This window comes from Lissotriton vulgaris, chromosome 8, assembly GCF_964263255.1.
Source record: "Lissotriton vulgaris chromosome 8, aLisVul1.2, whole genome shotgun sequence".
Classification (NCBI taxonomy): domain Eukaryota; kingdom Metazoa; phylum Chordata; class Amphibia; order Caudata; family Salamandridae; genus Lissotriton; species Lissotriton vulgaris.
In genome coordinates this window covers 1,037,220,320-1,037,364,498 of record NC_141696.1, presented here as the reverse complement: position 1 = coordinate 1,037,364,498, position 144,179 = coordinate 1,037,220,320, and positions in this window count along the sequence as shown.

Sequence of the window (144,179 nt, the reverse complement as noted above, 5' to 3'; positions counted from 1 at the left end):
AATCAGTCACTTTGAGGACAATGATGCGTGACTCAAACCCTGCGCCTGCTTGAAGCACACGTACGGCTTGACGCAGCATTGGGGAGATAGGGCACCCCAGAGCATTGATGGAGCTGCACCATCGTTGCGACGCAACTCCAGCAACGCGCCGCCTTTACGGCACAGATGCGTAACGCTTTGGTGACGTTTTGGGCCCATGGTGCGCCGCATTGTAAATACGGCGCACCATGGGTGATGGTGGCGTGACGCACAATTACTGACGCATCCCTGCTACTTTGCAGGGATGCACCGGTAATTAAAAATATGAACCTTAGTGTGTAGCATTACGCAGTTCTTTCAACTACACTCATACATAATTTCACAGGCCAATGAAATGAACACAAAATCTAAAACAAATAAGCATAGTAGCAACACTACTGAGAAGAAGGAGAGCAGTGTACCTGAAATGCACAGAAGATTTTGAAATATAATTTACCTACAATGTAATGAGCAGCATTATTGCTCTTGGAAAAAAACAAAAATTTGCAATATAATAACACAGCAGGAGAAAACATAGTAGTAAAGACATAGCTACTACTACTCACCAAGCCCGGGGATTTCAAGGCCAAGGAGGTCGAGCAGATCTCGCTCACGGGTCAGGACATCCCTCCAGCGGTGGGTGGCCTGGTTGTAGGTGCGCCGGACCCGAGAGTGGTGGTAAATGGCCTGGCACACCTTTCTCCCACTGCTTCCGGCGCTCCCGGGCCCCGTACCCGGCACTGATCTTGCCACCTCCCATGATGGTCCTGGGGAGGCGGCGCTGAACATAAAAAACGAGTTGGCCCACCTCCTCCGGGGTAAAGATCTCCCGTGGCATCACTAGCTCCCCCCTCAAACGCCCGCACGGGAGCCGGACACGGGGTGCGGGACCCTTCCCTTTCTCGGGATGCTTCCCGGCTACCTTCACCATGGTCTGGGCGGAAAGGAATAAAGAAAATAGAATAGGGAAGAGAAGAAAAGAAAAGAGTTTACAAAAGTAGTTTAAAATTAACCAAAAGTAGCAGTAAACACAAAAATATAGGGCTAGAAAAATAGAGGGATAGATAATAAGTAAAATAGATAAAAAAAAACTTCAAACAAGCAAAGGATGGCAGAGATTGACAGAGGATATAAAGACCATGCCCAGAACCATAGCAATGAATGAGAAACAAGATGGCCGCACCCGTTCACGACCGCGCGGGTAAGTTCGCGCAAGATTTTCCTTGCGAACACGCGAGAAACTGTACTGGCAAGCCGCAGACTTTGCGAGATTACACTTCGCGCCCGGAAATGGAAATACGTCAGGCAAACAAGATGGCTGCGCCCTTGAACGACCGCGAGGGTAACTTCGCGCCTTGCGCTACGAGCGGCTAGCAAAAATGCACAAAACCTTGCCAACTAACACGCCGCAAAAAAAACAAATTGCATATTCGCACGAATTTGCGGCTTCCGAATCCGATCTCGCGTTTGTTTGCGCCCCGCGAACACCGCGAAATTGCAGAAAAACGAGTTTTTCAAAACTGAAAGCACTCGGCAGGGGCAAGAGTTCAAACTCATCATTAGTAACAATTCCCGGTAGTGCTTCCTGACTGGGGCCCCTCCAGAATTCAGTTGCTAGTTGCAACAATTGTATGACCCTGCTCTGACCCTCACAGCAGGCTCATAGAATATCTACAAGTAGGCCACAAAGGTCCTGGGGAAAAAAAATGCACTGCAAGAGAAAGCAAAATTACAGATAAGGAAGCAGGTGCCAGACTGGAATTTTAAAACAGTGACACATTAATAAACTAACCCCAAATTAATTCATCTCAGTTGAAGCAGTGTGCTTGCTTTTCCCCCCCATAATCTACAGTAATGATGAACCAGAGGGTGGCATTGATGTAACAGAGGGTTGCAGGGAACCTGTGATGATGAACCAGACGTAGAAACAACATAATTCGCGACCGTTGCGCGCCGAAATGTAAGTTCGCAATTGCGAACTGGTACGAAACCCTCGCGAACTGGCAGAAATCCTTGCGAACACAAAAAAAAATCCGCAAATTCGCAAGAATTCGCGGATTTTGCGGATTGCGAGTTCGCAAATCCGCAAAATTCGCGAACGCGAGATTCGCAAAATTCGCCCATACTTAATCAGCCCACCTCTTCCAAATCTTGAAATGTTTGCCCGGACAACCCCTGGCTAGAAATATAGGTTGCTCCAATCCCATGCAAAAGTCCATACCGTTCCTCCAGGCAGTCAGAGGCGGGGGCTGGGGCACCTTCCAGGCCTTAGCAATGTCTTGTTTGGCCAGCGTGAGGCCCAATAGTAACAGGTGCCGCTTATACCTATTGCCCCCGATACCGTCCATGAGATGCAACAAAGCTAATTGGGATCACGGGGAGGCACCCAACCCAACACCTTCAACAAACCCCGAAATACCCCCCCCAGAACATTTGCAGCGCTGAACAGTCCCAGACAGTATGTAAGAGAGTACCCACTTCTGCCATTCCGGGAGACTACCATGCCCGCCCACCACAGACGCTGCCGTGCAAAGTATGTGCGATGTAAATATTTGAATTGAATGAGGAGCAGGCGAGTGGAGATCTCTGCAGTCCGTGGGCTTGCCAGGGTTCATTCCAGTCCTCCTCTTCTAGGACCCCAACTTCCCCCTCCCATGCATCCTTGAGTTTAACTAAGTCGGATGAGCAATGGTGAACCAGTGTCTGATAGATGCGCAAGAGTTTCTTGTCCGGCAGCTCACCCATAAACAGTTTGGCCTCAAGGGGGCTTAAGTCAGGGAGCTGCTCCAGGGCCGTCAGATGGGGCGCCAGGGCATGACAAAAATGGAGATATTTAAAAAATTGGGAGTGGGGCATCCCAAACTCCTCTAGGAGATCCTGGAACGACCTCAGGGAGCAGCCCATCACCACATCCCCCAACGAGGAGATACCTATAGCGTCCCATCCCCAAAATCCCACGAGCGCAGACAATTGGGGCATGCGACCGTTGTGCCACAGAGGTGTCTCTCTAGTAAGCACGTTCCACCTTCCCATTCTACATAGCGTCTGTCTCCATACAACAAACACTACCTGCATGGCCGAGGGAAGGCGTCGCCGAAGCGCAGCTGAATATAGTAGCGTGTGGACCAATGCCGGGCCAATGAGAAAGCGTTCCACTGCATAGACAGGGTCTCCCCTGTCCCCACACCACTAGTCATTCAGGACCAGTAGATAGACCGCCTGGTAATATGAGAGGACGTCCGAAGTGGCCAAAACCCCAGTGTAGGTAGAACGGAAGCAGGTCTGCAAGGCCACGCGCGGTCCCCCCCTCCCACAAGAACCCACTGAGCACCGAGTTGACTTGTTGGAACCAACGCGGCGGAATCTGATACAGATGATTTTGGAGCAGGTACACAAGACGCGGGAGCGCCACCATCTTAAAGATGGCCGATCTGCCATGGATGGTCAGCGGCTTGCGGGACCATACTTTCATGTCCTCGTGTGCACAATCCGAGACCGGGGTAAGGTTACATTCTTGGGAGATCTCAGCGGACTCTGAGAGGAATACCCCCAAGTACTTCATCCCGTACACCGCAATCTGGAGGCCAGAGGCCTACTCCCCTACCCGTCCCGGCTCACCAAGCGCCATAGTATGGTTTTGGCAGGGTTCATATACAGGCCAGAAGTTTCCCCAAAGATTTGCAGGATGCGCAGCCGCGCACGGCCCGAGCGGTCCAAGTCAGTCAGGAAAAAAAATTACATCGTCCACGTACAGCGCTATTTTATCAGTCAGACCCACGGACCATCTGAACCCCTTGAACTGGGCATCTATGTGCACCCACACCGCAAGGGGCTCCATAGTGAGCGCGGACAGATAAGGAGACAGGGGGCAGCTCTGACGCGTCCCCCGTTGAACCGCAAAGGAGTGAGAGATCGAGCCCCCCACACACACGGAGGCCATGAGGTCCGTATATAGAAGCTGCATGTACGCCAAGAAACGCGGGCCTAGATTGAGGCATTGCAATAAGGCGATCAAATAGACCCAACTTAGGGAATCAAAGGCGCAGTCCATATCTGCAAGGAACAGCACCGCCCGCTCCCCTAGGGTCCTCCACACAGAGACCGCAACATGAGCGCATCGAATATTGTGATGGGTAGCCCTCTGGGGCATGAAACCCACCTGATCCGGGTGAACTAGGTCCGTTATATGACTCCCCTGGTGCAGGACGGAGCCGGACCTCGAGCTCCGGCCTGAGTGCGATCTTCTGCGACGGCGCTGCTGACTCCGGAGGCCCACCCGGACCACAGCACTCGATGAGGAGTCCGAATCTCCCCCTAAAGCTGTGGTAACCCGTAGCTTCACTGTTTCATCCGTCCACTGGAAGACTTCTTCGGGGGACTCAAAGAAAAGTGTGCAAGATTGAAAGATGACCTGCCGCCGCGCCGGGTACAATAAAGCATACTAGAGGTTTAGGCACCGGAGACGGGCCTTAGCAGCAAGGAATGATTGGTGCTGCAGCTACATGAGTCGCGTGTAATCCGGGAAAATAAGGATTTTGGCATTGTCATGTGTGAGAGATTCCTTTGCCCTCGCCTGCCCTGCCGGAAGATGGTATCCCGGTCAGCATAGTTCAGAAATTGGGCGATGATGGGCCGAGGGCGCGCCCCGGCCGGGGTCTTCTGCATGAGCGTCCGATGGGCAGGCTCCACCACAAAGCAATCTTGGCATCCAGCATGTCTCTGGAATGCATGATGGCCGCCAACAGCACCGCATTGTCAGGCACAGGATTTTGTAGCCCCCCACCACCAGGTGCCTGGCCCACCTCTGTGAACTTGTCCAGCGTTTCTTGTTTGGAGTGCCCGCCTCGGGTCATGATGATCGTAGAGGATAGAGTAGGCGGCAGGGACCTGCACCCTAACACAGAGCAGCACCGGCCAGCAAAGGACTAGGCACGCCAAGAGGGCAAGTGCGGGCTGGGCCTCTCCCCTCGGCAAATGTCTCAAAGCAATTTGCAAACCGTGGCCCGCACTGACCACGACACCCGTGCCTCAAGCCCCTGGGCGCAGTCTTCAGCCCCTCCTGGCCAGATCACTCGTGCCACAGCCCCACAGTCGGCCCGGCTCAAGGAGGCCTCCGGGCACAGCGGAGTCTGGGCCACCACCAATCCACTGAGGGGCGAAGCCAGATATGGGGGCCCCACGGCAGACGTGTCCCGGCTCCACCAGCCACGCAGGAGGGAGAGATGGGAGGGAGCCGACCCTCTCGAGCCCCAAGGATCTCCACCAGGCAAGCACCGGCACCCTCCACCATCCACTATGTCGCATCAGGCTGTTCGCGGCACTGTGTAAACTGCTGTCTGTCCCCTCAGTAGCACGGCCGCGTTTCCTGCTCTTGCCCGACGTCACCCCCAATCCGTCCGTCCAGCCACGGGACCCCAGCAAGGGCGTAGAGGCACAGCAGCACCACGTGCCGCGCTCAGCAACGTCCAGCTGGTAGGCTACAGGGTCAGAGCCAGCTGCTCGGAATGCCTAAAATGGCCGCCGTCCCACCGGGGCTGATCAACTGCCTGCACCCAAGTTCTCTGCGCCGTCCAGCCAATCCAGGTCCCCCACCGTCGCTGCAGCATCACCAGGCAGCGCAGCCTGCCTTTCCCCATGCTCGGCCACCACAGCCTCTCTCCGAGCAGGGGATCTGCGGGGGGGTGCCGCACGAAGCGGCACCCCAGCTCTCTCTCCCTCCGGCCGGAGGACCACAGCGCCGGCCAGGCCCAACACTCAAGGCCCCGGCTCCAAAGTGTCCCAGAAGCGCTAGGCCCCTCCTTCACCGCAGAGTGTCTCTCCTCAATCTGGGAGTCCCGTCCGGTCTCCGGGGGCAGCGATCGGTGACAGAGGGACTGAGACCGCCAGGTAATGAAATTCAGCGCCCAGGATAGGATATGTCGTAGGATATTTACGGGGCCGGCCGGAGCGAGCCTAACACACCACCGCCATCGCTGCCGGCCAAACCACGCCCCCAAAATTATGCACTTTAAAGCTGCACAAATTTCTATCACAAAAACAGCTTTCACAAGTGACAATCAAATCAAGACTACCCAAAAAGTTACCAAACTCATACCTGCTAATTCTACAACTGAAGTTCTAGGGAGAATCTAGGTAAAGAAAATGTGGTATCGTGTTGACATATATATGGATTATGTCTTTCTGAGACATTATTCAGGATATTATGTCTATTGTCTAAAGCAAGATGTTAAAAATGAAGGACTCTTTTTTTTCACAACTGTGTTTATTGACTGTTTAGGCATAGCATAGGTACAGTTCTCCACAATCAGGAGGACACTGTCAAATGGCAAACATATAGCAGGATGTATACATAGCCTAAACGCTTAAATCGCCCCCCTCCCACACCCCTTCACCCCGCCAACCACCCAACGCCCCTACTACCCACCCCTTATCCCACCCTAACCCAATGCACGTGATCACCTTCAACCGCAGCATATGAATAGAATACAGTAGGTATCGAGCACCCTCCTAGGCCCTGAGGTCTCCATCTGCAGGCAGTCCATCATCTAAGTCAATTGGGGGCTCCAAGGTCAACCCTCTATAATCCGCCCACCGCTTCCAGATCTTGTAATGTTTCCGGGGGCACCCCCTGGCTTCAAACACTGGTAATTCTAACCCCATGAGATAATCCAGGCCCGCTTTCCAGGCGCTTAGTGGAGGAGCATGGTCACTTTTCCATGCCCTCGCCAGATCCCGCTTGGCCACCATTAGGCTCAGCAACAGGAGGTGACGCTTGTAGATGTTCCCACCCACATTCTCCAGGACATGCAGAAGACCCAGCCTGGGCGTACACGGAAGGTCCCACCCCAGCACCTCCGACAAACAATTCCACACCCCATTCCAGAATCGGGTCAGACCCACACAGGATCACACAGTATGTAGCAGTGTGCCTCTCTCAGTCTCACAGCGCAGACATTCCGGAGTAGCAATGAGGCCAGCCTTCCACAGTCTCTCTCTGGTGTAATAGGCCCTATTTAGGTATTTGAACTGTATGAACCGGAGTCGCACGGCTATGGCAGCCCCACGGGGGGACTCCAGGGCCTCCCTCCAGTCATCCTCATCCAAAGGACCAATGCCCGTCTCCCAGGAGGCTTTCAGCGGCAGTAGGGAAGAGGAGCAATGGGTGACAAGTGTTTGGTATATTTTGGAGACTTTCTTATCCCCCAGATCTCCCATGAAAGGCTTGGCTTCCACTGGGCTAAATTCGAGAAGCTGGCCCAGCCCAACCAGACTAGGTGCAAGCGCATGACGGAATTGTAGGTATTTAAAGAATTGGGTCTTGGGCATATTAAATTCGGAGCTAATGTCTTGGAAGGATTTGAGGGTAGTCCCAGAAAGAACATGACCAAGGGACAAAATTCCGACAGAGTCCCAGCCACCAAACCCCGTCAACGAGGCCAGTGCGGGGAGCTGTCCATTGTTCCATAGTGGGGTTTCCGCCGTCAGTCTACACCACCAGCCCATGCGGCGCAGTACCTGTCTCCAGATCATGAAGACACCTGAGTGACCTGCGGCAGTTTCTTCCCACCGCCCAGCCGAGTACAACAGCGTATGTAGCGTGGCATCACCCATCAACACGCGTTCCAGTGCGTATGCGGGGTCGTTGCGATCGCCGTACCACCACTCGTTCAGAACCAATAAGTGGGAGGCCTGGTAGTAGGACAGAAGGTCCGATGTAGCTAGACCTCCACAATATGTGGATAAGAAGCAAGTCCGTAGCGCCACCCTGGAGGCACCCCCCGCCCACAGAAAGCATCCCAGCACCGAATTTACTCGACGGAACCATTGTGGTTAGATCCTATGTGGATGGTTCTGATTTTGGTACAGGAGCCGCGGGAGGGCGACCATTTTAAAGATTGCAGACCTACCATAGGTATTGAGAGGCATGCGAGACCAGGTTTTGATGTCCGATTGGACTCTATCCCACACCGGCAGCACGTTGCGCTCCCACGCAATTGCGGCAGACTCAGACAGGAAGACTCCTAAGTATTTTAGACCACCGACCGCCACCTGCAGGGCCGATGCCCAGGGGTATATCCCTGACTCTCCGCCCAGCACCCACAGGGTCGACTTGCGCGGGTTGAGGAAGAGTCCTGACACCTCTCCAAATATACGCATTATTTCCAATATTCGAGGGCCAGAGCGGTTAAGATCAGTCATAAAGAAGAGGACATCATCCGCATATAGCGCAATTCTATCCGAGAGTCCCGCCCCCCCACACAAAGCCACGAAGCTGTGCATCGATGCGCACCCATGTGGCCCATGGTTCCATGGCCAGCGCAAAGAGGTAAGGGGATAGGGAGCATCCCTGTCCGTGTACAGCAGCTTGACATAGGAAACAAACACTGGGCCCAGGTTCAGGCGCGGCAAAAGGGCGAAGAGGTACGTCCAGCTGACCGAGTCGAACGCCCTGTCGATGTCTGCCAGTAGTAGCGCCGCTCGTTTTCCAGTCTCCCCCATAGCGTCCACCGACGTCTGATGTTGTGTCGCGTCGCCCTATGCGGCATGAAGCCCGCATGATCCGGATGGACCAAGTCTGCAACATATGGGAGAAAGCGGTTCGCCAACACTTTGGCCAATAACTTGGCCTCAAAGTTGAGCAAAGATGTGGGACGATAAAACTCATGTCGGTCGGGAGGCCTACCGGGCTTCTGGAAAACTACAATTTCAGCCTGACGCCAGTCCGCCGGCAAGCTACCTCGTTCCCACGCTGCCTCCAACGCCCGCCTATAGTGCGGTCCCAGCTGCAGGTGGAATTTCTTATAAAATTCACTGGGGAATCCACTCGGTCCGGGCGCCTTACCCGTGTTGAGCTGCCCCAGCGCATCTCCCAGTTCCTCCGCCGTCAAGGGGAGGTCCAGAGCTTTCCTGGCATCGTCTGATACTGCACGGGGGGGCAGGTCAGCAATGAACTTGTTAATCGAATCCGGTGGGAGACTGTCCCGGTGAGCATATTGCTCCGCATAGTAGTGGGCGAAGCTCGCCGCAAGAGTTGCAGGGTCCGTTATGGTAGTTCCCTCACCATCAGTGAGGCCCGGCAGTGTGATTGGCTGTAGAGTATGTTGAGGCAGCCTATGGAGCATGGTGCAGGACTTATCGCCCCACTGGTATACCCTGCTCCGCGTGGCCAGCCACGCTTGTCTAGCCTCGTCCATTAAGACCGAGGCATAGGATTGCTGCGCTTGCAGGAGCAGTCGTATCGCCACTTCGTCACCATCCCCCTGACACCGTTGTTCCAACACCTCCAACCGTGCCACAGCCACGACGATGGCCTCTCGACGACGACGGGCAGCAGCACACCATGCAATGCCTATGCCTCTCAAAGTGGGCTTCATGGCCTCCCAGACCGTCACTCCATCCACGAGATTCTCCTGCCAGTATTGGGCAACTGCGCTGCGCATATGTTGTGTATAGTCCACCTGTTGGAGATGCCACAAGGACATCCGCCACCGGAATGGCTGTCGTTTCTTGCGCAATTCGATCCGTACCACAACAGGAGAGTGGTCGGATAGCCCCCTAGGCTGAATTGCGGCCTGTCTTACCCTGTCAAGGAAGGCTCCCGGTACAAACACACAGTCCAGCCGTGAGAAGGAGCCATGCACAGCAGACACATACGTATATTCACGTGTCATGTCATGCAAGTGTCTCCAGGCATCCACCCAGCCCAATCCATCAATCATCGCTTTTAACCGTTTAGGGGAGGCCGCCGCCACAGTCCCTTGTAACCTCCTACGGTCCAGGCACACATCCACAACATCATTCCAGTCACCACCTATCACGGCCAAGGAGTCTGGGATCTCGGCCCACAGTTCAAACAGTCTCTCTGCCAAGGACCATTGTAAAGGGGGGGGCATACACACTACCAAACACCATCGGTTCCGTACCAATCATGCCCTTAACAAACACATAACGACCCTGCGGATCAATCCAGTGACGCTCATGGGTGTAGGACAACCTCCGATGGATGAGAACGGCCACCCCCCTCGAGCCCCTGGAGAACCCTGCATGAAATACTTGTTGGTAACCAATTCGCTGTAGGCTCAGCACCTTTCTCCCCAGCATGTGTGTCTCTTCTAATAGCATCACATCAGCTGAATCCCCTTTACCCCAGCGCAAGACCGCCCCACGCTTAATTTTGTCCAGCATCCCCCTGACGTTCCAGCTTAATATACGCATTGAGTCTCCAGCGAATTCCTGCCTTGAAGTATAAGCCATTGTCCAGATGGAAAAATCTCCGAGGACCCCAGGACCCAGCCCAGGCACTCAACACCATAAACATCAATGCAGTAGAGATCACGCGCACCCCCCTCAAAACACCCCCCACCCCCCGTCACTTCCCTCCAACACCGCTCCCCCAACTGCCCAACACCCGTTCCCCACCCCCCTCCCCTATACCTCATGAAACACTGAAGTACCTGTCGGGGCATGGGAGCTTCGAGCCCAAAACAGAGCGCCCAAAGCCAACCATACCAATGGATCCCAACTATACCCACCAACCAACAGGACCCTCCCTCAGGGCCACCCCCTACCGTGGGAGGACTAGGCCGCCCTACAGGTCAGTACCTCGAACCCCATTGTACCACAGTTTTCTGAACTCAAGTAGAACGAGGCAGCCAGACACCACCAGCATTGCTCCCCTTGATCCAGACCAAGGTCCAGGTCGCACAGCACCAAATGCTATCCGCTCGGCCAATGAAGCAGTCACACAGGGCCCTCTGTGGAGTCCATCAATGGACAAGCGCTAAATAAGGAGGGCTGGACCCCTATACTGCTCAGTTCTCTTTTCCCGATTGATCGATGTCGAGCTGCGTCCCATCCGGTAGGCCACTGCGAGACAGGGAGCGTCTCCGTGACCGAGATTTCCTGTGTCGTTTACCCCTGACGGCAGAGTCACCCCTCTCATGCGACGATCCACACGACCGTCCAGAGCCCAGGCCCGGCTGGGCGTTCGGTCGGAGCCTGACTGTCTCATCCGTCCACCTGAACACTGCCTCCGGGGTATCAAAGAAGTGGGTCTTGGACTGAAAGACAACTCGAAGGCGGGCCGGATACAACAATGAATATTGGATCTTCAGACCACGCAGTTTGGCCTTCGCCACCAGGAAGGAATGACGCTGCTGCTGTACCTGTTTGGTATAGTCTGTGAAAATCATAATCTTGTGATTATCGAACAGCAGAGTCTCCTTGGCCCTCGCCTCCCGTAGTATTGTGTCTCTGTCGTGGAAATTCAGTATTTTGGCTATGACTGGCCGAGGCCGCTCTCCCACTGGCGGTTTCTGCGTCAGGGCTCTGTGTGCGCGCTCCACCACAAAGCAGCGCGACAGGACGTCCGGGGGAAGCCAGCTCTCCAGCCACCGTGTCAGGAATTCATCCATGGGCCCCTTCTCACAGTCCACCGGAAAACCCACAAATCGGAGGTTATTCCTGCGTACTCGCCCTTCTGCATCCTGAACGCGGAGCGCCAGCCCTTTTTGAATCCTGTCCATCTCTGCCACTTTCTGTTTCAGGGTGCACACATCGCCCTCCACCCCCGTGATCCTGGTCTCGGCCTCCGTGATGCGAGCGACTGCGTTGCGGAGATCCTGTCGTAGTAATGTTACATCAGCTCCCACCGCACTGATTTTGGCGTCTAACATGTCCCTTGATTGCGTGATGGCTGCCATCAAGGCCGCGTTGCCAGGTCCCGTGCTCTGGCCACCCCCGGAGGCCTCGGGTCCCCCACTGGGTCCAGTAAACTTGTCGATTGGCCCTTGTTTGGCGGAGCCACTGCCACCCCCGCCTCTGGTCATGGCCAGGATGTTTTAGATAGGTTGCTCCGTGCCCGTGGCAGACCCTCCACTCACACCAATTCAAATCCAATGTCCACCAGGATGGCCTTGACCCCCCGAATCCGAGGCCGGGAGGCCCCACAGGGCGCCACGCCACACCAGACCGCCACCACAAAGCCCTCCAGTATCCAGGCACCCAGCCAGCAAAGGCCACAGTCGTCACCCGTGCCGGGACCACAGCAAAGCACCCAAGACCTCAGGCAGGACGCCCCGGACCCTCCAAGGATAGTAGCACCAGATCTGACCCCTCGCCTTCAAGGGATCGCGAAACTCCAGGCCCCGGCTTACAGGCCCCACACCGGCCACCGCCGTCTCCACAGCTCCGGTCACTCGCCCTTAGATCTGTTGGTCGAGATGGGCACAGCAGGGCATCCAAGCGCGAGGTGCCCAGGTGACGCTATTTCTCTGGGCCACCCCGGCCCCCAGTCAGGTCCCGGCTCAGAATGGGCGAAGCTGGCCCCAGGGCTCCGCCAGCCACCTCACCAGCACAACCAGCAACGGAGCACTCTTCAATATGGCGGGGGCACCGCACCTCACCCCGGGACTCGGGTCACTTCGCGCCAGGGGGCTGCACCGTGGGGGCCCACTCATTCAGGCTGTCGGGCAAAGCGCGCCTCACCTAGGGCAGTGCATGTGCCGATGGTCCGCTCCCAGCCTCAATGCAGCAATGGCGTCTGGCAACGCTGGGGGGTCCCGACTGATTCCCCGGTCTGCGGAGCCCGCCACCGACACCGACTCACCACAGCTCCCTACGACGTCGGTGCTCTCACAGGCGGTATGAAGCTCCGCCACTCTCCCTCCGGCCGCGCCGTCTGCCACTCAGCCACCGGAGCACGGAGCCTGCCGGCGAGCCAGCCGGCCGATGTTTAGATCCCCCGGCCGGGGTCTGCCCAAAATCGAGGGCCCGGCTCACCACGCTGCAGGTAGGCCCGGAGGTGCCGCCGCCGCCAACCTCACCGGCCCGGGACCAGGGAACCCAATAGCAGCACCGGAGGGTGCACCCTGTCCACTGCTGCCTCAGGAGTCGCTGTGTGGCCAATATCAGGTCCGGGGGTCAGGACAAATGAGCAAATTAATGACGGGCCGGCGGGAGCTCTAGGAAGCCACGTCCGCCATTGTCGCCCTCGTAGCCACGCCCCCATGAAGGACTCTTTTTAACTGCGAGAAAGGAATTTATAAATATTAGAGAGCTACATTTTGCTACTACAGATAAAAAGTAAATGGTGGTACTATAATATTAGTTGCCTTTAAGTTGCATGTGAAAACTCTCTTCACCACTAAAAAGTCCCCTTTTTGTTTCTGCTACAGCAACTTCTGCGTAGTACTGAGTAATGTTTTTTATACATGGACTTTTTAGCCATCATTTGGCCACAACAGGGATATGCAAAAAGGAAGACTGCTTCATAATTGTTGGACATTTTTTACAAGATATAGGAATTTCAGAAACAGTTTTACAATATAGTTGCTTTCATTAATGTAATAACCAGCCAGTGTAAAAAAGGTGTGGTAAGTGCAGTGAACAGTATGACATAGTTGTAATGATCTACTTTACACATTTGTTTCTTTTCTACAATCCATTGACAGTTGTTTCCCAATGTTTCATTATGAGTCTGCATACAAAGCACTGTTGAAAGTGAACAAGTATGAAAGCTGACAAAAAGTAAAAAACTGTAAAACATTTGTCTATGTTGAATTAAAGCTTTGTTAAAAAAAATGTATGTGATTTGGTTGCTCAGTGTTCGAAATGAAATTCTAATACATTTTTGCCTGTTTCCATTTTTTCACAGTGGTTGGAGGTTGAGATATATTACATTTGTCAAACCAGTAATCTATTGATGGATTCCTTGAGTTACTACTCATGTACTCATCTCATCTCCCAGGCACAATAGTTGCATCTATCCAATCATCCAGCCACTACCTAAGTAGGCATTCAATCACTGCACTTGAATATATCTAATCTCCAGCCACTACTAAGGCACTCAACCAATCACCCAGATGGTACCATGTACTAGGCAAACACCCACACACTATGTATACACTCATCCATTCACTGAAGCACTACCCATGTACTCATTCACACACACATGCACTACTCATTGACTCATCTAATCATCTAGGCTGTACCCATAAAATCATCCAATCACCTAGGCAATACACATGCAGGCACTCAATCATGCAGGCAGTATCCATGCATTCAATCAATCACCCAGGCACTATCCCTGCACACACCCAATCACCAAGCCACTACCATTGCTCTCATCCAATGACATAGGCTGTACCTTTGCACTCATCCAATCACCCAGGCACTACTCTTGCACTGATCCAGTAACCTACTCATGCAGTGATACAATCAACCAGGCACTATTCATGCAATAATCCAATTACCCAAGCAGTATCTATGTACTCATCCAATCACCCAGGCACTAGCCTTACACTAGCATTACACTCATCCATACACTGGGATCCTATCCATGCACTCACCCACCCACCTAGGCACCATTCATGCACTCATCCAATCACCCAGGCAGCACCCATCCACTCATTCAATCACCAAGGCACTACTCCTACATTTTTCCAATCACCCAAGTACTATCCATGTACTCACACAATTACCCAGGCACTACCCTTGCACTCACCCTTGCACTCAGGCACTACACATGTTTCTCATCCATTTCTGTCGATCAACTGTTGTTTTTGCATCTGTCACCCGAGTGGGACGGGTATGCTCAGACGTGAGTACCGTGCCCTCCATGCCACTGGAATCAAGCTATCCTGGCTGCGGATGGGTGAAACCCCGAAACCGGTCCTAGAATGATTGTTTCCAGTCCAGGGAGGACCTGTCTTGGAAGTTCGGGCTGGACTGTTCTCATGTGGCACAGGGTCAAGACTGATTTGCATATGGCTGGGTTCAAACTGGAATGGCATGGTGAGCAAAAAACAATGGATTTAGGCCAGAGCTCTGTACTGGGGTGAATATATGACATTGTTCTGCATTCTATCCATCAACTGTTGTTTTTGCATACATTTACTCAGGTACTACCATATACTTATGCAATGATGCAGGTACTACACTTGTACTCATCCCTTCACTTAGTCCCATGCACTATGCATTGACCCAGACACTAACCATGCACATATCCAATCACTCAGGTACTAACCATGCACTCTTCCATTGACTCTGGCACTACACATGCACTCATCTTTTTACCAAGGTACTACTCATGCACACATCTATTCACTCAGGCACTATGCATGCGTTCATTCATTCAATCAGGCAATGCCCTTGCACTCATCCAATGCCCTAGGCAATACCCTTGCACTACTCACTCACAAGCTACCCATTCACCCAGGTACTAACCATACACTCATGTATTCACCCAGACACTACCCATGCACGGTAAACAACCATTACAACAAATCTTTTACCTTGCATACCATTACCCCGCATACCATGACAACGGGCACCCGTGCATGCGCAGTTTTCAAGAAGAAGTTGTGAAGGAGGAAGAGGGAAGCCCGGAGACACCGCCTATAAGGTAAGGTGTTTAAATTGTTATTTTTTAAATATTTTATTAGTGTTGGCGGGAGGCAGGTGGGACACCAACTCTGCTCAGCCACGGGTGTGTGGAGATTTGCCTGCTCTGCCTACTTTGCGGAATGTGGAACAGGCAGAATTCTGCACGTTCCGTGGGCGGAACAGAGTTTTCCGCTCACCCCTACCGATTGCATTTGCCAACCAATCTCATATGTCTTTCATTGACCATTATTTCACCCCTGGCTTATCTAACCTTTTGAACCAATCAAATACCCAGTGTGATATTTGGAAGATACTGCAGTGTTAATTGAACTGTAGTGCTGTATTGCACTTATATTTTGGGGTTGTGTATCTGGCATTTATAAAATGTATAACGTTTTATTCTAATCGCATACAACATCAGTGATGCAGGCTCCAGTGCAGCTGCAGGAGGAGATGGGTCAGTTGAAGGGGGAGAAGCAGCAACAGGGAGGAGCACTGGTGAGTCACATAATTTGCTGCAATTACTATGCTCAATAGCTAGTGCCAGGATGCCGTCATCGACATATGACTGTTTAATGAACCCCTCTCCCAGCTTTACTAGCCACAGTGATGGTTGAGTTATTATGGCCTCTTTTATCTGCAACTCAGCAAAATCTTGCATAATGAGAGTTCATGGCTTAAGGGAGACATGAAAGAATGGAAGTTTAAAAGACAGGAGATGGTATATGAGTGGAAGGGGGTAGGTTAAAGGGTACGAGGGTGGGTAAAGGGACGGCTGGATGAAAAAATGGGTTGAAGAAAGTGTGACTATTGAATATATGGATAATGGATTGGAAAGTTTGTTGAAAGACTGGATAAGAGAGAGTAAAGCTTAATCATGGTGGCTATAAGTGAATTAGAATGAAAGGATGAATGAATATTTGTATCGTTAGGATGATTAACGAAGGAAGCTCTTCTCATGAGGATCATGCTCCTTACCAACTTTGCTCACTTAGTTTATGTAAGGTTATCTTTCAAAGATATGGTTCTAAGTAGGGGGTATTTTTTATTCATAGCTCTACTCTCTTGTCTTGCTGTATTTCTTGGTGTATTTGTTAAGTGAGCCAAATGTATCCCACGCATCATTCATCATCCCCCTCCCCACACAAGGCATTTTTGACACCTATGACAAAAGTGCAGTATGCATCAATTTGTGACTGCAGCACTGACTGTACAATGTGTGTCTGCTTCAGTTAATGCAGCATTGACAGTATTTTCAATGCATTGCAATCTGAACACACAAGGTGTATTGTTTCCCTTTGCCCACTCAGTCACCTCTTAGCACTTACAGCCTTTATGGTTTCCCAAGTTCTTCTATCCCAGCCTACCGAATTGGCATGTGCCACATTTCATTTTATAACCATGTGAAGTGATTCCACGATATATTTCATAGTTTCCCGTAACAGACTTATTTTACACTTGCTCAGATCTTTCGAATTGTACAGTGACTGAATAAGCCATAGATGACAAATCTATGATCAGTGTAGTGGCCCCTCTATTCTATATAGCACAATATCTACCCTACCTGGCTAATTCCTCTACCCTTCCCCCTGCAGTAAAGTAAATCAAGTTTAATTTCCTTGCTTACTGCCAAGGGAATTCATTTGTTGGAAATATGTGGTGGTGGGCGAGGCCACAGTGTAAAGTGGGAGTAAGTGCATGATTGGATGTGAAGTTTGGCAAAATGGATACACAGTGATGACTGTGCTAAATACAGTCTTCACAGCCCGTTCCTTTCCCGGTAGTACTGTCCATCAGATTCAATTTCCCCAATGTCTAATTACGGCAGACAGGATCATATTATTATCTGCATTTCGTATGTGAGGTGTGTGATGTAGTATCTTATTTAATACTAGCTGTACCCAGCCTCGCGTTGCTGTGGCTCATTCTGGGTAAATGGAAGAGAAAGAAAAGAGTAAGCTCAAGTTTCTAATATGTTTAATTTCACAATACTTGTGGGTAAAAACATGCGCGTATTGTACACACGCGTATTCGAATTCAACGTTGTGTATATATAAACATGCGCTATTGTTGCAAAGTGAACCAACTCCTCCCTCCACCCACTTCCCGGTCTGTCATTCTGACACCAACTGTCCATCCGAATATATGTAGACTATTGTCTCTATGCGTCCTTTATTAATGTTGCAAAGTGAACCAACTCCTCCCCCCTCCCTCCACCCACTTCCCGTCTGCCATTGTAACACCAAATGTCCATCCTATTATATGTAGACTATTGTATTTATGCGTCCCTTGTAGTTGTTGCGCAACAACCAAATTGATAGGGTCTGTTTGTCCTTTCGATTAAAAACACGTGCGTATTGGACACGCGTGCGTTCAAATCCAACGTTGTGTCTATATAAACACGCGCTTAATTGAATCCAACGTTGTGTCAAAATTTCAAAGCAAGCGGTAAAGAACTTTCGGAGATTTTGGATTTTGAATAAACGAACATTGACATTTTTATGTGTCTGTTCGGGCTTTCGATTAAAAACACGCGCGTATTCGACACACACGTATTGGACTCCAATGTTGTGTATATAAAAACACGCGCGTATTCAAATCCAATGTTGTGTAAAATTTCAAAGAAATCAGTGAAGAACTTTTATGAACAAACGAACATTTACATTTTTATTTATATAGATAGATTCAGCTGGCTCTTTGGTGTCGGGGTAGAAAGAGAAATCCATTTGGAGAAGAGCAGGGCCATTAGAATTTTAAAATAGATAATTGTCAACTACAGATGCCCCAGCAGACTACCCAAAGCACTAGCTAGCAATGAGAATTACATTATTTTAGCACAACACAAAACTTGTGCTCCATATAGTGCATTATGCCATACTCACTAATGAGAGGTCATTTATTGTTCAATTTGAAGGGTCTGTTTATAGCCACTTGAAAAGCCTTCAGAAGAAAAAACAAAATTAAATCACAGTTGTTTTAACCAGGTAATGTCATTCTGCCTTTTAATGCTTTTCTGCTACACAGTCAGTGCTTTTTTATGCAAGGCATGAATGAGTAAAGCATAAAATTGGCCTTGTGGCTCTTGTAATAATAATCACATCACATTCCAATGGCCCAAGAAGACCAGCAATGTACAGTTACTGTACCAGCCAGTAATTCAAAACAATTGTTTGCAAAGAGCATTATTTACTCTTGGTCTTTTTTGTTTTTCTCAATGTAGCTGCTTCTGCTGGTCCAGCCGGACCAATCACCAGGCAGGAGGAAGCGGCCTGCTTGCTTTGGCAGAGGCTGGAGCATATTCAGTAAGCGTACCAGCAGTTATTGGTCCTTGAAGAGAAGGATAAAAGTATCACACCTCAGCTGGGCTCCAGTGCAATCCCATCGCTAGCGCAGCTGCCAGCCAACTGCTGCCACTCCCTACCACACTGAACATTGCTGGACAGCATCATGCAGCGACTGGACACCATTGAAGGCCGACTTACCACAATGAAGCAGAGGCTGGACCAGCTCCAGACTGACATCCATAATGCCCTCTTGTAGCTCTTTTTTATTTTTTTGGGATTTGGTGGGAGGGATTTGTTTCTTGGGGCAGGGTAGAGGGGGTGGTAATGGAGTTGGGACTGGAGTGACTTGTTTCTTGGATATTTTGGGGCAGATTTACAAGAAACTGATGTATTTGCACAGATGAGTCAGTTTTCCTGCGCCTCCATATGAAATTCTTGCGCCACCATGGATACACCGTATTTACACTACAGCACCCCATGGTGCACGGATTGATTGATGCATCAGAAATTCTGACGCATCTTTTGACCCAAAAGTGACACATTGCTGGAGTTGCTCAAGAAAGTGACGCAACTCCAGCAATGCACCACCACAGATAGGTGGGCCCCATTTAAAAAGCCTTACTTCATTCCTTACACCTGGTCTGAACAGGCATAGGGATTTTGACGCAGTGAAATGTTGTAAATGTCACTGCATTAGTTCTCCATGGCTTTTTGCGTGGGAACGGCCACTTTGCATACATTATACCTGACACAGGTATAATGTGAGGCAGGTCTTTACAATGTGAGCATCTCCCTAGATGCATCACATTGTATGCATCAGGTTGTAAAAGGGACGCAATGTGGTGCATTGTTTAAGCCGCTGCTGTATCACAAAAAGTTACACAACAGCAGTGCAGAAGTGTTGCAAAAGGCTTGTAAATCTGCCCATTTGTGTTTTGGGACTTTGGAGCTTAGGTCTGTTTTGTTTAGGGAGAGGGGTGGGCATATTCTTTGGGTGGAGAGGGTGGGTTTCTTTGTAAATAAATAAAGGGGGAAACTATTTTGTGCAATCTAAATTTATGCCTGAAGTAGTTTGTTTCACTTTTAATTTGCACTGCTGCCTTCAGCTAGTTTTATATAGCCTGTTTATGTGCTTGTAACTTTACAAGAGAGTCTAGCACTCAGTTATGGAGTTATACTTCCTAGCTATCATGAGAATTAGGGGGAATGCTGCCATAATGACCATTATTGTCCACAACAACCTAGATAAAGAATTATAGCAGAGAGTTACTTAATTACTAATGTAACTTGTTCAATTTTATCCACACTAGTTGTCTTGCCTGTCTAGCGATGAAGAAATAACAGGGAAGACATCAAAACTTCACAAGCGATGTCCCACTTCCAGTTCCACCAAGGTAAGCTCCAACTGCAGGACTAATCTGAATGATTGATTGATTATCCATTGTAGGCAACTAAATAGGAATACAAAGACTGAGTTAGTGGGTTATATTTTCTCAAAACTTTTACAGAGAACTCACATCTGAGTACTACATAAAGGCACAATGAGAATGACTGATAGTGCTAAATACAAAAAACTGCATTTCTAGCAAGTTCATGGCTAATGGGGAGCTAGTAGTATTACTTGTGAAATTCTTGATTTTATAAAATATGAACTTAGAGTGCCCTATTCACAGAGTTAAACTAAGACAAACGTCTTGGGTATTCACAAAGGCAATTACACGTAGTAAAATTTTTGGTATCAGTTAAACTTAAGACCAAAACTTAGTTTAACTCGTAAATGCCCTTTTTAAAAAGCGAAAGTCCTAAAGTTAGACTTTCGTCTCAGTTTAACTTTGTGAAATGGGCCCAATGTCTGGAATGGACTAGTTTAGTTCAGGCATTTACGGTTACGCAACACAAGGCCTGAATGATGTTGCCAAGGACTGATGTTCTTCATTCAATATCTAAAATATGGATCACTGTTCATGATCTAGTCGGAAAAACAGCCAGTGTGGCCCATTGCTTAGATGATCCCACATCATCCACACCATTGACGTTCTAAATTAAGCCACAATTAATTTGTGAAACTAAATTAAGCCACACCCCAAAAAATCAGATTGCCCAGGGGAAGAGGGTTAGGGGTTTTATAACTGGATGGGAAGGGGCTTTTGGGGAAAGATTTGGCAAAGGCAAACACTACAACACAAGGACAACATTAATCTGGGCAATGAGCTGTAGCACATCATGTGCCATGAATCTGTTGTGGAAGGAAACAAAGGAATGAGTATGACAGAGTACAGATAAGTGCATTGTAATCAGTTCTTCTGCCCCTGAGACCCATGTTATCAGATATCTAAATTTTTTGGTTTCTAGGTTGGGGAGTGAACCCACCCAGTTCTCCAAATATGATTGTTAAAAAAAGAATGATACTGTATTGCACATTTGGGTCCTGCAGGTAATCAGGAGTGTCCTTGGGCTCAGCTTTCACCATTCATGTGTGCATGAGACTAGAAGGAGGCCTGCGGATTTTAAAAGAGAAACTGTATTTTAGAGTAAAGGAGAAGGAAAGAAGGAAGGTAAGCTTCACATGGAGTGTATCGAGAAGACTTAGAGGTAGAGCAAAAAGAACAAGAGGGGGACTCAGAGTTTCACTTTTGCCACAAGTTCAACACAAACACACGCGCACACACACATACACACACATAGCAGCATTTCACAAACACCTCTCTCTATTCCACATAGCTGAGAATAAGCCTCTGCCTTAAACTCTTGGTTTACCTTTGAACTGAAGTTGATAACGCCTTTCTCATAGCTGATGATGAGGTAGTCCTACAGCTCCCACACCGAGTTTTTCCATCCTACTCCTGACTCCTGAATCCAAGTAACTCCATCCCAGACCAGTCATGACCCAAGCAAGATAGATGTGTAGTGCATTTCAGTTAAAGAGCAAGTAGAGAAACACAACTGCAGTATTTTGCATAGGTTTTTGTTTGTTAAATAAAGTGATTGTTTGTGTCTATGAAGAACCATAAACAAGAAGAGGACCCTGCAATCACCTCCAGAGAAAAAAATGATCGGCCATCACTCTGGCCCCAAACATTGCAAATTAATATTCATCCCAAGAAATTTCTTGTATTATAGCTCAACACACCCTCCCTCACTGTCAGCCTCCACATCAATCATCACTCACAGTCACTTTATAATATGTTCACTTATTGGTGCAATAGTTACCGTTTCCAAAATCAAGCATGGTGGTAGGTACACTACCTCCCTGTAATGCAAGCAGGATGTCTGGGCCATCCATCCTAGATGATGAAAGAAACAGAAGCATCATAGGAGTAGACCATATGGGTTAATTGCGATTCTCCTATTAACATGACCAGAGAATCTGGATTTCATTAAAGACACGGAGGCTAACATTATGCATAAATCTTTTAATGCAGCTCACAAACACAGCCGCTTACGTCACAAAGGTAAGAATAAGAATTAGGTGACATCATAGTATCCATAAAGGCCAGGTGCCAAGGGAGATCAGCCTCTTTTAAATGCCTCGAGTGACAGGAGAAGTAGAAACAGAAGAATAAAGCTTGAACTTGAATGAAGAATTGTAGACCATCTTGAATTCCAAGTAGGTTCGTCAATTAGAATTGTCTGAAATTGAAAACAAAGTAAATCAACGAAAAGAACAGAAAAGGTCTTCATAAGAAGCATGAACAAAACATCAGAGCAAGAAAGCATCCAAAAAAAAAAATTGTAAACCAGATTAAATAATAATTCACAATTACCCTCAGGGAGGGACGGGAGGGATAATGTTAGCCTCCGTGTCTTTAATGAAATCCAGATTCTCTGGTCATGTTAATAGGAGAATCGCAATTTCATTACAAGACAGGAGGCTACATTATGCATGTTGGTAGCCTTGAATAACTGCATCAGAAACATGTTCAATTGGTTTACAATAGTGATGTGCGAAAGTATAGGCATTAGACCAATCAGCAGACTTAAGGATAGTATCCAACTTACCACCAGACCAGAATGACTTGCTGGCCATAGCACTCCTGAGAGAGTGAGCTTGGAACTTAGACAGGTCAATACCAGCAAGGTTCATAGCAATTTTAACCCACCTAGCGATAGAACAGCATGAGATGGGTTTAAAGGGGCTAACGTAAGAAACTAAAAGTTGATTAGCATCAGGAGGACGAAGATTAGACATTCTGGAATCATATTCCTTCATGCAATCAACAACACATAGTTTTGGATGAGAATCAAAACGAGGGTAAAAGATAGAATCAGACATGGTTTTAGTTCTTCTAAATATTTCAAATTTAACACCAAACATGTCATAACATCTATTAGAGATGTCCAGAGCTTTGACATCGGAGACTCTGCGACAAGAGACTAGGCATAGAAGAGAGGCAAGCTTAATTGAGAGACATTTCCTGTTAAGGAGAGAATTGTTAGGCCATGAACAAAAAAGATCAAGCAAAAGTCTAACATCCCAAACAGATTGATATTTAGGGCGAGGAGGCCTTTTAAGTCTAATACTTTTGAGTACTCTACAAATGATAACATTCTTACCTACCGTCTTACCATTGACGAGAGAATGTCCAGCTGAAATTGCAGATCTAAAGCAATTTATTGATCTATAGGAAAGACCATTGTCAAAGAGTTCTACCAAAAAGTTAACTATGTTAACGATAGGAGCCTCCACGGGATCCAAGTTCCTCTCCATGCACCAACGAGACCATTTCTTCCAGATGTTATTATATCTGTAGTGGGTTCCTGGAGCCCATGATTCACCAAGGAGGGTGAGAGCAGATGACGAAAGTCCAGACAATTGGTTAGATTGCCTGACACTTTCCAAGCAAGAAGGTTCAAACTCCCTGAAAGAACTAGGTGGTGATCTTCTCCGTTTGCGTTTAAGAGGAGGCCCTGAGTTGCGGGAATCAGGAAGGGAATGTCGCAAGAAAGTTCCAGAGCTGTGGGGAACCAGGCTTGGGACGGCCAAAAAGGAGTTATCAGGACAAGAGAGGACTGTTCCTGTCTCACTTTCTGAAGAACTCTTTGAATCATTGCGAACGGAGGAAAAGCGTAAGGGTGAAGAGGAGCCCAAGGTTGGAGAAAAGCATTGACAGCCAGAGCACCCGGGTCTGGCATCCAGCTGAAATACTGAGGGAGTTGGGAGGTTAACCGGCTGGCGAAGAGGTCCACATCGAAAGGACCCCAGAATTGATTCAGGGAATTGAAAGTTGACACATCTAGTTTCCAGTCGCTGAAATCTTGAAGGAATCTCGAGTTCCAATCTGCTGAGATATTGGATTTTCCTGGGAGATATTCTGCTTTCAAGGCAATCTTGTGCTCCAGACAGAACATCCAGAGTTTCTTGGCCAGATCTGATAAGTCCGCAGATCTCGTACCACCGAGACGGTTGATATAAGAGACTGCGGAAACATTGTCCATCTTCAGAAGGACAGATCTGCCCTGAAGGGAGTGTCTGAAACTCATAAGAGCATAGAGACCAGCGGTCAATTCTAAAAAGTTTATATGGTGAGTAGACTCTGAATGGGTCCATAGTCCACCGGTGTCTTGGTCGAGGAGACGTGCTCCCCAACCGTGAAGGCTTGCGTCTGACTCTAAAACAAAGTCTGGGGTCGAGCCAAAGATCGCCCTTCCATTCCATGCGTCCAAATTGTCCAGCCACCAAGAGAGTTCTAATTTCGCTTGTTGATCTAGAGAAACATGGTCCCCGTACCAAAGACCGGACCGAAGAGCATTTGCTTTCACCCTCTGGAGAGCGCGGTAATTCAGTGGACCTGGGAAGATAGCTTGGATCGAAGAAGAAAGTAGACCCAGGAGTCTGGCCAGTTCCCGGAGAGAGAGAGATTGTTGTCTCAGAACAAACCTGATCTCTTTCCGAATTTTGGCAATCTTCTTTTTGGGAAGTAAGAGGAGACAGCTGGAGGTGTCTACAGTGAAACCTAGAAACTCTAGGGATTTTGAGGGCGTCAGAATGGACTTTTCCCTGTTTATAATGAAGCCAAGGTTCTCTATGAGGTCCATGGAAACCTTGAGATCCTCTAAAACTTGAGCGTGAGTTTGAGACATTATAAGGATGTCGTCTAGGTAGATAATTAGTCGAATACCTCTCGCTCTCAGAATGGAAACAATGGTTCTCATGACTTTGGTGAAACACCAAGGGGCGGACGAGAGACCGAAAGGGAGAGCTTGAAATTGATAGAGGTGACCGTCCCAAATGAATTGGAGAAAGGGTTGGTGTTCCTTGGCCATAGGGATGGTAAAATAGGCGTCTTTTAGATCCAATTTGACCAGCCAATCTCCGTGAAGGAGAAGGTCCCTGAGAAGATGGATTCCTTCCATCTTGAAGTGTCGATAAACAAGATATTTGTTTACTTCCCGTAGGTTTATTACAGGTCTCCAACCTTTGTCCTTCTTCTCGACTAGGAAGAGGGTACTTACGAATTTCTTTTGGGACCAAGGTACCTCGATAATGGCACCTTTCTTGAGCATAGAGGAAACCTCCTCTCTGACGATTGCTAGATGTTCTAAAGGAAGGTCTAGAGGTCTGGGAGTAGTGGTCTGGTAAGGAGTATCTACAAAGTCTATCCTGAATCCCTGAACAGTCTCTAGGACCCACGGATCTTGTGTAAATCTTTTCCAAACATGAAAAAAGTGTTTGAGTCTTCCCCCGACCCTGGGAGGTGAGAGAGAAGAAGGGGCACTTACTTTGGGAATTGTTGTTTGATGCTCCACGGGAGGAGAAGCCTCTGCCACGGGAACCCCGTCCTCGTTGAGGGTAGAATTGTTTGTTGGAAGGGTAGAAGCCTCTACCGGTGAAACCTCTTCCTCTGCCGGATGAGAAGGGCCGGAAAGTTCCACGGCCGGAAGAACGGCCCCTTCTTCCGGCCTGTCCAAAAACATTTGTTGGGAAGACTTTTCTCATGTTGTTCTGGGCTCTATCTAAGGCAGTGAAGGTGGCGACATATTTTCCAATTGTCTTGATCATATCTTCTCCAAATAGGAGACCTTTAGGTTCATTAGAGGGTTCTTTTTCAGCGAGGTCCCCAAGTTTGGGGTTAATTCTGTTGAGGACAGTTTTCCTTCTTTCCATATTAAGACTGGAATTAGCGTTCCCTAGGAGAACGATCGCCCTCTGGCTCCAACCTCTTATTAGCCCAATGTCAAGGGGTATATTAGAGATATGAGATTCCTCTGCTAAATCGAGGATTTTGGTAAGTGGGCCGAGTACATCTAGGAGGCGGTCTTGGCAAGCTTTAAGGGCTCTTTCCAGGCCTTTCCTGGGATCTTTTCCCAGTTTAAATAAGAATTTAATTAGGTCAGGGTCTAGGTTGGGGGTCTGGCAGACCTTATCGTCAATCCATGGTCTGGGGCATTCAGAACGCATGGTATTGCGTGTATCTGTTTCAAGGGTATTCCTTAGCCACTTTGTAATGAACTTGGCGACGTGGTCGTGAGGAAACCATTTAGAGCTATTTGGGCGGGAGATATTGTTAGGGGAGAACATTTCTCCACCTAAGGGGTCAAGAATAGCGTCTTTAGAGGAAGGGGAGGAGTCCGCTTCAGAAAGCGCATTTAGATCTATGTCATCCAAGTCATTATCATGAAGATCAAAGACGAACTCGTCGTAAGGTTCATCATATACTTCCTCTACATCAGAGTAGGAGTCTGAGTCAGCACAGGCGTCTTCACCAATTGTGCCGCTAAGGACACCTCCCAAAGCTGTGCCGCCAGGGGCACCCATCCTTATTGTGTCGCGAGGGACACCAAAACCTTTTGGGGCGCTATGGCCTCCCATATTGCGTGAGGTGCTAGGACCTCCCATGTCGACTGGATTAGGAATAATACCAGTATTGCCTTGATTGTGCTTGACTTTTTTAGTGGCTTTAGAAGGGGAAGAATCATGAGTTGTATCACTTTCAGTACATAGGATTCTTTTATGAGACATGACTTCTTTCAGAGTATTAATCATGCAAGATCTCATCTCTTTTTTAAGAAAATTTTTAAAAGAGTCGCTACTATGGGTAGGGGAGCTTGCGAAGGCATCGTCAGAGTCCATGTCGGACATAATGCCTGTATATTTGATATGTACCAATATAAAGGATATATATAATATAATATAAAGGGTTATTAATGTGGTTAAATGTAGTAAAAGGTACTAATCATATATTAATATCACAATAGTTGTTTATGATACCTCAACTGCTAATTATGAGTGTACTAGCCAATGTTAAATAAGGTATATGTAATAAAAGGTTGCTTTTCGCTTTTTTTTTTTTTTTATATATACCCCAGGGTTGAAATATTAGGGAATATTAGGCAATATTAGAGCGGGGCCGAGGAAAACAGCTGATCGTCGGGTCGGAAGAGCTCTTCAGAGCAACCGACGCGCTCGAGGCAAGGGAACCTCGAAGGAAAGAGGAATGACCCTTAGGAGGCAGGGCGCGCTGCGCCGCCGCTGCCGAGGGTCATTCCTCTAATGCGGGGTGATGTATGCGCTCCTCACATTGAAGTGAGAGTTATGAGCGCGAGCGTGAGTTTTACCGCGTAGGGGACAGAGAGAGAGATAAATGAATTTAAATGTAAATAGGAGATTAAAACGGGACGCGCATCAACGTGGATCGCGGGGGTGAACACTGACAAGCTTTAAAAGCGGAGATGGGTGAAAGAAAGGTAAGGGAAAGACGACCATAAATTGGAAGTCTTTGAGGGAGGGGGGTTACGGCGATTGTAACCAACAGAGGGAAAAGACAGTGGTCGAGTCAAAACGAAAGGGATTAAACATAAGATCATAATTATTGAGTTAAATACAAGGATATTGCACAAGGTTAACAAAAATGAATTAGGTCAGCTTAGCAAAATGAAGTAGGTCACATGAGCTTAACAGATATACTGTGGCTTATCAGTATAATCTCTAAACAATATCAAAGAGATAGGTTAAGGAAAGACAACTTATCTGTTTGAGAGCCGCATTTAAAAGAGGCTGATCTCCCTTGGCACCTGGCCTTTATGGATACTATGATGTCACCTAATTCTTATTCTTACCTTTGTGACGTAAGCGGCTGTGTTTGTGAGCTGCATTAAAAGATTTATGCATAATGTTAGCCTCCTGTCTTGTAATGAAATTCATTTTTTGCTAGGTAAAGCATGTTACCTCCAGGAAAAAAAGTATCACCCATCACTCAGGCCCCAACTATTGCAAATCAATCATCTCAGACAAGTTTCCACATTACCTTTCAACACCCTCTCTTACTGTCTGCCATCACATGCATCATGAATTATCATCATAATTCACATATTCAGTCACTCCCCATTGTTACCTCTTCCAAACCAAGCATGGGTAGTTAAGGTATTAGGTATTCATTCATCTTTGATGTAGGCAAAACATTGAAATTTGGTATTGGCAGGCAGTCTTGGAGATAATAAAAGATCTTCTGAGGGGGACCTTCTAGTGCTAAGTGATACAAAAAGGGATAAACAATAGGCATGCAAGGGGGGCAAGTATTTTCCCCAATGTCTTGAAAGAATTGTGGCATTTTCAAAATTATAATCTAAATTTTGACTTTTACCATACGTGAGTATTTTCTAAATAATTAAAAAAACTGCAAACATGTTCCCATCTATAAATTACAGTTTATTAAATGCAATAACATAATCCCAATGATATCATAAGAGAGACAGGCCGTGCAGTGATGAAAACACATTCTAATGTTTTTCACCCTCTGTACATATAAAACTTAAAAGTACATGCCCAACTTTTTAATTACACTGCTCTCTTCCATCTGGGCTTTTCAGGACCTACCCTAGCAGCAAATTATAATATTAAATTAGGAGGTTTGGGCCTGGCAAAAAGTTTATTTGGCCAGGTCAAAATGGCAGTATAAAACTGAACACATAGGCTGCAATGGCAGACCTGGGTCATGTTTAAAGAGCTATTTAAGTGGGTGGCACAATCAGTGCTGCAGACCCACTAGTAGCATTTAAGTTACTAGCCATGGGCACAAGTAGTGCCACTTTTACTAGGTACGTATAAATACATTAAATATGCCAATTGGATGTAAGCCAATTCTACCAATGTGTTAGGGAGTGACCACAAGCATGTTATCCCCGGTTAGCAGTGGAAAGAGGGGTGAAGGCAAAAGGATTAGGAGAAGACCACCCTAAGGATGACAGATCTAACAGTTACTAGACAATGAAAGTGACAATATAAAGTTACAAGAACACTTGTTATGTCTTGAAAGGTGCTTTAATCATCAAAGGCAAACGTCTTGAAATGAGCATGTGTGTAAAATAGCACAATTGGTTGCACGTTAGAATAAATAAAAATATGTAATATGAGTGGAAGGTACAGGTTTCCACTTTGACCAGTGAAACAATGAGCGATAAACTTATAGACACAAAGAAGACCCCTTGTTTGTATATGAAAAATCCAAAAGAATGTTATAGAATATTAATACTATAATGTTTGTAAACATAAAACAGCAGGTTTACATCCATCAACAGTTTAAACCTGGTGTCCTGTAGTGACAGGGCCATCATCAGGATTACGTACAAACCAATTTAAAGTGGTCACCTTTCAAGAGTACACAAGTAGTGGTAATGTTATAGAATACCCAGTGAATAGCATGGATGTATATCTACAAATCTTAGTTTGGGCCACAGTGTTCGCCAGTTCCCCCAAAAAATCAGGTACAAAAATGGTGCTTTCCACTTGTTGACACACAATATATTTATCAAGGACACTAAATGGAGTTTGTGGTAGATATACTACAGGAGTCTTTGATAAACATACTACAATAGTACTGCTAATGTGGCACCAACTAACCTATTTGTGGAGGTCTCAGCATCCTCCTCCCCTATCGATTATGTTTGCATATCTCTGTACAACAACCCACATGTACACATACATTTCAGTAGTTAAGTATGAGGGACAGGCAGAGCTCCTGGAAAATGATGAATATGTACTACAAATTGAAAGGGGTTTGGGGAGGCGTAAGGAGTGTTAAATGGATGGTTAGGTAGGAGTGTGGGGATGGACATACACCGACCCACAAATGAGTAAAACCATTACTTTTCACAAAATGGACTTCTTAAGTTACTACAGGTAAAATATGACCTGAAAGAAAATGTAATCCTGCTTAGACTTGGAGTAAGTTCAGTATTACGCATGAAAATGATGTTATCATAAATTAATTCATGTCTACTTTTCAAAACTATATATAAATTGCTTTTAATGGTGAGATATTGCATTGAATAATAAATACATACAATTTTATTTGAAAAATAATCATTTTCAAAATTGAGCGCATTTATTTTCATTTTATAGATACAATTCTGTAACTTTTACTATACTACATATAAATATGAACATTACACCTTAGGTGGACATTGTTTTAATACATCTCTAAAAGAATCATTTGAATTTAATATATTTATATTAATCAAATAATTAATTCAATCAATCAATCAATAGGCTTTATTTCAGTTGAATGACCAAAAAAGTGCAACATGCAATACAATACCATACATAATAAAATAAGTTAAAATACATAATAAAATACATATATTAAGAACAAATGTCGATTATTAAAATATTTCGAAGTGACATCCTACATTATCAATCCATTCTCCCAGTTTTACAAGTAAAACAAATTGCAGAAAAAGCCTCTAAGAAGACCTACAATTGGCCTAAAAAGGGTCCAATATGCAGTCTAGGTTTTCCAGACCAGCAGGAGATTATATGAGCCCAAGTATCTTGTATGTGTCACTATCAGCTTTTTCTATGAATCAAAACATAATAAAATACCATTACTGCCACACAGAAACACAGTGCATGTCAAAATCAAAATAGCAGAATTGTGCATACAGAACATCAGGCTGCAAAATGTTAAACATACACCTACAAACACACAAATACACATGAAGGATTTTATTCTCCTAATGGAGGCTAATTGTTCTTTGGTTTTTAAGCATTAGTCACTATTCAGTCAACCATACTAATCCCCTTACTCACAAGAGTTTGACATAAATACATGTAGACGATTTTGACATTAGGGGGTTGATTCCGATTCAGGAAAAAACGCTCCGAATAGCTGTTCGGAGCATTTTTCCCATACGAATCGTACCCTGCAACGTCCCCCGTACGTACGACGAAGTACGATTCGTACCTGGAGCTGGACTCCGTACGAATCATACAGAGACCGTACAAATCAAATCCCTGTACGATTCTCCCTCGGAACCCGCTGTACGCGACATCTGTACGCTTCGCGGCTGCTTTTTCCGACCTGGCAAGTACAATTCGTGTTGGGTACGCACCGTATGGGCCTTTTTCTACGGGAGCTGAAAACAGCGGTAAAAGCAGAGTTCACCCCGTAACAGGTACAGAACAGTCCCCCCGGGTACCGTACGTACACCCCATGATAGCAGGGGTACGGTGCGTACCCCTGCGATCACGGGGTGTACGCACCGTACCCTGCGATCTTGGGGTGTACGCACCGTTCCCCATGTTTGCTGGTTGTATGGTGCGTACACCCTGTGATCGTGGGGTACGGTGCGTACCCCCCAAGATCGCAGGGGTACAGACCGTACCCCTACTATCAAGGGGTGTACGCACTGTACGGTGTATAAGTGATTGTATGCTTTTCCGTACGAATCGCCCTTACCTGACGTGGACCTTACGAATCACGTCCTCATACCCCGGTCCGGATCGTACTCTTTGGGTCGTACGGCATGTGTACGAGTCGTAGGGTTCACTTTTTCAGCCTGGCAATACATACGGATCACGACGATTCAGACGGATTGACGGAATACGGATCATACTACGCAACTCGGATGGACGGGTACGATTCGTACGGCGATGTCTCCGGATGAAAATCGTATGGATGTTTTTTTCCAGGATCGAAATCGGCCTCTAGATGTTTTTAAAGCCTCCCAAACATGCCTTATAAGCTCCTGCGCACAGACTTCAATTATCCATTTCTTACACAGCAGTGAGTAGCCGGGGAAAAACAGAAGAAAATGGTCTACTAATTACTATTACAGTTGACAATATGAACAGCGTTATGGTGAGCAGCCTGATTTATCCCACTTGGATAATAATGATCTTAGGGGTAATGCACCAAATGTAAACTGAACATACAGGCATTTTGCTAATGGAGTATAGATTCTATCCATGTAAACCTCACACTTAGGTAAACATTTACAGTTCATAAACTGCCCACTCAGACTTCCATCTATATGATCAGACCTGATCCATGGGCATAGAATTTTCTCAGTGTAATTTTTTCAGTTTCTGGTTAGTGCTATTGGCAACTTCTGCCAGCAAACTCAATAGTTCTCCCATTTCCAGCAATTTAAACTGCTTCTTAATATTGTTCAGCCATGGGGTACAGACTTGTTTGTCACAGGAGATCAAACCTACCAAAGAGTCCCTGTAGGGATTTAACTCCGAAGTAGGCCATACCGGCACCCAGTACAGCAGTAGCTTTAAAAGAGATACCATTCGGATAGGGTTTAGAGCTAGATCCAGCCTCAGGGGAACAAAGGGTGTACTCGATGGTAGATTCAGCAGGCCTCTGATAAATGTGTTCTCTACATTTGGAAGAGCAGTTGCATCAGTGTACCACCATACCTCTGGCCCATAGATGGCTGCAGCCACTGCTCTGGCTCAATATATTTGGAGGGCCGGTGATACTGCACCACCAGCTATAGCCTTGTAGTTTCCTTCCAATCTGGAGTGCTCTCTGGTAAGAGCTAATTTGCTCTTCTCAATTTGATGTCTCAAGGTCATAGTATCCAACAATCTTATTCCTAAATAATCAACGTGTGTGACCTGTTCCATTGGGGAGCCTTTAATCTCCATTCTAGTACTGAAGGATCTGTGTGTGTTTATCCCAATACATTTTGTTTTTGATGAATTTATTTTGAGGACCCTCCTTCTGCAGGAAGCAGCAAATGAGTCCAGTTCCCTGTCCCAGAAATTTGGCAAAAGATTTGGGCATAATGCTATTTGACCATGACCAAGTGTCAGTTATCTGTGGGTCTTGTGTTGGTATCCTTTACATGATTCAGAATATTTTCATTTTGGATTCCTTTGCTTTGAAGGAAGGTAAATATTCAAGCTATTTTTGACTATGAAAAACATTATCAGTGGTGAAAATGAGTAATTCCTGTACTGGCTGCAAGTTGTGTAAAATGCAGCTGCCATACTGATCTGTCACCATTATCTGAGGATCACAGCAGCATCTCTCTAATCTTCGCATTTTCCCTCCATTAGGAAGGGCTGCATTTTTAAACTTTGTGCCATACCCATTAAGCTTTGTATTGGGGGCTGTCTAGCCAAGGGTAAGAATTATGTTATATCAGCCAACCGGTAATCTTAGAATCTTTTAGGTTCTAGCATGGGGATACTTCTCTGGCAGTGAGTTGATCACACTTAACAAATCTTACTAACATAACGAAGTATTAGTAGCTTTGGTTTATTATGTGTAGTTATTTTTTAGTTTGAGTTTATTAGCTTTATTTTAGATTTACATTATGAATAGATATATTTACTATAAATGTTATTTCCTGCTTTCGCTTTTGTACATTCTTTAGGCCTAGGCCTGATATAGAGTTTGGTGGATGGAGTAACTACATCGCAAACAAGACTGATATCCTGTCCACTTTATTACAATTCCATTATATCCTTTGGAACATGTAATATGGTGGACAGGATGTTCATTCCTTCAAATCTCAGAAGGAGAAACCCTTTATTGAAAAGGGAAGGGTTTTTTTTAAACAGACAAAAAAGCAGGTTCCCTTTTCGTGTGGTCTAGAGGAAGAGACATTCGTCTCTGGGGGTTCTTTTAGAAGGGGTTTGTGGTGAGCCAAAACACGTATTAAAGCTGTTCAGGGATCAACAAATTCACAATCAATTTCAAACTTCATTTAATAAACAACATTTTGCCTCTCTTTGACCATAACATGAGGTAATGAGGATGTAAACACTATTTTTATTAAAAGAAATTCTTTATTATTTTCTGTTCATACCATTTATTAGAGCAGGTTCATTTAAAAAGAATTTTTTAAAAACAGTTACTGTGGCATTATGCTCCACAAACATGAAAAATTCACAGTTTAAAATAATGGTTCTTTCAAAGCAACAAATTTATCATATAAAACAAAAACTTTGTCAAATTTATTACAAAAACACAAATTGTCGACGCGGCGTTTCGGTGATTCTATGTCTTCACCTTCTTCAGGACAGTGTGTAAGTTAAAAACTCTATAGAATTAAAACATAAAGGAAACATTTAGTGTACTTGGTCTGTGGTAGAACAGAATTTTCTTTTTAACTAAACGGTATCTACAGCATACATCCTATGTTTACACCAATACATAGTGTTTAAGCATTGCAGGCAGTGTCGTTACCACTCTTTCTATTGCAAACATTTCAAAAAAACAAGCCTAATCGTTATTTGTAAATCCCACAACTTTAGTTTGGTCACACCTCATGGTTTACAGCCCTTCATGCCTCTTATTCTAGGGCGATGGGTTGAACATTAACTTTTTAGTCATCATTTTTTATGCAGATGACATCATTTATAGCTATTTCTAAGAAGTGGGGTGTGTTGTTCAGTTCGTACATACCTCCAGTAAAGCTGTTGTTTGGTCAGTCGCTTTTTTAAGAAGAAATTGGCGAGTTGTGACCCTGTCAGGTATCTTGACTTCTGTAAGAATAGTTAGATTTAGCGGGTCGTTAGATCACCTCTAACTGTTTTTTACATTTTTTTCTAGATATATCTTACTTCTAATTTCTTGTTACCTTGCTTTAGAGGGATTTCCTCTGACGTGAAATGGTGTTGGACCGCCTCTTCAATATTTTTTATCAAAGGCGTGCCTATCAAAAAATTCTATACTTTAGTAGTTGCTTCTAACTTATATCGCCCATTGTTGAGTTTTAGTATAACTAGCATTCTCCTGTAGTTGCTCTTACTTTTACAGTAGAATCGAATTATCAGTACCTGGGATTCTCCACAGACTAGTCTTTGTCCTTGGATGGTATCAATTTTCTTCACCCGGTTTGTTTGGTGAGATGTTTTGTCTTAAAAAGCTGGGGAGCACCAAAAGATAAATTTTACTATGGGGCTACTACGGGGATTCTCACATTATTCATAAGCCTATTTCTGCTTTTTTCTAAATCCTATAACATTTGTGCTGGGAGTACCTGGGATACTTCATAGAAGGATCTGATGCAGAGGCCGGTTTTCCTTGTCCTCGCCCGGTATTGATCAGAGTGGTAGTTTCTAACCTTTTGGGAAACCGGGAGAAAGCATATGGGAACTTAGTTTAGGGGTGGTGCAGGGTTATCTAATTTTAGTACTCTATTAACCGATTTAAATACATTACCTTTGGTTACGGGATGTTCATGACATTTGTGACGGAGTAACCCATCTGTCAAACTTTAAATCAGGTCCTTAGTCTTTTTTTAGACTTATAATTTTTATATCATGACATTTCTAATGTTTGTGTTTTATTTTGATGATGTTCTGGTGTTTGTTTTTTTCGTTCATGGTTATTGGTATGGTTTATTAGTGTTAATGTGCTGACAATATTTTGTATTTTGTATTTTTTTATTTATATTTTGTATTTTAGACACTGTTAATCATATTTTTAATTGCAATGTATGTCAGTGTATGTGTTTTTCTTGTTTAGGTATAGGGTCCCTATAGTTTGGGTGCCAATATTTTTGGTTATATTTCTGTGAGTTGGCGTTTTTCTAGATATAGTGTCTTACATAATTTAAAAACAGAATGGATGACATGTTTAGTGCCGTGTATGGAATCAGCACTTAGTAACATTTTTTAAACTTATCATATAATAGCCGTCTCTGGTAATTAAGCCAGATAAAAGAATACATAAATAGCTGTGAGGCTATTCTAATAGGATAATAACTAATACAGATTTTAAAGGTGATTAAGTACTTCAATTGTCTATTTTGCAGGAAGGTGACACAATTGTATTGAGCAGTTAAATGCTGTCAGCCCTTTCACCAGTGAAGCAGACATCTCTGGGAGATGTGCAGCGTACACTGGCTCACAAATGTTCAAGAAGTATAGAATGAGAGAATAGTAAGAGATTCCACGACCGGACCAGTCATTTTAATTTTCGCTCCAAGAGTTGCCCCATAGGAATAGCCACTCACGCAGGGGTTGCCGCTCTGGACGCCACAAGCAGCAAGATGGCGTCATGCTTCAAGACTTTAACTGCAGGCCATACGCGTTTCGAGCTGTTCTGTCGCTCTTGATCACTGGCAAATGAAGAAAGAAGCAGGTAAGTTTCGGAACAGTTATTTTATTCATATTACGTAGCCACGCCCCTGTGGGCGCGTCACAGGCATTCTGGAGGTTGTTGTTCCCTGGTATGCCTGCATACTACACAGTCCGTTATAGCAAGTGCACTGCTGCTTTCACCATAAAATGTTCATCCCGTTTGGGCATAAAGTCTTTAAAAACAATCCTGACATCTTCCCAATACAAACTTGTGGCTCAGGCCCCCTGACGTTCCCACTTGTGTCCTGAATGACGGAACACGCAGGATCTGCTTGCTGGGCAGCGGGGCCATTCCACGACCGGACCAGTCGTTTAAATTTTCGCTCCAAGAGTTGCCCCATAGGAATAGCCACTCACGCAGGGGTTGCTGCTCTGGACGCCACAAGCAGCAAGATGGCGTCATGCTTCAAGACTTTAACTGCAGGCCATACGCGTTCCGAGCTGTTCTGTCGCTCTTGATCACTGGCAAATGAAGAAAGAAGCAGGTAAGTTTCGGAACAGTTATTTTATTCATATTACGTAGCCACGCCCCTGTGGGCGCGTCACAGGCATTCTGGTAGTTGTTGTTCCCTGGTATGCCTGCTTACTACACAGTCCGTTATAGCAAGTGCACTGCTGCTTTCACCATAAAATGTTCATCCCGTTTGGGCATAAAGTCTTTTAAAACAATCCTGACATCTTCCCAATACAAACTTGTGGCTCAGGCCCCCTGACGTTCCCACTTGTGTCCTGAATGACGGAACACGCAGGATCTGCTTGCTGGGCAGCGGGGCCATTCCACGACCGGACCAGTCGTTTTAATTTTCGCTCCAAGAGTTGCCCCATAGGAATAGCCACTCACGCAGGGGTTGCCGCTCTGGACGCCACAAGCAGCAAGATGGCGTCATGCTTCAAGACTTTAACTGCAGGCCATACGCGTTTCGAGCTGTTCTGTCGCTCTTGATCACTGGCAAATGAAGAAAGAAGCTGGTAAGTTTCGGAACAGTTATTTTATTCATATTACGTAGCCACGCCCCTGTCGGCGCGTCACAGGCATTCTGGTAGTTGTTGTTCCCTGGTATGCCTGCATACTATACAGTCCGTTATAGCAAGTGCACTGCTGCTTTCACCATAAAATGTTCAACCCGTTTGGGTGTAAAGTCTTTTAAAACAATCCTGACATCTTCCCAATACAAACTTGTGGCTCAGGCCCCCTGACGTTCCCACTTGTGTCCTGAATGACGGAACACGCAGGATCTGCTTGCTGGGCAGCGGGGCCATTCCACGACCGGACCAGTCGTTTTAATTTTCGCTCCAAGAGTTGCCCCATAGGAATAGCCACTCACGCAGGGGTTGCCGCTCTGGACGCCACAAGCAGCAAGATGGCGTCATGCTTCAAGACTTTAACTGCAGGCCATACGCGTTTCGAGCTGTTCTGTCGCTCTTGATCACTGTCAAATGAAGAAAGAAGCAGGTAAGTTTCGGAACAGTTATTTTATTCATATTACGTAGCCACGCCCCTGTGGGCGCGTCACATGCATTCTGGTAGTTGTTGTTCCCTGGTATGCCTGCATACTACACAGTCCGTTATAGCAAGTGCACTGCTGCTTTCACCATAAAATGTTCATCCCGTTTGGGCATAAAGTCTTTTAAAACAATCCTGACATCTTCCCAATACAAACTTGTGGCTCAGGCCCCCTGACGTTCCCACTTGTGTCCTGAATGACGGAACACGCAGGATCTGCTATATATATATCTATATATATATATATATCCAAGCAAAACACCTCTCCGGCAAAGAAAGGAAAGAGGCCACTTGGGGAATCCATGTGGAAGCCTTTAATTGGAAACAGCACAGCATTATGCATTTCGGCGCAACACGCCTTCCTCAGATGCCACTGCTACCACGGTAAGTCTCCACCCACGTCTTATGAAGTGTCCTGCTTGTCCCAGATTGGGTGATCAGTTCCAACCCCCAAATCACATGTCCACTCACCCAGAATGGTTCGAACTGCACTACAAATCCCAGAGTGCGTTGCTGCCTGGGGAGGTTTTTCATGGAGATGGAACCACTGTTCAGGGCAAAGACGCGGTAATAGAAATGGAGTGTCCCGCTCAAATAAATTCCTCGGGCTTCCACGGGTCCCCTTGACATTCCAGCCTCCCGTGTAAGTGACTACCGGGCCGTGAGTCATCAATATAGTGATTGTGTCCCCTCGTGCAGTCACGAGCTGCACCTGGCAGCAGCCCTGGCGGAAACAGCACTGGAGGCAGGCAGGAGTTATTTCGATCCCTCGAAGAAAAAGAAAAGCTGCAAGAGCTGGAGCCAGCATTTCTCCTGCCGCTTGACGGAATGGGGCCTCTTTATACACCACTGGCTGGTGCACAAATTGAATCCAAGCAAAACACCTCTCCGGCAAAGAAAGGAAAGAGGCCACTCGGGGAATCCATGTGGAAGCCTTTAATTGGAAACAGCACAGCATTATGCATTTCGGCGCAACACGCCTTCCTCAGATGCCACTGCTACCACGGTAAGTCTCCACCCACGTCTTATGAAGTGTCCTGCTTGTCCCAGATTGGGTGATCAGTTCCAACCCCCAAATCACATGTCCACTCACCCAGAATGGTTCGAACTGCACTACAAATCCCAGAGTGCGTTGCTGCCTGGGGAGGTTTTTCATGGAGATGGAACCACTGTTCAGGGCAAAGACGCGGTAATAGAAATGGAGTGTCCCGCTCAAATAAATTCCTCGGGCTTCCACGGGTCCCCTTGACATTCCAGCCTCCCGTGTAAGTGACTACCGGGCCGTGAGTCATCAATATAGTGATTGTGTCCCCTCGTGCAGTCACGAGCTGCACCTGGCAGCAGCCCTGGCGGAAACAGCACTGGAGGCAGGCAGGAGTTATTTCGATCCCTCGAAGAAAAAGAAAAGCTGCAAGAGCTGGAGCCAGCATTTCTCCTGCCGCTTGACGGAATGGGGCCTCTTTATACACCACTGGCTGGTGCACAAATTGAATCCAAGCAAAACACCTCTCCGGCAAAGAAAGGAAAGAGGCCACTCGGGGAATCCATGTGGAAGCCTTTAATTGGAAACAGCACAGCATTATGCATTTCGGCGCAACACGCCTTCCTCAGATGCCACTGCTACCACGGTAAGTCTCCACCCACGTCTTATGAAGTGTCCTGCTTGTCCCAGATTGGGTGATCAGTTCCAACCCCCAAATCACATGTCCACTCACCCAGAATGGTTCGAACTGCACTACAAATCCCAGAGTGCGTTGCTGCCTGGGGAGGTTTTTCATGGAGATGGAACCACTGTTCAGGGCAAAGACGCGGTAATAGAAATGGAGTGTCCCGCTCAAATAAATTCCTCGGGCTTCCACGGGTCCCCTTGACATTCCAGCCTCCCGTGTAAGTGACTACCGGGCCGTGAGTCATCAATATAGTGATTGTGTCCCCTCGTGCAGTCACGAGCTGCACCTGGCAGCAGCCCTGAAGAAAGAAGCTGGTAAGTTTCGGAACAGTTATTTTATTCATATTACGTAGCCACGCCCCTGTCGGCGCGTCACAGGCATTCTGGTAGTTGTTGTTCCCTGGTATGCCTGCATACTATACAGTCCGTTATAGCAAGTGCACTGCTGCTTTCACCATAAAATGTTCAACCCGTTTGGGTGTAAAGTCTTTTAAAACAATCCTGACATCTTCCCAATACAAACTTGTGGCTCAGGCCCCCTGACGTTCCCACTTGTGTCCTGAATGACGGAACACGCAGGATCTGCTTGCTGGGCAGCGGGGCCATTCCACGACCGGACCAGTCGTTTTAATTTTCGCTCCAAGAGTTGCCCCATAGGAATAGCCACTCACGCAGGGGTTGCCGCTCTGGACGCCACAAGCAGCAAGATGGCGTCATGCTTCAAGACTTTAACTGCAGGCCATACGCGTTTCGAGCTGTTCTGTCGCTCTTGATCACTGTCAAATGAAGAAAGAAGCAGGTAAGTTTCGGAACAGTTATTTTATTCATATTACGTAGCCACGCCCCTGTGGGCGCGTCACATGCATTCTGGTAGTTGTTGTTCCCTGGTATGCCTGCATACTACACAGTCCGTTATAGCAAGTGCACTGCTGCTTTCACCATAAAATGTTCATCCCGTTTGGGCATAAAGTCTTTTAAAACAATCCTGACATCTTCCCAATACAAACTTGTGGCTCAGGCCCCCTGACGTTCCCACTTGTGTCCTGAATGACGGAACACGCAGGATCTGCTATATATATATCTATATATATATATATATATATATATATATATATATATATATATATATATATACATATATATATATATATATATATATATATATATATATATATATATATATATATATATATATATATATATTACCTACTGGCGGTCGCCAGTAGGTAGTTATAGTTAGGATAATTTTCAATGTTAAATCTCAACATTCTATTTTGAATAACTTTGGCGCCGGTTGACGAATCTGCCTGAAATTTTCAGGAAAATGGTCTCATGGCGGTCCGGTCCTTCCCTGAAAGTTTGGGGGGGATTCGTCAAGCGGGGGCCGAGATAAAAGGGGGGTCCCAAAACGCGTTTTCCCCATGTTAATTTCCATAGGGCGGTCGATTTCACTTTTAGCCCGAACGGCTGAATGGATTTCCACCAAACTTGGCAAAATTGTAGGGACTGGTAGCCCGATGTGCCTTTGCTATGTCTCAAGATATGTGCTCCAGTGGATTTTAAGTAATTAAGGTTCAAAAAAATATATATATCTATAGCCGCGCTCCCGTGCGCGCACGGGAGTGCGCTCCAGGCGCGACACGCGACTTGCGCGCAGGAAGCTGATTGGATCTCAGTTGTCTGTAAACATTCTAAACAGTGCGGAGCGGCCGCCATCTTGTGTCTCGGTAAAATCGAGACAGAAGGGGTTTGAAAAAAAAAGGGGCAAATGACCATAAGGGGGAAGAGTAGACCCCCTCTGACCCCCTAGGTTTGATGTAGGGACTAAAATAGGGTCCTGCAGGGCATTAAAATTTTTTTTTCGTTTTGCGCGGGAATATGCGCTCTCCCGTGCGCGCACGGGAGAGCGCTCCAGGCGCGACGAGCGACTTGCGCGCAGGAAGCTGATTGGATCATAAGGGGGAAGAGTAGACCCCCTCTGACCCCCTAAATCCAGGACTATATTTATGAAGGCCTTGCGCTGTTAGTTTTGCGCTTCCTGTGCGTCAATTTTTGTGACGCACCAGCGGTGTAAAAAAATGCGCATTGTTATGCAATATTCAAAAAGTGACGCATCTATCTAGATGCGTCACTTTTTAAATATAGTGCAACGAGGTACATTTTATTACACTGCTGGTGTTATGCGTCACTTTTCTGTGCGCACTCCTTATGACGTTCCAGATGTGTCATATTTAATGTATGACGAATCATGTTGCAGATACAATATGGCGCAGAGTTTTAAAAAGTGACCCATGTACCTAGATGCGTCACTTTTTAAAAATAGCGTCAGGTATAATGTATGCAGAGGGGGTGTTCCCCCACAAAAAGCTTTGTAATAGCGACGCAGTGAAATGTTTGAGATTTCACTGCGTCACTTTTAGGATGCTGTTGCATCCTTTAAATATAGTGCAACGAGGCACATTTTATTACACTGTTGGTGTGATGCGTCACTTTTCTGTACACAGTCCTTATGACATTCCAGATGTGTCATATTTAATGTATGACGAATCATGTTGCAAGGAGTTACAGATACGTCAGTATTTCTGACATATGTGTAAACATAAAAGTGATGCGAGGCCGGCGCAAAATTTTGACGCAATAGCATCCAAAAAATGACGCAGGGAAATCTCATAGATTTCAGTACGTTGTTATTACCAAGCTTTTTGCGAGGGATTGCCCCCTCTGCATACATTATACCTGATGCAGATACAATATGGCGCAGAGTTTTAAAAAGTGACCCATGTACCTAGATGCGTCACTTTTTAAAAAATAGTGTCAGGTATAATGCATGCAGAGGGGGTGTTCCTTGCAAAAAGCTTGGTAATAATGACGCAGTGCGTCACTTTTAGGATGCAGTTGCGCCAAAATCTTGCGCCTGCTTCTCAGCAAACCTTTCACATGGTGCTTTTTCCATGTGAAAGGACACATTACTGGAGTTGCGTCACTTTTGTGACGCACTCCTGCAATGCGTTACTTTTGTGTTTAGAGATATGTCAGAAATACTGACATATCTGTAACTCCTTGCGAATTGATTAGTCATATATTAAATATGACATATGTGGAATGTCATAAGGAGTGCGTCCAGATAAGTGACGCATCGCTATTTTCACGTAGCGATGCGTCACTTTTCAGAAATGAGGCCTCCAGTTTATTCACTGTGTCATAAATTTCTTTTCTAACACTCACCTTCTTTCAGTCCTCCTACTTCACTTCCTTTCACCTCTCATACCTTTCTGTTCTTTCTTACTCATTCTCCTTTCAATTATCAATGCACTATATTTCACTTACTCTTCATTTTTTAAGATTATAGCTCTTTGATGAGAATTGGAGGTAGTTCTGAAAAGAACTTTTGGTTTTCTTCTTTTAACTGAAGAGGAACAAAAACAGGGAATAGAAACTGCTCAACAGGAGCAAAAAGAAAAGAAAAAAATTAGGGGTGGGAAGGGCAGTGATGGTTCTCTAATGCCCGAACCATGAGCAGGACACTTTGCTCCCCATAGGTGAGGAGTTGATTGCAGTATCTGCATCTGACGACCCCATGGTTGAATGCAGGTTGGATGTTTGCTACCTGCCCCTGAGATTGGTCTCTTCCAGAAGAAGTTGCTCCTCCTGTTGATGTAGAGGGAACCTCCTGTGCCAGAGCCCTGACACTTTCTCGGGCAAAATTCTGGGGGTGCCTGGTCTCCACATGGCGAATCATCGTGAAGTTGCCAAAAGAGTATTTTTTTAGGGGGTTACCCCGTGACAGGACCTTTTTGCAGATCCTGCACTCTACTTTTGGTGCAATCACCTTCTTCTGGCCTTCTGGAAACTTAAAAAATTTCCAAATGAAATGTCCCTTCACCTTTGGGGTAGGTGGCTCTTCATCAATGAAGTCATCTTCACTGCTGGATGATCTGGCAGCCATGATGAACCAAGAAAAAAGGAGCAGCAAAAAAGCAGGTCTTTCAGTCACAAAAGTGAAAGAAGAAGTGAAGGAAATGGGTGGGGATTTCATTCATTGTAAAAAAAAACTGTTAGCAACCAATGAAAAGTGTTATTTTAGGGTCACATGACCCGACGCGCTTACGCTGCGCGCTCGGGTGCACTTCCGGGTGCGTTTACGCTGCGCGATCGTAGGCGCTTCCGGGGCGCACACGTGGCGCGATCGTAGGCGCTTCCGGGGCGCACACGTGGCGCGATCGTAGGCGCTTTTGCGTGCGTTTAGGAGCCGCGCACGTAGGCGCTTCCGAGGGCACGTACGTTGTGCGCTGAAGTGACGTCATCAATCTTTAATAGAAATGCATAATCATTTTCAATATTAAAAAAAACAAATTTTATTTGTATGGTACGAAATGTTTTGCATTATTATTAACTTTTCATTCATATTTTTTTTTCACGAACGACAGTTGCGCTCTGGGTGCGCTTTCAGATGAGCTCTCGGAGAAGCTTACAGGAGAGCTTAGCTGAAAGCTTCCAGGAGCGCGCACCCAGAGCGCAAAAGAAAAAAATTATAAAAAAAATGAATACTTAAAAAAAACAGCAAATTGTAAAAAAAAAAAGGTTAGAAACTCGATATACAAAGGAATTAGCATTAAAAAAACCTATGAAATTCACTGAAAAAACCATAGGTTTCACACCAGTTATAGTTAGGAATTAGCATTTAAAAAACCTATGAAATTCACTGAAAAAACCATAGGTTTCACACCAGTTATAGTTAGCTGGAAATTTTACTGATATAAAACCATTGAAATTCCCACGTTATAGTTAGTCGGACTCACTATAACTTGCGCGTACAATGCACTGCTGATGACATCACTCATGACATCACTGATGACACCATCCTTGTGACAGAGTGACAGACCTAATTTCAGTGTAATGTAACGCTTGAAACACATATTCAAAAATAGAAACAAACATTTTCTAAAAAATGGAGATACCCAAACCAGTAACAACAACCAATTCAGTAATTCCACCATCTATATACACATCCACTCATTCACCAACAGTTCTATATAGTCACTCATACATATACTCACTCATCATATGTAGTGATACACCTACACATCCTGTTACACATCAGCAATCATCCAAAAGTTACTCACACACATACTCACACATGCAAATAAACTATTAAACATCCATTTCTTTGCATATACATTTATACACACACTGCCACCTTACTTCTAAGGAAACTTACCCATACTTACTCTCTTAAACAATCACTTATAGAAACACATACTTATTTACACAGGAACTCCTACAATCTCTCACTATATATACTATACTCACTTATATACATCAATACTCACATATACTAGATTAAAACATATGTCGTTACTAATGAAGACACTAGTGAGACAGTCATTCACTCACTAACACACACATATATACACTCATCCACCCATACAGTCCTGCACATATGCTGTCTTCAAAACACATACAAACAGTGAGTCAGTCACCAACCCCATGCAGCCACTTATACACAAAGAGAAACACTGATACAAACATTTAAATATTTAAACAATACTCGCTAATATATGTATTCACTAAGATACACATAATATGCCAGTTACCCAACCAATTTTTTTTAAAAAAACATCCATTTACACACTTATTTAAACATTTATTCTTCCATCGACCTTTACAAATACATATATAAAACAAATTTATTTTTCAGAAAGACACACATTCACTGGATGGTCTCATCAGTGATGTCATGAGTGATGTCATCAGCAGTGCATTGTACGCGCAAGTTATAGTGAGTCCGACTAACTATAACGTGGGAATTTCAATGGTTTTATATCAGTAAAATTTCCAGCTAACTATAACTGGTGTGAAACCTATGGTTTTTTCAGTGAATTTCATAGGTTTTTTAAATGCTAATTCCTAACTATAACTGGTGTGAAACCTATGGTTTTTTCAGTGAATATATATATATATATATATATGTGTGTTCATATAATATGTTCAGAAATGCCTATTACCTTATTTATGAAGGAGAAAAGCATAAATTAAGAATTTTTGTTTCTATTGGTACTGTTGATGGATTATATGTTTTTGGGTAAAGATGATGGGCATGGCTTACATGTACCATTTACTAGACAAATATTACAATAAGAGAGGGTTAGTAAGTTTTTACTTGAGGAAGAATTATAAATATTCTATCATCCTTAAGATAGCCATTTCTCTAATGTTGGTTTGATGGTATATCTTTCGATCATTTTCTTAAAGCTCTCCTTCCTGTAGAGGAATATCTTTATTCAGTAATGGATTGAATGTTGGATCTGGCCCTATTTGCAAGGTCTCTCCTGTATTTCATTGCCTTCTGTTGCTGAGACCATTTTTGTTGGCATTGGGACTGAATTTTACCACTCCTAACCTGTGCTAAAGAACTTGTTTTCTCTCCCTAAAACCTGGTAAAATTGGAATACACCTAATGGGCACATTTAATTTACTTGTACATCACTAGTAAATGATACTATACCTACCCCAAGCCTGCATAATAAAGTGCTACTGTAGGTCTGCAGCACTCATTGAGACCCCATTAAAGTAGCATTTTAAAACATATCTCAGGCCTGCCACTGAAGCCTGTAGGTCAGTTTTTTTTTTTGTTTTTTTTTAAGTTTGAAAGCTTTATTAAAGAAAAACAAGTATTACAAGAAGGTGACATCAGCAAAATAGGAGAAAAGGAGTATATGATGGGATAAAGTTAAACAGAAGCAGCCAATATCACAATAAAAACAAAGCATCTGTAGGTCAGTTTTAAACTGCCATTTTCACCCAGCTAAAGAAACTTTTTGTCAGGCGTAAACATTCCTTTTTAATACTTATAAGTCACCTGCAATGTAAACCCTAAAGGCTCACAAGACAGGGTGCAAAAGTAAGATACTAAAGTTGTTGTTCACTGTGGTAAGGACTATCTCTCCACCTAACAATGGCTACCTTTTTACATTTAATAAGTGCGATTTTTCTGATTGGGAGCAGACTGGGATATGGTACTTTTCTTTGCCGTATGAATATCATTAGCAATGGCCATGAAGAAAGCAATGCCTTAGAAAATTCATGTATATATTACTCTATACCAAGCACCTAACTAAGCTAATTTGTTGTAACATAGTTGTTTTGTGACCAAAATGTAAAAACAATGCCATTCTAGAAGAATGAAAAAAGCCATATTAATTGGCACTACTAAAAAATACGAAATTATAACTGTAACTGTTGACCTTTTTACTCTGTGTACTACACATAAAATAATGAGGAATTATATTGTGATATTAGACAAGTGTTATTTCAAACTAATGAGATTAAATGCCAAATTCATCAATTGGCAGACAATGAGCATACTAAAAGTGAGTACATTAAAACTGTGCAGATGCTCTAATTAATATGTTTTGTGCAGTACATTCATATAAAGAAAGAATTGGATAGAGAATTGTAAACAGCGTGGGTTTTGTAATATCCAATGACCTCCAAGGACCTTTGTTTTCCTCCTCAAGGTTGGAAAGTGGCTGCAAGGGTTTTGTCCAATTAATGACTAACCTCATTGCTGATTAATTGATGTTTTTAGCTGCTTTCACGTAGTTCTTAACTTTCTTTTGCGCATCAATCTGCAGACATAGCCTCCATGCTATCCATCTCCCAATAAAGAGATGGTGTATCAATGGGAGTACAATATATACAATGAGGCCATTGTAGAAAAAAATGATGTGAGCAGGTAAAGGTATTTTAAAGCATTGTGGGGTGGTTTTGCCACAGGAAACGTGTGACAACCTGTTGAGGGGATTCTGCACATACACAGAACAATGCACAGGAAAACAGGACCTCAGTGGATAGGGGTTGTACCTTCCTACCACCTTAGTACCCACAATCCCATAACGGACTAGCTATAGTGTCTCATTCGTTTTCCTACATAATCTAAAAGCTACAAATGATTAGACAACTCAGAACACAACACTCCTGACTCTATCAGGAATCGTGGTAGCAAGACATACCCTTTCGCTCACTCACTCGTACTTGTCCACAATAAGGATTGTCAGAGTCACTGTATAGTTCAAAGTGTTTATTTTACCTATCGTGCTCTATAATGCAGTATACGAGCCACTACCAGCAGCAAAATGCATATACCTAGAACAGTTGGCATTGTTACAATACCATGGAAAATGACGGGGGATATCATTATATAGAGAGAGTTGAAAAAGGACTATAAGGCCTAACCACCCTTCCCTTGGTTCCTTAAGGTTTATTATGTGAAGGAAGATCTCTGGGCTTTGTCAGCAGACCCCATACCTTAGAGCCTAGATGGAAGCTGTACACCATAGGAACAGCATTGCTCTTCTCCAAGGAAAGGTTTCCCTCTAAGGGTGTGTGAACAACCTGCAACCCCGTTATATATCAAAGCACGAGCTCTCCAGCAGTGCAGCTGTGTGTAGCATGTTTTGTCTATGTAATAGGGACTGACCAGAACAGAATAATAAGGGGCATGTTTATCGACCTTGCACATCGTGTTCAGACTATACTCCAGGAACAGCAGGGAATGCAGAAAGCAGACCGTTCCCATATGAAAGGCAGAAACAGAGTCTTTCAAAATAAAGTAATGTAGTAACGTGCACAAAAGCAGCATCATGGCAGCATAACCCATGCTAACTTAGCAATGGCGAGAATGACCCTAATGGCCATATAACAAAACATACAAAGAAATTGTGCATTTCACACCACGATATACACATGAATGGGTGAAAAATTCAGAAATTCTGAGGTGCACTACATCAAATATTCCAATAAAGTCGTGGAATGCCATGTAAGCTTTTCCCTTATTAAGGGTTATTGAGTCAAATGATTATGTAATTTTACAAAGACTTTTATTTAACAAAATGTATATACAAAATTAGTTTACGTAATTTTTCCATTCTCGTCCTTCCGAGTAGATCAGATAATCTGTTTGGAAAGTGTAGGAAGGAAAAAGCAAAAAGTTACACACATTTCACAATCACATCCCATAAACAGTAATGCTAGGCAAATCATAAATGTGCATCCGCCAATGATACTGCTCAATTACATTGAGTTTTCAAGATCAGATAGCATGTTGATGGGGAAACACACTTCCACAGACCACTGCCAACATGAATCCACTCACTCTGTGTAACTTTAGACATGCTCCGTAACAATAGTGTAGAGTAAAGTCATGCACCGATGACTTACATCACAATTCTTTATACCAGCACCTTTTCAGCACTAATGTATAATGAAACAGAAAGCCTTGATTTGTGATGTCCATTTCAACAAAAATGACTTGAGTCTTGCAATTTTCTCACATCCCTCTCCAACCCTTGATGACATCATAGAGGAATAGAGATTACGATCAAAACTGTGTGATTGTATTTTTTTGACTAGAAATTGCAGTGCCCAAATCATGTACACCACCAGGGGACTGTCTTGCAAATATAATACTCACCCTTAATTTCAGTCACATCTAGATGCTGTCGCAATGTATGCTGAAAGATGACTTTTTAGGCAGAGATCTTCTTTGTAAAATGAACTGTGTCATATATTGTATGCCGGATGGTGTAGGAAGCGAGACCCAAGCAGCTAATACTGAGTTTAAATTTCAATCACCAGTGTCTTTTTTCTGACTCTACCCAGTCCTTACTATTGAAGATTTGCCTATTGACCTAAGGGAGACAGATAAGGAAGACGTTTAGGATTTCACTTGAAAGGAAGTTGGATTGATTAAAGGAGCTAAGCCCCTTAAGATTACCCTTTGATTTAGTGCTCTTTTTCCTCAGATTCACCCATATAAAATGACCCCAGCAGCCATTAAAGAAATCCCCCCTGTTATTGAGAATATGAATGAGAAAAGAATATTGAAGGAAGTACTTGGAAGTTTGTGAAATTCCCTACATTGACCATACAAAATTCAAATAAGAAATGGAGGAAAGTACAAGACCTCCAAAAGATCAGTGAGATTGTCATTCAATGCTATCCTGTTGTGGTAAATATTTTACCGTATACAAGTTTGCCATATAATTTCAGACAAGTAAAAAGAATAACTCAATCAAATGAGAGGCAGAATCCGTGGTGTCTGAGTCATAAGGGCTTTAATCAAGAATGACTCGAGTCAATGGAGATCTATTCCATCAATACAAGGGTTCGGGTATGCAATCAGGGCAGGAAAGATGTCAACGATGTATTAACAGTACATGACATATATAGTATAATGACACAATAGCATTGAATACAGTAGGCGTGACAAGTGAAATGTATATGATAAGAACACATGTGCGTAGCAAAAAGGCGTGAACAAGGGTGTGCACAGAGGCGTGTACTAGAAACGTCACAGAAAAGTGTCACAAGTGGGTGGATGCTTAGAGAATTCTTGCAGAGTCAGCTGAAACCTGTGGCCTGGATGCGCGCGCAGCTAATATGACGTGTGTTTGACGTGCATCTGGAGGAAGCTAAGGGTCTGACCTTTAGCACTAGTAGAGGAGACAGAAGTCTGGCATGTCAGATCGACCTGTTCCTATAACATATCTGATATCTTGTGTTTGGAGGAAGTTTAATCTGGAGTAAAAGGTCTTTCGGGCAGAGGCTATTCTATACTGAATGTATGCGTGTCTAAGTGTAATGCACGGAGCCAGGGGCCAGGGGCCTACCATGGTAACGGGAGTAATGAAGTTCATGAGGGAGACAGGAAGGCTTGGCCCTTTGCTCTGCAGCCGGGGGTACATTTACTTATTTCACTAGACAGGAATGTGTTTTCGAGGAGCTGAGCTGACTACGCTGATAACTTGAAGGTAATATACTGTTTTTGGCAGGCAGACCAGGCCGAGCCGGGCACCGCTTGCTTGGCAGGAAGTAAGGCAGAGGTCAGGGATGCATCTCCATGCTGCAGCTTTCAGAGGCAGAGACAGAAGTGGCTTGAAGACAGAAATCAGGGCCTAGCTCGACAGAGCCAGGGAAAAACGTGAAAGTGCACCATGTAAAGACGGTGGCACGGCATATTTAGGAACTGAATTATCGATCCATTCATGGTGGATCTGATAGAGGACATGTTAACGTTGGACGCAAATGTATTTGCGTCATCAGATTCGGTTGTGGAGGGAAGTTACATGCACTTTGAACTCGTACATGGAGTCGATGGGGTACACGTTAGGGGACACACTTGACCATAAAAATTCCAATAACCTCATTCCCTCCTTGTCCCCTACGGACCCATTAGGATATATCGATTTTTATGAGACCATCTATTTGTTCATATAACATCATCTGTTCTTCTTTCTTTCTTCGGGAATGGGAACGTGCACTTGAATGGGGAACACATGTTGTGGCGCACAAGCCGCAAATCGCTGGCCCACATTGTAAACATAGACAGCAACTGAATACTATGGTCAATATGATTCCTAGGAATGACAGTAGCTTCCATCCCCAGGCCGATACTACACTCCAGAGCCAACCGGACCAAGTCCAGGAGCCTGGATTCTGGTGTATCAGATGAGCAATCTCGTGAAGTCTGGTAATGGCTTTATAAACTGATGGCGCGTTATTTGGAATAAACACGCAGCAACTGGATCCGATGACTCTACAAGCTCCGCCCCTATCGGCCAGGATGACGTCAAGGACAAGGCGGTTCTGAAGAACAACAAGTCTCATAGCAGACTGCTCCTCTGTTAAGTTGCCCAAAGCAGAAGTAGTTTCGTTCACTACCGCTTCGAGTATTCTGGTTAATCTACGTATCAGTTTACAGTAAATAGGGAAAGAATCCTGTATTGAAATCTGTATATTGTTCCCATGCGGTTTCAGTCTGATCAACTAGTGGGAGATCTCTCTTGTGTCTAACAATATTAAGGCGGGAATTCCTGTGATAGTCAGATGGGGCTAGGAAAACTGGTGTCAGTAGGAATGCAATGAAACAGGTACCATCCCAATCTGGAGGTAAACGGACATAAGCTGTCTGACCACATATAAAATAGGAATGTCGGGAAGCTTTGAATGTAGACTTGCCTTTATCACTGAATTTGACCACAGCAGTACAGTCACTGTGACCTAGATGTACTGAACCATTCTTTCTGACACATAATACACCTTTCGCTGGTAAAACTGATATGGATGGCAAGTCTGGACTGGTTTCTGACTGTATATTTAGAATCATGAGGTTAAGGGTAAAATTGCCTAATCCATATACTTCATTTTCTAGATCTGTCCCCGTCATTTGTGGAAGACCCTCCTCATTCGGGAAACAAGCTTTGTTCATGACTGTGTTCAGGTTCCCCCATATCCAATTGCCTTGGGAAACCCTAGAGTCGGTGTCTATAGAAGATATTAAACTAAACCATGCACCACAGGAACCATTATGTGTAAACGGATAAGGAAAGAGAGGCAGAGCTCCCTTGTAGTTCTGATAGGGAGGGAGTCGGCCACATATCCAACAATTAGTAGCATTGTTGATCTGGTGAGAATGATGTAACATACGAATGAATGTATTGTTGAGCAGCGCAAGTCGATAAGACAATTTGTGTAGGGGTAGAGCACTAAACGTGTGCTCGGCAGTGTCATTAGGAAATGAATGTGCAAGAGGAAAATACATGTATAGCATCCAACTCAAAACAATAATCGTAAGACTCAGAAAAAGCATAATAAGTAATGTGCAGACGCATCTGCTACGGAGATTTTTACAATATAGTTGTTTCTTAATCTCCTGTCTATCTCTCGCTCTATTTGGGTCTAACTTGCACATTGTCAGAAACTGCCTAACCGCTTCACCCAGGAGGGGACTTAAACAATTAAACTGTCTGACTTACTAGACCTCAATTTCTGGCGGTACTCCTCTTGGGGAGTTTTCTCTAAAAGGGGGAGTTTGGTATCAGTCTTTGGTATGCGAGAGTTCTGGGAATCAGTTATTGGCGGAAGTCCATGGAATCTTTTTACATGACTGGAGTGCACCCAGCCCTTCCGCCCCTCCAGTTTAACAGCAGTCCTGGTGGTTAACAAAACAATCTTCGGCTCCTTTCAGCGGGGCTCCAAAGGGCTTGATCGGTCGAAATTCCGGACAACCACTACGTCCCCCGGAACCAGTTCATGTGGCTTCACCTCGGTGTTGTCTGGGAAGGCTGCCGCGACCTGTGAACGACATGATTGTAGTGCAGACATCAAGGAAGGAAGGTAATCTGTCAGCATATTACAGTCAACATCTGTGATTTTTCGCGGCAGAGGCGTCCCCCACATATTAGGAGGTCTACCGAAGACCACCTCATACGGGGATAGCCCTGTTCTAGAATGAGCTACCATTCGCATATAAAAAAGGGCAACTGGCAAAGCTATTATCCAATCTACTCCTTTCTCTTTACACACTTTGGCAAGGCGCGTTTTCAGAGTCTGATTGTGTCGCTCCACGAGACCTGCAGCCTCGGGATGTCGGACACAGTGAAACTTCCACTGGTACCCCAATAGAAGAGAGACCTGCTTCATAAGCTCAGATGAGAATGGCTGACCGTTATCTGAATACACGACATGGGGCAAACCGTATCGAGGGAAAAACTCACAAACCAACTGCCTGGCAGTGGTCTGGGCAGTGTAATCTGGAACGGGATATGCTTCTGTCCATCGGGATAGGGCACATACAACTACGAGGACATACTTAAATCCTCGGCATCTGTCCATCTGGATATAATCCATCTGGAGGACTTCAAAAGGATAGTCGGGAGGATGAAATCCACCTTGCTCTACGGGAATCCCTTTTCCTGGATTGAACTGACAACAGATCATGCAGGTACGCACTTTCTGTTTTGCTGCTGCTCGTAAATGTTTGTTGAACCATAGGTTCTGTAAACTGTCTAACATGGCTTTTTCTCCTAAGTGTGCTGGACTATGTGCTATGTTGATGATAACTTGAACCATAGAGTCGAGGAGGAACCATGTGGTCTTTCCCCTTGTCATCCATCCCTGGTCTGTCTGGACCCCTCCTTGTTCAGCCCATTTCTTTATTTCATCTGGAGTAGCATGTGTCTGTATGTCGATGACATCTTGTGTGGGGTCCCTGACTGTCATACAATGTGTCAGTGAAGTTACGTCAGTCTTTGTCATGTCCATCATTTGAGTATGAGTCAGTGCTGTATGTTTCGCTATGCGATCTGCAAAATCGTTGCCCTGAGAAATTGTGTCTGTGACTTTAGTATGTGCTTTGCACTTCATGATGGCTATGGCTGTAGGCAAATGTATTGCTTCTAACAGAGCTTGAATAAGGGGACCATGTTGAATCTTGGCTCCGTGAGAGGTCAAGAAACCTCTTTCTTGCCAGAGGACACCGAAGTCGTGAACAACTCCGAATGCATAACGTGAATCTGTGTATATGTTTACTTTCAGGTTCTTGGCTCGTATACAGGCTTGAGTCAGAGCAATGAGCTCTGCTGCTTGGGCTGACAGAGTGTCAATGCGATGTGTTTCTATGACTTCAGTTTCAGTGGTCACTGCATATGCGGCCACTAACTCTCCTGTGCTTGTTCTCATACATGAACCATCCACATAAAGTGTCAGGTCTAGATTGGGTAATGCGACATCTGTCAAGTCTTGTCTGGGCTTGGTAACTGTGTCAACTACATCTACGCAGTCATGTGGAGTAGGATCTGTTGTGCTCGATGGTAAAAGTGTAGCAGGATTTAATGTATTGCAACGTCTGATTTCTATGTGTGGCTGGAATAATGTCAGTTCATAACCTGTCCGTCGGGCTATAGTCAAGTGTTGAGTCTGTGTTCTGTTTAGGAGAACCTCTACAGAATGTGGAACTTGTACTGTCAATTGATGTCCTAATACAATGGAATCGCTTTGTCTGATTGCTAGAGCTGTTGCTGCAACTGACTTTAAGCACGCAGGCAAGGCCTGGGCTACTGGATCCAATGTACTCGAAAAATAAGCACACGGTCTGTGTTAGTCTGCTTGAAGCTGAGTGAGAACCGACAACGCTGTGCCATCGCGTTCTGTGACAAAAAGTGTAAAAGGCTTGCTGTAACATGGTGTTGCTAAAACTGGTGCTTGACATAAGGCTTTCTTTAATTCGTCAAAAGCTTGTGTATGTTCCTGTGTCCATGGGAGAACAGTCGAAGATGCTGCCTCCTGTGTTGTCAACTGTATAAGTGGTTTAGCTAGAAATGCATATTGTGGAATCCATTGTCTGCAATAAGAAGTGAGTCCAATAAAGGCTCATACTTCTTTCTGTGTCTTGGGTTGCGGAAGATGTGCAATTAACTGAATTCGTTCGGGTGTCAGCTGCCTACCCCACTTGGACAGCAAGTGCCCAAGGTGCACCACTTGCTGGGCACAGAATTGTAGTTTAGAAGGAGATACCTTGTGTCCCTTGTCTGCCAGGAAATGCAAGACTGTCAGTGATGCTTGTTCACATTCAGGTTCACTACGGGCGGTGATCAATAGATCATGGACGTATTGGAGTAGGGCAGTGTTGGCAGGCATGTGAATACTGTCAAGTTGGCGTTTTAATGCTTGGCTGTAGATGCTGGGGCTTTCTCTGAATCCTTGAGGTGCGCATGCAAATTTAAAGCTTCGGCCATTTAAACAGAAACCGAAAAGGTATTGGCTTTCCGGATCAATGGGAACACTAAAGAAGGCGTTCTTGAGATCGATTACAGTAAAGAACGTCGCTTCGGAATCAATAGCTGTCAATAGTGACGAAATGTCTGGAACCAATGGGTACTGTGGTACAATGCATTTATTCAATTCACGTAAATCGATCACTAATCGATAAACTGGAGGTGCATTTGGATCAGTGCGTTTAAGAATTGGAATGATAGGGGAATTACAAACATTGGAGTCGGTTTCTACAACCACTCCTTGCGCAATGAGCTCGTCAATGATTTTCAGTAAAGCCACTACAGCATCTGGTGGTAACTTGTATTGTCGGATTCGTGGTAGTATAACTCCTGGCTTGAGTGTGACACGGTATGGTGTAATGTGCATACAACCTACATCAGTGGGGCCTTTTGCCCATAAATGTGCAGGAACATTCTGTAACCTGGGGTCAAAATCTCTCAATACATAATGTCCTTTAAAATCACGAAGGAACAACCTTACTCCTTCCGGAGAACAACAAATTACAGCTCCTAGAGCTTTCAGAGTCTTAATATCAAGCAAGTTTTCTGGACATGATTTCGTGAGCAATAAATCTGTAGTAAGGGACAATGGACCAACTGCAAGGGGAACTGGTTTTGATACTTCATTAACAATAGGCTTTCCTGAAAATCCAAGGGATACATTCTGTGAGCCTGAGAGGGGTGCCCCTGGAACCTCGTCATGACTGATGGTAGTTCTGCTTGCCCCTGTGTCAATCAAAAACTTTCTATCCTTCCCTAATACCTGACTATGTACATAAGGACCCTCTTGATCTACAGGAACCTCAATAAGAGGCAAGCCAACCTCCCTCTCTAGGCTGTTTCATGTGTACTGTTGATAATCGGGGTAATCAGATTGTGCATACTGGTACATCTGCTGTGTGACATGTTGTGTTGCGGCAATGGGCTGTGGCTGTGGTACCGCTACGGTCTGTTGTGGAATCTGCATAGGCTGTATATTCTGTGGAACGGTGCACAGACAAAATATCGACTCCAAAATATCGACTGGACATAATATCGAGTTTTAAATATAGACTGGACAAAATATCGACTGGACATAATATCGACTACAAAAATATCGTTTTTCAGGTAAGTGAAGTAATATCGACTGTATAAAATATAGATAGCAAAAATATCGAATTTTTAATAATATATAATATTTTATAGTGTATTTTTATGTAATAATATGTGTGAAAAGTGTGTATTAATGTTATAAAATATTTTATTAAATGAATTTTGTTTTTTTAATAATTGCGTAATGTAATTCTGTAGCGGGTTGTGGGTTTATAGGGGAATAGGGTGGGAAGTAATTTAATAATAATTAATTAATTAACATATGTTTGTAAATATTTATAATTAATAATTAATTGATAATTAAATAATAATAATTAGTTAATTAATTAATATAATTTTGTACATATTTTGTATTAGTAATTAATTGGTAATTAATTAATTGTAATTAGTTAATTACATTAATTAGAGTACATTTTAATATATATAATTTTGTGTTATTGTTAAGTAATTAATTGGGAAAAAATAATATTAATTATTAAAATAATTACAGCTAATGTGCTAATATATTTACTTTATTGTTATTGTTAATTAATAATTATTTGGTAATTAAATAATATTGATACATTTTGGGTAAAGGAGTATTTTTAGGGTTCAGGGTCAGTTTTCAGTTTTTGGGTAAAGGGGCATTTTTAGGGTTCAGGGTCAGTTTTTAGTTTTTGGGTAAAGGGGCATTTTTAGGGTTCAGGGTCAGTTTTCAGTTTTTGGGTAAAGGGGCATTTTTAGGGTTCAGGGTCAGTTTTTAGTTTTTGGGTAAAGGGGCATTTTTAGGGTCAGTTTTCAGTTTTTGGGTAAAGGGGCATTTCTAGGGTTCAAGGTCAGTTTTCAGTTTTTGGGTAAAGGGGCATTTTTAGGGTTCAGGGTCAGTTTTTAGTTTTTGGGTAAAGGGGCATTTTTAGGGTTCAGGGTCAGTTTTCAGTTTTTGGGTAAAGGGGCATTTTTAGGGTTCAGGGTCAGTTTTTAGTTTTTGGGTAAAGGGGTATTTTTAGGGTTCAGGGTCAGTTTTCAGTTTTTGGGTAAAGGGGCATTTTTAGGGTTCAGGGTCAGTTTTCAGTTTTTGGGTAAAGGGGCATTTTTAGGGTTCAGGGTCAGTTTTTAGTTTTTGGGTAAAGGGGTATTTTTAGGGTTCAGGGTCAGTTTTGGGTTTTTGGGTAAAGGGGTATATTTTAGGGTTCAGGGTCAACAAATAAGATTGTAAAAAATTATTTTTATTATTTTCATTTATTATTTAATTATTATAATTTAATGTAAGTATTTTTAAGTATATTTTAGTAATTAAAATTTAATATTAATTTAATTTAACACTGTTTTTAATAAAGTCGATATTTTTTACATCTATATTATTGTTAACGATATTTTGTACTCGATATTTTTGTACTTACCTGTTTGTAGATACAAACTCGATATTTTGACTGTCGATATTTTGTCCACGATATTTTGGCAAGTCGATATTTTGTCCCTCGATATTATTTCAGTGATCCCTGTGGAACGTGTTGTTGGACCTGGTCCTGTCTGGGAGGACGCGATCTCTCTTTAGTTTTACCTGTAGCTATGTTGTGTTTCAAAACTGCACAATCGTTTACATAGTGACCTAGCTGTTTACAATAGCTGCATGTCCCTTTAACAGGAGCTGCCGAATTATTTGATTGGGTCGTACCCCTTTTATGACCATCAGCTGGAACTGACTGGGCAACTAGGACTTTCATTTTCGTGTCTTTCATGCGTCTCTGTTCGTGATCATGTTCCTCTCTGATCCTGTTCTGGTGGTACTGTAACATCTGTAACATTTGGGTAGGCGTATTAGCTTGCCATGTGCTCTCGACTTTCAATACACGGTTCTTAACCTGGGGCAATGAATTCTCGACTAATTTGGATACAAAAAGGTGTGGGTATGACTCGCTACTCGTTTTCAGGCCACTATTAATAATAAAACATTTCTCGAATCTGGAGAAAAAATCACTAGTATCTTCATCGTGTTTCTGTTTGCAGGCTGAGATTGCATCCCAGTCCTCCTTTTTAGTTGCCAACAGCCTTGGCAAAACCTGTACTAATAATCCTGGTAATGCTTTAGTTTTGTCCCCAAGACCTAAACCTGGGGTTCTACCAGTTTCTTCGTTTTCTAATTCAGTCCAATTAATCTTTTTATCACCCACCTCCCATTCTTTTTCTTTCAGTTTTTCGTGAATACCGGCAGGCAATAACACTTTCAATATTTTCATAATGTCGGGATAGGTGTAATCTCCCATGAGTAACATGTCTTTTATTTCACGGTGGAACCCTGCGGGATCTTTATCATGACTTGGTACTATTTTCTTCATTTCCAGTAATTCCATTTTAGTTATGGGCGTGTATACAAACACACGTTGAAAGGTATTATCCGGTTTCCTGACTGGATGTACTTCTCGTAAAGGATTCTGTTTGTCTAGGTGATATGATGGCCTAACTGGGGGTAGAACAGAAACAAGATGTGGAGTCAAGAAAGTTCTATATTTGTGACGTTGTTCTAGAATCAATTCAATTAAATCGGTACCTAGACCTCTCCATCTTCTCAGGAGTAAATCCTGCAATAGATTATATAACGGACCTGGGTCAGATTGTTGGTTTTCATACTGTATAATGAGATGTTGAGTCATGTATATACCCGCTAGTCGCTGTTCTTCTGGGGTAAGACTTAAAAATGTTTGCACTACTGAATCGTCTTTATATATGCTGTCATCCCCGGCCCACTGTACTGCGGACCGGGCTAGTTCCTGATCACGTAAGGTATTGAGTTCATGATAACCTACTCGTTCTTTCAGGGTTTTATCAGTAATTTGGAAAATATGTTCAAGGGTACATCGCTCTGGTATTGGACAAAGGTAACGTTTCGTGTTTTCTAAGCGAATGGGTCTGTCGAAGGGCCTATCCAGAGGATACCGTCTAGGGAGTTTCTCTCTACCTACGTATGCTACCATGTCACCCCTCGCTGGTTGCGAGGTATCTGCGGCATCCCCTAATTCTTCTTCATCTGAGGTTTCTTTATCGTCTGACTCGGGATGCCTTTCAGACTCTCGTCGGGCATGTATTGCTACAATTGCTTTACGGATCTTTCTAATCATAGCCTCTATACATTTCTCTTTGTCATGTTTACACTCTGCAATATTCTGACTCCATTTCGACAATGCCTCCATTTCCTCTTTCGGAAAACCTGGCTGGTCTTGTTCCCTTATTAAACAATTAATCAAGAATCGCATTATTAAAGATCGTGTCTCAACTTTCTGATGTGCCATGGCTTCCTGAATACACTCCGGTCTTTCGCCTGTTCTAATAAAATGATATATACTGTCTAGATGGTCTGGCATTTCTGGGAGTAACAACAAATACTCTGTAACGCGTCTTAAACGCAGCGACGCTAACATCATGGGTCCTGCTCTTCCAGGCACTGTATCATATCTACAATCCGTAAGATATTCTTTAAGCTTTTCGGCTGGGGCTGCTTTAGGTGTACGCTGCATTGCTAATTCTCTCATTGTCATACGTTGCACATGTGGCGGGGTGCGATAACCTCCTGTAGCACCTCCTGAGGCAGAAGCGTGAGCATAACCTGGCTGTAGGGTCGGTAACTGTAACGGGGTTGGACCCTGAGTAACGACGGGCCCAAAAGGATTAAGCAGATGAATACCAGGGGGAATAGTATGAGGGGCATCAACAATAGGTGCGGGAAGCTGGTGACGTGGAGGGGTTGTGGCCAGATCAGGAGGGATCTGCTGTTGCGGACCTGGGGGCAGATTATTGTTAACAGGTGGTACGGGTTCAGTGGCATATGCGGGAGCTACATCGTCTAGATAGGAAGAAAGGAAAATGTCTGCTGCGGTCTTGTGACGTAATTTTGTCGGAACCAATGGAGGGGGCAGTTCTTTCGGTATTTCCGGGGTCGCCTTGGGCAGGCCCTCGGCCAGGACTGGATACAGTCCTGTTATAATTGCATTACTCTGTCTGTCGTGTTGTTCCATTCTGACTCGCTCCCCTTCTTCTAGTAGTTCTTTTTCTTTGGCCTTTTCGGAATCCTCTCTACTTTTCTCTGCCTTTCTGAATGCTTTCTCTGTTCGTCTATGTGATTCTTTACGCCATAATTCAATGGCATCTTTCTCTGACTGTCTGGCTTTCTTTTTCCATAACGATTCTTCTACTCTCATGATGCACTCGGCATCCCATGTCCCTGCAGCGGGCCATCTCTGATTCTCTCCCAAATCCTTCGTGTAATCCACCCACAAGTCTAAGTATAGTATGGCATCTAAGCCATGTTTGTGGTACATAAAATGTCCAGGAGTGTCCCTGGGTGGGATGGGGACGGCTTCTTCAAGTATCCCTTTCCTAGTTCCTATCTGTCGTAACTTTGAGAACAAAGGCATGGCTACCTCGATCTAGACACTATACACAATAAACACAGTGAAAAATGCAAACAATCACTCATACCACGACATTAAAACACATGGAAACATTTCGAAACGAACAGCAATACTTAATACCTGAATAACTGAATACTAGATGCACTGCTAAACAGTACAGATACACTGCTAAACAGTGCAGACCGGATCTGTGTACCCAAACCCGTCTTGACCGGACACAAATTAATGCACCCGTTTTGATGCGTCCCCAGCAACGGTACTCACCGGGAAGCACGGAACGGAACGCCTCGGAAACTCGACTGGACTGGACCGCTACGACGTCACTGCTGCTGCTGCGCACTACGCATGCGCCTCGACACTACAGGTGGGCCTCTCGATACCTCGGACACTGCTCTCTTGGCTGGGCTCTGGTCGGGATCCTCCGCACTCCTCACCGCCTCATCTGGATGTCGACCGCAGTCTCCGTCACCTCCGTAGGCCTGAGGGAGACACAGGAAATCCTGCAGATGCGCATGGGGTCCGTCACGGCTGTGGAAGGGGGCAAGGCCTGCGACGCATCGCCGGCGCGTGGGGTGGGGGAGGGGTCCCTATTCGGGCGCCAAATTATGTGGTAAATATTTTACCGTATACGAGTTTGCCATATAATTTCAGACAAGTAAAAAGAATAGCTCAAACAAATGAGAGGCAGAGTCCGTGGTGTCTGAGTCATAAGGGCTTTAATCAAGAATGACTCGAGTCAATGGAGATCTATTCCATCAATACAAGGGTTCGGGTATGCAATGATGGCAGGAAAGATGTCAACGATTTATTAACAGTACATGACATATATAGTATAATGATACAATAGCATTGAATACAGTAGGCGTGACAAGTGAAATGTATATGATAAGAACACATGTGCGTAGCAAAAAGGCGTGAACAAGGGTGTGCACAGAGGCGTGTACTAGAAACGTCACAGAAAAGTGTCACAAGTGGGTGGATGCTTAGAGAATTCTTGCAGAGTCAGCTGAAACCTGTGGCCTGGATGCGCGTGCAGCTAATATGACGTGTGTTTGACGTGCATCTGGAGGAAGCTAAGGGTCTGACCTTTAGCACTAGTAGAGGAGACAGAAGTCTGGCATGTCAGATCGACCTGTTCCTATAACATATCTGATATCTTGTGTTTGGAGGAAGTTTAATCTGGAGTAAAAGGTCTTTTGGGCAGAGGCTATTCTAAACTGAATGTATGCGTGTCTAAGTGTAATGCACGGAGCCAGGGGCCAGGGGCCTACCATGGTAACGGGAGTAATGAAGTTCATGAGGGAGACAGGAAGGCTTGGCCCTTTGCTCTGCAGCCGGGGGTATATTTACTTATTTCACTAGACAGGAATGTGTTTTCGAGGAGCTGAGCTGGCTACGCTGATAACTTGAAGGTAATATACTGTTTTTGGCAGGCAGACCAGGCCGAGCCGGGCACCGCTCGCTTGGCAGGAAGTAAGGCAGAGGTCAGGGATGCATCTCCATGCTGCAGCTTTCAGAGGCAGAGACAGAAGTGGCTTGAAGACAGAAATCAGGGCCTAGCTCGACAGAGCCAGGGAAAAACGTGAAAGTGCACCATGTAAAGACGGTGGCACGGCATATTTAGGAACTGAATTATCGATCCATTCATGGTGGATCTGATAGAGGACATGTTAACGTTGGACGCAAATGTATTTGCGTCATCAGATTCGGTTGTGGAGGGAAGTTACATGCACTTTGAACTCGTACATGGAGTCGATGGGGTACACGTTAGGGGACACACTTGACCATAAAAATTCCAATTACCTCATTGTGGTACCAGACCCTGTTTTGATTTTGTTCCAAATTTCCTCAGATGCAGAGTAATTTTTGGTCATTGATCTTTGACAAACCTTCTCTGGTCCGTTGCATAAGAAGAGTCAGTATCTCTTTGTGTTTCGGTTCCAAGAGAAAACCTTCATGCAATGTCGTGCCTCACAAGGCTATACAGAGAGTCCTTCCAACCTTACTAAATTTCTTTAAAATAATTTTCATGCAGTTTGACCATAATCCAATATATTGATTATCTACTGATCGCCTCAATGACAATATTGCAATACTTAATGACTTAGCGGAGCATGGACATAAGGTTTCAACTGAGAAGATACAGTATTGTTAGGATGAAGTCATGTACTTGGGTCACCAATTATCAAAATGAGTGAGACGAGTGTCTCAGGAATGAATAGAAGCAGTTCTTAAAATAAAATTCCCAAATACTCATAAAGAAGTGGGCATTTTTTTCTGGATGGTTGGTTACTGCCGATACTGGATACTAAACTTCTCTTTGGCTGCGAAGCCTTTGATAAGGCTGACACATGCTTATGTAAATTACCAGATACCAATGAATGCATGGAAGCCTACCCAGAGTTTAAAAATAGACTTTGCAGTGCACCCTCTCTTGGAATGCAACACTATACAAAAGATTGTGTGCTCTTTTTGTCACGACCAAGATAAGTGTGCATTGTCTGTACAAACACAAGCCAATGATGATACCACACATCCTATTTACCTTTTTAAAGCAACTTTTCGTCTAGTGGGCGCAACATTCTCTCCAAGCGGTTGCAGCAGTTAATAGCAGTAGCATTCAGCAACCAGAAGTGATCGTGATGGGTTATCCTTTGATTTCTATGGTACCTCATTTGATTGAAAATCTCATGATCCACTCCAGAATGCAGCACATGACAAATAGCCACCTAACCCACTATGAGAGAATTATTTTGGCAGCTGAGTGTTTTTTCATCCAGAGATGTAACACATTAAATCCAATTTCTCTATTACCTGCTTTGGAGGTAGAGAAGGAGAACGATTTGATCATGACTGTGTCAATGTAACCAAACTATGCACAAAATCAAAACCAGATATATTGAAAGTTAATCTTACACATTCTGACCATACTCTTTCTGTTGATAGATCATTTCTCAGGGATTGGCATGGTTTCCCAAGAGCTGCTTATGCTATATGTACTTTAAGCAGACTATCGGAAGCTTCCTACTTCCAAATAGCTTCTGCACAAGTGGCTGGATTAATTGCCCTTCCCAAAGCCTACTGTACCTCAGAATGTTCATGAGTCACCATTTACATTGATAGCGAGAATGGAGTTGGAATTGTGTATGACTTCACTCAATTATGATCAAAACGTGTATTTATGTTCTCTGCTGGCAATTCTATCGAAAAGAGACCATATTGCTCAAATTTACTGAATGCTCTACAGTTGCCAAATCAGATTCCCAGTGTGAAATGTGCTGCACACAAGAGAGGAAGTGACTTTGTCACAAGTGCCAATCGCAATGCAGATGAAGTTGCCTGATTCTGCACTCTTGAGTCCAGTACCTTTCACTTAGACTTACCATGTAATATAGAAGGAGAAACAGTGATAAAAATGTTATAAATCAAGCAAACTGTAACACACTGCCCCTGAAACAAAAATAAAAACAAATGGGAAAAAATGGGTTTTGTAAATGATGCTAGTGACATTTGGGTATCCAATGAAGGAACCGCTGTGCTTCCAGATTCCATTTTACCACCTATGATGCAACATATGCATGGACCAACTCATGTAGGAAGAGAAGGGATGGTATTTGTCTTCCGTTCCTACAGGTATAATCTCCGGTTCAGAATGATGGCAGAAAATAGCTGCGTGAGGGGTATAATCAGTGAAAAGTAAAATGTTGGCAATAGAGTGGCAGTAAAAATGGATCACATTGGAACATCTGACAGTCCATGTAATCGCCTCCAAATAGATTTTTTGGAATTGCCTCACTGTAATCAGCTGTGTAATATACTTGTGATTGTCTGTTTATTTTCACGTTGGTTTGAGGCTTATCCCACAGTCTAACAGTTTTCAAACTCATTTTGCAGGAATTAATAACATGTTTCAGCATGCCAGCTCATCTTAAATCTGATCAATGAACCCACTTTAAAAGTGAGATTATGCAGTTGATATATATAGCTTTAGGGAGTGACTAAAGATTCCATAGGAGCTGTAGACAGGAAGCATTCCGAATGGTGGGAAGACTCAATGGTATTATTAACGCTAAGTTAGAAAAAGCTTGTGCTGCAACATCCCTTAACAAGCATGACATTCTTCCGCTACTCCTTATGAGTGTTCAAAGTACCATATGCAAAAGAACTGGATTGTCTCCACATGAACTATTGATGGGGAAAGCTATTCATATGCCCTCTGTACCAGCAGTGGTCCTGTTGAATATCGCAAATGACATGGTTCTCGAGTCCTGCAAAGGATTGTCTGATGAGTTGCATTCTATCTCCCATCAGGTGCCAGCAGTACAGGACTCTCTAGGGCAAAATTTGAACCCTGGTGATTGGATACATATCAAGAAACACATCTGAATGTCCTGCCGTGGAGAGAGATGGCTTGGACGCTACCAAGTAATAATGTTCACAAACACTACTGGGAAGTGTGCTTGTCTTCCGAACTGGATGCACAGGTTCCACACCAAGAGGACAAGGTACGAAGAGGAAGAAGTAGAGTCAACATCTGCCAACTCTCCTAGTCACCCATGATTCAAGATGTCTGAGGCTTCAGAAGAGGATGAGGAAGACCAGACTGAGAACCCACAATCTCCATTGAATGAACAAGAGATTGACGCAAAGGTTGCCAATCCAGCGACTTCTGTGATACCAACAAATGGTCTAAGATTACACATACGCAGAGGCAGTGAGAATTTGTGAAAGGTCAAAACCAATTTGCCAAAACAACAAGAGAAGGAGAGAGTGAAACTGAACAAATTGACTGTTTCATGAAAAGTGAAATAGGACTAATTATTTTTTATTTTAAAGGTTTCTATGAATAGATCTAAGTTGAAGATGGTACAGTCACACTGCAAAATTATAGCTGTTAAATATGGCAGTTGCCATTTGAGTTGCTGTTTGGATGGATGTTGGTTTATTATTTTCTTGGGTGGTGGGATGACGTCCCTAATCCATGTAATGTTACTTTTGCTTTAGTGACTAACCTTCCATCTCATGAAAGAAAGATTTAAGACCTTTCAGTGCATGAGAATGTGTGCTGGTATAATGTGTATTATCAAATGCTATCTGACAATGTAAACGCTATGCAAGTTGAAAATTGTTTTATTTGTTCCTTATCTGCCTGCTTCTGAAGCTGAAGTGGTAGCTCACTGTAATCTTTCTTTATCTTAATCTTTTTCTTGTTTTGCGTGTCTTAATCTCTATCATCATCAAAACTTGATTAAACTATTTTATTCTGGTTTAGAAAATTCATCAGAAAATGTACCTATTGTAAATGGAGAAAATCCATATATGTGGACTGCTAAACATATGTCTCATGCTTTTAAAGGGTTAAAATCAAGGGATCAGTGTGAATATATGATGAAATTGTTTACTCCTCTAACTAGCAAAAGCATTATTGATCATAACATGCATGATGTAATATTTAAAATTAATGCAGATGCCAGAATCCTCATAGATGAATTGAATGAAAGCATAAGAGTAGATGAAGAAAAGGGAGAAGAGAAAAAATAAATGCTATACATATTATGGGGAAAATGAGGAGACCATAAAGATACCTACTCCTAAATTGAATATTGAAGTTAATAAGAACAGAACATTATGTATGGCACGACAGCCAGTGGGAAATAAGACAGTTGAGAAATTAGGATGGAGTGAGTGTGAACACAGTTCTCTAGTAAACAGAAAGACTCTTGCTAATGTAAAAACTATCATTAAAGGCATATATTATGTATGTGGTAAATCAGCATATTTAAAATTAACACTTATTGTGTAGGCAGTTGCTATGTTGCATTAGTTTTCCCTCAAATTTACCATGCTAATAAGATACATCTACCTCTTGATAATTATATTGGATGAGGTAAAAAAAAGTAGCACTGTATCAATATTTTTAGAGCACTAACACCATCTGTAATTGTAGTGCTGAATGATGTAAAGTTTAGAAAATTGTCTACCTTAGGTGACAGGATTTCCACTAACACTGCAGAGATGCTTGTAATGCGAGCTATGATTATCCAAAACAGTCTTGCGCTGGATTTGCACCTAGCAAAGGTAGGCAGAGTTTGCAAAGTCATTATTGCTCTAGAATGCTGTGCTTACATTCCTCGCAAAGATATCCAGCCTAATGGCTATTTTAGGAATATTAAAAACATAACACATGAATTAACCACTCAAGAAGAGACAGGTGCCTGGGAAGGATTTAGATCCTTTTTCAGATTGATTGGTAATGGTTTTTAAAAATAGGCCAATGGCTAAGTAGTGTAGGTGGCGGAGTTTTGAAGTTGATATTAACACCATTTCCTGTCATTTTAATCGGCATTGCATGTGTGCCTATTTTCTAAAAATGTATGCAACATAATTGTATATTCAAAGGGAATGACTTGTGGGTATGATAAGATGTCAGCAATGAGAGGAAGAAAACAAAAGAGACTTGACCACAAAGTTGAGGAGACGCAAAGTGAACAGCATGATATGCTGTAATAGAGAACTGATGTGATGGAATTATCAGAGGAGTGAAGTGTGAGTGCTAATTTTCTGCTATCAAAAAACAACGCACCATATCTACTGCTAATACCGAACCTTGTTTACATCATTTTCCATCTTGTTTAAACATCATATATGTAACGTGATATTATTGTGATTCTGTTTCTAAAAAAAACTTTAATAGTTTCACACAAGTCAGCAGATAATCTTTTGCAGAAGTATCCTGACTAAGCTAAGGACAAACTTTGCTTGTCCTAGTTCTGGTAACATCAGTTAAACTGCATAGCCAAGAGTGTGGAAAAGGTTGAACTATAATTTATAGGTGGTGGGAGAATCGCCAAATATATTCTATGTAGAAATGTTTCCTTTAGACTGTTTCCTATTTGTTTAAACCTAATGAATCATGTGTCCCCACTAAACTTATAAACACCATTGTTCAAAGCTCTATATAAGAGAATGCATATCCCTACCAAAGATCTGAGACATCTCTTCCCATGCTTAGAAGGTGAATATATGTTGGATGTCCTACTGAAATGTACTGAGCTCTTTTACTTATGATTTATATGCCAGGCTGCTAATTTACTGATGGCATATTCTGTATTTTGACTTTAATACTGACCCAAAGTATTTAAAAGGACCGTTTGTCATTCTTATGACAATGTTTCAAAAGTAGTATGTGGACCCTTTTTGATTAAAGTGACAATTCCAATTAGGGAGCACCAAAGTCTGAGCTACAGGGACTACACTGCTGTGAAGCTTGAAACTTGATTGCCAAATTGTATGGCTTTAGTTAGGAAACTTGTAAGCGTTCGAAATGCCCACAGAATCTAGCATCTGTGCATAATTAGGTCTATCATAGGAAAATATCATGTCTCCCCCTTACCCACTCGATTAGAAAACATTTAAATAATGTCAGAATATTTTGGTAGCTATAACAACCAAACCAATATGCACAGTACTCTATCATACATATATTAGATATGGTCAGTATTTTGTCTACACCACTGTGCCATCACAACGCAGTGGGTTTTGGGCAAGTGAGTAAGTGGCTGTAAGGGTGTATGAGTAGGTGTATTAGTGTCTATGTCTGCATGGTTATATGGAGTGTATAGGTGAGTGAGTCGGTGTGTGAGTAGCTGATTCAGTGTCCGAGGTGAGAATTATCGAGTCTGCAGACACTGGTCCACGACCCTGCCGCGTCGGGAATTGAACCCTGGTCCCGGGCCGTCCTCTGCTCCCGGGTCTGCCGCCTCTAACCAGTGGGCCACACCACTCCATTCCACTTAATCCCATTCAGCTAGCAAACGTCTATTGAGGACCCCCAAGTGCCTGCCCCACGCATTCTTGAACTCTCCTGGTCTAACTTAGCTCGTGATACCTGGAAACTCAAACTCTAACTCTCCATTCCCACTCATGACTCAGATCCTATAATAGCAGACAAGAAGTTCTCATTTTGGATCGAGAATTCTCTGGACCTAGTACTCCCAAGAAAAATCATATAAAAAAAAGCGGAACCTTTAAATCCACCTGGTTCACTCCTGAACTTTGTGACATGAAAAAACACTGCAAAAAACTTTAAAGAGTATGGAGAAAAGACTTTGGTAGTACAAAGAAAATTAAATACAGATTAGCCATTACATCCTATAAAGCAGCCCTTAAAAAACCTCAGGCGGCCTTCTTTGAAGAAAAAATGAAATCCTCCAGGAAAGCATTCCCCCTTGCTAAATAACTCCTGAAAACTCCCGACTCACCCCCAGCTCCTGACCCTTCTTGTCACCGTTTCAACGAATTGACAAAATTCTTCACCACCAAAATACAAAATATCCTAAAAACACTCTCAAAGAATGACTATTCAGAGCCCTACCCAACAGAACCCCTATATAATGCCCTCTGTCTAGCCTCATTTCCCCCATCACAGTGGAGTTGCTCCTCCCAATTTTAGAATCAATCAAGAGCGGTTCTTCTCTGGATCCGGAACCTTTTAACATCTTGAAGTCAGTGGCATCCACCATCAACCTTCTCATTTCCAACCTTATTAATGTCTACCTAGAACAGGGCACTGTACCACCCAATTGGAAAAAAGCAATAGTAAAGGCACTCTTAAAAAATACACCTTGATCCCACTGAGCTGGGCAAATACTGGTCCATCTCCTTACTACCAGGATTCAGCAAGGTGGCGGAAAAGTTTGTCAATCAATAACTCTCAGCCTTCCTTGAGACCAGTGTTCTCAGATGGGATTCCGCCCTGGTCAGAGCACTGATACCGCAATGATGGCAGTTATAGAAGAGGCGAGTAAGATTCTTGACTCAGGAGGATAAGCAGCAGTGATCCTCCTGGACCTAAGCGCAGCCTTCGATATGGTGAACCACCGTATGCTGGCTCACAGGCTTAGTAGGATAGGAGTTACACGGTTAGCTCTATCCTGGTTGAAATTATTATTTGAAAATAGAACTTTCTAGGTCGCTGAAGGCAACATCCTTTCCAGAGCTATTCCACTGTAATGTGGGGTATCTCAGGGCTCGTCCCTGAGCCCTACCTTTTTTAATGTGCATATGTCCCCACTGGAGGTATGAGTTGCCCCCTTTGGAATTAAACTAGTCACCTATGCGGACGACACCAAACTCGTCATCTCGTTGAATCAGTCAGACCATTCCCCAGAAAACTTGTCCTCCTGGCTCGGTGGGGGCGGGACTTCTGGTTCGCCTCTCCCGGACCGCGCTGCAATTGGCCAGTCAGGCCAGCACTTCCGGGTCGCACTAGGCAGCGGCCCGGCAACGGTTTTCGGGGTCCCTGGGCTGCGGCGGTGATCACGGGCAATGCCGGGTGGGCACCGGTTTTTAAATAAATAAAATAACACGGGGCAATGCCGGGTGGGCACCGGCATCCAAATAAAATATAAAGCGAGGTGGGCGCTCGCTCTGCCGAAAATCGGCAAAACCAGACGGGCAGATGCCTGGTGGGCACCGGCTGCACAAAATAAAACACTTGAAGTGCTAGAAGGCAAAGCAAAGCGCTATTGAGCGCTGGGGGAAACATATAGCACTCCTAGCGCTACAAATCAAATAACAGCGCTTCCAGGCGCTCTGGCCAAAAGTCAGTATTCGAATGGGTAAGCTTGATCACAACTACGAATAATGGAATCAGATACTAGTTTTAAGTCATCCAATAGTAACCTTAACTTAATTACCATCATTGAGAACTATTTTGCCAAAAAGAGGAAATACATTAAATACTTTCTAATTTCCTTTTATTTGTATATTTATATCTACATCTATAGTCTCCAATATATTAGACTCCAAGGACAACTCAAGAAAACCCAATCGGTGGACCATACAGAGCAAAATCACCACTAAGGGTTCCGGTGGCGGACGTTACCTATTTATCCTTTGTATCAATTAGGTAATGTCACTTGAAAATAACTGCCTCAAATAATAATGACAAACTAAATTACTCAAAAATTAACATCAAGCACCACTTTCTCTTCTCCATCAAGCTTCGGCAATTCGTGAGGCGACAGAAATCATAATAAGAAAAACGGCATTTTAATCTTGACTGCTCCGTTTGAAAAAACAAAATCAATTCTCCGCTCTTTTCTAGTAGTAAGTATCTAACCCAGAAGAATTGAATAAATTCGATCTTTACCAACTTAGAACAGATATTAACACTAAATACTGTACATTCTCACTTATTATGCATCTATGTTGGACTGTTTCTAAGCCACCTTACTACTCTCTTTTTTGGGGTCTAAAAAATTGCCTGCCCTTCACCCCAAAAAATATATAGTGTATTTAAGAACTATGGAATTGACAAATACGCATGTCAATTTCCTCAGACACCATCCATGAATGAGTATATCTCTCCCCCCCAGGATTAATACAAGGAAATGACAATAATTGAGGAAACTTTAGATTAGATTGTGTTTTTTAAATAACCATGTATGTTTTTAACACAGCTACTAAAAGACAAAATTTTAAAATGTTAAATCTTACATGTATAGAATTGTTTATATGTATGATAGTGAAATGACATACGTCTCTATTTTTATAGATATTACGTGGCTACTCCAGGAAGAAGGCGCTGGCCGCCGAAACGCGCGTAGAGTCATATAACCTTGCCACTCATCTACTATAGATAATGAATTTGCTGTTTACTGTATAATTTATTTATTTTTAACTTGTTGAATAATTTTGTGACTTTCTTAAACTGTGTATTATGCTAATGAACTGTTTACTGTTTTAATAAAAAATTATGTCTTTTAGTCAGTTGTAGCTAGTTGTTTACTATTCTTTATCAATTGTATTTATGTAAATTTTGATTGCCTAGGTTGTTACTTTGCATATACAAAAGTCAAGCTCCAGCAGGGTTTGGAGGCAGGCAGGGGGACAAGGCAGGGCCCAGAGCCAGCACACTGGGTCTCCAGGCAGGGAGACAACCAAGTGGCGGTCCTCCTGGCCCCAGCAACAGCAGCAGCCCCCTCTGGCAAGGATCCAAAGCAGAACGACTTCTGTGGGGACACAGCCCCATTTTTATACAGTAAAATCCCTTTGTCTGTAGGTGAGGGGGGGAAAACCAGTCGCAGCTGGTTTTCAAGTACCCTTGATAGCTCAACCACCCATTTCATTCACTGGCAGGGCTAGGGTCATCAGTCGCACTACAGGGGGTGGAGCCAGCATTGTGTGGGGAAAGTCCAGCCCCATCAGGGACCAGGTGCACTCCTCCCAAGCCATCAACATGCTAATCTCACACTCCCCACAGGGCAGACCCATCCAGCCTTCCTGGAGCCAGGCTCACCAGCCAGCTCCAGCCAATCACACGCCAGGCATATTTTACATTAATATGCCAAGTCCTAGAAGTGGCATTTCTACACATGACACACTCATGCCACATACACCATTGCGAAGCATTCATTCTCACGAGCTTGCACATACCAAATTCGAGCTTGCACTCCCCACGCATCAGGAACTACCAGGGACACAGACATTCCCCATGCATTCCTATGGGAGAGCAGGCCAACCTAACTACATGCACGCACTTTACTCTGGGACACAGGAAAAAAGTGCGCACAGACCAGAAAATCATCCATACAGATCACAGATCTAAAGCAAAAAGATTAGGGGTGAACCTGCCTTAAGGGCCAAGTCCAACAACCAGGATCTTACCTTTCAAACCCAAGCTAGGAAAACCGCGGAAGTCTGCTTCGGCCTGTTACAAACTACATGTAAAATCCTCCCCCTCTTACCCACCCACTCCAGAAAACTCCTTATTCAGGGTCTCATCCTTTCCAGACTAGATTAAGGTAACATCCTCTATCTTGGCTCCCCTAAAACTGTCATTTCTAAACTTCAACTGGTCCAGAATTCAGCAGCCAGACTCCTGACAGGCACAACAAATCGGTGCTCAGCCAAACCCGCCTTAAGTACCCTCCACTGGCTCCCAATTCAGGAGAGAGTTAACTTCAAATCCCTCTGTATCACACACAAAATCCTTCAGGGCAAGGGTCCCCCTATTCTTAAAGCACTGATTAAACCCTACAAATCCAACAGAAAGCTCCGCTCCGACTATCTTCACTGAGCCGACAACCCCAGGATTAGGAAGGCACGGTCAGGGGGTCTCCTCTTCTCTTACAACGTCCCCCGGCTCTGAAACTCCCTCCCGCTTACCATCCATAGGGAAACCAACGTATTAAAATGCATGGCTTGGCAGTTCGGGCTGGACTGTTCCCATGAGGCACAGGGTCAGACTGAATTGCATATGGCCATGTCTGAACTTGGGTGACAGAGTGGGCTAAAGAACGGTGATGGACTAAACCCAGATCTGTTGAGTGGTGTTGTGTGTGTGAGTGGCATTGTGTGTGTGAGTGGCATTGCATGTGTGAGTGGCGTTGCGTGTGTGAGTTTCTAAATGTATATCATAAGTACAAAAAGTAGAGAATTAATTATACATGTTAAATGGTTTTTTTTTGCTGTTCTCAGAATGTATCAAATTTCACTTAAATCAGTGACTTGAAGGTATTCATCATGTAACAGCGGGGAAAAAAAAACACAATCAAAATGATTGTGTTTAAAAAACCCATACAACATAAAAAATAAGAATTCAAAACTCCTTAAAATTAACTTACTTTCCATGACGTCGAAGGATGTCCTATGAACAGCTTACACTCTGTTGTGCTGTTAATATTTTCAGTCCGCTACTTTCTGAAAGAAAACCTCCATCGTGGTTCAGATGCTCCGTCCATCACCACCCCCTTTTGTACCGCAGCGTCTTACATTTGAAAGGCAAAAATGTATAGAAAAACAAATTGTAATAACACTTGTTCTACTATTCTGTGTTGCGATTAGTCTCCCAATAAAAATATTACCTCTGTTTTGTGGGTAGGCCTAGGGCCCACTTCAGGAAACGCACCAAAACGCACCATGCACACCACATTTTCCCAGTCAAAACTGACCCTTTTCTTGCAATGTGCCTAACTGTGGATTTTGGGTCCTAGCTCAGCCGGCACCTAGGGAAACCTAACAAATCTATACATTTGTAGAAAAATAGGCACCCAGGGGAATCCAGGAATGGGTGACTTCTGTGGCTCTCAGCAGATTCTGTTAGGCAGAATCCCTTGCAAACATAAAACTTTGTGAAGAAAAACACATTTTCCTCAAATTACTGTGATATAAAGTTCTGGAATCTGTGGGGAGCCACAAACTTCCTCCCACCCAGCATTTCCCAAAGTCTGCCAATTAAATTGGAACCCCACTTGGGTGGGTGGGCCAAGTACCCATGACAGGAAAGGGCTCAAAACATATTATTGAGACATCAAAATTATGTATCAAAACAACCTGGTTTTGCAAGGGGTGCACCTGTGTTTTGGTCCCGGGCTGGGGGAGTCTATGGAGGTCTAGCATGCGTAGATACCCCAATGTTTTCTTACCCAGAATCCAGTGCAAACCTCAAATTTAGCTTAAAGAAATCCCATTTTCCTCACATATATGTGTGTAAAATGTCTTATCACCCAGCATGCCCACAGGTCTCCCGATAAAAATGGTACCTCACTTGTGTGGTTCACACACACACAGAAACTTTTGCTAGCATCTAGTGGTTTTCTACACCCCTTGGGAGCAGATGCTTCTAAAAATATCGCTGATCTGCCCCAAGAGGGGACAGACAAAGCAAAAATGTGCTCACAAAAAAAGGGGAGCAACCCTTGCCTAAAGGGCTGCTCCCTGACATGTTTTTAAATATATCTCTGGTGCCTAGCAGGTTTTTTTCCCCCCTGGGGGGAAGATAGGGTGCTAAGATCCCAATATACCCCTCAGAGGGGGAAGCAAGAGTTGTGTCCTTTTAAATGTGGGTAGGGGCATGGTCTTGCCCATTGTGGGCAGCCCTATCCCTCTTTCATGTTAAGAAAAAATCCCTGGTGTCTAGTGGGCTTTCTGCCCCCCCGGGGCATATTGGGATAATAACCCTTATTTGACCTTAAGGGCAGGAGGAAGACTGTCCCTTCTTTTTTTTGGGGGTGAGGGCATTAGCATGCCCATTTTGTGCAGCCCGAACTTACATATTCAAAACAAAATATCCCTGGTGCCTAGTGGGCGTTCTGCCCCATCAGAGGGGCAGATCAGGAGCTAAGCCCCCATTTGCCCCCCAGGGAGGGAAGAAAGACTTCTCTTTTTATAGATGTGGGTGGGGGCATGGTCTTGCCCATTGTGGGCAGCGCATCACTCTTTCAAAATAAAAATAAAAACCCTGGTGTCTAGTGGCCTTTCTCCCCCCCACCCCCGGGAGGGCAGATCGGGGCTAATAATGCACATCTGCCCCTGGGGGGCAGAAAGACAGTCCCTTTTGTTTTGGGCTGTGAGGGCACTAGCACCCCCATTCTGAGCAGACACCAGTCCCTTGTTAGGAACAAAATATATCCCTGGTGTCTAGTGGGCTTTCTGGCTCCCTGGGGCAGATTGGGCATAACAACCCCCATCTGCCTCCTGGGGGTAGAAACACTGTATTTTCTGTGGAGAGAGATGGAGGGATTGGCATGCCCATTATACCCATATAAAATAACCAAACATCCCAGGTGCCTAATAGGCTTTCTAATCCCCCCTCCCGGTAGGAAGATCAGAGACTATTGCCCCAATCTGCACCCGAGGAGGGGCAAAAAGTCTCTGCCAATTTTTGATAGCGGTGGGGGCATTATAGTGCCCATTTAGCGCAGCCCCCACCACTATGTTTAAAAAAAAAAACTAGTGCTCAGTATACTTTCTGCCCACAGGGGAGGGGGACAGAAAGCCTGAATATGGCCAACATTGGGAGAGAAAGGCCCTTGCCCAGGGGCCGTTGCTCTCTCCCTGGTGTCTAGTGGTGGACAACTGCCCTGGGATCGCCCCCCTAAGAAAATCCCCTTGGTAGTGTGTTGAGGACATAACAGTTACGTCCTTGGCACACCAGCACAGCAGCCGAGGAAGTAACCATTGCGTCCTTGGCACCAAAGGGGTTAATTAATTTTTCTAACTATAATTCCCCTGTAACCTTGTTTTTTTTCAGTGAATGTCTAAGGTTTTTTTAATTCTATTTCATAACTATAATGTCCCTGTAACCTTTGGTTTTGTCAGTGAATTTCTAAGGTTTTTTAAAATCTATTTCCTAATTTTAACAACCCTTTAACCTTAGATCTTTTAAGTGATTTTGACAGTTTTTTACATTTCATTTCCTAACTGTAACATGCTGAGGTTTAATTTATGTGAAATGAGAATCGTACCAGAACAAATTATTTCCTGCACATTATTAATATTATTATTAAAATTTTTTATAGAGCGCGTAATCACCCTGAGGTATCCCAGCGCTAAGGATCCCTACACCTGTGGGGTCGGGGTTTCCTTATTCACAGGTAGTTCGGTTCTTTCCTCAGGTCTCGGGGGAGAGCGTTCCATAGGCGAGCTGTGTGGATCGAGAAGCGTCTTCCACCCGTGCGGGCTTTCTTGAATCTCGGCAAGATGATGAGGGACTCCTTGTCCGATCGGAGGGATCTAGGGGCTTTGTACGGTTGTATAAATTTCCTCAGAATGGGGGGGCCCTGATTCTGCAGTAGTCTATGGGCCAGGCTTAAGGCTTTGAATATTACTCGTTCCCTCACTGGGAGCCAGTGAAGGAGCTTCAGAGCAGGTTTGGCTGAAGCTCTGGCAGGGGTGTGCGTGAGGATCCGGGCGGCAGCATTTTGGATTTTCTGTAGTTTGTTTAGGGTTGCTTCGGGTGCGCCCAGGTATATAGCGTTGCTATAGTCAAGCCTGGACAGTATGAGGCCTTGGATGAGAAGTCTTTGCGATGTGGGTGGAAGAAGGGGCAGGATCTTTCTCATCGATTTGAGTAGCCCGAAGCAGGTGCCTGCTACTTTTTTGGCCTGCGTGGAGAATGAAAGGTCTGTTTCAATCCATACTCCCAGGCTTTTTACTTCCTGTTTGGGGGCAGGGGGGGGTCCCAGACAGGGTGGCCAGATGTTCAAAGGGAAGGTGAGTCCTTTCTGACGTGTATCCAAGACAAGACCATCTGTACGCTTCTGGAGTATTTTCTTCTGGCTAATGAGTAAGTGCTACCCTGTTGGTAAATGTATAGTACATCTCCTACACTACAGCTGTGGAAAGAAAGCTGGAGAAATGTTTCCATATCCCTGTGTGTCTGTTACTTTGTCAATGTGATTGTTGCTTGAGTGTCTTCAAATCTGTGGAACTGCAGAATAAACGCACTTGGATGACTTGCACTTTACAGAACTAAGTGCTCTTTGTTTGTTGAAGATACAATCATATTCCTAGGCATCAAGACCCCATCTCCAAAAATGTCAAGAAACATGCTCAGGGGCCTTTTAGTAAGCTGTCCATCATCCTGGGAAAGGGGCGGTAGGATGTTAAATACTGCTAATGTATATGGGGCGGGGCCAAACAGGCGGGGGCATTTTTAAGTTCTGAGGCTAACTATGAAGTAAAACCAAAGGGGACGATGGACTGAGTGTTGAACAATGCAAGCACTCACCCCCAGTCAAATGATCTGGGTTTAATCCATCATCATTCTTTAGCTCACTCCGCCACCCCAGTTTAGACATGGACATAGGCAAATCAGTCTGACCCTGTGCCTTTGGTTTGGCTAACTATGAAGTTCCTGTAATCTTAGTTTTTTTCAGTGTATGTCCATGTTTTGTTAAAGTTATCTCCTAATTGTAATGTCCCTGTAACCTTTGCGTTTTTTCAGTGAATTTCTACGTTTTTTTAAAAAAATGCTATCATAAATGTAACCTGTAACCTTTGATAGTGGGTATGTAAGCACCTGTTTAGATCTGTGAGTGGGTGTATGAGTGTCTGTTTGTGTCTGTGAATGGGAGTTTCTCAGTGGCTGTACAAGTGGGTCTCTGAGTGGGTGTGTAAGTGGCTGTGTGGGTCTGTTAGTGGCTGTGTCTGTGAGTAGCTGTGAGAGTGATGTTATGGGTCTTTGGGTGGGTGTGTGAGTGGTATTATTGATTTTGAGCAATTGAATAAATAGCATATTTAAAAGTGAGCACCATGGACTCTGCTCCCACAAAGAGACTTCAAGAATGAAACCACTTGTCACAGTCACAAATGTACAGATGATTGAGCTCCAGTAGATTAACAATGCATTCAATTATATTAAGAATTTGAGGACAGTTGTTTACAAATACCTTGTTTGAACTTGTATTTCAGTAATTCTTATTAATGTAAAGCACTTTTTTATTGCATTTCATGTTGTCACATTGACATCGGTATTTAGCTGCCACTATATGGAGCCAGTGCTATGTGGTGGAGAACAAGAGCATGCAAGATGGCGATGTCCAGTGAGATTTATGGCGTCATTTTCTGGTGGCCAGTACAAGCAAAAATGGTGATTTCCAGGAAGCTGAAGTTGATAGTACCTCTTGCTGCAGTGTAGCACTTGGAGTATGAATCCACAATGTCATAGGGGTGTCACCAACACCTGGGGCCTATAAAACTATGAGGTAAGCTCAGTGGGAACTAGTACATAGCGGATATGTTTTCAGACTGCTCATGTGTAACTTTTTTATAATTGCAGTGTAATTATGAGTGAAATACAACGAATATGAGTGACACTTTCTCACGAGCAAAAATCAAGCAATGCAGATGAGGGAAGTATATAAATATCATAAATTACACCCACTGGAGCAACAAGAAACTCTAAGAAAATATTTAAGCTGCTGCAAATCACCAGAAATGGAAGGGCACTAATGAGAGTCTGCCCAGGCTCTTCATGTGGGACCTGTTAGAATTGGGGGTCTCTAGTTGGCCAGGTAGGTACTTGTGACAAATAGGGATCCTCTCCTCTAGTCAGGATAAGCAGATTACAATCCAAAAATAACCCCTGCTCACCCCCTTGGTAGCTTGGCATGAGCAGCAAGGCTTTATCTCAGAATTGTTGTAAGTTAAGCATTTGTGACCACACACAGTAACCCAGTGACAACATTACAAATGGATACCACACAAGGTTTTTATATAAAAAATAACTATATCTTATATAGAGTTTCCACAAGACCAATAACAACACAAATAATCTACATTACTATTAGAATTCAAGAGTTCTGGTTGAAAAGGCTTAAATCAAGGCTCTATGCAAGTCGGTAGCCTGGTCTGGCTCTACAGTGTTGTTGAAATAACACAGAGTCCGACAGATCCAGCGGACCAGGTCGGTACGGGCCCACTCAAATGTCGACAGACTCAGTCACAGTACCTTTTACTTGAGGCGGCGGCACGGATGTGCGAGCCGGTTTTGGTGTTCGTCGCGATGCAGAAAAGAAAGCGTTGCAGGACGTATTGTCCCTCGATGCTGTGCAGGCAGAGGCCTGTTGACAGAGTCGGTGGATCAAAGGCGTGCGTTGCAGAGCGAGACGGTGCTTCGTTGTCGTGCTCCCAGCTTGCGGTGCGGTGACAGAGCAGGAGTTCGGGAGCTGGCGTTGATCAGTTTGAACAGTGGTGTAAGTCGGGCGGTGCCCAACTCCGGTGCGTTCACAGGACTCAAAGTCAACAGCAGTGACCGCGTCGGTCAGACCAGTACGAGTCGGTGTAGTGAGGCGTTGCATGTCGCGGTGTCCACCTGTCGCGGTGCAGGCAACGGCTCAGTGACGGCGTCAGGACGGAGTCGGTGAGCTCAGAGCTTGCGTTGTTTGGGGCGGACAATGGTCGATGCAGTGCCTACAGGACACCGGGCCGGTTGTGAGAGTCGGTCACAGCTCTCGTCCTCTGTAGCCACTGAAACAGCATTTCCAACAGCAATCCAAAAAGGCTGGTGAAGTCAACTGGTCCGGAGACCTCGGTCATGTGGCAAGCTCTTTTCAAAGCCCTTTGAAATCCTTCACAAGTTGAAAGTAAAGTACACAAAGTTCTTTCTCCTTCCTTTGGCAGTTAGGCAACCACTGCAGGCCTTCCTCCAAGCAGCACTTCAGCTTGGGAATAGTCTCTCCTCAGTTTCCTCAGGTTCCTCTCCTCAGCAGAAGTTTTGTCTTGTAAGTCCAGAAGTGATCTAATTTCTTGGGAGCAGGGTCCCAATATTTATACCCCAAAATTCTTTGTTCTCTGAGGGGAGAGAGGCCTGTGCCCAGTCAAAACCAGTTCTGAAGCACTCTTTTTACCAGACTTCTCCTTTCCTTTGACAGTGCAGGGCAGGCACATCAGACACCCCACGGGAGGTGGAGCCAGCATTGTGAAAGGTAAATATAGTCCTGGAGCACTTTGTTGACAGTCTTCCTTCTGTTCTTTCAGTGTGCAGGGCAGAGACATCAGACTCATCTCAGGGTTTGGAGCCAGCACTGTGGGGGTGGGCACAGTCCTAATCATGTCCCAGGTGCAACTCATTCCTCCCATCTAGATGCAAATCTCTCTATTCACCACTGGGGTTACTCATTCTGTCTCCTGGAATCCACCAGCCATGTCACCCAAACTCCAGACAAAGGGATACACAATCTTGCATAGGCAGGATTGAAAGGTTAGGCAAGCAAATACCTACTTTCTAAAAGTTGTATTTGCAAACACAGAATATTAAAATAAACTTCACTAAAAGATGTATTTTATTATTCTGAGTCCAGGCATACTAAACTCGAATTTCTACCATGTTCTCTGAGTGTGTATAAACATATAATAATCCAACAGCCCATTCTGGCCTATTGAGAACAGGTAGCCTTGCAATACTGAAAAACGAAAATGGCTGTAATTCACTATTAGGACATGCCCCACACATCAGGTCTTGTCCTACCTTATAGAAACAATGCACCCCACCCTTGGGCTTACCATAGGGGTGTCTGATATGAAGACAAGGGAAGGTTCAGGGACTGGCAAGTGGGTGCACTTGCCCAGTCAGCATGCCAGTACCAGACTGCATGCAGGCTCTGCAATGGCAGACCTTAGACACATTTTACAAGACCGCTTCTGTGGGTAGCACAACCAGTGCTGCAAGCCCACTATCAGCATTTGGATTTACATGCCCTGGGCACACTCAGTGCACTGTACTAGGGTCTGACAAGTAAACCAAATAGTCAATCATGGAATCACCAATTAATACATTCATTTACAGTAGGGAGAGCATATGCACTTTAGCACTGATCAGCAGTGGTAAAGTGCCCAGAGTCATAAAATAGCCAACAACAGGTCACAATATAGGAGGAAGGCAAAAAGCTCAGGGATGACCCTGCAAAAAGGGCCAAGTCCAACAGGACCTCTATTAGTTAATGCACTGAACCAGAGAGGAACAGAATTAAATCCTGGTTGCTGCAGTGGGGAATAGTGACGTATGTATTTTTAGTGCTACAAGGACACAGTCTGTGACAGAGAGCAATGTGAACATCCAAGTAGGGTATTTTAAAAGCCCACATGTTCAAGCTTAGCTGGTAGCTACCTTAATAAACTTCTCAAAAAGAAAAAGTGTAAGTCATCAGGAAGCAATTGTTTTACAACTGTCCTTTAAAAGCACACACTTCACAGTTCAGCTGGTAACTGCTTTGCAATATCTCTCAAAATATGGTTATTTAACTTCTGACTTTGGGCTACTGCACACAGACACCCTGCTGAGTAGCAGTGTGCATTATAAGTCTAATTTCATTCATTCATCATTCAAAAAAAATACATCTGTGTTGTCAGGAGGTTTTAAGGGATTCCTTTAATTAAAGCCTATACTTGGTTCCAAGTACCGTTTACATTTGCAGATTAACTGTTGTGCATATTTACATTTCTTTCAGGTAGCAGACACCCTGCAAGAAGGCTTGATTAGCTGTGTGCCCCTCCCTCCCTTTCACATCACAGGAGACTCCCAGCCTAACATTTAAGCTGAAACATTTTAAATCTTGGTGTACACCATCCCGGGACGGTTCCCTTGTCACAAAAAGTAGGGCAATTGTTTATCTAAAAATAAAATAGTATGAGCATGTCGTTCCCCTGACAACCTCCCCATATTCCTACTTGGAACATTGAACATAACTGCATGCATCTGCTTTCACAAGTTGCCTTTAGTTCAACATTGATAATTAGTTTCAGGAGCACTCATTTTTTTTCTACGCATGATTTATGAAACAATGTGATTGTAATTTGAGAAAGTATAAAATAGCAAAAGTGCAAGTCATCTGGCCAGTGCCTACTAGGAAGCAAATTATCAGTGATACAGTTTAATAGAACATCCAAACAGTTTTTGAATAATGTTTTCTAAGGGGCAAGACACGGTCTAATAAATTTCACGACTGTTTGATAAATCAAAAGCTTTGTTTTAAGCACTCGCCCACCACTGTGCCTGGATGACTGGTGCATCTGTACTGACAGCTAACGTGCTCTCTGCTTTGGACCACCACACCGTCCAGTAAAACGATACTCCGGAATGGTGCAGTGCTTCTGCAGCAGCAGATGGGCCTCCAGAGTGAGCAGTGATGTGACTGCAGGTGGGGATGCAATGGCCAAACCTATCTGCGCATGCTGCACCCCGTGCACTCATCCTCACTTTAACCAGCAGCTACTGGTCTCGTGCAGGGTGGAAAAATCAATGGTTCCAGCTTGAGTGGCCACCTGTACCATCATGTGTAGCATGTGCCACATACCCTAATTACCGGGGAAACCAAATATATCCCCTGTGCACCAGGTCCAGCCCACGTGGATCCAACAGCGCCTTCTTTTGATTACACTTTCTTTGGCACTTATAATCTTCCGAAGTGATGCGAACGGTCAACGTTGAAAGTAAAGTGGTTAATTTTATTAAACATTTGCAGCATAAGCAACCTGAGCCTCAATCGAGAAGCTTATATGCTTGCATGCAAGGCGAGCAGCAAATTTGGAAATGAGTGGTAGCCACAATAACTCAGACGACTGCTAATTGATTTGCTTGCCGCTACATCCTGCGCCATTAATACTTAATGAGTACGATTGGAACAGTGTAGTCAGACACGCACTTTAATAGGCGGGGATCAGAGAATACTCATTTGACACAGTGACTACTGACAAAAGTTGTAAAAGTAATGCCCGGTTACTCACCGGTAATATCCATTACTCCGAGTCCTGGTCTCCCCTTCCCATTCCTTACAAGTGAGCAGCTAGTCTGCTCCACAGAAACCCCTAGCCTAGCTGAGCTGTTTGCACTTCCCCCAGGATGATGTCACCATCACCTGACGATAAAGGGGGAAGTGCAGAAACCAAACATCCTGAGAATACCAAAGAAATCAGAACGAAAAACAGACAATCACCCAAAGAAAAGCCAAACCAGGGAAGGAGGGAAGGGCTCAGGAATGGGATGGGGAGACAAGGACTCAGAGTAATGTATATTACCGGTGAGGAACCAGGCATTACCTCCTCGTCCTGACTCCATGTCCCATTTCTTACAAGTGAACCCATACCCAAGCACACGGTGATTGTAAGAAAAAAACAGACCAAGCAGTTTGAGAAAAAACAGGTCCATTTTAATCAACAGAAAATAGCACAGATCACAAATCATGTACCGCAGAAAGGACACTAGCCCCAAAAGCAGCAGAGGCCGCCATCCCCAACTGAAGACGATAATGCAAAACAAAAGTATGGAGAGAAGCCCATGTGGCAGCATTGCAAAAGTCCCTCAATGAGGCCCCCTTGAACATGGCCCAGGAGGAAGACACGCTCCTAGTCGACCGACCCTGAACAGAAGAAGGCAGAGGACAGTGGGCGGAATCGTAAGCAGAAACCACAGCGCCCCTGATCCAACGAGACAAGGTGGACAAAGAAGGCCAAAGTCCCAGCCCCGAGAGGTCATAGGTGACAAAGAAGGAATCAAGCTTACGGAAACCAGCCGTACGCTCCAAGTAGATGCGGAGAGCCCTCAGCACATCCAACAAATGGAGGAGCACCTCCTCAGGAGAGGTAGGAGACGGAAAAAACACCAGGAGGACAATATCCTCCTGAAAGTGAAAAGAAGACACCACCTTAGGAAGAAAGAACTGACTCGGACGGAGAATGACCTTGTCAGCGCAAAAGCGTAAAAAATGGGGGAGAAGCCATAAGAGCACCAATCTCACCAACCCGCCGTCCAGAAGTAATGGCCACCAGGAAAACAACCTTAGCAGAAAGAAACTTCAAGGCCATGGAGTCCAAAGGCTCAAAAGGAGGACCCGTCATAGCCCGGAGAACCAAGGGAAGATCCCAAGGAGGCACAGGAGAACGAGAGACATGACGTTGAAGCAAGAAACTCCGCAGGAGGCGAGCCACGAACAGGGAGACAGAGGAAACAGAGGAACCCCGAAAAGCAAGAATGGCAGCCCATTGGGCCCGCAGGGGAGAAACCACAACCCCCAAGACAAAACCATCCTGCAAGAAGTCCAACACCCTCACGGCCTCACAGGAAGCAGAAGAGAGACCCCTCACAAGACACCAGGAGGAGAGTGACGGGCATACGACATCAAGGTGGAAGGACGCCGAGAAATCTGGAGACATCGGGCAACCTCATCCAAGCAACCCAGACCAAGCAAACTCAACCTCTCAAGTGCCAAACCCCCAACCAGATGCGACGCAGGAAGGCAACCCCGAGAAGAGGAGCCCGCAGTGGGGAGGGAGACAGGGGAAACCTCCAATGAGGGCAAACAGAAAGGGTCAGGAGAAGGGGGTACCAAGACTGCCGAGACCATTCCGAAACCACCAGGAGAACCTCCACCCGATTCAATCGAACCTTCCGGAGGACCCTCGGAATTAAGGCAAATGGAGGGAAGGCAAACAGCAGACCCCTCGACCAAGGAATCGGGAAAGCATCGGTAGCCAACGCCAACGGAGAGGGAACTATGCTGCAAAACAGAGGAAGAAGGGCGGACTCAGCCAAGGAAGGTGGAACCGGGGGACAATCAGATCCAACAGATCCGGGGACAGACAGAGGGACACTGAGGAGGGGAACACCCTGCTCAAGAAATCCGCAGGCCCATTCTCCATTCCCGCAAGATAGAGCGCCATCAGAGACAAGAGTCTCGACTCGGCCCAAAGGCCGATCTTCCAGGATAGGAGAAACAGAGCCCGACACATGCCCCCTGGTGATTCACATAAGAATGAACCACCTGATTGTCCGTCTGCACAGAGACCACCTGACCCCGAAGGAGAGGAGCAAACCAAAGCAGAGCCAACCAAACCACCCTTACCTCCTTCCAGTTCGAGGACTGGACGGGGCTCGAAACTGGACCACCGACCCTGAGCCTTGGAGGCACCCAGAACTGCACCCCACCCCAAGGCACTGGCATCCGTGGACAACATGACCACAGACTGAGGGGGAAGGAGATCAAAACCCCGGGAAAGCGAGTGAGGGGACAACCACCACTGGAGATCCGCCCAAATCCCTGGAGTGACAGGGATCAGAGTCTCGTAGTCCAAGGAGGCAGGATCCCAGTGTCTCAGGACATGATGCAACAGGGGGTACAGATGCAGCCTGGCCCAAGGAAGGAGATGCAAAGTGGACGCCATCTCCCCATGACTCCGCAACCAGAGACGGGCAGACTACCGGGACTGGGACAGAAGCCAAGAAAGGTGACGAAAGAAAGTCAACTGACTCACCTGCGAGAGGAACACCATTCCCAAGTCCAGGCGGAAGAGAGCCCCCAGGAACTTCAGGGACTGGGAGGGCACCAGGGAGGACTTACTGTGGTTGATAAGGAACCCAAAGGAACCCAGCAGAAGACACACCTGGTCCACATCCGACAGAGCCTGTGAAAAAAGAAGGAGAGACAATCAACCAGTCATCCAGATATGGAAACACTAGCAGACCCCTGGAATGAAGGATACCCACCAGAGGGGCCAAGAGCTTGGCGAACACCCTGGGTGCCGATGAAAGGCCGAATAGGAGCACCCGGAACTGATAGTGTATGGTCCGCACATTAAAACGGAGGAAACGCTGGTCGTCTAGATGGACAGGAACGTGCAGATAAGCGTCCATCAGGTCCAGGGATGCCAGGAAGCCACCCGGAAGGACCAGAGGCAGGATGGACTGGAGAGTCACCATCTTGAATGGACGATGGAGGACGAAGCGATTGACCCGCTTCAGGCCGAAGATCCGAAGTGTCTTTCTTTGAGACCAGAAAGAGGATCGAATAGCAACCCTCGCCCCTTTCCAGAGAAGGAACCTCCACAATAGCCCTCTTCTCCAACAGGTGCCGCACACCTGCCAACAAAGCATCTCTGCGCAGAGGAAGACGGGCAGGGGAGTCCGTACAAAGCCCGGCGTAGGAGGAGAGGAAAATTGGATCTGGCAACCTTCTGAAACAGTCTGAACCGCCCAGGCATCCGAAACTGACAATCACTGTGCGCGGAAGGACTGGAGGTGACCACCAACTGGCAAAGGTAGACAGTCATTGAGAAGAGGAGGAAGCGGGGTGGCAACACCGGCAGTGGCCCGGGGCTTGGCACTTCCAGGAGCCCCCCGGCCACGACCCCTGGCACGAAAGGGCTGAGAAGCGCCACGAGCAGGAGGTCCAAAAGCAACCTAACCCACGACCCCGAGAAGGAGGGCGGGCCGGAGCCACCAGCTTGCGGTTCTCCACAGACTGCTTGACCACACCCTCCAGCTGAGGACCGAACACCTTGGAACCCTCAAAAGGCAACTAAAGGAGGACCGACTTCTGTAAAGAGTCCGCCTTCAAGGAATGCATCCAAATATGACGACGGGCAGCAATGGAAGCACCAGAAGCAGCCACAGCCGCCCCCAAATTGTCGAAGGAAAGATCCGACAGGTATCGCACCTGCAATTCCATCAAAGACAAAAGAGGCATGGCACCCTCGCCGTCGTTCAGCAGAACTGGCCGGGACGGGAAATCCTTAAGGAGCGACTAAACCATGTAGTTAGAATAGGCAGTCGCCCGGACAGAAAACTTAGAAGCAGCATAGGAACGCTTCACCGCCCCTTCAACACGCTTATCCACAGCGCCTGCAGGAAGGGCGTCCTCAGAAACGACCAAACCCTAAGAGGAAAGGCCAGCTATCAAATTGTCAACTTTCACAGCCTGATGGAACTCGGCACCAAAACCCTCAAGAGGGTAGCACTTGGACAGGAAACGAGGAAAAGTAGACGTGTCCACCTCCTTCCATTCGTGAGACAGCACACTGCGTACCGCCCCGTGCAAAGGAAAATAGTCAGTAGCAGGCTAGACATACTGCGTAAAGAAGTCATCCTCCAAAACAGCATCCACATGAGGAGAGAAGCGCAAATTGGACTGCACATGGGTGAACAGTTCAGCGAGCTCAGCGTCCTGAACAAAGCGACCACGTACACTCTCATTTTCATCAGGACCAATGTCATCCTCAGGAGCAGCCTGCAGATCCAAAGAGACACGAGGCACCTTGGGAGGACTGCCAGCCGCATCCCTAGTCAGATAAGCAGCAGCCACAGCCTCATTAATAATGAGGCGAGGGCATCATGAGGAGCAGCAGAGGAAGAAGCCTCGGAATTCATGCCAGCAACCAGCCGAGTCCAAAACACCAAAATCAGGCATAAGCAAGGACAAAAATCCAGCCAGGAAGGACCCCATTTAAAGGACACGAATTCCTGAGGACCTGAATTCCCATGAGAGCAGGAAAAAGGAGGCCGGTATAAAAAACCCTGCCAAATGCCACACTCGCTCCCAAACGCACATGAAACCCAGTGCACCGTATCCTCCATAACCAGAACCCCCCGCCCGCTAAAGCAGGGCACATCGGGGACTGCCAATACCCAGGAAACGGCTGCAGAAGCAGACCCAGCAAACAAAGGTGATTGAGGAAAAGCTGAGACGCCGCTAACGCGTGCCACATACAAAAACACAAACCGCCAGCATTGAAAACCCAGGCAGCGCAGGGGGGAGAAACAGCAATCAAGAAACAAAGGGCAACCGCTAAAGCAGGCCATCGAAATACCTATAAAAACAAAATGGAACTTACCCCATAACAAGGCAAACCTCCAGCACAGCCAGGCATCAGGCAACCAGTGCGGAAAAAAACCAACAGGATGTATGGTTTCTGCACTTCCCCCTTTTTCGTCACGTGATGGTGACGTCATCCTGGGGGAAGTGCAAACAGCTCAGCTAGGCTAGGGGTTTCTGTGGAGCAGACTAGCTGCTCACTTGTAAGGAATGGGACGGGGAGACAGGACGAGGAGGTAATGCCTCGGCGCATGTTGTCAGGTGAATCAATTATAAGTGTTACATTGTAATAGAGGCTAAAACCCTGCAAGCAGTTAAGCCAGCCCCCAAGCATACCGGAGCAGCGCTGCCACTCCAACTTAAATCCAGTCAATATTGGTGATTTTTCAGTGCTCCCGCTTCTTCAGGTTAGGAGGCACTTTAATGTGTGACTTTGCATTTAAGTGTGGTGATTTTGAACACCACACTGACATCGTTTATGTAACACCTGATGCGTGGCACTTGGCAGGGGTGCTCAGAACAAAACAAAAACATCTCCAATTCTCAGACACCAATGAGATAAGATTAATATCACATAGAGTAAAGAAAGAACTATAATTAGTCAAGACCCAGACATTGGAAACAGACTAGGATCAAGACCAGCTATCAAACTAAGAAAACTACAATCTTTAAAGGCCAAATTGGTAAGAAGCACTTTTCTGAAAAACCATCCTCAAAATTGCTGGATAACATATAACATGGATCTGCAATATGTAAAGCATGATCAATTGACATCAAACAAAGAATAACATGCAAATCACAATTTTTAGTATACATATGTAAATGTGAATGTGGATTGAAATATGTAGGGAGTGCTACTTGTGATCTCAAAAATGAATTTTAGAACAGATTTGAGCAGCACAAAATCAGAATGCATCATGCAACCCATGATAACAACTGACAAACTATGAGATACTGTTGTTTAGACATGATTGAGAAAACAGAATGAAGGAGGGCAGAGTATGTTGGACCTACTCCTTTTTGCAGGGTTATCCCAGAACTTTTTGCCTTCCTTAAGCATTTTTTCTGACCTGTTTTTTTTAGTTTTATGACTCTGGGCACTTTACTACTGCTGATCAGTGCTTAAGTGTATGTGCTCTCTCTTGTAAACTTGGGAACATTAGTCTACACAGTTTAGCATATGTAATTTACCAAAAGTCCCTTGTACAGTGGTAACCCATAAAATATTGTCTCATAGTTCCTACCAATCTAAAGGATCTGCGCATTTGTTGGACATCGCAAACTCGGGGCTTAGTGTCTGGACTGATTCCGGAAACCCCTGTAGGATATGTTGACCTATAGAGCAGCTAGATCACAGTGCCACTGTAAGCCCCCTAACCTATCCGGGAGCAAATAGTTTTTGGCAACCACTGAACATGACAACCCTAACCCTTCAGGGATCATGTAAATAGTACACAACATTTTGCTCAGTCACTCATACTCAGAGAAGTATACAGAGAATACACAGTGGGATGTTTGTGATAAGTTTATTCTGCCAACATTATTCTTGTATAAAATACCTGCAATGATAAATAGACAGAACCTGATACACATGATTAAAAAACACCAAAAGCATGAATAAATAAATAGTACATATAGTTCTTCCATGGTGCTATGCAGGCATATAAAACAAGGAAGTAATCAAGAGTACGCTTTTGATGCGAACCCTACACTAGGTGTACCTAGAGTGTGTGTAGGTGTAAAGCCAAGAGTATCCCCCAGGGGATGACCAAACCCTATTACCTGATGGGATAGACTGAAGGACCCCATCCTGGTCATGAACTTGACACCCCTCACTAGATGTTAGACCGCTGCATAGTGAAGTATTGTATTGCATAGTATTGTATAAAGCACTTATAGAGTGCGAACTGTTACCCGAAGGGTGTGCGTATAGATTAGTGATATTATGGATATGTAGATAGGCCAATTGCCTCATGGATGATGATAGAGATGGCATTTGTAAGTAGTGCAAAAAGAGACCTTGTACATGATGTTCAGGGCAGTGTGATAATGGTGTGTGTGCCTAGATGTGTAAACAAGTTTAGTTTCAGAGAAACAAATCCAACATTTTTGTGCATGCAAATATGTGCAAAAGGTCACAACTGAAATGTTATTGCAAGGACAATATAACAAATAAGCTGCTTTGCTACATGGGCCTAACTTGAGGACATAACAATATGTAATACTGATTTACTTTTCTTTCTATGTTATTTGTGGGGTGTTAGTTTTGTAGGGGGATAGGGAAAGAATTTAGTAGTATTAAATGAACAATTAGTAATTGTTAATTAAATATGTAATTGAAGTTTAAATATGCAATTAATGGCATACCTGTTTATTGTACTTATATTCTGGTTGGGGGCTGCTAGGTTTAGGTTGAGAAGGTAATTGAATATTAATTAATTAACAATGTGTTATGAATGTATAATTCATTATTCAATTACCTTTAAATATGGAAGTTATGGAATAGTCCTTTTTGTTAGTTGTATTTTAGGTGCTAGCTGCAAGGTTTGCAGGGGTACAGGATGGGAAATTAAGTAATTACTAATTTAATAACAATTATGCATTAATTCGTTTTTTTTTTAAATAATAATTATGTAAATTGGTTCATTGTTTCTAGTTTTTTTAAATGCATCTGCATTTTTAATAAGAGTTTAATATGTTTTCTATATTCACAGGGCTACTCATATATGTAATGATTTTGAAGTGAAGAACTTGCCCTACTCTTGCTTAGACTGTAGTAGAAATAGTAAACTTAACTTCTTTGCATTTGAACACTTTCTCAAATGCCTGGCTGTTTTGAGTGGAAAAAGTACATTTCACCCCTTCGAAATGTAATGTTTTCTCTACTATTGCAGAGACTGCAGAGACTAGAGTCGGACGAATAAATTCCTCAAATGGCCCAACACTTTCCCTCCTGTTCCACTGACTGGAGTGAAAATAGTACATTTTACCCCTCTAAAATTAAATTTTTTCCCAACTGTTGCCCTGTTTGGGGTGGGATTTGTAAATGTAACCTTCCAAAGTTCAACACTTTCCCTACTGTTGTGTAGAGTGGAGTGGGAATGGTATATTTCACCCACTCCAAAGTCCATAGCTTTCTTTACTGTTGCTTAGACTGGAGTGGGAATAGTACATTTCACCTCTCCGAAGTCCAACGCTTTGTCTACTGTTGCACTTGCTAGAGCTGGAACAGTAAATCTAACTCCAACAAAGTCCAACAACTTTCCTATTATTGCAGTGGCTAGAGTAGGAATAGTATATGTAACCCCATAGAAGTCCAACACTTTCCCTACGGTTGCAAAACATAAAGTGGAAATAGTAAATGTAATATTCTTAGACTCCAATAGTTTTCATAATATTGGTCAAATCGAACATATATAGCATACATTTTTATGTTTCATATATGTTTTTATTTTTAAATTCACTTTATTTTTGCAGTATTTTTAGTCATTTCTTTTGGGGTTTTTTCAATTTTTTATATTTTATATATTGCCTACTTTATTTAATATATATTTTCTATATTTTCTTATTCAATTGTTTGTATTTATAGATTCATTATGGATGTATTTTGCATATGTACATATATATATATTATTTACTGGCGGTGGACAGTAGGTAGTTATAGTTACGACCTATTTTCCATAGGAAATCCGCAACATTCTATTTGGAATAACTTTGGCGCAGGTTGACAAATCTCCACAAAATTTTCAAAACTAGTGCAGCACTCTGGTCCACTCCTATCCTGAAAGTCTCAGGGTAATTTGTGAAGTGGGGGCTATGAAAACTAGGGGGTCCCCAAACGTGTTTTCAATATGCAATTTTCCATAGGAACCATTCATCACGGCTATAGCCCGAACTGCTGAACGGAATTACACCAAATTTGGCAAAGAGGTAGTCCTTGGGTCAGACTTGTGCTTTTTGTAGGCCTGGGTGGTAAATTCCATTCCGTTCTCGGAATTTGGGTAATTTCGCATTTCGAGGAGAACGCGATATTGGCCAAAATTCTGCGTTCAGCGACTTCGTGAAATTTTTGTCTTGTTCGCATTCTCAAATGAGTGTTTGCGAGATATTTCCTCCCGAGCATGCAAACAACGATTGTGAACAGTAAAAAAGCATAGCCAGCAAGCAAGTCCACGTGTTCGCGGGGATTTTTTACCGTTTTGCGGAGATTTGCGTTACGCGATTACTCAAATGCCGCCCACCCCTAGCCTTTTGCTTAAATGGTGTAAATCTGTTCAGTAGTTCCTGAGAAAATAACAATTAAAAGTACATATATCTATGGCCGCAGTAGATCCTGAGCGCACCCTAAGCGCACCGTCCCGATCACACGCTGAATGCTAATTGGCTGTCAAGTGGTTGTCAACATTCGAAACCAGAAAGTGTTGGCAGCCATTTTTTGCCTCGGTAGAAGCGAGGATCTAAAAATTAGTGGAATAAGTGTTTAAAATGTATAAAGGGGGCAGGTTAGAAATATCTAGACCCTCCAGACCTGCTCAGGGGGTCCCACAAGGACTCCTAAGGTCCCAAAAAATATTTCTTTTTTTTGTTGAAAAATCAGAGAAATGTGTGCAGGGGGGCATGGATCCGCCGTAAAAAAAATCAAAACGAAGCGTGGACTCCTGTGCTTGTTTAAAAATTAGGTACCTGGGGGGGCCAAATCCTGGGGTCTAAAATAATAAACTTGATGGGGGTCCCGAGAGGGCCTGTAGCCCTGGGACCAACATCCCTTGGTGCAACAAAATAAATGGGTGGGGGGTTCAAAGGTACTCCCCTAGTAAAATACTTGGGTAGAGGGGGCTTAAAGGCCCCCTGCAGCCCCGGGGACTGCTACACTTTGGGGCTTTGAAAATCCTATAACGCTTGTGCTGGATGGGTGTGGTGTGGGTGTATACCAGCCATAAGAGTGTCTGTGTGCTGTTCTGACAACTAGACCTGGAACTAAGAAACCGCTACAATGTAAATCTGGGCCATGTAGCATTGTTGTGTTTCCTGGAAGCCTAAAAGGAGTGGCCTGGCCTGACGTATGCCAGTGCTGCGCGAGGCTATGAACAATGACTCCGGAGCTATGGGCATGGCTCCGTCGTGAGCTATATGAGAAATCAACTGATTCGGGTGTCTGTGTTGTAGTGCTGCCTTCAACCGGGTCTTAAACGCAAATGTGTCATTATGTCTGTGAAGTCTCACAACATGGCCAACATGGAAGGTACGGGCAATCACTGATCTTACATTTACCCATAGTTCCACACATAAAAGATGGTGGACATGACGCATTTCTGCGAATATGAATGTTTGTTGTACATTCAGTGGAGTGTTGTAGCTGTAGTAATACAGGGCAAAAAAAATGTTTAGGTTGCAGTTTTTGGAACACGAAGGGCAGCTAAGATACAGATAGATAGTTGAAGTTGGTACGGGCATATGTGCTTGACTCCATTTTATTACGTTGCTGTTGGTAACAAGTACAATAGTAATCATCATATCATACTCAAATATTCCATTATAAACGGTTTATGATTTTTGCTGTACAAAGGTAGGAGCACTACATGTGAAATAATACACAGAGGATTCTATCGTAAAAGGTTCATAAGTTGTGGTGCACTGAGGTAGGGGCAGTTTGTGTGGAGCGGGTGATGATGCGTGGTCCAGGCAGACAGCACTGGTAACAATGTCTTTTGACTACAGAATTTTGCCTTAATAAGGCCAAGTGAAGATTATTTATTGTGTACTGGGTTAGTGGTATGTCTGGTGCTCAGCGTGTGCTCAACCTGCGATGATGTGTGGTCCAAACGGGCTGCACTGGAAGCATTGTCTGTTGCCTACTGGACTGCATCATCTGTAATCATGATTCAAATAAAAGACAAAACATATATGGAATAGCTTGTCGAAATGTGTAGGTTTCAGGGACATTAATGTTCAGATTGTGACCTGTGCTATCCGCATTGAAGACTGCCAGCCACTGTTCCAGGGTGAATTGTATTATTCAACTAAACCTAGAGCTAATATGAAGGAAGTTTTTGAAGGAAGGCTACTAAAGGTATATTGTGTAGGTTTGAGGGACAATATATTTTGTTTGGTACTGCACTCTGCAAATAAGGAATGAAGAGTCTATTTAATTGTGAGTTCCAATGACCGCAGTGTAGGCAGGAGGTAGCAGATAGCAAGGGCTCACAACCACGTGGCGTTGAGGAGAGGTGCACAGTATTGGTAATTTACCGTGTGTGCAGCCAGCGATGATAACACTGAGTTAGTGGCCCTTGAAGCAAGGTTCTGTGGAGCCTGCGATGATGCGTGGTCCAGAAAGGCTGCACTGGTAGCAATGTTTTTTGCATTGTGAATTCTGCCTTAATAAGGCCACGTGAAGATGACTTGTGGTGCAGTGAGTTAGCGGTACCTCAAGAACTCAGCATGTGTGTACCCTGCGATGATTCATGGTTCTGGCGGGCCGCACTGGTACAATGTCTCTTGCTTACTGGAATGCGTCATGTGCAATCGCCATTCCACCTGAATCGTGAGCCCTCACAATGTAGATCGAAGGCAGTAGTCGACACAAACAATGAGGAATGTTTTTTGTCGCATCCTTTACCAAAATATGAGGACATAAAGTACAATTGTCGAAAGCAAGGCTGAATTTCATGTTGTCAGTAGTGTAGATCCAAAGCTGAATTCAAGTTGTGAACCATGCTGTCCGCAGTGTACTTTGAAGGCAGTAGTCAGCACAGACATTGAGCAATGCTTTTTGTAAGATCCTTTAACGTACGTAGGACCAGTCCACTGCGCTTCTGCTTCAAGGGGGGACAACACAGCTACATGACCGAGATATTCCCCAGTGTCTGAGATAACAAGGTTGTGTCCACTGTACATTCCCCTACACGTATCGATACTATATTTACACACGGAAAAGTTTTTTGTTTCTATAATGAGTTGTATATAGCATATCACCGGTACACTTGGGATTCTGTAAATTAATGTTGATGTGCAAATTCCCTCCCTTATACATAGTTGGTTGCCACATCTCTGAACATTCAGCTATTGTGCAGTTGAGAGTAAATGGTATTTTGGGAAGGTCCGTTGTCCTGTTTGCGTTGCATTTGAGGTAGTGGGGGGAGGGGTCCAGGGGGTGGTCGTGGTAGTGGCAGCGCTAGGAGTAGTGATATTTGCAGTTTTTACTAGGTTGAGATTGGGATGATAATTAAAAAAGATAGAAAAAACAGATATGCTTAATGGACATTTAAATTAGAAATTAGCATTTAAAAAACCTTTGAAATTCACTGAAAAACCATAGGTTTCAGGTATGTTATAGTTAGGAATTATAATTTAAAAAACCTATGAAATTCACTGAAAAAAACATAGGTTTACGGTGTTTTATAGTTAGGAATTAGCAATTAAAAAACATTTGAAATTCACTGAAAAAAAAGTAGGTTTCAGGGGTGTTATAGTAAGCTGGACATTTCACTCGTAAAAAACCATTGAAATTCCTCTGTTATAGTTAGTTGTATTAAATGTAACTCGTGCACCCGCAATCCACTGCTGATGGTTTCACATGTTACATCAATCATGACATGGTCGTCGTCTCTGAGGTGAATAATGGGCCTCTGTATAGTAAACAGGTGACACATACACACACACACACACACACGCACACACACACACACACACACACACACACACACACATATATATATATTCATACATATAGATATATATTCATGGTAGTACATTTAAAACATAACAACTTATAATGTAAAATAAATATTTGCATTAATTATGTTACTGCATATACATTTATATAAATACAAGCACACACACACATATATATTTTTATATTTATGTGGTATTCATAATTAGTAGAATATATTTATTTTCAACATTATATTAAATATATATTAAAATATTTTACATTTACTACTTTAAACTCCATTTATATAAAAAAAACAGTTCTTTTTCTCTATTTTTGGATGATATAAGGGACAGTTATACATGTTTCAGATATTGTTGTACCTACCCTTATTAGTATAGGAGCAAGAGAATGCGGTAAACAATATCTTTGGCAAAATGTTTTTGTCAATGATATTTTTTAACCACAATATTGTGTCAGTGAACCGCCTCTTTCATGCAGCACCAGACACTCCCTGCCCCTTTATCTAATTCTTACAGATTATTTTGCATCACTGCTTTCGCACTTTGTCACGGCTTTTCGTTTTTCTCTTCCTGCTTCGTTTCCTTCTCTCTTTTTCCTCTCTCTTGCTGTGACTTAAAGTCTGATGAGTAAAAATACGTCCTAGTCCTCAAACATGAGTGCTGGTGGCCCCAGCTGCAACGTCCGACTAAAATTAAGCACTAATATAAGGAGCAGCACCTCTGTTTATAACCACAAATTACACATTTGGCAGAGCACTGGGTACAATACTCAGTCCACAGATCTAATTCTCAGTTCTCCTTGCATAGTGATAAGCACCACTGCCACATTTAACAACGCGGTAGTATAACAACCAGAACCTTCCAAAATATGAGCAGCACTCCTAGCACATTTGACAGTAATAAATTACAAAAGAAGAGCTAATCCGGTTTCCAAGTGTGACAGTTCTGTATTCATAGTTCCTTGCCATCTGGTGAGGATGAAAGTCCTAGGAAACAGTAACAGAATACAAGCACAGTAGGCAGCATGTGTCAAATTTGCATGCAAGTAAAGGAACCCACGTAGGTTAAGTTCTTCTATGTTGATCCATGATAGAAGGCAATTCAAGCAGCGTGCCATCAAGTCATGCACATCTGACTCCCACCACGGATTTTAATTATCAGAGTAATCTTGATCTGACCTCTTGAATCTATGCGAGAAACATCCACGGCATTATCCCCAAGTAACAATCACGTGAGGAGTTTAGGATATTTTATTCACGTATATCTACAAGAAAGAATGACATCAATTTGGAACTAAAACGGAAATACCAGTGAACACCTCATTTTTTCGCAGACAATCAATTTTTTTCTATTTGGCGTTTCAGGTCACTTCTATTAGACTGTCATGTTATATACATGTGTTACGGATGGGCTGTGTGATCATTGTCACCTGCAGTATGTGTTTGCGCTCAAATCATTCTTGGATAAGATGCATGTTATGCAAGGGGCAGTAGTTACACAAAGATGCAGGCTTGTCAGATATATATATATATATATATATATATATATATATATATATATATATATATATATATATAATTGAAAGGGCTCCCAAACAGAGTTTCTTCCTCCCAGGAACCACACAAACGACTCGCACACCAGGGTCCGTGTTTAAAATTGCGTTTATTGGCGACTCGTTTCGACCAAGCGGTCTTCTTCGAAAGCCAACCACACATAAACACAATCACCATTTTATACACATAATAGTGCTCGAAGTGGTAACGGAAACTGAGGCAGGACTACATTTTGAGTCAAGACTACATTTCATGTAAACTACAAATGAGGTAGAAGACAGACTATGTGGAAAAACGGTCTCAGACAAATTAAATAACTGTAGTCAGATTTGTAAATTAAAACACAAAAAAAGTTTTCAAATTACATTAAATTTAATTAGAACAAATACCCGGACATATTTCATACAATTGTTCAAATTGTCACATTAATGCATGCACAGTCCCTATAAGTCTCTGGTTCAACCAGATAATGGAATTAAGTTATGCATAAAGGCCAATTGGCCTATACTCTCTCAAAATGTCTGGAGACCAATTGTTACTGTCACCATTGTCTGTCCTGTCTGAGCCGGCCCAGAATTAGATTGAATAGGGCTGGGATGGGAAATGGGTCACGGCCAAGTGGCCAATTCATTCTTATTAAAGATGAGTAGTTCAGTAGTAGTCTAGAAATTCAATGAAATTCAAACAAATTTAACTAAGAATCCTCTAAGGAGGGGGGTCTCCCCCAAATCAGTGACGGACTGCTCCAAAGTCATGGAAGAGCCACTCCAAAAGAAAATTAAAGGAAAAGAAAAATTAAGTGTGAAAGGGTGCCAAAATTCTTCTTTCAGCCCCGTGAACTATACAAAACGTGAACCCTGTGCTGCCTGAGGTTTGCCTAGCCAGACAAATCATGATCAGACAGTTTGGTGTGATTGTGAATAATAAAAAATTGTGGAATTAGGGAAGTGCCCGTGAAAGGAACTGGAAAGGTCATTTATTCTAATAACGGTGCAATATTGCCCCCGTGTCTGCCAGAGAGTGGTTTTGGCACTGGCGTTAGTTGAGGTCTAAGAGTCTAAGATTCAATGTGATGTTAAAATAAGCTAACCTGCATCAGAGAGGGCCCTCTCTGTGCAGGGTTCGTGTGAGTAAGGGGAAATTGCAAACACAGAAGCCCAGGTGGAGGGATCCGGGCAAAGTCACTGAATAGGACAGTAGTGGAACTGGTGCAGTATAAAGGCAGATCTTCCGGCTCAACATAAGGTTCTTAGCCAATGTGCACGTACAGTTCCTCATCCTTGTTCAAACCAAATGGGTTTCTCGAGTCCAGACGGATGATATATCGGGATTCCAGAATACGCAGTTGTTAGAGACGGTTACCCCCTCTGGGATATGCTGGAACTCTGTCAATACCAAAAAAGGAAAATTGGTTAACATCACTGTTGTGGACACGCAACCAATGACGCGCAGTGGCATAGGACATATCAGCATTCTTGATTGCTCTCATATCATGACTGATGTAATATGTGACGTCATCAGCAGTGCGTTGCAGGCGCGCAAGTTATAGTGAGTCCAACTAACTATTACGTGGAATTTCATTGGTTTTATGTCAGTAAAATTTCCAGCTAACTATAACTGGTGTGAAACCAATGTTTTTTTCAGTGAATTTAATAGGTCGCCAGTAGGTAGTTATAGTTAGGATTTTTTTCAATGTTAAATCTCAAAATTCTATTTGGAATAACTTTGGCGCCGGTTGACGAATCTGCCTGAAAATTTCCCCAAAATGGCCTCGTCGAGCTCCGGTCCTTCCCTGAAAGTTTGGGGGGGATGCGTCAAGTGGGGGCCGAGATAAAAGGGGGGCCCAAAAACGCGTGTTCCCCATGTTAATTTTTCATAGGGCGGTCGACCTCACTTTTAGCCCGAACGGCTGAATGGATTTCCACCAAACTTGGCAAAATTGTAGGGACTGGTAGCCCGATGTGCCTTTGCTATGTCTCAAGATATGTGTTCCAGTGGATTTTGAGTAATTTAGGTTCAAAAAAATATATATATCTGTAAGCGCGCCCCGGTACGCGCACAGGGGAGCGCACCGGGCGCGCTACGCGACTTGCGCACGAAAAGCTGATTGGCTCTCGGGTGTCGGTAAACATTCCAAATGGTCCGGAGCGGCCGCCATCTTGTGTCTCGGTAGGATCGAGACACAAGAGGTGGACAAAACAAAGGGGGAAAAGACCATTAGGGGGCAGAGTAGACCCCCCTGACCCCGTAGGTTTCATATGGGGGCTATAAAAGGGCCCCGCGGGGCAAACATTTTTTTTGTATTTTTTTCGATTTGTGCGGGGGAGCGCCCTGTACGCGCACCGGGGAGCGCACCGGGAAGCGCACCGGGGAGGAAAGAGAATCGCAGAGTTTAAAAATGTAAGTCATTTTATATAAATGGGAGGTAGTTCTGAAAAGAACTGTTTTTTTTCTTTTTGTTGTTTTATATGTTTTTTTATTGTTTTTGGAACATTTTTGACTTTTTATGGCTTTTCTGAACAGTTTTATATTTTTTTTGTATTTTCTTGGGGGAGAAACAAAAAACAGGGAATTGTAAATGGCTCAACTGGAGCAAAAAAAAATCTGCAAAAAATTAGGGTTTTTCCGGGCACTTATGGTTATCCCCAGCACAGATGATAAGTTTAACACTTTGCTCACCATAGTAAATTAACTTACCACAATATTTGCACATGATTTTAAAATCGTTAAATTTGGGTTGTATGATAGGCATTGTCTTTTGATGTTGAGGGTCTAGATGATGATGGGGTAGCTTACTGAGGAGGTCCCTTACCTCTGTAGCAGAATAGTTGATTGGGTGCCAACGGATCATGTGCCGAATCATGGTATGATTCCCGAAGGAACATTTTTTGTTAGGGTTCCCCCTGGACAGCTCAGCATCACAAATCAAACAAGTCACCTTCGTAGCGTTGACTTTTTTGAAACCCCTTGGGATTTTGTCGAACTGCCATACGAAGTGCTCTTTTGGTTTGTAGGGCTGATGAACTTCTTGCAGGAACTGCCTTGAGCCTTCCTCCTCTTCCTCCTCCTCCTCCTCTTTTCTTGACCACCAATGTGATCTTCTGGTGGTCTTTTTGATGGTGGTGGTGGTGGTGGTGGGACAGAAAGTCCAGCTGCTGCTGCTACTGTAGCCATTTTTAATTAGAATATATTAGAGACAGATCTCCAAACAGGTCTTCCTCAGTCAAAGGACAAAGTCAGAATAAAGAAAAAAGGAGGGGGCTTTCATCATTTGAAAAAAAAAACTGTTCTGGACCAATGAGAAGTGTTATTTTCAAGTCACATGACCAGGGCTTTCATCATTTGGAAACCAAAAGTGTTGTGAACCAATGAAAAGTGTTATTTTCAAGTCACAAGAGCAGGGCTTTCATCATTTCGAAACCAACAGTGTTGTGAACCAATGAAAAGTGTTATTTTCAGGTCACATGACCCGACGCGCTTACGCTACGCGACCCGGGGCGCGCCCCGGGTCGCATAGCGTAAGCACGTCAGAACGTTTTGCGATCGTATGCGCATGCATGCTTCCGGGTGCGTTTACGTTGTGCGTCATATGACGCATCACGCGGCTACGCGATACGTCACAATGTTGTTTTCGTTCGCGGCAATAGCGCTAACGGGAAGCTCACCGGTACGCGCCCCGGGCAGCGCCATAGCACCGCGCTTACCGGTGAGCGCATCGGTACGCGCCCCGGGAGCGCACCGGGGCAAACAAATAAAAAATATATATTACATAATTATAAAATATAAAATTCGTTATGAAAAATATTACATTTCATACCTATAGAGATTTGAAATTTGAAATTCACTGAAAAAAAAATAGGTTTGAGGCCCTATATATAGTTAGGAATTAGCATTTAAAAAACCTTTGAAATTCACTGAAAAAACCATAGGTTTCACACCAGTTATAGTTAGCAATTAGCATTTAAAAAAACTATGAAATTCACTGAAAAAACCATAGGTTTCACACAAGTTATAGTTAGGAATTAGCATTTAAAAAACCTATAAAATTCACTGAAAAAACCATAGGTTTCACACCAGTTATAGTTACCTGGAAATTTTACTGACATAAAACCATTGAAATTCCCACGTTATAGTTAGTTGGACTCACTATAACTTGCGCGTGTAATGCATTGCTGATGACATCACATATTACATCACTCATGACATGGTCAGTGACATCACTCATGACATCACTGATGACACCATCCAGTGAATGTGTGCCTTTCTGAAAAATAAATATGTTTTATATATGTATATGTAAAGGTCGATGGAAGAATAAATGTTTAAATAAGTGTCTTAATGGATGTTTAAAAAAAAAATATTGGTTAACTGGCTTATTAAGTGTATCATAGTGAATACATATATTAGCGAGTATTGTTTCAATATTTAAATGTTTGTATCAGTGTTTCACTTTGTATATAAGTGGGTGCATGGGTTGGTGAGTAGCTACATGTGTGTTTCTATGGCTTATTAGATGTTTTTTTTAGTATCAGTATAAATGTCTGTATGATTTGGTGGGGGTGTTACTTAGCACACTGATGCATCAATGACTGACTCACTGTTTGTATGTGTTTTGAGACAACATATGTGCCAGACGTTATGGGTGAGTGAGTGTGTATATGTATGTGTTAGTAAGTGAATGACTGTCTCACTACTGTCTTTATCAGTAACTTCATATGTTTTAATCTAGTATATGTGAGTATTGGTGTATATAAGTGAGTATATGTGAGAGTGAGAGATTGAAAGAGTTCTTGTTTTAATAAGTATGTGTTTCTATAAGTGATTGTTTAAGAGAGTAAGTATGTGTAAGTTTCCTTAGAAGTAAGGTGGTAGTGTATGTATAGCTGTATATGCAAATAAATGGATGTTTAATAGTTTATTTGCATGTGTGAGTATATATGTGGCCAACTTTTGGAAGACTGTTGGTGTGTTAACGGATGTATAGGTGTCTCACTACATATGGTGAGTGAGTATATGTATGAGTGACTATATAGAAGTGTTGGTGTATGAGTGGATGTGTATATAAATGGTGGAATTACTGAATTGGTTGTTGTAACTGGTATAGGTATGTCCACTTTTTTAAAAATGTTAGTTTTTATTTTTCAATATGTGTTTCAAGGGTTACTTTACAGTGAAAGGAGGTCAGTCTCTCTGTCACAAAGATGGTGTCATCAATGATGTCATGAGTGATGTCACTGACCATGTCATGAGTGATGTAATATGTGATGTCATCAGCAGTGCATTACACGCGCAAGTTATAGTGAGTCCAACTAACTATACCGTGGGAATTTCAATGGTTTTATGTCAGTAAAATTTCCAGGTAACTATAACTGGTGTGAAACCTATGGTTTTTTCAGTGAATTTGATAAGTTTTTTAACTGCTAATTCCTAACTATAACTGGTGTCAAACCTATGGTTTTTTCAGTGAATATATATATATATATATATATATATATATATATATATATATATATATATATATATATATATATATATATATATATATATATATATATATATATATATATATATATATATATATATATATATATATATATATATATTGATTTTGCAAATTGCTGTGTGCATAACTAAACTGCCATGCCGTTTTACATCACCACTTTTAATCGTACCTGAACTGAATTATTGCTTTGTGCAATTCATGCTTGTAGGTTAAACGTGATAAATGAACGTCCTTTGAAAAAATCTAAATTCTACTCCTATGAAGCTTGATTAACTTGTACCTATAGTATCCAAGCCTCTCTTCTGCACCTCCAGACCATCGTCTCCCTCTTATTATGAACAGCAATGAACATCCAGGAAATGAAAAGCTAAAATCTATGCTAAAGGTAATGATCTCTGAAATTTTCTCTAATGACTCATTTGTGGCTCAGTGAATTTCAAGAGATTATTGGTTTTTGAAATGGATTCTATCAACTTTGGAGATAATGAAAATCATTAGGGGTGTATAAAATAAGGCAGACGAATTTGTAATGCACAACAGTGCTCTATAAATGTCCAATTCCCACAACAGTAGAAAGACTAATTTAAAATAATTGAAGAAGCGCCTTTGGCCCCCACCTCCTTTACCAGTCTAGGTTATAGTCAAGGTTGCAATCTTTTGGAAAAAATATATAATGAAAATAACAAAGTCTATAATGAAACGAGTAAGACACTAATGATGCAGAGATAGGGCATTGTAAAGCGAATGTTGTGACATTTAAATATGAATCATAGAAATGACTCTGCTGGTATCTTATGCTGAAGAAAATAACACTCAGACATATCTCTGCGGTAGATTACTGGGTTAGACTGCATTATTTGATATTAAGTGCTTCCATCCCACTTTCATAAAAATATCACAGTAGAGAATGGTACACTTTCTTTGATTCGCTTGCGTTTTTAATATACGTAAACGTGAATAGATTCCAAATATAAAGGCCTTGCGCGGGGAACGGTGTCAATTGTGGAACGCATTAAAAATGATTTATTTTACTTTAAAGGTTTATTTCAGTACAAGCAGAAGACATAACCTATTAATCTGGAAATGGTTTGACCGAGTTGAATGATGAGATTGTAACACCCTTTTTTTGTCAAATTTGTGAAATAACAGCCTCTTTAACTTGGAGATAGTGAGAATGAGGTTCTTCATCTTTTGAGCTTTCACGGCAATTTTTGTGATTTTGAATTGGAAAGGGTCCTATTCCGTAAAAATGCATTCATGTTTAGAGTGTTAGGTTATGTTTTATGGGCCTCATTTATGAAAAGTGACGCATCGCTGCGTGAAAACAGCGATGCGTCACTTTTTACTGTGCACTCCTTGCGACACCAATGATGCGTCATATTTAATTTATGACGCATCATGTTGCAAGGACTTACAGATACGTCAGTATTTCTGACGTATCTGTAAGCGCAAAAGTGACGCATTGCTGGAGTGTGTCACAAAAGTGACGCAACTCCAGCAATGCGTCCTTTCACATGGGGAAAGCCCCATGTGAAAGGGCTTGCGTCAGTCTTACGCCTGCTGTGAGGCAGGCGCAAGATTTTGATGCAACAGCATCCTAAAAGTGACGCAGTGAAATCTCATAGATTTCACTGCGTCACTATTGCGAGGCTTTTTGCGGGGGAACGCCCCCTCTGCATACATTATACCTGACGCAGGTATAATGTGGCTCAGGGGTTTAAAAAGTGACGCATCTACCTAGATGCGTCACTTTTTAAATATGGCGCAACAAGGCGCATATTTTACGCCGCTGGTGCGTCACAAAAAGTGACGCACCAGCGGCGCAAAACTGACGCAAGGCCTCATAAATAGGGGCCTATGTGCGTAACATACATTTGCATGTTTGAGTGCATGCTATCATACGTATTGTTATGGGAGCATTGTACAATATTATATAGCACTATGTTTGGGCAATTGGGCTACCAGGGTTTTCAGTTAGGGGGGATGCCTGTTTGAGCTGGCGAACACCCTCAAAATATGCGCATTTGTAGGTTTTTTCAGACTTCAGGGTGGGGATAAATTCCCACCCTGAATATTTACAGAGACTTACTCCTGCAACCAGCAAGAGCAAATTGAAATCACGAATGGGGAGAAATCACAATTGATGCTTGAATAGAGAAAGCGGTTTCTTCACACCAAAAAAATGTACTCTGGGAGGAAAAATAGTAGGTACACTTGGTATCGAGCAACACATACTCACGCATAAATGTACACATGCTACAGTTATGTGTGCTGAAACACTTTGCACGAGTGTCCTGGCATTCTTGAAATAATTATAGAACAACAAATAGGGAACTGAACTGCTACTGTCACAATCTCCTGGCAGTATTTCTGGAATCTTCTGTGACGTAAAAAATGACAAGATATAAAAAAATCCTGGGAATAACATAGAGTTAACTCTTGTTCTTTTTATTGGGAAGAGAACGGCAAGAATCAGTGACCATAGCATCTTCCCATATCTCTAAATTACCTGTGTGATATCAGGGATAGCTGGAGGCTGGGTAGGGTGGTCTCAGGTCTATTGGGCTTTAGCCCCAAGCTCAAAGTGGGCTTCAGCTGTTGACATTTACAAATGTATAGAATCGAATAATGCTAAAAAAGGAGCGTTATCATGGCTAATGCTTGCAAGACCCTAGAGTGGCCATGGCTCCCCTGAAGCAACAGGAGTTCTTTTGGTCCAACAATTATCAATTTTTCCAATTAGCTGTATGTTAGAATTTTTAGTATGTTGTCCAGTCGGATGAGGAGTGGCTGTTATATTCCATAAAGGTACCCCAATATCGGCTAAGGTAATGAGTGCACCTTTCACTTACATTCCCCTGATATTACACTGCATAACATTTCTTTGTACTTACCTTTTACCTAGTTATGGTAATGCTTAAACATAACACGGTGTTTTCTCCGAAAAGCTTAAGCCTCAATCATTATGCATGAGGATTCTTGGAATCACAGGAGGACAGCAGGCCTACCACCTCCTGCATAATAACTATGTATAAGGGTCATTCCTTCCGTCATCCTCGTCAGACGTGACACAGCAAGGTATATCCCCAGGGGATACCACTTTGGGTATATATACACCATATCTTGCTGAGGTAGTCAGAGGAGAAAATGAATACCATGCTGACACACTGATGTGTGACGCAGAGGCTCCTGCATGGAGGCACTCCAGCTCGCAGTGGTCTGACATTCCTTGCAGGGTGTCCATCTCGAGACCACAGGGTCCCTCAGTCTCTCACCGCAGGTAATGGGGTTGACTTTATCCTAGAGGAATTCTTGGCTTTACACCCACATACATGCTAGGTACACTTAGGTACATTTAGTCAGGGTCACATTGTAGGAGTACGTATTCTACTGTCATATTTTTATATACTTGCCTGTATTCATTGTTTTAGCATGATGGTATAAACCTACCATCCTTTTACTTTGTTAGTGCTTACTTATAATCATGTATATCTGTTACTATCTAATGGTTGTTTCAGCACACCAATTTTACACTAGAATGCAGCTGGTTCAATAAATGCTGATTGAAAAATGTCCCCACAGTTTATTCTGTTTATCTCTCTGAGACGAAGTGAGCACGAGTGATCTGAGCAAAAATTAGTACACTGTTTTCATGATCTTGAGGGACCAGGGTTTTCATGTTCAATAGTTGCCAAGAACTATTCTCTCCTTTGTAGGTGGGATTTCTAGTGGCACCTGAGCTAGCTGGTATACAGGCTACATACCCGGTAGAGGTTTCTAGAATCAGTCTGACGCCAATCCTACAGTATATGTTGTCTAAATACGTAGATCTTATATATGTTTATACTATCTACACAACCCCCTTATTTACAAGGCCACCGAACGCCACCCTGCATGGCTTTTCATGGCCTTGTAAATATGGCCCCCTTTAATGCATTACTTTGTATGAAAGGGGCATTCAATGGGTATTGGTGTGGTTATTTCTATGCAACATCAATGGAACCTGTCGCATTCCCAGATATACAAGTATCGTAAACCTGGGAATGCGTCAGATTCCTATGCCTCTCCAGGGGAGGGGTAAAGGATGTGCAACGTGGAGAAACATCTTTATTCCTCCTTGTTTTCCTTTTTTTATGTGTGCTGCATTCTGTGGCACCCGTAGAAAGAGGAAAACACCTCTTGTGGTTATGTTTCTGAAGGCAAGGTGTCCCTTTCTGCACAAAAACAATCCCCCCCCACAACGCAAACACCCTTTGAACAATGGTTCAAGGGTGCCTGCGTTGGCGCGTGGCGAGTGAGACACCTTTTTTATCAGGAGACCCTGGGGAATGCTGGGTGGTAGGGAATTTGTGTCAGACCCTGTAATGCCATAACTTTCCCACACAAAAATGAGTGGAAAAAGTGATTTTTACAACAAAATGTTATATTTGCAGGGGATTCTGGGTAAGAAAACGTAGGGGGATCCATGCAAGCCATACCTCCCTAGAATCTCATGGGTGTCTAGTTTTCGAAAATGTATAGGTTTGCTAGGTTTCCCTTGGTGCCGGCAGAGCTAGGGTTCAAAAGTAGGGTAATTTTTCACTGTGAAAATGTGGTGTGTCTACCTTGCGTTTTAGGTCCATTCCTGTCAACGGCACTAGGTCTACCCACACAAGTGAGGTACCATTTTTCTTTGAAGACTTTGGGGAACACGGGGTGGGTAGAATTTTGTGGATCCACACAGATTCCAGAACTTTCCACCACAGAAATTTGAGGAAAATTTGCTTTATGGACAAATTTTTAGGTTTGCAAGGGAGTCTGGGTAACAGAACCTGGTGAAAGCCAGTCGAGTCACCCCATCCTAGATTCCCCTGGGTGTATACTTTTTAAAAATATATAGTTTTGCAAGGTTTCCCTAGGTGCCGGCAGAGCTAGGGTTACAAAACTACAGCTAGGCACTTTGCAGAAAAGGGTCATTTTTCACTATGAAAATGTGGTTGGGCTGTTTCCTGTTGCGGGAACTACGCCTACCCACACAAGTGAGGTATAATTTTTCTCAAAAGACTTTCGGGAACGTGGGGTGGGTGGAATTTTGGGGATCCTTGCAGATTACAGAACTTTCCACCACAGAAATGTGAGGAAAATGTGTTTTTTGGACACATTTTGAGGTTTGTAAGGGATTCTGGGTAACAGAACCTTGTGCAAGCCAGTCAAGTCACCCTATCCTAGATTTCCCTGAGTATCTAGTTTTCAAAAATGTATAGGTTTGCTAGGTATCCTAAGGTGCATGCAGAGCTAGGGTTCAAAAACTACAGCTAGGAACTTTGCAAAAAAAGGGTCATTTTTCATTGTGAAAATGTGGTGTGTCCACGTTGCGTTTTGAGCCGTTTCCTGTTGTGGGCACAAGGCCTACCCGCACAAGTGAGGTACCATTTTTATAGGGAGACTTAGAGTAACTCAGAATTGTAGAACAACTGTTATTGTCTATTGGATTTTGATGCATTTCTGCCTTCCAAATGAAAGACAATGTGTAAAAAAGAAGTAATTTTAAAAAATGACCTACAATTCTCATGCTAATATGGGTACTCCCAATTTAGGAAATGTGCAAATATCTACTGTTTTTAAACTCTATATTTTGTTCACATTTTAGAAATACATAGGTGTCCTTTCATACTAATTTTTCCATGTATACATTTTCTCAAAATAATTGCTAAATGTCCGGTACATAATAAAAAAAACGTGCAAGAAGCTGCTCAGTTATTGGCTCTGGGTTCATCGGGTTCTTGGTGAAAATACAAATCTTATATATCCCCATAACCAGAGAGGTCCGGCAAATGTAACAGTATATTGCTTTCAAACAGCTGTCATAATTAGAAGAAGTTACAGGTGAAAACGCTGACAGAAATGGCTGTTTTTTTCAACTAATTTTGAATTTTTCCTATATTTAACTGTTAGTTTCTATGAAGAAACCTCAAAGGATCTACACAAATGACCCGTTGCTGAATTCAGAATTTCGTCTAATTTTATAAAATGTATAGCTTTCCAGGATCCATTATTGCTTTCATACTCAGTTCTACCATTAACTAGAAGGAGGTTAAAAACACAAAAATATAGCAAAAATAGGCTGTGTCCAAGAAAAATGCCAAAACTGTGTTAAAAATGTTGGTTTTATGCCAAATGTCTGCTTGTCCTTGAATGCTGGGAATATGGTGATTTTATCACCACAACCCTTTTTTTATACCATCAGTAGGGAAAAAATCAGACACTTTCATCTGGAGCCCTTTTTTCCAATTTTTCCCCCAAAAAACAAAATGTTGCTGTATTTTGGCTAATTTTGGAATCCCCTCCAAGGGGATCCACAAACCCTGGGTACTTTTAGAATTCCTATGATGATGGAAAAAAGAGGCGCAAATTTGGCATGGATGCCTTATGTGGTCAAAAAGTTACAGGGGCATAAGCGCAAACTACCCCAAATAGCCAAAAAAAGGCTTTGCACAAGGGGGGAAAAGGCCAAGCAGTGAAGGGGTTAATGCCAAGGACTACAATGGTGGTCTCAGACACCGAAGAACTAGCAATATTCCTCAGGTGCATTCAGGACATTGCTTTCTCACTCGTCATATCTAGCCCTCACTTTGCGGGATTGTCTAATGCCAACAAATCCATCAAGCCTTCCTAACATAGTAGACGTGAATATTTAATGATTATGCAGAAAGTATTAATTTCAAATCTACAAAAGCACATTCAGCAAAAATCTCCTATGATACCAATGGCAAAGCTTAAGTTTGGTGGAAAGATCTCCACAGGGGACACATGTACTCTAATGTCTCTTCTTCACTTGACCAAACATCAAATGAATCTAAACAAATTACCTTTTGTCCCTGGGCCAGAAAATTTAAAAAAATGCAGAGATAATGCGTGCAATGTTCTGTTGTATGTAAGGTGTTGTCCTGGTCAATTGTTGTAATCAGCTGCTTTTAATGTAGCTATACTACAGTCATTGACCAGTTGTACAGCACATTTGGTGAAATGGCCTGTTGATCATTGAAATCATCTTTTTTTTCAAACGATAATTTTAAAAATAGGGGGGCATATTACCAAGCAATAGCGATAATTATCGCTATTGCGGTTAGAGACAAAAATGTACCGCAGCGCTGCGGCGATTTTTACCAAGGTTTAACGCAAATGCGGTAAAAATCGCCGCAAAGCATGAATATCGCTGAAAAGTCAGCGATATTCATGCATTAGCGAGCTAATCCTCTTAGCCATGTTATCCACCTCCCATTGGATAACATGGCTAAGAACTGCTGACCGGGTCTTCTTCTTTCTTATAAGAACTGCTCAGGGCAGGTGTTAGCTTTTGGAGATATTCCCGCTTAGTGCGAATATCTCCAAAAGTTGGTAATAGGAGATAGCAATGTTAGCGACTGTTTTCAGTCTCTAACATCTTGGCACGCCCACTTTGCATCTCATTAGTGATAAATATCACTGACATGCAAAGTGGGGCCCAAGATGGTCGCTATCTCCTACTAGCTGTCGCTAACTGGTGTTAGCGGCAGCTAGGTAATAGGGAGATCATTTTATCTCCGCTTTCTTGGCTTTTAAAGCCAAAAAAGCGGAGATAAACCCCCTTGATAATATGCCCCAGGGTTTTATTTCAAATGCTGATGTAGTTTGAGCCCTAAACCCTTAACTGGCTAAACTCTTGAAGAAATACATTGAACAATACAATCTAAGTATGCAGGACGCCTGTAGTCGTGAAGCGTTTCTCTGACAAACCAACTGAGCATCTGATGTCCAAAAATTATTTTAAAAACTGCTCTTATTGGGAAAAGAGCACATTTACCCGTTTACAGAGAAGTACAAACTAGCTTTGATTTAAATGGCAGACAGAATGATGTGTCATTGGTCAGCGTGCACTTGCTGCATGTCTTGTATATATATATTAAGATTTGGATTTTACAATTGATTGTAATCACCCCCTGTTGGTAGTAAGCCATCTGCGTAGCCTGGTGTCGCAGCAGGATATTCCATAAAAAAAGTCTGGAAAGGAATTGTAAAATGGGCGCATTCATGTTCGTGAGTCGCGCCTTGCTGGACTTATATGGTGGCAGGAATTATAGCGTGTCACATTTTACATTTGAAGTATACATAATAAATATTATCTTCAAAAAACATGATTTTGAAATAAAAACTGTCACAACATGCGTAACTCGATTTAACCAAGATACATATCATAATTCGCCTTCGTGCCTAGATGTGTTGTTTTTAAATGTTCAGCATGTTGTCTTCGTTTTGTATCTCTTTCTGATGTTGTGACAGAATGGAAAGGGGCGACCACTCGGTCCCCCCGAACGTATGGCAGAGTACCACGATCCCCCCGGGAAGCCATCTTGGGCGGGAGGCGAGTCTCGGCTGGTATGCCCGAAGCGGCGTAGCCGGGGCGCGCCTTTTCCCGCCCTAGAGTGGGTTGGCCTAGACACTGACGCGGCTGGCCACGCCCTAGGGGCAGGCAGGGGCGGGTTTACGCCCGCCCTGAAGACGGCTAAAAGGAGAAGCAAGATCCGAAGGCATCCTCTTGTTCCTGTGCTCTGAAGCTGCACCTCCTCGCTGCACGTGAGCTCGAGACGGAACGAAGAGCCAATTTTGAGCGTTGTAATCGTTCTTGTTTGTTTTGCAGATACTCTGTTGGAGAATGCCGAAGAAGGCGGGAAAGCGCATGACTACTGAACAGATGCTGCGCGTTCTCATGAAGGAGATGACCGAACTAAAGAGGCGAATGGATAAGAACGAGGAAGGGGGACCGAAGCGTCCTTTGGCGGGATCAGCCCCGGGAGGGAAAAACAAGAGGCCCAGGAGGGGAGCGGCGGGAGAAGACATCCCGGGTCCCAGTGCCCCGCTCGAGGCACCAACTCCCGTGCCGAAGGAAGGGAATCCGATTCCCGTTGTGGTCACCCCCGTGTCCGAGGAAGATATGCCGCCCGAGCTGGCAGCACAATTGGCAGCGTGGTTGGGAAAGGGTAGCGAGGGCGCCACGGCTGTCGACGCGCAGGAGCTAACGAAGCAACTGCGTGAGTCACGGGAAGCAGCGAAGGTGTCCACGCCGGCTGCAGCAGTAGAGAAGCCACAGGGGACGGGTTCAGTAGCAGAGACAACGTCCGGTGCAGGTAAGCGGCCATTGCCAATTGCAAGGGATGAGTCGGCACCCTCTCGTAGGGAAAAATTGGGTCAGCATGTTCCTTTGGCTATTAAGGAAAAGATATGGGCAGGGGAATACGTAAACATATTCTCGTTGCTTACTGATCACTATGAGATGGAGCATGTCAAGGGCCAGAAGGAGCTCATGCATCCGAGTGTTTGGCGCGCAAAAATGGCCGCCTTTAAGGTAAATGAAAACATTGGCAATTGGGGCCAAGCGTGGGGGGTTTTTACATCGATCTTGGGGGAGCGAAGGCCCGATCTGTTACCCGAATTGCCGATTTATCAGTCACGAATCATGGGGTACTCGGTATCACACGAGGGTAATCATTGGTTCTGCTATGATAACCTGTTTAGAAAAGCTAAAGAACATGATAAAAACTTAACATGGGATTGTTATGATTCTGTGTCATGGTCCAAAATGAAGGAGACTGGTATGTTAAAATTGCCATTAGTAGGGAGTATCGTTGGCGAATCTTCCCGCCAGTATGCGGGGACGCCCTTTCGGTCAGGTGCGGGTACAGACAATTACTCGAAGCCTGCCGGTAACACAGGAAAAAGGGGGGTTTGTTGGAACTTCAACAGGGGTAAATGTACTAGGCCCCAGGGATCGTGCAAATTTAGACACGAATGTAGTGGGTGTGGGCAATCATCCCATCCTGAGTCCACGTGCAGAGCCAAAACGGGTGATAACGGGGGTAGAGGAGGCGCCAAACAGGTCTAACATAGTCCGAGGGGCGCCTTTACCTACCCCGATTGATACCTTGGCAATGATTCCTTGGCTCAGTGAATACCCGGATCGTGCTTCTGCTGGGGTGTTGCGGAACGGGTTTTCTTATGGTTTCCGTATCCCAGTGGGGGACTTTCAAGGTGCAACGAAATGTAAAAATCAGCTATCGGTCTTCCAGCATACGACTGTGGTACAGGATAAGATCAGGAAGGAGGTTACTCGAGGTCGAGTCGCCGGTCCGTTTAGTGTACCACCGGTTCCTAATTTTGTTTGTTCCCCTTTAGGTGTGGTCCCAAAGAAGGACCCGGGTGAGTTACGGCTGATACATAATTTATCAGCCCCACGTGGTCTTTCCGTAAACGGAGCGATAGACCCGGAAGTGTGTTCGGTGCGGTACGCATCCTTCGATGAGGCCGTAGCCATTTTGAATCGCCTGGGGCCCGGGGCGCTGATGGCAAAATCTGATATCGAGTCAGCGTTCCGGTTGCTCCCGGTACATCCAGACGATCAGCGTCTCTTAGGTTTCATGTTTCAGGGTCATTATTACATGGATAGGTGTATGCCGATGGGGTGCTCTATATCTTGTGCCTATTTCGAAAAATTCAGTAGTTTTCTACAATGGGTCTTCACAAGGAAGACGGGTTTCCAAAATGTGATGCATTACCTTGATGATTTTTTGTTCCTGGGGGCAGCCGGGGACCCGGAATGTGGGCAGGCTTTGGCACAGTTTTGTGTCTTGATGAATCAGTTTGGCGTGCCATTGGCACCAGGTAAGACTGTGGGGCCTTCCACTTGCCTCGAGTTTCTGGGGATCGAGTTAACTCCGCAGAAGGTTGTTTTCGTTTACCAGCTGACAAAGTGTCAAAGTTCAGGACATCCCTGCAGATGTGTATAAGGGGACCTAAGGTTAAGCTGCATCAATTACAGCAGTTAGTTGGCCAGTTGAATTTCGCCCTGAGGGTCATACCAATGGCCCGCCCCTTTTCCCGTTCTATCGCTCAAGCCATGGTCGGCCTGAAGGAGTGCCATCATCGCACAAGGCTCTCGGCAGAGGTCCGCCAGGACATGCGCATATGGTTGGCATTTCTGGCGGATTTCAATGGTCGAGTCGTCTGGAACAAACCAGCCGTGTCCTCTGAGGAGCTGGGGCTGTGGACAGATTCGGCAGGGAGCATAGGTTTCGGTGCCATATTCGGCACAAGATGGTCTGCACAAAAGTGGCCGACATGGTGGCATGATAGTGGACTGACAAGTAACATTGCTTTCCTGGAACTTTTCCCCATTTTAGTGGCCCTGAGAACTTGGCCCGAAGGGTTCAAAGATCACTCTGTGGTATTTTGGTCTGACAATATGACCGTGGTCGAGTGTATCAATAGTCAGGCAGCACGATGCAAATGGATTTTGAGACTGCTCAAGGAAATTGTTTTACTTTGTATGCAATTGAATGTGCTATTCAGAGCGAGACATGTCCCAGGGGTAATGAACCAGGCGGCTGATGCACTGTCTCGTTTTCGTATGCAGGCTTTCTGGGGTTTCCTTCCCACAGCGGACCCGGAGCCGGCACCCTTTCCCGAAGCTCTCTGGTCTCTCGGTGCCCCGAACTTCGTAACCTCGTGGGAGAGAGTTTAGCACCCAGGACGAGGAAGGCATATGAAGGGGCGTTCCGGTCCTATTTGGCCTTTTTGGGGACTGATAGGGAGGAGCTTTGGGGCCACGAAGAGTGGGTGGTGGATTTTCTGATGTCCTTACATCGGGTCGGGAAATCGGTGGCCACGGCTCAGAGGCATCGGGCTGCCATTTCCTTTGTTGCTAGGGCTCACGGGATCCATGACCCGACAGCGTCTTTCGTTGTACAGAAAGAGCTACGGGGGTGGCAACGCCTTGAGGGTCGCAGAGTAGATGAGAGGCGCCCGATAGGTTTGGATAGGCTGGCCCAGTTATTATCCAGACTCCCTGCTACGTGTTCATCTCAGTTTGAGACAGTGTTATTCCGAGCCGCTTTTACTCTGGCATTCCATGGGGCTATGCGGGTAAGCGAATTAGTGGCAAGGAACAAGCAGGATGTGACAGGAGGATTGTGCCAGGAGCACGTCCAGATCAGAGGGGAGATGATGACGGTCTCATTTGTCAGGTCCAAGACCGATCAAAGTGGGATGGTTGACTGCGTAATCATACGCAGGATTCCCGGGTCCTCCATGTGCCCGGTAAGGTGTCTAGAAGATTATTTAGCACGAAGGGTGGCATCATGGGGGGGGACCTTGTTGAGACACGCTGACGCCACCCCACTGACAAAGTTTCAGTTTCAGCGGGTGCTTGCGATGTCGATTGCCGCTGCGGGCTTGAACCCGGGCGAGTTTGGGACCCATTCCTTTCGGATAGGGGCTGCTACAGAAGCTACAGCCAGGGGTCTGGATGTTGAACAAGTTAAACGGGTGGGGCGTTGGTCCTCCAATTGTTATAAAAGGTATGTGCGGTTGCACATGTTGTGAAGCTGTAGCAATGTACTCACGCTTCTTGTTTTTGTTTGGTTTTCAGTTGCGCAAGCCTACGAGGCGGGGCGGACTTTGCAGGCGACCCTACACCAGGCCAGCGGTCAGACATCACCGGCTGTGAAAAAGGAGGTGTGGGTTGTGGGCCACTCATACGTGAGACGTGCCGCAGACGTATTCAAGGCAGGTGATATGATTCACGTAGCTGGGGAATACGGGTACAGTGTGTCCTTCTACGGAAGAGGCGGTCTCTGTATTGACCAGTTTCAATCATTTTTTGAGGGTTTGCTAGGGCGGACGAGGTCACCGCCGTCTGTAGTGATAGTACATCTTGGGGGTAATGATTTGGTCACCACTGGTAGACGACTTCTTCTTGAGGCGATGCTTTCCACTGTAAGTTGGTTAGCGAGGAGAGTTCCAGGGTGCACAATTGCGTGGTCCCATATGATCCCACGAAAAGTGTGGCGGGGGGCTATTTCGGTTCCTGCTTTAAATCATTCTGTTAGGAAGCTTAATAACAAAGTAAGTAGGTTGTTCCGTTCCAAGACACTGCATGCTATTTCACATGGGTGTATTAATGATGACAGTATGTATTTGGGGGATGGAGTGCATTTGTCTCGAGTGGGGAATGAGTTACTCATAGGAGACTTCTTAGCATGGCTAAAAACGTTACACCATGACCTTTAGGTAGGAGTGTTGTGGGGGGTCCGGATAGCCGGTCAACTATCCGGCCTGTGGCGGTAAGGTCATGATCGGTGAGCACTAATTGGAAGATCCCTATGAGTGGGCGTCACCCAGCACGGATGGGAGCGCTCGGGGGAGGTGGCCATTGGCCCCTCAACGGGGAGGCGGTCCCTTCTAAGGATGGGTCGCCGAAAGAAGAGGAAAGGCGGTCAAGGCCCCTTCCTGGGTAGGAGGGGTTACAGCCCCCTCCTGGGGAATTTCCCGGGGCCAGGACGTCTGCGACGGCAGATATGGTAAGTTGTGTGGGGTTGGGGGGGGGGGTCTACGCGACCTTCTAGATACCTCACACGAGTCCTCGTACGACCTCTAAGTGGCGTCGAGTTTTATTGGGGCCCCCGTCAAGTCAAGGGAAATTGGTAATTGCACTTGAGGTACGCCTCTGGGCCGCCCCTCACAAGTGAGGGCGATATTTCTGGGTTAGGGATCTTGACACCGGTTACGACCTTGCCGTTGGCCCTTAAACGTTAGGATGTACAATTTCAAAATTTCAAGTAAATGTTTTGCAGGATGTTAGTTCGGCTAGGAGAACCTTTGTATTAGAGAATCTGTTAAGGTTAGCCAAACATCGCAATGTGGTAATGAAATTGTACATAATATGAAACTGTTTATTTAATGTTTAATTTTGTTTCATATTTTAATAAATACGGCCGGGGGGGTTACTCCCTCCCGTCTTCCAAAGACTTCAGAACTGTTTCCGGTTTCCCATCCTTGGGGATTGTGTTGAGAGGGGGTGGCGGGTATCTCAGCCATATGGAAAGGGGCGACCACTCGGTCCCCCCGAACGTATGGCAGAGTACAACGATCCCCCCGGGAAGCCATCTTGGGCGGCAGGCGAGTCTCGGCTGGTATGCCCGAAGCGGCGTAGCCGGGGCGCGCCTTTTCCCGCCCTAGAGTGGGTTGGCCTAGACACTGACGCGGCTGGCCACGCCCTAGGGGCAGGCAGGGGCGGGTTTACGCCCGCCCTGAAGACGGCTAAAAGGAGAAGCAAGATCCGAAGGCATCCTCTTGTTCCTGTGCTCTGAAGCTGCACCTCCTCGCTGCACGTGAGCTCGAGACGGAACGAAGAGCCAATTTTGACCCACCCACCAGCCCCTGATGACAGCAAGTGGTTTTGAATAAAGTTGATGGATAACTCTGATTTTCGTTTACAGGTTGTGGTATTATCGTGATGATTTTGAGTATGTAATAAAGAATGTCGATTTGTGTTACGTTTTGCAAATAAAGAAATTCTGCTTTAGTGTTCATCGGTAAGCATGCTTTTAATAAAAGTATAGTTGCTACTGTATTTTTAGTTTAGTCATTTAGTTAGCATTGTCGTATTTATTTTGGTCGGGCGGTAAGGTCATGATCGGTGAGCACTAATTGGAAGATCCCTATGAGTGGGCGTCACCCAGCACGGATGGGAGCGCTCGGGGGAGGTGGCCATTGGCCCCTCAACGGGGAGGCGGTCCCTTCTAAGGATGGGTCGCCGAAAGAAGAGGAAAGGCGGTCAAGGCCCCTTCCTGGGTAGGAGGGGTTACAGCCCCCTCCTGGGGAATTTCCCAGGGCCAGGACGTCTGCGACGGCAGATATGGTAAGTTGTGTGGGGTTTGGGGGGGGGTCTACGCGACCTTCTAGATACCTCACACGAGTCCTCGTACGACCTCTAAGTGGCGTCGAGTTTTATTGGGGCCCCCGTCAAGTCAAGGGAAATTGGTAATTGCACTTGAGGTACGCCTCTGGGCCGCCCCTCACAAGTGAGGGCGATATTTCTGGGTTAGGGATCTTGACACCGGTTACGACCTTGCCGTTGGCCCTTAAACGTTAGGATGTACAATTTCAAAATTTAAAGTAAATGTTTTGCAGGATGTTAGTTCGGCTAGGAGAACCTTTGTATTAGAGAATCTGTTAAGGTTAGCCAAACATCGCAATGTGGTAATGAAATTGTACATAATATGAAACTGTTTATTTAATGTTTAATTTTGTTTCATATTTTAATAAATACGGCCGGGGGGGTTACTCCCTCCCGTCTTCCAAAGACTTCAGAACTGTTTCCGGTTTCCCATCCTTGGGGATTGTGTTGAGAGGGGGTGGCGGGTATCTCAGCCATACGGAATGTTATGCCGAATGGAATTTGTGTGATGACACATTCAGTCTAATGTGTTCTGCTGCGCACTTTGGATTGCTAAGGGCTTCAACCAAACAAAATAAATTATTTATTGTCACGAGGACAATATGAGTAAAGATTGGGAAGAGTGGCTAGGTGAGACTGAGAGACATTGGACTACAAGGCACATATGAACTGCGTCATAGAAATATACCAGAAAATATGCAACATTTCCCACATACCATTAGTGAGACCTCTGCAACAGTTAAATTAAGATGAACTGTTGTTTTGCTACAACCCCATCGAGTAATAGGCTGATTTATTTTGAACTAGAGTGGTATGAAGTGAAGGTATGTTTCTCATATGTACGTCTTAACGCTATATAAATAAAACATCCTCCACACAAATAGTCTGCAGAAAATATCGTTTGAAAAATATCATTCCTTGGGGCGCAGATGATCTATTTCTATCTGTTAAAACCACAAATATCAACCACCCTAAAGGCATACAAAATGTTTTAAAGATAATTTAAGCACTGAATTATAGAAAATACTTATCTAAGTGGCAATGTAAATCTATAACAAAAAATATATAAATTAGATGATGTATATCTTTCAAAAAGGTCACACTTTTTCACTAAATATAGAAGTAGGGTGTTTTTTTCGGGTGGATAAAGGGCCATATGTATCAAGCTAATTAGCATTCCCAAAGGCCGAAATTCTGCGAATTTCGGCCTTTGCGAATGCTAATTTGACAAATGGTATGTATCAAACATGTTTGATGCAAAATAAGGAATAGCACAATTTGCAATTCCTTATTTTTACGATTGCACTTAAGGAATCGCACATTTTGCAATTCCTTAAATGCAATGTATCAAACAAAAAATATTCAAAAAATGCCATTAAGGAATCGCAAATTACCACCAACTTCTAGTTGGTGGTAATTTGCGAATTCTTTTCAAAAAGCTTTTTTCCAAAAAACAAAAGGTGCCATATGACGCCCATACATGCCCTTAAGGCATGTATGTGCGCCATATGCCCCCAAATGTCTTTTTCAGGGGTGCAGCAGGGTGTTCTTGAGATACCCCTGCACCCTTGAAGAAATTCCTAATTTGCGATTAGCTAATTGCTAATCGCAAATTGCACCTTCATTCCTATGGGCCTCCTGGCCAATGGAAATGAATGGGTAATTTGCGATTAGCAATTTGCTAATCGCAAATTAGGAATGGTAAAGAATCGCTATTTAATAGCGATTTTGTACATACATACCATTTCGCGAATTCCAAATAGCGATTCCTTAAAATTCGCTATTTGGAATTCGCTAAACAATAGTATGATACATATGGCCCAAAGTGACAAAAACTACCACTGGTATTTTACATATTTTCATTAGTATGGGCCCATAAATGTGTCACATTTCGAGCTTTCTTTAAAATGTGAAGGGCTGATGATGATACAAATCCTTTTACATTTTTCCCAGCTGTTCCTGCTAAGTGTTTTGGTGCACTTAGAAGCAAGTTGGTGTTGGGGGAGGGAGCCACCCTCCATGCTATGGTGACACAGGCGACAGAGCTCCCTACCTCCCGCGTTCTCGCCATCCCAGGTCAAACAGGATGACTTTAGAAGTCATCCCAGAGTCATTGGATGATCATTGCCATACCCATGATCTATTTCTTCCATCCTCTCTCTGAACATCAGATCTTCTCTCAATGAACTACATAGGCTTTTAGCCCTCTACTTCCTACACCCACACTGTTTATCCTACTCCTACAGTGAATCTCCACCAATGACTACATAAACTGTCTGCCATATACATTCTCTACCCAGCACATTCACTGTCTACATCAGCCCTCGTATAGTACTCTGCACATGCTCTATCCAGCCTCCAATTGTGCTTGTCACCCTACACATATGTTCTTTACCTTCCAAATAAGTTGCTTACCCTTGTTGGTCTCTTTCCACCCATCACTTGTTATCTTCACCATTTACCTTCTCCCCACAGTACCATCTTCACCCACCTCATGCTGTTTCTACTCTGCACATGTGCCCTCTTCCCTCTATATCTACTGTCCATAGGTCCCATCCTTTTCACTGTATCTGCTGTACAGCCTCTAAATCATTTTTCAACCTATACGTCTGCATTTTACAGCCCACATGTTCTATCCATGTTCCTCTGCCACTGTTCATATCTACACATAACACCTGATTTCTAAACACTGTATATCTGCCCTCCACATGCGTGCTACACTTTGTACATACATTCCCTACATTCACACTTTATTTGCATGTTCGCTTTCCACCATCCATAATTGTATTCTGTCTAACACTTGTACTGCTTGTGTATGTACATTGTTCAACCTCTGTAACCACCATCTACATCTGTTGTTTATCTCACATTTCCAACCTAAGCCTTCTGCATCCACTCTCCAAGTACCGTTCCCTCTCTGAACCCTGTACATCTGTATTCAACTCTTGATCTAGCCACTCCAAATACCACTTCTGCTCTTAGTGCACTACATCCACTCTCCACCATCTTATCTGCTAAATACAAACCTCACCAACTCCCAGCCCTTTTTATTATCTCCGCACCACGACCACTGTTAACACCATTTAAGTTCCCTCTGTTGGAATCTTCTTGCCATTAAATTCATCTTCTGCATCCACTCTTCTTCCATGATAGGAGCTTTTCATTTCCACTAAACATTCACTGGCACTCCCCTTAATTAGTTACAGCTCCTGAAAAAACGCACAGAACATAAGGCACAAGCTGGACATACCAATGGGAAAAGCTTATCATCCGCCAGCAGGGGGAGGTTGCGGAGTGTGTGCCTGGATAGCCAACGGAGGCAGCACGACTAGGTTGGGTGCAGCCTGTGGGCCGCCAGTAAGGCCTGCTTGCCTGAAAAACTACAAACAAACATAATCACCCAGTCAACCAAGTGTGCGTACAAGGAGTCCAAGGAGAGCTGCGGATAGGAGACCAAGGAGAGCAGCGGAATAAGGGGCAGAGCTTCTCTGATAAATTGTGACAACTGCAGACTCTGCTGGTACAGACCTCACATGACCCCACATGTTCTAATCTGTAGACAATTTTCAGTTGCCCGGGGTTCAAACACAAACATAAATAATCAAGCAAATAGACCTGAGTGCTGCTAGCGGGGAAAATACAACCACGCCTCCCTGTGGCATAGTTGAGGAGCATTTGAGGCACTACTGAATACAATAGAGCACAACTGATAAAACTTAGACACATTTATTTATGACATCCAATTTAATTATCACCTAGGACAATAATCAGTAAGCAGGGTGTCATGAGGTCACGTAGAGTGCGAAAGGCCCCAATAAAAGCAAGATCACAGAGCAAAGCAACAAAACGGAAAAATGATAGCAAGAGCGCGCAAAGAGACGCCAGTTAATTTGATTCTGAACCTGACAACCACAAGATAAAACGAGAAAGACTGGATGAGATAAAAGAAAAGCCGTTGGCAAGCAAGTTCCCAATCCCCAAAACACTTAATATTTCAATGCTACAACCAATAATGACTTTGTTAGCCAGGAAGGGAGTAACCCATCTTTAACTGCAACAACTGGAACAGCCAACATGAGACAGGGGCCAGATAATCAGGCACCAGAAGATCAGGCCTTAATTAGACAGTAAGGGGCCTCACTAAGCAGAAACCCGTGCACCTTCCAACCTAAAATATATACAACATACTTCCTGAAAGACCCCACCTCTGCAATTTTCTCCAAAAGTGGGATAATAGAAGGACTGCAATCCCCTCTTCTGCCCTTAGAACTAGGGGATAATGATCAAATCTTACAACCTACAACAACCTTACAAACAATCGCACTAGTTTACTCTAATGAACATCCACCGGAAAAAAACAATAGGAGCATCAAAGAGGAAAAGTCTCATCATCAACAAAACTGTGAAATGATACAAGAAGCTGAAAACTTTAAAAAAATCATGATTTGATAAGAAACACGATCAAGTTCAAGAAGGCCTTCTAGACCATCAACTTGCTCACCAGCCAGACAACATAATCATTCAAATGACTAATTCCCAACTCACTCCCACAATACCACAAAACACTTTACTAGATAGTTTAGGTTTGAACATAATACTCAAAACTTCCCCTTCCCCTTATCCTCACACACCTCCAAGGAAGGACTAGAGTATTTAGTAGAGACCGCTACTTTAATACGTCACGAGCAAGGGGAGAAAATGCCAAAACCAAACCCCAAGCATCACCAAACCCCCTCACAATTTGCGGTGACTATTTGTAGTACAGACACCCAAACTTGATTACAACAAGCAGACTCAAACAAGGGACTTGCCTTCAAATTTCAACATAGCCACTCACCCAAAGCAGTTCAGCTGGAAAAACAGGATATAACAGAACAAAAAATAAATAAACAAGCATCACCACTATCAAAGCACTTTTTCCCTCATTATTTACCATCCACTGATCCAGGATCGGCAACACCTGCTGTGGCCCTTTCAGTATCTGACACACTTTTTGAAAAATTTACATCACAGCTCACCGAGCTGCCTATCCATGGAGACTTGACCAGCCGTGACAGTGATATGACTTTCCTAGCCTCCTAAGAATAGGAGGAATTAGTCGCCTCTTACAATCATGACTCAAAACCTTCAAAGACCACTCCCTCAGAAAAAAGCCACCCAAACAAAAACGTAATCTGGGATTCGAAACTAAGCACAAAGCAATATTCAACTGCGGCATTACAATACCAGTCACACAAAATGGATCTCCAGTTGACAATTCTCCAAACTCTGGCTGACTTCACTTCGGGGATTGACAGGAAGTTAGCAGACTTGAATTGTTTAATAAAGAGAGGGCAGGACGCAGCCTTCAATACACATCAATTGCAACAATAATGCTCCTGTGCCCCAATAGTGGAAAAGCTATTAACCCTCCCGACAATACTAGGTGATCTACTGTCAGTCCTGAAAAACACTGCCATTAACCCAAAAATTTAAGGAAAAAACAACTATTTAGAGAGGAAAACAAGCAATGACCTTGCCTCTCAAGTCGCCGCCACCATTAAATAATGAACCTCTAATTGAAGGCAGTGGGCACCCGAAAAACAGTAAGCTAGAAGCTTTGGAAAAAGTCACCTCTCCAGAAAAAACAGGCGTAAGTAAAAATGGAAAGGATGAAAAAAGAAAACATATTTCCAGGACCTACATTCAACCGCCCTGATTACATACGACCTCACAAGTGATGGAATGCCAAACCCCCTATCTCTAGCGGAAGACAGGGAAATACAGCATACAAACGCAAAGACATTTCATGAGAATCAAAGAGACCTAACCTCATAGTAAGTGGCACCAATACTCTGCAAGATAACTAAGAACCAACCACGAATATAGAGGGAATATCATCTATTGCAAAGATCTGTACAAGCAAGGGGGAGAACTGACAGGCCAGCCTTTGGAGTACTGGAACAATTTTGTCACATCGCTTGGGGAAACATTTTTAAACAGGCAAGTCCCGAAACAGCGGAATGCTTCACAAATTCCTACCAAAATTGTAAAAAGCACAGAGTCTTAAAATTGAAGCAACTCATAAATCATACATTAAAACAACTCCGCAAATTCCCAAACAATTTGAGCCTCCAAAGTGTCCACGGCGAAGGTAAGAAATCATTAAAAAAGAGGAGATGGGCGATTAAAAGAACAAAAGATAATGAAATATGGGGGAAACTTTTCCACGAAGCAAAACTGAAAAACAGCGCCAAATTTTGGAAAACAGTTAATAAATTACAGAGGCCCAACCATCCTGGTATTGATTCTAATATCACAGAAGCAGTTTGGAATGAACATCTATTTAATCACTTCAATGACGAGAATCAAAAAAAAAACACCTCCATTTACCAGAGCAACACTAGTAACACCAGTCCAAAAAACGAAGCAGCTAACCAAGATTGTTCCAGCAAAGCGAATACTAACAGTTCTTGGCCGATACAGTGGGAGAAAGACTTACTAAGCCAAAATTGCTTGTCCAGCGCAGCAGATGAGTACAATAGCCCCGCGGCATTGGCCATAAAGAAACAAATAGCTAAAGGCAGACGGGCCGGGGCCACCGGCCCCAACTGCATTCCACCAATGCTGTTTAAACATGACCCAGAATTCTGGAGTAATGCACTGGTACCTGTCTTTAGATTTGCTTTAAGAGCTCCTACTGTTGTGTTCTTATCTAGGACCCTAATTGGATATTCCCGATTTATGCCCTTGTGAGGTTATAATCAATAATGTCCTGACAACGGCATAAGAATCAGATTCATATTCAGTAATAGCCCATGCAATCCAAAGCACAGCATGGCTACTCCCATCGACTCCTAGAAAGCACAACGCGTTCTTTAAACAAACCAAGCCTTCAGCAGCCCGGGAAACACCCCTGCTTTTGTTTTGATTTGAACAAGAACTCCTGAACTGTTAGTTCTTGGTGACGTCGTATGTCCAACCTTACGTCAAACCCGGCACCTTTCAGGTATAAAATACCAACAGTTGCCTTAAGCAAACACACGGTGGTTTGGAGCAGAGCGGCCGTCTATTTGCCCGAGAGCCCAGCTGATGCGAGTGCCCGCGGAAGCCGCCCTTCCTGTTTGACGCACTGAGAGAGACGCTGTCTTTTTCTCCAGCTGAGAAAATCCAGCTCCGGTGTTTCCAGCCTACCCTTGCGGGTTGCTGGGATATCAAGTCCTGAGGAAAGAGATACCAGACCTCCCACATTCTATTACCAAGGTACGGAGCTGACTAAACCCTTTGGAGAATTCTTGATGCACATTCTTGGCAAAACTATCTTAACCAACTTAACTTAACATCGCTACTTACTTGTCCCTTCCCGAGTATTAGGCTTAGGTCAGGTACACCGGGTTAGGCTTAGTTAGAAGGACCAGTTGAGCATTTTAGTCAATGTATTTGTGTATGCATATATTTTATCCATTTTAAAGTATTATATGGCTAAGAAACCGTATCAATGCTTTTACAGTATTATTTCATAATACTACTTTTACTGTACGCACTTTAATGTACTCTAAGTATTGCAATTGTGGCAATTCACTTCTCTTGTATGAGAAAGAAGACTGCTCAATAAATAACACCTTTTTATTGAAAACGCCCGTCTCTCTATTTCTCTGCACTCTGGTGAAACTAAGTATGCACTGCTGACTGTGTGAAATATCTGTCTATTGTTTTCACACGACTCTAGAGATATACTCTTATTCTGAGGGAGCAAAGTTGTCATGTTTATGCAGTTGTCGGAAACTGAATCCCTTCTTGTCTGAGCCAGGGAAGGTTATCCATCCCTCTTCATTCAAGAAAGTTTCCAGTGACATCTGAGCTAGCTGGCGCAAACCTAAATTAAGTTTAGCATAGTCAGTAGAGACCTAGATGACCTCAGTCCTACGTCTACAGTGCTGTTTATGTTATTCCAATGCGCAGAGCCTATTGGGAAAATAGGAACTACACTACACTACGCTTCCAGAATCATGGAGAGGCTCAATTATCAGCTCAATATATAAACATGGCGAGAGGTCCACCCCAAATAATTGTCGGCTGACACTGAGGCCAAAAACTATGCAGGGATCATCTTAAAAGAAATAGGCAATTGGGCCTCAGAAAACAAAATCATTCCCATAATGCAAACAGGATTCTGTCAAGGGCAAGGCACAACAACTAATATCATGGCCTTGACCACGCTTATGGATGCTGCAAAAGAGGGCAAATACCCCCTGTACCTCTGCTTCATAGATTACACAGCAGCGTTCGACCATGTTGATCGCACCAAGCTCTGGCATAAGCTGGCCAGCTGGGGGATACCAACTTCTCTCTTAGATCAACTTAGACTCTTGTATACCAACACGTGGATCAGGATAAAACTAGGAGGCTGGATGCACCTCTCAAACAGAATTCCCACAAGGTTAAATAACCCACTGTTATTTAACATTTTCCTAGCAGACCTACCGGGGGAACTGGACAGTTGTTCATCACATGCACCGAGGCTAGAAGGCACGACATTGACAAATCTGTTATATGCGGACGATCTAGTCCTGATAAGCCGAACCCCTATTGGTCTTCAACATCTCTTGGACGTGACCTGTAACTTTTCTCAACAGAACGCCTTAAAAATAAACCTTACAAAAAGTAAAATCATGATGGTGAACTTCCACAAAAAGACAAGTAACAGCTGGTATCTTGACGGGAAATGCCTACAGCAAGTAACAAGTTATAAGTACCTGGGCATACTTTTAGACCATAACAATTTCTTCAAGCCGCAGCTTTAGTCCTTGCGAAGGAAAGGTGCAATGACCTACCTGGCACTTAAACCCTTGAAAAAGAAATTGCCCGACTAGTCACTAGACCCCTTCTTAAAAGTCCTGCGGGCTAAATTGCAGCCCACAATCACCTACGGGAGTGAGTCAATGAGAGGAAGAGATGTAGCAACTTTAAACAGCATAATAACAACTTCCTTTCAAGTGATATTCCAGCTCTCTAAATAAGTTTCAAATACAGTTGGAATTTGGCTTACAAAATCAGGCGACAGAGAGAATGGGAGCCTATGTAAAATGCTGGCATAAAATAAGAGCTGCCGATATTGGTTCCCTAAATATCCATCTCTGGGTTGAACTAAAGCGTACAGGGAAATCAACAGCTAACAAATAATTTGTGTCCTCCATCAGAGCTCTATGTCTGACAGATCCTTGGAATACCCCGACGGCTCACTGTGTGTTCAAAAAACTAGTCACAAAGTCAACAAGACTTAAATCTATTGTTGAGGATAAGGAAGCATTATCGAAGCAAGCACATGGTTAGGTAGTGCTCAACAATTGCAAAGCCTGCAAACCCCAACCCTACCTTAATGTAGCAATAAAGTTAGCAACTAAAGAACATTTCTTAAAACTTCACCTGGGAGTTGGTTCAATTAACCCATTTTTACCACCTTGGGTGAGCAGAGGAGGTGATCAGCTATGCAGGCTTTGTGCCAGTGGAGTCGAGAACCTCATCCACACCATTTGTATTTGCGACAAACTAAAAGACATAAGGAAAACTTTATTTAAACCATCCTTTAATCAGCACAGCATCAGGTCCTGCAGGCAGGATGTAATCCACTGCTTTAATCCAAACTCAGTACAGTTGAATTGCGGCTTCATAAAATTCTTCGCTCTCACTGACCAGAGACTGACAAAATGCATCCTTGAAGGCAACGCACTATCTCTACAAGTTGAGCTATAAGGGGATCTGTTGGAACTGGCCCTTCTTGCAGGGTCATCCCCAAACTTTTTACTTCTTTCTCCCTTATATTTCCTGACCCGTGGCTGTTGGCAATAGGACTCTGAGCACTTTACCACTGCTGACCAGTGCTAAAGTGCATATGCTCTCTGTGGTTATTGTTATTGTGATTGGATATCATGATTGGCATATTTGTATCACCACAAAGTCCCTAGTAAACTGCACTGGGTGTGCCAGGGCTGGTGATGACAAATGCTACTAGTGGGCCTGCAGCACTGATTGTGCCACCCACATGAGTAGCTCTAAAATGGTGTCTCGGGCCTTCCACTGCAGTGCCTGTGTGCAGTCTAGGAACTGCCGTGTCCTCCTGGTCAGTGTCCCCACTGACCAGGCCTAACCCTTCCCTTTTTGTGCACATTAGTCACCCCTATGGAAGGCCCAAGGTACCCCCCTGGGCAGGGTGCAGTGTATGTAAAAGGTAGAGCATGTACTAGTGCAGGTGACATGCTCTGGTAGTGAATTACAGCCATTTTCGTTTTTCACTATTGTAAGGCTATCTTGCTCCATAGATTAACATGGGGGATTCTGGCTACAGTGGCTTCCAGCATTTCTTCCCATAGGAACAAGATAGGACATATGTATCTAGTATCCCTGAACTCAGAATTTAATAACACATCTTTTAGGAAAGGTTGTTTTTAAATCCTGTGTTTGAGAACAGCACTTTTAGAAAGTTGCTGTTCTCTTGTCTGACCCTTCTGTGTGCCTTGGCCTGTTTGTGTATTGACTGTCTAGTTTGAGAGTGACAGGGGCTGGGGATTCCCCAGGAGGCTGGCTGAGTCAGCCCTAGGCTGAATGACTGCATTTGCAACCTGAGTGGTGGGAGGAGTTAGCACCTGGGCCTGAATAGGGCTGTGCCTGCCTGCCACAATGCTGGCTCCACCTCCTGCTGTGCGGCTGACGACCCTGCCCCTCACTCTGGAAGGAAGGGAGAAGCCAGGAAAACAAAGTACTCAGTAAACACCCAGAACTGGTTCAGACCGGGCTCAGGGCCCACATGCACAAAGAGAACAAAGACTTTTAGGGGTATGAGTACAGTACCCCTGACAACAGAAAATTAGATCATCTTGGAATCAAGAAGGAACCTCTGCCAAGGAGAAAGCTGAATCTGAAGAAGGTCGACTGTCATGTTGTTGCTCTGCTGGACTGACCTGTTGCTTTGCTGCCAAGGAGAGGGGAAGGACTTTGCTGTTGTGCTGTGTCCCCTGTCTTGAAGGAATCTCCAAGGGCCTGAGAAGAGCTGGCTTCCTGTTCTGAAGTCCCAGGAACAAAAGGACTTCACCCCCAACTTCCCTGAACTCTGCTGAGAGAGTTCTGTCCTTCCTAGTGTGATTGATCCAGTTTGGGGGCCTCTGGAAGTAGTACCTGTGCTGGGAAGCTTGAAACTAAGCTTGAGAGACTTTTGCAATTGAAAAGTATCGCATCGCTCGCTGCGGAGTGCATCCCTGACAGTGCAAGAAGTTTCCCGCGCTACGACGGTCGAGATCGTCGCAGCGCCTGTTGCTGCTGTCTGAGTCGTCACATCCTTTGTTTGCGGGACGCACCCGATCGGTGCGGAAAGCCTAACATCTCTGCGAGTGTTGTCGCAGAGCCTGACGGCGCTGGGTGAGATCGCCGCACTGCTTGCTTGCGGACCGCATCACGTCGCTGCGAGTGTCGCAGAAGCCACTGGTTCGTGCATCGTCGCCCCGGAGATCTTCGCAACTCCAGAGATCGTCACATCGTGCCTTGGCGAGAACAAACTTCCTACGGAACCTACGCACCGGAATCCATACAAGTGGCCTTCCTCCAAATACAGCCCGGATTCATCACAACACGCCCGCCGCTGCAGCGGGGCTGTCACATCACCTCCCCAGGGTCTCAGGAGCAACGCATCGCTTGTTTTCCACCACACCAGCTTCTGCTTTTGGAACTTTGTCGCAACTAAAAGGTACTGTGAGTAAACGTGACGCAACTTTGAACTTTTCGCGCATCTGTGGATTATTTTATCGCAACCTAAAGAACTTACCTTACAACCTTAAGAACTCTTTTGAAACCATATTCTTGAACTGTGTATGTTGGATTTTTGTCGTTTTGGTCTTGTGTAGTTTAGATTAAATACCTTTATTTTTCTAAACTGTTGTGGAGTCAGTTTGTGGTGTTTTCACTGTGTTACTGTGAGTGTTGGTACAAATACTTTACACATTGCTTCCTGAATAGCCTTGACTGCTCGTGCCAAGCTACCTAGAGGGTGAGCAGGGGTTATCTCAGAGGGTTTCCTCCTTACCCTGACTAGAATCAAGGGTCCCTATTTGGACAGTGGTACCTACCTCTGCCAACTAGAGACCCCCAGTTCTAACAGGATCCCATGGAGAAAAAATAACAATACACAGAATAAAAAACTTTGACAAAGATTCGAAGGACTGACTGCGTAATAATGCAAAGTATTTGATATAGATTTTTTACTTGATTAAAACATTGAAAGCGTTACACAGTTTTTTATGTAAATCACAATGGTTAATCCCTTATTTATAGGGAAATATGTTAGCACTGATTAACTCTTTTGTAGTAGTGGTTTTGATTTTAAAGATCATTTAATGTATGCAAAGGTTTTAATTAATCATGCATATTAAAAATTACCTTACCTTAGCTTACCTACAGTTACATGATTTTTTGTTCCACACTACATATGTTAATATCTCCAGTCTGCAGTCAGCATCTGCTATCCACATAGACTTTCGACATGAACATCCTCTAACACAATATAGCTGCAGAGTTCAACATCCACTTGCACTTAAATCCCATTCTTAAATAAAGAATCAGAACAGTAATTAAACTATTGGGATTTATAACACTTCTCACTGCATGTCTTACTAACTACACACATGTAACACTGTGACTTTATACAGCTCCCCAATCCATCACCACGCTCACTTATAGTACTAAAAAAACTAAGCCATATGCTTGCCATTCGTGCAATACCAATACAGCACCAGGCACAGCACGACTTAACAAACCGCATCCATGAAAACTTGTCAATAGATATTTAGAATACCACTTGGGACATCCTCACACCAAACAACCATTGGCAAGACCACCATTTTCCTCAGCTGCTCAGACCTACTTACTACCTCACTGTACCGTTCACCCATACAACATCATAAACGTGCAAGTCCATACACCAAAGCCATTCACAATAAAACCCTCAGCTGTGACCGTACTGCATTGAGTAGTTTGCCCACTCACCCCACTTGAAACTCATATGAAATCAACTCACTATACTTAACAGCACCATCTCATCCATAGCTCCTCAGTGCTGCTCTCCTGCATCTGTGAAATATCCATGACAGTTTCAATTTAGAGAAAGAATATACTATACATCACTGAAAGCTGCTGCGAGTCCCTTTAAATTGGGAATGATGTATGACAATGTGATTTGTATATGTTATTCCCAATTTCTAAGCTTACAGTTATCAGTTGGCAGTTGCTGTAATAGTTACTAGAATTGTAGTATTACCACAACATTATGACAGGCAGATGTCTTGTATACACTAATTGAGGGCCTCTTTTTGCTTAACAGTAACCGCCAGTGCTATTAAAGCCTACTAGAACTACCATTGGAAGTAGACCTATCAACCACTGAAAGTGACGGTGAAGCAATCATCATGGAACCATGCTGTAGTAACCTATTCAGAAGTGCTCACAGCGCTATAGTGAAGTAACAACATTACATCCATAATTGGTCATAAAGTTATTGTGAAGTAATATAAACACATCCTGAAGTCATCATTGATCAATCTGCGCTCATTCCCTAGTTGTCATGGAGTCATCATACAGTAATCTTCCCTCATCCTCTAGTTGTCATGGGGTCATTGTGAAGTGATCTGTTTCCATCACCTAGTTGTCAAGGAGTCGTCGTGAAGTAATCTGCTCCCATCCCCTAGTTGTCATGGAGTCATCATGAGGTAATCTGCCCTCATCCTTTTGATGTCATGGAGTCATCCTGTAGTAGTTGAAGATAATCACAAATTTTCCAAGGAAGCAGTCAGGAGCTCATCCTGTAGTAGTTACTGTGCTGACTCTGTTTGGAGTCATCTCATTTAAATATTTATCCCTATAGACATACTTTAGGATGGCTTCCCCAGATAATTGCAGGAATAACTCAGCTGAAGTCATCGGAGGACTTCAGAATGACTCCAGGATGATCTTCCTTTATGACCTAGGCAGTCCTGAACAGCAACCGCTGCTTCAATGCTCCCATAGGGGGCTCACAGGTGCATCTGAGGCCTGAGCATTTGTTTGTGGTGCCCAAGGAGTAAGGATTTTGGCCGTGGGGTCGCCACGATTTTCAGGCTCCAAAACTGGTGCCTTTCCTAAGATGGCTGCCCCACTTAGTTTACAGTGGATGCTCTGCCAAAATCTGCAGCTGTAGTGGTGAACTTTTGCATGGGGCACCCCTCATTACCAGGCACTTTGTGGTGACCTGTGGACCTGGCGGCCCCCGCTGCCCTATTCTACACATTACAGAAGCTGACACACAGGCATGGTATTGCACCTCCACCCAGTCTACGGAGGCCATTTTTGGAGCTCCCAAAAACTGTGGTTGGGTGTTTTTTGTGGCCCCTTGTGTTGCCTCTGCTGGGGGACACCCTTAGACCAGTTGCGCCCACCCCATTTCCCCTGGATCCCTGGAGCACTAGTACTTTGTTGCTGACAACTCATACTTATTTCGGTGATTTCTTGTGGGGCAGGGGGAGCCCCCTGTCAGTGGACTCCTATGGAGGCCTTCCAACCTGGGAGCCCCCCGTGGCACCCATCCAAGTTCCAGTGGCCATCGCTTAGGTACAAACTTGTGGCTGCTCCCAGTTTCTCAAGGCCATTTGCTGGACTGTCTCTGGCCACAATGGAGTGTGTTTTTGAGGGGCTGGTGCCCCCTTGCTAATCCTACTGGGGGAGGCATGTGGCCGAATTAACCCCCCACTCCACCTACACACGAGCCCTGGAGATCCAGTGTTTGGCTACTGACCTTCTCCCTATTGCCCATTGGTGCAGTGCTGAACTGGAGGCGATGAGGCCCTATGTTGTATTCTTGATGTAGGCCCATGGCATGCTGCAGAGTATATTAAGGCAGACTTTACAAGCATCTGTAGACATTTCTTACATGACGCTGTTGCTCTGCCTGGAGTTGGGTGATCAATATGCCCTCTCATAGGTCTTCTTTCTAATGTAACGGATTCTGAGTTCTCCTATCCTCCTTTTTGATGCCCTAGACCTTGGTGATTTGTCCCCCTTTTGTATCATCAGGGGAGTTAGTGATCTTCCTGTGCCTCTGTCTTTCATGATTCCTGGTGTTCTGAAACACTGTAGACTATCAATTCGATGACTTCCGGTGGAGCCCCAACGTGACCCGGTAGGGAAGAACTTGCCCTCCCCTTTTTTGAGTGATGGTTGTTGTTGCCTGTCCCCTCTGTTGTCATCTAACGGAACCGTTTTTGATTGCCGCGTGAGAAAAAAAAAGGTGGGTCTTTCATCGTGTGGGAAAAAAAAATGTTTTAATCCAATGAAAAGTTTTATTTTTAGGTCATATGATCAAGCCTTCCATCATTAGGAAACCAAAAGTAAAATGAACCAATGAAAAGTTTTATAAACAAGTCACATGACCTGTTATGCGGCTTTGGGTTATAAAAAGCATACAAAACTCGTTGGCCCATGAGGCGGCGTCAGTAGCCGACCGAAGTGCGAATAGGCCGAAGGCAGCACAACGCGCCGAGATCCGGATGGCACCGAGGTGGTGTCCAGCAAGTTGCCGCACTGGTGTGGCCATCCTACAATGCTGCGCCGAAAGACGGCGTGTCTCCCACTCAAAATACATAAAATGGCGAAAGACGGCGTGTCTCCCACTCAACACATATAAAATGGCGAAAGACGGCGTGTCTCCCACTCAAAACACATAAAATGGCGAAAGACAGCGTTTCTCCCACTCAAAACACATAAAATTAAGTCTAGACTAAAAGGCAATGATCATATTTTCTACTCTTGCTATAGTTGTTCATGTACTGAGGGTGCTGTAGAAAAAAATAGAAAAATGTACCCGATTCAGCAATATAGTGCAACATACACTGCACCTGGGGTGTCAAGAGTGAACAGGTCCTAGCTGCTTTACCAATGACTGACAAATGCTATATTAAACACTTACTATGTATAATACTTGCGTTCACAATAGTTTTACTTTACAAAACAGAACAAAAGATTGTTTATTAGCATAGTGATTGGAGCAGTTATATACATATTCGGGCATAGCAATAATCAGAATGTCACATTCACATGTCTGCTCAGTGTTTACAGGTACTTAGTATCATTGATTTTTCATTTTCGTCCAGACCATGGTGACCAACTATAGTTTATTCTCTATTTCGTTACCTTGCCATAACAAAAAAAAAGTCTTGGGTTATTTATGGAAGGGAAGATTTTTTGTTTCTTCCAATTTTTTTTAAAAACAAAGGTTTAAGGAAAGGCAACCCTTAATGTGCATGTTTTCCACAGAAATTTGCCTTTGAAAACTAGAGGCAATAAATAAGGCCGAAATCTGCATACACAGCACCTGGGGTGTCAAGTGTGAACAGGTCCTAGCTGCTTAACCAATGACTGACAAATGCTATATTAAACACTTACTATGTATAATACTTGCGTTCACAATAGTTTTACTTTACAAAACAGAACAAAAGATTGTTTATTAGCATAGTGATTGGAGCAGTTATATACATATTCGGGCATAGCAATAATCAGAATGTCACATTCTCATGTCTGCTCAGTGTTTACAGGTACTTAGTATCATTGATTTTTCATTTTCGTCCGGACCATGGTGACCAACTATAGTTTATTCTCTATTTCGTTACCTTGCCATAACAAAAAAAAGTCTTGGGTTATTTATGGAAGGGAAGATTTTTTGTTTCTTCCAATTTTTTTTAAAAACAATGGTTTAAGGAAAGGCAACCCTTAATGTGCATGTTTTCCACAGAAATTTGCCTTTGAAAACTAGAGGCAATAAAGAAGGCCGAAATCTGCATACACAGCACCTGGGGTGTCAAGAGTGAACAGGTCCTAGCTGCTTAACCAATGACTGACAAATGCTATATTAAACACTTACTATGTATAATACTTGCGTTCACAATAGTTTTACTTTACAAAACAGAACAAAAGATTGTTTATTAGCATAGTGATTGGAGCAGTTATATACATATTCGGGCATAGCAATAATCAGAATGTCACATTCACATGTCTACTCAGTGTTTACAGGTACTTAGTATCATTGATTTTTCATTTTCATCCGGACCATGGTGACCAACTATAGTTTATTTTCTATTTCGTTACCTTGCCATAATAATACATTTTACAGCTTTTCATATTTGCTATTAAAAAACCATTGAAATTCACTGAAAAAACCATAGGTTATAGACCATATATAGTTAGGAATTAGCATTTACAAAACCTTAATTTACTCGCACAAAACCATAGAAATTCGAATATATAGTTAGTTGCAATAACTATATATCGCGCACCCGCAATCCACTGCTGATGATGTCACATATTACATCATTCATGACATGGTCAGTGACATCACTGATGACATCACCGATGACATCTCAAATGACATCACGGATGACATCTCAAATGGCATGATGACATCTCATTTGACATTACTGATCACATCACTGATAATATTATTCATCTGATAATACGATGAACCTCTTCAGACTCTAATATAACCTTAGATACAATCAGTGTAAACAGACACTCACAGACTGTCACTCATCCATGGAGTTACTCACACACCTAGTCAGTCATGCAAAGAATCAATCACACCTCCATTTCCTCAACTATACAGTTATACACACCTTACTTATTCAAACATATACTAACACATATTTACTCTCTTATACAATCCCTGATACAAGTTCACAATGATCCATACAGCCACTCAGACATTCACTGGCTCTTATGCACAGTTATTTATATATGCCAACTCTCACGTGTACTGTTTTTTACATATGTACTTACTTTGAAATGTAGCACTGAGATATCCATTCACTCACCAATACACTCATGCACACAGTCAACCGCCCATACAGCTGTTTCCGCATGCAGTTTTGAACCCATACATCTAGTGAATCAACTGTTCACACATCTATGCACAGAGTCACACACCTCCCAGACACCCACACACACACACTCACTCTCCCATACAAATACTTGGGCAACCAATCAATAACCCATATAGTTACTCATATAGCTACTGATCAACACATGCAGCAGTTTACAGAACAACAGATATAATGTTCTCAAATTAACACAATTTAGTCACTAACCCATGCACTCAGTGAGACACATTTAATCACTCACTCATACAGTCAGTCATGCACCTACTAAATCCTTCATCCAGACACTTATACATCCACTCATTCTTAAATGTAAGACATATTTTAACTTTACAGAAACATACAGTCACTAGATAATGTCATCAGTGATGTCATCAGTGATGTCACTGACCATGTCATGAATGATGTAATATGTGACATCATCAGCAGTGGATTGCGGGTGCGCAATAAATAGTTATTGCAACTAACTATATATTCGAATTTCTATGGTTTTGTGCGAGTAAATTAAGGTTTTGTAAATGCTAATTCCTAACTATATATGGTCTATAACCTATGTTTTTTTCAGTGAATATATATATATATATGTATATATATATATATATATATATATATATATATATATATATATATATATATATATATATATATATATATATATATATATATATATATATATATATATAGATTACCTACTGGCGTGTCGCCAGTAGGTATATATAGTTAGGATTTTTTGTCTATGGAACTTTTGAAAATTCTATGTCTAATAACTTTGGCGTTTGTGGACGGAATCGGCTGCAATTTTCAGGAAAATGGCACACTTTGTTTTTGAGCAGCCCCCAAAAATTTGGGGGGGTTTCGTCAAGGGGGGGCCGAGAAAAAGGGGGGTCCCAAAACGCATTTTTCCCATGTTAATTTCCATAGGGCCTTTGGCCTCACTTTTAGCTCGAACGGCTGAATGGATTTGCACGAAACTTGGCAAAATTGTAGGGACTGTTAGCCCGATGTGCCTTTGCTAGGTCTCAATATATGTGCTCCAGTGGATTTTGAGAAATTAACGTTCAAAACAAGATATATATCTGTAACAGCGCTCCGGGCTGCGCTCCGGTCCGCTTACTTTTCGCGAAACGGAACTTTGCGATGCGAAGCTGATTGGCTCCCCGGTGTCTGTCAACATTCTAAACAGTCCGGAGCGGCCGCCATCTTATCTCTCGGTAGGATCGAGAGAGAAGAAGAGGTGAAAAACGAAGGGGGAATTTAATGAAAGGGGGCAAGGTATACCCCTCTTGACCCCCTAGGAATGTTGTTGGGGTTATTAAAGGGTCCCGTGGGGAAAATAAAAAAAAATTATTTTTCACGGTAGAAGCGCTTCCCGGGCCGCGAACTGGGCCGCAAACTGGTAGCGAAACGGGAATTCGCCATTTTGTGCTTCGTTTTAATTAAATTACTAGGTATAAGAGAGTGCGGGAGACCATTTTGTGCTTCGTTTTAATTAAATTACTAGGTATAAGGGGGTGCGGGAGACGTATCCTAATCCCTTATGTTTTCTGAGGGTGGCTGAGGAGGCTCATATATGTTGATACATGTCTTCCAGCGGCTGTGCGTGAGCTTTTTTTTTTTTTGCTGCGTGACGTCTGTTAACGTTCGATTCGATGGAAATCAGGAAGTGTTGACCACCAATTTGTCAGTGCGATAAAATATTGTGTTATAAATGAATCCTTATTGATAAACATTGTCTGCGCCATCTTGCCTTTTTTTCAATGCCACAATTTTGTCGTGCACGGCAGCCATTTTAGATGCCAGGCCGGTCCCAGGCTATCACCTAGCCCTGCGGATGTAGTTTATGGCCCCAGCTGTAGAGAATCCAGACATGCCAACCCTCCCGATTCAGGCGTGAGACTACTGATTTCAGTGCTAGTCTCCCGCCTCCCGATTTCTGCAAGCAAAAACCCGGGGGCATATTACCAACAACTAGCGATAATTTTTGTCTCTAACTTGTTTAGAGACAAAAATTATCGCCGCACATCGGCGATTTTTATCTCAGATAAACCTTGCTATTAGCAAGGTTTATCGCAAATGCGATAAAAAACGGCCGCAATGCATGAATATCGCTGAAAAGTCAGCGATATTCATGCATTATCGAGCAAATGCTCTTAGCCATGTTATCCACCTCCCATTGGATAACATGGCTAAGAACTGCTCAGGTGTTAGCTTTTGGAGATATTCGCGCTTAGCGCGAATATCTCCAAAAGTTGGTAATAGGAGATAGCGATGTTAGGGACTGTTTCCAGTCGCTAACATCTTGGCACGCCCACTTTGCATGTCATTAGTGATAAATATCACTGACATGCAAAGCGGGGCCCAAGATGGTCGCTATCTCCTTTTAGCTGTCACTAACTGGTGTTAGCGACAGCTTGGTAATAGGGAGATAATTTTATCTCCGCTTTCTTGGCTTTTAAAGCCAAAAAAGCGGAGATAAACCCCCTTGATAATATGCCCCACGATTCCTCGGGGGTTTCAGCTGACAGGGCTTGGTATTGTGTTACGTGGTAATTTTTCTAGGAAACGTCAGAGGGTCGATGCAGGGGTTCTAGAAGGGGTGATAAACCATTTAAGCCTCATGAACAAGCGCATGGTCTTTTAAAGATCTGTGAAGTACTCGGGGCGGCGGTGTGTGTGTGTCCTCTTTCAGGAGCGGGCGGGGGGGGGGGCACTGCCAGCAACTTCCAGGCCAGGCAGTGTTCAACACTTGCATCACCCTTTCTCTGCCTGCTATTGCGCTCCATGCTTCGGAAAGGTAAGAAAAAGAACGTGCATTTGAGTTTGAAATGTCCGATCCTGTAGTAGTACACTTGCAAAGCCCACACATGACAATAACCCGATTCAAGGCCCCATTCACCCGTTTTTAAAAAAATATATAACACTCCAACAAAGTAGGATTATAAAACTTTATTAACTTTTAAATATAACGAACGGAACAAAAACTGTAAAAACATTTAAACATTTTTCACAAAAAAAAGCAACAATGGTCAGAAGCTGTCTTTTGTGCGAATAGTCCCAAGGCAGCACAACGTGCTGAGTTCTGGACGGCACCCAGGTCATGTCACCTGGGTGCCGCACTGGTTTTTGGGATCCTACAATGCAGCAAAGAAAAACAGCGTGGGGCGTCCAGGGTGGTGCGGAGGGAGGCCTCGTCAGTAGCGGTCTGTTGTGCGAATAGTCCCAAGGCAGCAGAACGCGCTGAGATGTTGATGGCACCCAGGTGATGTCCAGTAAACTGCCGCACTGGTTTTGGTATCCTACAATGCTGCTCCGAAAATTGGCGTGGGGCGGCCCGGGGGGGGGGGGGGGCGTGGGGGAGGCGGCGTGAACGGGCCTCCCCAGGTGGCGGCCATTCAGCTGAGTTGCGCCCGCTCTTGCGGCTACAGCGTCTCGCTCACCATGTTGTTGAGTTGCTCCCACTCTTGCAGTGCAGCGATAGGCGGCTGCCACATGACTCTTAAAATGGCGGACGGCTCTTCGGTTTTGGGCCTGGTCCACTAAAATGGCCCTGGGACACTTTGGAACTCGGACGCTTGCCTGCTAGGGCTTGGGCTCCATTCTCGAAAGCGTCCCCTCAGCCGTGAAGATTCTACAAAAGTCTTGGGGGCCCTCGACTCCTGCAGGCTTCCGGTGGGGAGCGGCTGCCATGATTGCTCGCGGAATGACCACGACGGAGCCACGAGATGGTGGTGCTCTCATGCTGACGCCAGCTTCAGTCTGAATCATCCAGAAACAAGGTGGGGCTTTCATCGTTTGGGAAAAAAAAATGTTCTAAACCAATGAAAAGTGTTATTTTTAGGTCATATGACCAAGCCTTCCATTTTTAGGAAACCAAAAGTAAAATGAACCAATGAAAAGTTTTATAAACAAGTCACATGACCTGTTATGCGGCATAGGGCTACAAAAAGCGTAGAAAATCCGTTGGCACGTGAGGCGGCGTCAGTAGCGGACCGATGTGCGAATAGGCCGAAGGCAGCACAACGCGCCGAGATCCGGATGGCACCGAGTTAGTGTCCAGCAAGTTGCTGCACTGGTGTGGCTATCCTACAATGCTGCGCCGAAAGTCGGCGTGGGGCGCCCCGTTGGCCTGTGAGGTCGCGTCAGTCAGTGGGGGCTGTGCGTCTCCCCCAAGATGGAGGCTCCTCGGCTGCAGTGCGGCGCCCCTTAGCGTTTCACTCGCCGTCCAACTGAGTTGCGTCCGCACTTGCGGCTACAGTAGGCCGAAGGCAGCACAACGCGCCGAGATCCGGATGGCACCGAGGTGGTGTCCAGCAAATTGCCGCACTGGTGTGGCCATCCTACAATGCTGCGCCGAAAGACGGCGTGTCCAGCTGAGTTGCGGTCACTCTTGCGGTACAGTGACTCGAACGCGCCGAGATCCGGATGGCACCGAGGTGGTGTCCAGCAAGTTGCCGCACTGGTGTGGCCATCCTACAATGCTGCGCCGAAAGACGGCATGTCCAGCTGAGTTCCGGTCACTCTTGCGGTACAGTGACTCGAACGCGCCGAGATCCGGATGGCACGGAGGTGGTGTCCAGCAAGTTGCCGCACTGGTGTGGCCATCCTACAATGCTGCGCCGAAAGTCGGCGTGGGGTGCCCCGTTGGCTTATGAGGTGATGTCAGTAGTGGACCGATGTGTGAATAGGTCGAAACCAGCACAAGGCGCCAAGATCCGAATGGCAAGTCCTGGATGTTGAGTGCCATAGTTGAGAGTTCTGAGCAGTGCTTGTAAGACTGTCTGAAGCTTATTTGCACCTGCTGCAGCTTCACTATTGCCCTGGTGTGGCCAAAGGTCGCACATGACATAGGCGGCCGGCTCCCGAGGTCCGGCGGATCTTTTTTCCTTTTCCTTTCTGCTTCTTGTCCTACAATCCGTTTCATCTGAAGACACGACCAGGTCCCTGAATGTGTGCAGGGGGACGCTATTGATTGAATGAAAATGGCGGCTTGACACAAAGCTGACTCAAGCGTTGCTGTTGATGCTATACAGACAAAAATTGGTTTTCAGTTTGTACATTCTTCAGGATTTTTTTTTCCATCCAAGGCTGATTGAGAGTTTGTAGAAAAATGGCTTCAGATTTTCCACATACTACTCTTCAACATTCTTCCTAAATGTAACAATGTGAGACTCACTAGGAGAACGGCTGTTTATGTTTCCTTTCAAAATGCTGCGAACAATATTTTCTGAATGGAAGACACCATCTTGTAGCATAAAGGGCCGAAAGGGGTTCTGGTCTGGCCGATGGTTGGTGGAGACATTTTGACTATATCTTGGACCTGCCCGGCCTCGCCCAAAATGGCGCCGGTATAAATGGGACTCGTAACTCATTGTTGTGTACTGGTTGAACAACCTTGATATCACGAGATATGAATGCAGTTTTGATGCTCATGGCGGGCGGGGACGAGAATTGATTGAATATTTCGACATCCCTATTGATATTAAGTTCTGATGTGTTATTGATTACTGTACTATTGAAAGTTCGAATTAACGTCACCCATGGTACTTGCACGCAAATGTATATCTAGATAACTTTTTTGTAAGTGGCCCTGTCGTATTTTAATTACAAAATGTACGTCCACCGATTCCGCAACTGTTAGACACCTTAGTTCTTGCAACCTAATGGCTCGTTCGTTACGTTCCTCTATAATGTAAATGTCTCCTCATCATATACGATTCCAGTTTGCTCCGTGGCCAGCCCACGTGGTTATAGGCCCGTATTTGTATACTGACATTTTCACAATAAAGGTTTTTAAAACAAAACATGGTAGTAGTATTTACATTGGTAAAGTTTTTACTTTTAGTCACTGTTTTCGAATCAGTAAAAGGCAAGTGAAATAAAGTAGTCCAATTACATGACGGATAAAAGGTATAATATGTAGGAACGCAGTAAAGATAAATGGTCAAGGGCAGTTGTGTTTTCCACTTCTGCAACATAAAGTGATCGATAAGAATCTGATAATCAGGCGTATCGGCGACTAAGACAGCAGGCCGAGTCTCTTTTACTCAACGGCTCCGTCATGGAACGAAGAAACGCCCTTTTTCTCGAAAAAGGAATATATTTTACTTGCAGGACAGTTGTAAATTTTCCGGGAAAGTACATTAGCCTGGAATATTATAACATATATGTTTTTAAAAAAAAGTTCGAAATCAATAAAAAGCGTATTTTTTAGGTCATATGACCAAGCTTTTCATTATTAAAATAACAAAAGTAAAATGAACCAATAAAAAGTTTTATTAACAAGTCACATGACCTGTTATGCTTACGTTGCGCGCTGCGCGCTGCGCCCCGGATTACTTCCGGGTGCGCTAACGCGGCGTGTCATATAACGCATTACGCGACAACGTAGGTCAAGAATATAGTCAAAATGTCTCCACCAACCAGCGTTCGGAACACAACCCCTTTCAGCAGTCCAAAAAGTTCTGTAAAATGACAACAGAGGGGACAGGCAACAAGAACCATCAGTCAAAGAGGGGAGGGCAAGTTCTTCTCTACCGGGTCATGTTGGGGCGCTACCGGAACTGATCGGATTGGTAGTCTACAGTGTTTCTGGATGTTTCAGACTAAAGCTGGCGTCAGCATGAGAGCACTACCATCTCGTAGGTCTGTCGTGGCCATTCCACAAGCAAACATGGCAGCCGCTCCCCACCAGAAGCCTGCGGGAGTCGGGGGCCCCCAAGACTTTTGTAGAATCTTCACGGCTGAGGGGACGCTTTCGAGAATGGGACCCAAGCCCTATCAGGGAAGCGTCCGAGTTCCAAGGTGTCCCAGGGCCATTTTAGTGGACCACGCCCAAATCTGAAGAGCCGGCCGCCATTTTGAGAGTCCTGTGGCAGTCGCTTATCGTTGCATCGCAAGAGCGGGAGCAACTCAACTACATGGTGAGCGAGACGTTGTAGTCGCAAGAGCGGGCGGTAAACAGCTGAATGGCGGAAGAGGCACAGTGGAGCAAAAGCGGGCGGAATGGCAACTAAAACGGTAAAGGGGCGCCCCACTACAGCGTGTCTTCAGGTCAAACGGATTGTGGGACAAGGTCCAGAATAGAAGAGTCATCAAAAGGCAAAAAGTTCCGCCGGACCCCGGGAGCCGGCCGCCTATGTCGGGGGCGATCTCAGGCTACACCGGTGCTATAAGACTTGGGGAGGGGGTCGGAGCCAAGCGTCTTCTCCGAGTCCATGGCCATCACACCGCCCCTCGGGGGCCTCCGTCAAGCGGTTTAGGAAGGTAACATATCACATTGTTTTCAAATGCAGTCAGGTCCACAAACGACACTCACTTACTTTGAGAATAGTGAAGCTGCAGTAGGTGGAAATAAGCTTCAGACAGTGTTACAAGCGCTGCTCAGAACTCTGAACTATGGCACCCAACATCCAGAACTTATGCCATTTGAGAATGGCAGTGACATTGAAGCAACTCAGGGACCAAAACCATTAACGTACTTTCACGTATGAAAATCTTACTTGGGGAGGGGGCAGGAGCGAAGCGCCCCCTCCCAGTCCGCGCCACCACACCGTATGTTGAAAATCTGAAGCCATCGTTCTACAAAGTCAACCAACCTTGGATGGAAAAATCTAGAAAAATGTACAAACTGAAAACCAGTTTTGGTCTGCATAGCATCAGTAGTAACGCTTGCTATCAGAGTGCATGAGTTTCATGCTCGATCGATTGAGCTAGCCGGATCGGGCAATAAAAAGTATAAAATAGTTATGTAAATAGTTATTTAATAACATGTTTTACCCTGTTTCTTTGCTGGTGTGTTGTCTATATTTTTAATATTTGCATAGGGTTTGTCGTTATTTTGGGCGGGGTGGGTGACGGAGCCGAGCTGTCTTGCAGCCCTCATGGTGTGGAGCTCAGTTCATCTCACTATTTTCGTATTTCTCATGAAGGGTTGTTCATAATATTTCTATTTTAGCGAGGTCAAAAAGAGATCCAATTAGTGGCCTACTGATTTTGCTCGATTACTTTTATTTTTTTTACACGATTTTTCACGATTTTTCACTATCTGCAAAGACTAAACAGAGTATTGTGACTTTGTGCTTGTTTGTAAATAGAGAATGAACCAAAGAGAATCAATTGTAAAACAGTAAATGCTTGGATAACAATCAATGAAATGGAGAGACAAGCAGGCACGACGGATTACAACAGGGGTAAAGGCCTGCGTTAACTACTCTTCACTATCTGCAAAGAGAGAGTACTACTAAGAGAAAAGAGGGGAGGGGGGCAGCGTTCAAAGCACATCAGCGTGCATAAACACGAAAAAGTTTTTACCTATCACGTACTTGACATTTTACAGCTTTTGATATTTGCTATTAACAAACCAATGAAATTCACTGAAAAAACCATAGGTTATAGGCCATATATAGTTAGGAATTTGCATTTACAAAACCTTGAAAATTCACTGAAAAAATCATTGGTTATAGACCATATATAGTTAGGGATTAGCCTTTTCAAAACCTTATTTTACTCACACAAAACCATTGAAATTTCATATATAGTTAGTTCCACTAACTATATATCGCGCACCCGCAATCCACTGCTGATGATGTCACATATTACATCATTCATGACATGGTTAGTGACATCACTGATGACATCACTGATGACATCTCAAATGACATCACTGATGACATCTCAAATTTAGTAGGCGGCTCTGTGGGCCCTTTCCTTACTGATGTGATCCACTCTTCATTTTCCTCTGGAATGGTCCCTTCTCCATGGAAAAAGGTGCTGGTAAAGGCCTTGTTGAAGAAGCCTGGCTTAGATTCAGACTGTCTTGCAAACTACCGTCCCATCTCGCTTTTGCCTTGGGTCAGCAAAATTGCAGAGAAGTTTGTTAATGTGGCTCTCGCTAGGCACCTTGAAGCTGGTAAACTCTTACACCGATCCCGAACTTGGGTTTGCCCCTCTCTGGGGTCTGATACAGCTCTATTGGCAGTTGTAGAGGATTCTAGAAGGAACATTGATGCAGGTGGCTCTTTAGCCGGGATATTGTTGGATCTTAGCGCGGCATTTGTTACAGTGAATCACCGTATCTTAATTCACTGACTTAAAGAGTTGGGTGTGACAGGAACAGCCCTGAGTGGCTGTGTTCTTTCCTGGAGGACAGATCCTACCAGGTTTTTGAGGACGGGGCTATCTCAAGTTCCAGGCCTCTTTATTGTGGAGTGCCTCAGGGGTCATCTCTGAGCCCCACTCTTTTTAATGTTTATATGGCCCCTCTCGCGGACATTGTTCTACCTTTTGAGGTGCATATATTACGTATGCCGAGGACACCCAATTAGTGGTGGCATTTAATTACAAAAGCAGCTCCCCAACCTGCTTGGGCCCTGGTCTCCAGGAGGTGATGAGATGGATGTGTCATTCCCATCTTAAATTGAACGGTGACAAGACCAAGCTTATGTTGCCTGGTAATCCCTCCCTCCTCGAGATTTCTTCCATCTGGCCAGCATGTATGGGTCCTCCTCCTGTCCCCAAACCTGAAATCAAGAGTTTGGGTTTCTGGCATGACTCTGAGCTTAGCTTTAAAACCCAAGCAAGGAAAGCTGTTGCTCCCTGCTTTGGCATTTTAAGACTGCTGTGTAAAGTGCTGCCTCT